The sequence below is a fragment of the Balearica regulorum genome, chromosome 10, assembly GCF_011004875.1.
Source record: "Balearica regulorum gibbericeps isolate bBalReg1 chromosome 10, bBalReg1.pri, whole genome shotgun sequence".
In the NCBI taxonomy this organism is placed as follows: Eukaryota; Metazoa; Chordata; class Aves; order Gruiformes; family Gruidae; genus Balearica; species Balearica regulorum.
Window position 1 is genome coordinate 158,904 of NC_046193.1, and position 143,095 is coordinate 301,998.

A 143,095-nucleotide genomic window follows, 5' to 3' on the forward strand; every position below is an offset into this window, starting at 1 on the left:
TGATTTTTTTTTTTCACAGTAAAGGAGGTCTACTAAATATTTTGGTTTCAACTGATTTGCAGGGTCACCCATAAATCATGGAATAATTATGTAATTGATGTGATGTATTTAGAGTAACATAAAAAAAGAGATGAAAATGCCTTTATCAAAATTCAAAATAAGTCAGTGTTTGTTTCTGAACCCAGATTAACAGTGACCAGGATGACAAAAATCAAGTGCTATAATTCTCTCTTCCTGTTTAAAAGCTAAACCTTATTGTCTGGCCATTGTGGCATGTCTTAAAAGTCAACATTTCCAGCCTCTTTCAGGCCAAAGCTGGAATAATTTTCTCATCTAATGGTGCCCAGAAAAACTGTATTTCCCTCTCGTGTTTGACTAAAACAGGTTCCAGTTTTAGTACCTCTCCAGTCAAAGTAACAAACTGACAGAATCTCATTTTGGCTGATTTTAGATTACTGAAAACTTGGGGTTAAAATCTGCAAGGCCCTTTAGATTATTTAAATAAGTAACTAATAATTTCTGAAAAGGCTTAACCTAAATCCTGCTCAATGCTAAGAGCATTTAGGTACCTCTGTCCTTCTCCTTTTGAATAATGGCGTTTATGTTCCCGAAAGACATTGCTTTTGGAAAATTATCACCCTCAATGCATCTGTGCCATGTCAGATGATTCAGTTCATAAAGCGTATCTTGTTTTTGAGGGTAGTATGAAAGTCAGTGTTGTTTGGAAATGTTTAATCGAATGGTGACAAGCTATAACTCCTCATTTACTTTATAACGTGACACAAAATAAATTATGAACATGGGGGTTGAAAGGACCTTCTGGGTCACTGAGTTCATCCCCAATTCTGCAGATGAATATACACGTCTGACAAGTCTACAGCTTTCAGTGATCTAAAAATATAAACGCAAACCCGCAGTAAACAGAATCTAATATATGCACAGAGGTTTCTGTAACACTACTGTGTTCTGTTGTAAGTTTAGCCTCGGTATTCTGGTTGCGGCTAGCAAACAGAGGGACACTCACTAAGAGAGCAAGAGTCTGCTGGCTGCCGCACAGGTTGGCTTTTAGCTCCAGAGGTCAGTAAGGCTCCTCAGCCTGATCATCCCCTCCTGTGAGCGGGGATGGTCACACACTAATACCGTGTAGCTCTCCTGGTCGAGACAGGAGTCGTCCCCTAATGATCCAGGGTGCTGCCCTCGTTTTACAGCGGACACAGAAGAAAGCAAGTGGATCCACCACCCCTGCAGCTCGTTGCTATTCGTCAAGTAAGGGCAATAGGGTTATTTTTTCCCCAGCCCAGCATTTAAAAGATGAAGAATGGCTCTGCTGCCCTCCTTGGGGACTCCAAGAAGAACATTTTTTATTGTGACGATCAGGCTCTGGCAGGAGGTGGCACGGTCTGATCATTATCTGTGATATGAACCTACTTCTGCTTTCAGAGAGTGCAGATAACAACTTTGATGTGTATTACCTTAAGAAGATCTGAATCAATTTACATGAAAAAACTGTTAAACTGGTATATAAAGAATACTAGTGAAATTAGAAAATCCAGGATTTGAAAGGCCTCAGTGTTAAGGAGAATTAACATTGATTCAGAACATGAGCCCTAGTAAATATTTAAGTTCAACTCCTTAATGAAGCGGGGATAAAATAGAGACTATTCCACTCTGCTATAAAAATCTTAGGCCAGAGCATAAAAGCTGCCATAGGACTTGTGTCCTGAATGGAGGACTGCTTTACTTTTATCTGCAGTTCCTTATTTTTGTCTCTCTGTTGTTATGCGTTTTTTTGGGTTTTTTTCTCTGGATTCCTGGCTGCTCTGGTAACTGGCGTCGGTGAATATGGAATAAACTTGCTTTTGCCTAAGGTATCATTAAAAAAAAACCCAAACCCTACCTCAGCAGGGTTTCAGCTTAAAAATATTTCTCCTTGAAAACTACCTTTGATGAATCATTTTTTCCCACTTTTTTGCAAATTTAAAGTGAAAGCAACAGAATCAGTTTCAGTGCTGCCATGAATTTTAATTTTTTTATTGCAATTGCTGGTTTAATCTCATGTGAATGAGAAATAAAGCAGTACCTCTTTCTCTGTAATTGAAAAGACTCAAATTCACAAAAATGAGATTGCATAAATACTCAAAAGACATGTTACCAGTAATCTTCAAATCTTCATCTTCAAATGAAAAGTAGTCTCTTCAGAAAGGAAAAAAAGCTCTGATCATAATTCTGAGAGTTATAAATAAGGGCTCTGTACACAAAGGAACTTTGTATATTCAGTAGAGTGTCATATGATGGCAAAAGCACATGAGGGTCACCCTCAGGATTACATCATCCGGAAGAGAACACAACATGCATCTCTTACATGAAAAGCATGTCCGACAAAACCCATGTATCTGCAGAGCCTGAGCGTCTTGGTCTCCAATGTCTCATTAAATCTCTAAGAGGTTATTTTTACCCTCTTTAGATTTATCTTTCCTGGACATGCAATGGTAATCCTTATTTAACTGCAAAGCCTACCATGAGGGACAATTAATTTGTGTCGAGAGCGCTCTTGTAAAAGAACTTTAATGCAATATGACAGGTAACTTTTTCTTTTTTGGGGGGGAAAGAATGGGTATTTGTATGAACTTTACTAACTGTTTACACTGCAATCGTTGACCCTTTTCTCTTACCCTTGCATATGTGTGCATTAGACATCAAGGGTTTGAAAACAATAAAAAATATCCCACGATAAAGACCACATTCAATGGACATTGCCCAATGCTTTGAAGCTTAAAGGAAAGAAGTATATGGTACTGGGTACAAAGTGCAATTTGCATTTGCAAATAAGATTTAATAAAACTAAGACCTTAAGATGCTCAGCCAGATGCAGTTCAATGCAGAAGATGATTGCCAATCAGTTTCTATTCTATTTAATAGAAGCTTTGACTTCTTTGAGATTAAACCTGAGAACGGCAGAAGTGACAGAAATGTTGACAAGGCAGACTTGTTCCTATTATGGCTTCCCTCGTGAGACACTGAAGGGAAACAGCTTGGGTGCCTGAGATGATAGTCAGGTTAGGAGGAAAGGGCTTGACAGAGCTGGATACGGATCTACAGCCTGCAACTCAATAAAAGGTTGAGTCCTAGGCTTTTCCTCAGGAGTCATAAACCGTGCCGCCAAGTACCATCCCAGGTTTTGTTCCTCACACTTTTAAAGGATTGGGTGGCTCTCAGTTCAGGGGGAAAAAAGTTACAATATTCAGAGGAAGCGTCCCAGCAGACACCTTCCTGTTCTAAAACCAAACCTGTACTGGTTTGCTTTTTTGCTGGTAGCGTCAGCCTAGCTTCTCAGTAGATTTTACTCCTTCAAATCCCCAGCAGAGATGCAAAAAAAGAGCCCTTCTTTTCTTTGTTGCCTATCTACTGAAACTGCTCTCTGACTCCAAGTTACTTACCTTGGTTGAAGAAATGGGTTATTCTTAGATGTGAAGAAATTTATACTGGCCCTTTGTTAGAATCCTAGCTAGCCAAAAGTAATGGCTGCAATTTAATGTTTGCTTAAATTGTAAACTCCCTCCAGAATTACTTGACTGATTCTGGTCAGAGATACAAATTAAATACTGCAAATGCCCAGACTGTAAGAGTTGAGAGCAGCTACAATGAAAAATACTCCAATTCTCTAGAAAAAAACCAAATCAAAGCAAAATACTGGCTAGGGTGGGGAAAGAATGGGACAGAAAATAAAATGATCCTTTTAAAGATCGCTGGTTATTTGGTGTTCTGGTCCTATATCAAATACACTTAAATGCTTAAAATAAAGTCACTTGTCTCAGCTTTATATTTTATAGCATGGACCTTGCTTTCTTGAGAGCAAAGAACCTGGGTAATTTTCAACAATGTTGAAAGTTTGTTTCTGCTGCTGAACACCCGCTGTATCTGAAAACCAGGGAGCAATGGTTGGTCAGCTCAGCTCTGCTCTGGTGAAAGGACTTCAGAGATGATCCGCCTCGTTGTCCAAAAGGACAGGACTAATTTGAGGGAGCTCTAACTATTTCGTACAGCGATAAATGTGGGGAGTCTAATTGCTGAAATCATTAGTTGTATGTTAAATTTGTATGTGTATATTAATGCTTTGAGGTAGGACTTTGAAAGTAACAGGTAGCATATCAAAGGTGACATCAAGAAATCCAGGTTTGTGCATTACTTATAAATCTGCTTTCTTACTCTGGTGTAACTACACCCTATTCATAGAGTTAGTCTAGGACAGCTACTCCTTCTATTCTGGTATAATTTGTCCAAAGAAATCCATTTTATGAATTTCATTAGAAAAATAGTCTGCCATTCCACCACACTACCGAAGTTACCCAAAAGCGTATTTCCATAATGGGGCCTACATCAAAGACGGACATTTCAGGGGAAAGATAATGAGCAACAACCGATTACTGGGTAATAAAAAATAGACTAAAGCCCAGCGTAGTTAACTTTTGAATTTACTGGTTTGCATTTTTTCCTGAAGGTAAATGCCTTTGTGAAGACAGTTTTACACGGTTTCGTTCCTTCAGAGATAGACTGCTTGATACACGCTTTGAAGCTTAATACAATTGTTTTCCTCAGTATTATTTAGTCCTTGCGATGAGGAGCTGAAGAGCTCTCCTTAAACACGTAGCTCACCTGGAAAGGCAGGGTTTCACCCTGGCTGCAGCACACCCTCTGCGGAAGGAGCACTTCATCATGCCACGTTGACGGCCTGCCATCTGCGAAGGAGAGCATCACCCTTCGGCTTGGCTGCGATCGCTCCTGGCGAGTCCAAGGCAGGGAGCAGTGAGTCGGGGGGCACCTCCTGGTCTGACTCTTCGAGAAGCCCTGGAGGACCTGATGGCGGCTGTCTGGGAGGCAGGGAGAGGTGGGTTGTCCGAGGGGAAGCAAACAACACGGCTCCTATCTGGATGGCTCTCTGACACATACGTGAGGGACTGGACGCCAGCCTGGGGAGCCATCCGTGGCCCTGGGACGCGCCGAGCCTCGCCACGCGCCCTACAGCCGCCTCCAGCAGCTGCACCCAGGGGCTTCTGGCTCCCAAGGCAGCAGCTGGTGTGGCAGCCCGCAGCCTTTTGAAGCCTCCTTTTCTGTTGCTTTTGACGTGATTTTGGGCTTTGCCCTGGGGACGCCGCCTATTTCTTGACCAACGAAAGAGGGAGAACCCTCTGTGCGAGGGGCCTGTGCCCCTTCCTCGGGCCTGCGCCGGAGCCCACACGCTTCGTGAGGGGAGCGGGACGCGGCCCCCGGCAGCACGCGGCGTCCCCGGCGCGGCGGGAGCCCCTCGCAGCGCTGTCCCTGGGGCCACGCCAGCGGGGGATGTTACCCCCCCCCCCCCCGGAGCCTCTCGGCGGGCCGGGCGGGAAGGAGGCAAGGGACCGGGGTTCTTCCCCTCCCCACCACTGCGGCCTGCAGCGGGCACACCCCCCCACCCCCCCCGGCCCTAACGAAGTGCCAGCCCGGGCGGGAGCTCTCCTCCCCCGCCGCCACCCCCGCGCCGGGAGCAGCACCTGGTTCCCCGGCAGCCGGCGCGGTCCCTGCCGGCGGGTACCCGCTGGCCGCCTGGGCCGGGCCGAGCCGGGGCGGGCAGCGCGGGGCCGAGTGGCGGCGGGAGCAGCTCCCGCCTCCGCCGCCTTTGGGGGCGCCTTGTCCCGCTCGCGGCGCCTCATGGCGCGATGCAGCTGCAGTGGGAGGGAGAGGAAACCCACCCCCCTCGCTCGGCGGCCGCCTTTGTAACCGCTCAGCCCGGCCCGACTCGCAGCAGCTCTCTGAGCGCCGGAGCGCGGTGGCGGGAGCAGATGGAGCCGGAGGGTAAGGCTGCGCTTCGCCGCGCCGGAGGCCGGGCCGGGCCCCGCTGCCCTCCCGGGGAGCCGCACCGCCGGCGGCACGTCTGTTGCCCGCTGCCCCCAGCCCCCCTCCGCGCCCCCGGGGAGAGGTTTCCGTGCGAGCTCCGCGCTCGACCGCCAAGTTTTCTCCTCAGCAGAGGCTGGGGCGGCCAGGGGCCGCGGGGAGCCCGGGCGGGGAAGCGGAGCGCAGCGGGGCGGGCGGGGGTCTCGGCGGGGTGGGGTCCGCGGGGTCTCTCCGGCGGGTGCAGAGGGAGGCCGGTCCCTGGGCCGGACCCGCTCCAGGTGTGCGAGGGCCGTGGGTTGGAGGGGGGGGGGGCAGCGCGGCCCGCCCGGGCGCTGCCCCGCACGGTCCCGGCGGCGCTGCCGGCGGCCGTGCCCGGCGCCAGGGCTCTGCGCGCTCCGCCCGCCCTCGCCCCTCAGCGGGGAGCCGGGCACGGCGGCGGGCACGGCCCGGAGCAGCGGGCGGCGGCGCCGCGGGGATCGGGCAGCCCCGCGGGGCAAGGGGGGCCCGGCCGGGAGCGGAGCAGCCTGAGCAGATCCGGGGCGACGCTTAACTTTTTTTTTTTTTTTAATTAATTTTTTTTCCCGTCCTCCCTCCATGGAGCGGACTGGCGTGTTTCTAAGGCGAACCCATTGTCAGTGGGGTCCAACCCAGCCCTCGTTAGGCCCGAGCCCTTCAGCCGGGCTGGCAAATGCCGCTGCCCTGGTCCTCCACCTCGGCGGAGGTGAAGCGTTGGCTGCGGGAGCTGCGCCGCGGGGCTCCCCTCGCAGACGTGGTGGTTGTCTGCAGGCACCGAGGGGAGCCTTGTCCCCGCACGGCCGGCAGTGCTCAGAGATTGCACGTTTGAGTAAATACAGTACTAAGCTGCGTAAATATATTTTTAGTTCTCCTAAAACCACATAAAACCAGTTCTGTTAAACACTTATTTTGGTAAGACTATTATTAACTGCATAGATCAAATTTATTTCCTGCCAATCCATATTTAGGCGCTTATGAAATGCCAAGTTTTTCTCCACTCTCTCCTTTTTAAATACCTTTTGGAGCTGTTAGTACTTATAATGTAAACCATTTCTAGTTGCAAATTGGAAACCTCTGAGCCATAATGGTCTGTTGCATTTAGCTGGCTGTCTCTTGTAAGCCCTACATTCTCATGCAAAAAAAAAAAGGCAAAAATTCCCCAACCAACCCCTAAAACCTTATGAGATTCATGTTTAGAAAATTGGCTGCATACGTCGTAGCTGTTTTTTAAACCTCAGTACCTAAGTCACATTTTCCATTCCAAATATTGAGTGGTTAAACTATGTTAAAGGGATATACTCTACCTTAGTTCCCTTGCGAGCTTTAGGGAATTTTAACACAAAGGAAAATGGCTCTACAATTTAAAAGAATCTGGGACTAACAGCTTCTTGCAACGCCTGATATATGCAGCAGCACCAAAGAGTGGAAAAGACTACTGGCAGTTGTTAATGACCAGGGTTGGTTTTGTTGTCCGAGTGGAGATCTATGAAGAATGTAAATGGAATATGTATGGTGACAAATACATTGATAAAAGTATTCTTGCATTCTTTAGAAGAAGTTTATTTTTAATGGAAGGCTAGTTTTCACAATGCTATTAGGATGTTTTAGTTACACAGTTCATACTCAAACTAGCAGAGCTGTGTTTATAAAATCATACCCTGAAAAAAGCAAGCTGGTTTTGTTCCTGATTTAGCTCATTTGTAAGCCAGTTCTTTATATTGTATGTCTCCTTACCCTAATAAAGATAGAGAAAAATGATAAAAATGAAATTGAGTTTAAATGAATTCCTTCTTTTGAAGAAATAAATCCTTATTTTTTTAAAAATGGACGTTCTCTGCCCTGCTTCTTGGGTAGGTAAAGGCTGGATCAACCCAAGAAAGATGATGGTGAGTTGCAGACCTGCTAAGGTTCCCCATCTGCCCTGGATCCAGGGATATTCAGGCAGTCTGACTTTTGGTACCTCCGGAACTACTCGGGTACCGATCCTGAGTATGTTAAGCTTGGAGATGGGTCCTCCCACAGGGATGGGAGCCTGCAGGAGCTGGAATACCTGTGTTAGCAGCCTCTCTCCTTTAGTTTTAGAAGAAGCTGGGGCCCTCACTTTGGGTGATTCACTCTACATATCCCACCGTATGCATGAATATGTAGTTTTGTTGACTGTGGTTGTCTTCAGTGAGAGAGTTATTTCTGTTTTCAGAGTTATGGCACCTAGAGTGTGGTGATTTAATGGAAGTCTGTAGAGGCTAAGCTTGCTTGTTCTTGTGACTTTGATAAAACATGCCTGGCTTGTGTAGTCCTGGCTTGAATTATTCTTGACAGGAGCTGGAATTGCCGTTGTTCAGTCCTCTTTGGTGCAACTCCTTCCATTTAAATGTATGTCTAAAACTCCTGCTGAAAATGAAGCCGGGACTCTTTCTTCCTGGAGGAGCTCTGCCTCTTTCCAAATGTGCAAATGCAAGCCCTGTCAGGTATCTTCCGCAGAGATGGGGAAGAAAGACAGGGGGTTCGTACTAGGTTGCCCTTTTGTTAAGGGAGTTGACTGTGGTGTGTTAATGCAGCGGGAAATACTGACCTGCAGAGTTCTTGTGGACGTCCCCCACGCTCCAAAGATTGACTGAGGTGATAATGTGCGAGGAGGTTGGGACTTTGAAGCTTATTTGGTCTTGAAGTGTCTCAGAGACACGAGAGAGGATGTTACATTCAAACCAATAAAAAGGATGGAATCCAAATAGAGTGGTGATGGTCCTCGTGGCTTGTGTGGGATGAGCTTCTGTAGCATGATCCAGAACACGGAAGACCATCTTAGGTCGGTAGCAGTGGAAGCAGGCTGTTGAAACCCTGGGACACTGGAAGGGAAGGACTTGGGAAGTCAGCATCCAAGGTGATGATTTTTTACTTGTGCATTGATCGCATTGCAGTGTTTTCAAGCCAGGCTTTGTGGCTGGGTTTTTCAAAGCATCCCAAGGGTTTTATACTCCAAGCCCCCAGTCAGGTTGCTATGTGTTCGGTTTTGGGGCAGCCTTGTTTTCAAACAGGCTGTGCGAGATGGGGTGATGTGGGGACTGCTGCCCTCTGAAATGCTACCTAAAATCCATGTGTTTCCCACTGGTTTTCCATGAGAAATGAACAACTAACTTCTGTGGGAGATCTTTGGGAACAGCTTTGTCTTCCTGAGCGTCCGTAAAGTGTCCAGTTCGACAGACGCTGGATGTTCCTCACTGAAGCTTGTCTGTTACTACCAACCCAGCTCAGTATAATGAATGTATGGGGTTTTTTCCAAATTGTTTATACCTTTTTTTGTTTTAGGGATCTTGTTAAGATTATCAGACGTCAGTAATATTGGTGCGAATGGTCCCGCTTTGGTTAGCGAGCGTGATCAAGTGGTCTATGTGAGAATTGAAAGGGCACAGTGTAAATGCAGCAATGGTGTGATTAAGGCTTTGTTTCCTCTCTGACTGTGCACCAGTTTCTACTAAAGCTATAAACTTGTAAAATGCTTTTGAGTAAGATTAATTTTCTTCTTCGAGCTGTTTTCTAAACATTTAAAATATTTTTCATTTACTAAATACTGAAAAGTCAAAGAATTTGCAACTGTTTAAAAGAGGTGGCTGGTATAACCTAACTAATAAATACTTCTTGTGTTAGAGATTTGAGCTATTGATTACGTAGATGTTAACTTGTCTGAGTGGAGTAAATAGTGTGGCAGATAAAAAGTAGTAATAACTACTGTGGTAATTCATTTTTATCAGCGCTATCAAATTTTAATGTGGAAATGAATGTTTCACTTGAGAGACCTTGGTTTATGATTCCTGCATAATGATGAATATTGATACCGTTTGCAAAGTACGTCTCTCATTTCAAATTCTCTGAACTCATTGAAAGTTCCTTTTAAGTAAAAAAATAGCTTCATATATTTTTCAGACATGGAAACAGAGAATTTGAGATAAGGTGGACTAAGGTACAAGCGAGAGAAAGGAGAGAGAAATTACGAGGGAGTGTCACTGAACTCCCCGGCTAGTTCTTTCCGTGATGTGGCAGCTCTCAAGCCACGCAGGGTACCCACCACCAGCTTGCAGGTCTCTGGTTTTCTCGTCCTCTGCCAACCCCTTCAAACTCCCCATTGGGCACCAAGCCCGGTTCCCCTGAGCACAGGACCCGGACCTCCACCATGAAAATCCGCCGTGACATCGGGAATAGATGTTTGCAGACCAGTGTTGCGTTCTCTGGAGCATACGGTAATTGGAAGGCAGTCAGTCACAGCACGAAACTCTGGCTGGTTTGGAGGTTATGAGTAGTGAAATTTGAGAAGGGCTTTGTTGGTGGAACAATAGTGGAGGTACACTGGAAAGTGCTTCCAGTGAAACTTTTTCCCCCTCCCTCTACTCTCACCCCTCCCATTCCCCAGCCATCTCCTAAAGGCGAGGTTTAGCATAACTATATTTGCATTTTACACTTTGCAACGTCTTAAAATTTTATGGGTCTTTCAACTTTATTGCACAGTTCGTGGCTTTTCACTTTATCTGTACTCGCTATCACCAGGGGTTTCTGATACTGCAGTACTGCGTGTTTGCTTTACCTTGATAGCAGGCGAATGCTATCCCAGCCAGTGCAGAGAAGAAATGCTAATGCGTGGTGTCCTCTCCTGCAGCGCTAAATGGAGCGACAGCCGATGGTCACCTCCGTTCCCTCCTTGGTACGGCCGCTGCTTTTTCTGGCAGTAGTCGCCACGTACCGTGAGAAATACTCAGGGTGTGCAGTTGTGACCTGGCTTCTCAGAGTTAAGTTACTGAGTTTTAATGGTGCTATTTAAAGCACATTGCCTCTGGTCCCTGACCACTACCTCTCAAAATGCTGTTCTCCGTGCTTTCTCTTCTGGTGTCACTGAGTTTTGTTGCTATTTTCGTCTTTCTGTGAAATGCAATGGTATTTCAGAGTTTATTGGTACTACCTGCTTCCTTGTTTTCTGGGTTGCACTGTCACTGTTATTTGGCCAGGCTTAAGACCCTGGCGTGGGACAGAAAGCCAGTGATTTTGCTGCTGTGGGAGGGCTGGGTGGGGAATTGGGCAGGAAGGTCCGGGAGAGGAGGTTGTTCACACAGTATAACCTCAGTCCTCTCCTGCAGGATTCCCTGCAGGGTCCCTGGGGGGCTCAGAAAGCTGGTTTCATCAGCTCATCACCTCCAGAAGCTCCGTTAACAGGGGACCGAGGTTCCTACCTCAGAGCTGGGCTGCCTGAATAACCACTGAGATATTGTCAGGATACTTTTCTCCTTCCATCTGTCTTCTCTCTCTCTCTTTGTATGATTGGTGTTTTGGTTATGAACTCTAAAAACCCATGGCTCTTTCACAGTCAACTGTCAGCATAAAAAAGTTGCAGAAGTGCTGAAATGGGATTTTTCTCCTGTGTTAAGACACTTGGTACTGCCTGAATGATGTAACACGTGGTGGTGGTGGGACTGGGAAGTCCAGGCTTACTGTCGCATGGTATCTCTGAGAGCCTGGTCAGACAGACCTTCGCAGTTCCCACCCTGTACTTGTGTTGGGCAGTAGTAGCCTGGAGAAGGAGCTGGTTTTGTCTTGGAGAAATGTGTCAAGCGTTACCAACTTCTGTGTCTTTCTTAAATGCTGATGACTTTCTAGAGAGTTCGATGTTATTAAAAGCAAGAATGACCATTTCTAAGGTTATTTAAATTGCACAGGCTTCTGCGGTATGTTTAAATGTCTGGAAGTATTGATTGCTGTTCCGAAGCAAGCTCCTGACGTTTGGTAAGAAGCTGTCATTGGACAGTGAACAGAGTAATGTACAATTCATGGTCCTCAAATCTGTTGTTACTAGTAGGAAAAGGCGTCTCTTGGGGTGACGGAATCTTCCAGGTATTAACAGAGAGGGACGGAGCAGACCGCTGGTGATTGCTGTGAGAGGTGAGGAACTGCTAAACATTGTAGGTCCTCATGACTTTCAGTATGGCCATGAATAATTATGTTGCCGACATTATATTTTAAAATGCTGAAGCATGTCCTTTTGAAAGAGAATTCTAGTTCTTGAATTTCTTCAGAGATTGATGCTGCTGCTTAGAAGTTCTTTGGCTTGATGAAGATTCAAGGAGAGAATATTTTTATGCTGGACTGCTGAATTAATCAATTTTGCATTATATTTGCCATTTTTCTCTCTTGAAGCATCTTGAATATTCTATTGCCGAAGTTTACAGAGCCACTGCTTTAAGTGTAGCTACCTGTACCGTTAATTTGTCATGCTTGTTGAGCTGGTTAATGAATGTGAGAGGCTAAAACACTGACACTTTGGACTCTGATAACATGCCAGCCTGTTATTGGAAGCCCAACCTCTTGGTTACAGTGGATGCAGGCAGCATACGCATCTCTATGCGTCTGCAGCAATCTGGATGGAGATTTATGGAGGCTACCAGCCTTCATATTAAAGAATCTGATTTCTAAAAGTCCAAGGAGCCCAGTAGTCCCAATATTTTTTGGAAGGCAGGGAGACATCTAAGTATCTCTTGGATGTCAGAGGTTTCTCCTGTTTATTTTAGACTTCTGAAAAGCAGGCAGGTGTCTGACGATAATGAAGGAATTTAACACTGGGTTCTAGTTTTCTTAAACTCTTGGCCTCTTTTTATTCTTTCTTTTTGAGCATGCAGGCTCTGAGCAGAAATTCTCTCTTGGTAACTTAACCCTGAGCAAATATTTACATTCATGAGATTCTTGCTACTTCAGCAATCATTTTGGGCCTTGAGGTTGGAACAGGGTGAAAGTTACTGTACCAGCACTGGGGCTGGGGAAGGAGCAGGGAAAGGAAGCCTGAAGAAGCCTCCAAATACAGTTTTACCATGTTTGGTAGGAATCACCTGTTCAGCGTATTTTGCTTGTCAGTCCACAAACATTGCTGTATTCCAGAATGAGATTGGCAGAGATACCGTATTTCCTGCCACTGGCCCGATGCATCTGATGGATGCTGGTGATTTGAATTTCACCCACGTCTTCAAAATACTGAATAAAAATGTTTGTGTAAAAACTGATGTGAATGGAGTAGTAGAAGGGAAGACTGAGATGGAAAAGGAGGAGAAAGTGGTGAGCACAATGCAAAAAACATTGAAAGGGGTATAGGAAGAGATTGTTAAAAAAGAGGGTTTTAAAGTCAAAATCAGTTAAGAAAGCTGAAATTTGTAAAAGAGGAAACCTGTACAAAACACTGTTTGAAATTAGCCTGCAGACACTGCAGAAATACAGGAAAGGTTCTCCAGGATGCAGAACAAGAGAGACCTGCCTAAATAAGGCAAAGGAGGGAGCAATCTCCCCCAAAACCAATGGACAAAAATACCACCAGGTCTCGGCCTCCTGTGTTTTTGTTCTCTAGATTTTACCGTTGTCATCCAACAGCGTGCCCCGTGCTGGCTGCACCATTTCTGGGAAAGAGAAGAAAGATGACGATGAACCCAGTTCTTACATCCTGTTGTGGGAGAAATGGGCAGGTTTCTCCTGGCAGCTCTCGGCAGAGGCTGCACACCGGTGTAGCTTCCTTGCTCTGCCCAGCCCCTCTGTGACGCACGGCTTGGGGCTGTGCTTGGAGCCCAGGCTCTGGGCTAGCCCTTGGGCTCAACACGGCAGCTGCGGGGCTGCTGGCGGCAAGCTGCCCGGGGCATGGGAGAGAGCGTGTGCTCGCACCGGAGAGCTGAATGCGTAAGCTGGTGCAAACTGCGTATTGTATTCCCTCTTAAATTTGACAGAAGAAAAGGATTGTGGCCCCGTGGCTAAATTTGTTCTGTTGGTTGGCGCGGTTCTGCCTGGATCTACTGGAGCCGTGGCTGCATCTACAGTAACTCACGCTGATTAAAGGTCTAGCCCCTGGGCTGTAACAGCGGATAGCTGCATGTTGGAACTGTTACCGTTTGCATTGAAGTAGGATGTATGGTTTTTCTATTTACATTTTTTCCCCTTTTTTCCCCCCTCTTTATTGAATATCTGCAAAGCCTCGAGTTGGGGGTGGATGAATTTTGCCTGGAGGAAAATCGCAGCCGTTCCAATTTCCTGTTGGAGCCAGGTGTGCCACCTCCGAGCATCGCTCCCACCGGCTGCGGGACCCCTTCACTGGGAGGGAAGCTTCCACGGAGGAACAAACAGTGCTGCCTGCTGAGCCCTCCTGGATCTGATTTACTAATTGCTATTGAAATTCTTACAGCCTGTTTCTCGGCTGTAGAGACGCAGAAACAAATATCAAGGTTGGGGGGAAAAAATCCCTCCCTAATTATTATGCACTTGAGAAATTAATTTCTTAAAAATCTTTTCAACTTCAGCAAACACATGTCTTGCCTTGCCATTCCTAGTTTACTAATGGAGGTGCAAGTGTTCACAGCTAGGGGAGAGTAAGATTTCCTCAAAATAGTACAATAAAAAAAAAAAAAGTCTGTCTCAGCCATGCTGTCTGGAGTTGTTGGAATTGGGTTGATAGTCTTGAGTTACGGCTGTTTGATTTTGATGGTTGTGCAGTTGAAAAAGTTGCTTCACTTGGAATGCAGAACAGATGCTTTTCTTATTCACTTGAAAGGATAGCCTAATTTTTTTTTTTTGTATTTCCCAGACCATGCAAGTCCCAAAAGTTATTTTAAAAATTGCTAATCCTCTTGTTAGGACAAAGAAACTGGAAGCTAATTTTGAGGGTAAAGGAACCGTTGTGTTAATCATCCCTCTAGTCCAGGGTTCAAGCTCTGCCCCTGGCCACAGCCATGCTTCAGTCGTGAAAAACTTTGTAGCAAATGGTTATGGAATAGCTGGCACCAAGAGGTGGTTTTATTTTTTTTAATTCCCTCTTCTTTCCCTCTGCGCCCAATTGTTCAAAAAATTGGTTTGTGTCTTACAGCAGGAGGGTTCATAAACTCGCAGAACTCATGGCCCCCACGGAAATAGAAATTTTCTTACGGCTGGTAACAGATTTAGGGTTGTTAGTATGTATTATTAAAAAAAAAAATAAAAAAAATTCTAGTTGTTGAGAAAATATATACAGAGTGGTGCCACTGTTTTACTTGTGTGTTTGAAGTGTTAGAACATTGTATTTTGACGATAAGCTTGGGGAGGTGGGGGATGTTCAGCCCTGCCACTGTGTGCACAGGCAAAATGTTGCATTTTGAATTTAAGCCGAGTCTCCCAAAGCAGCAGGAAACCTGCAGATAAGTTCCCTCCGACTGTAGCACACCATGCACCAAAACATTTTGATCCTCCCTTTTCTCTCCAGTCTCCTTGCTGAATTAGGTTTCAAACAAAACCACTGTTGAAAATTGAGCAGGGTCTTGCTCAGTGGTTATCTCGGGCAGCAGAGCCTCCATAGGGTGACGTTTTGTTTTCTGTTTGATGCGGGGTTGGAAACCCAGGAGCCGTAGGTGGTGCCGGTAATTTGGGAATGGCTTGGTGAAATGCTGTCAAAGATGTTAAACCTTGAGAGCAGAGTTAAACTTGGCTGTGTGATTTCCACTGCATCTGCTTTTGCACCTACATTGCTTGGGTCTCCCAATCACACACGTATCAGCTGCTAAGAGTATATTCCAAATCTGCCAAACAGATTCTCCTGTCTCCTGATTTCTTCCATCAGCTTCACTGGATGAAGTTCAAACTCCTTTTGAGTCCTGGTCACCTGCTTGTCCCGCTCCAGGACTACTGAGGAACCCTTGTGTGCTACCAATGCGGCTCAGCATCAGCCTCCCACTTGCTTTTTCCTTTTCTCACTGTTCTTGGTCTCTCGCCTCTCCTGATGCCTTGCAGTTCTGTGGTACCTTCACAATATTCCTGACAACGTGTCTTTCCAAGATGTGTTTCTGTTGTGGCATCTGGTTGGCCGACAGTGTGTAATGAAAATTAATAAACCCCGAGTTGTCACAGTTATAGGCTAACTTAGCATTGATCTTCAGATCCTTCTGGTGGCCAGATTGCAAAAAATGCACATTTGTACTTTCAACTCTCTGAAACTTTTAATTTTAAATCCAAAACCTTGATGATGTGCATGCAGTTTTGATAACTGCATAGCGGTGCTGCAGTTTTCCCATTTTTTTTTGATGTAGAGTTTGGGGTTTTTTTTTTTTTGTGGTCCCCCCAAGTTTATGTTCCTCTACCTCGCAATGGAAAAAAATGATCTTATGTATTAAATCAGACTTTTGAGCATGCAGACTCTGGGCGTAGCTTGCAGAATTCTGGGTGTGGTGATATGATAAATAACAAAATCGATCATCGTTGTCATTCCCTAGAACTGTGGATCCTACAGGGAATCCCTCAGGCACCCTACCCAGGAGGCGCTTCACACTGAAAACTGATTTTTTTATTTCACCATGTAGTGAGGAAAAAAGGATGAGGCTTCATCTAATATCCATTTGCTTAGTAAATCGATATCTCATATGGATCTATCTTTTGAAATGCATTCAAGACATCTGAACATCATGTGCCTTAGTTTCTAAAAATACTGCAAAATCATTTGCACTGAAGGTCTTAAAATACTTCTTGTGGAATATAATTGAAGTTTTTCTTTTTAAAATGTTGGTTAGGATTTTCAGCACAGTTATAAAAGGGGAGCAGTTCAACTGTAACTCAATTCCGTAACTTCCATTGTGGTTTTGGGTTTTTTTTTTTTTTTTTAAGACTTGAAAATCTGGTGGTAGTTTAAGTTTTTTGTGATTGCAGTGGTGTCCCCTTGTTGAAAAGGCACACAGCAGACCTTAAAATCAAAATCGTTATTTTTCAGTCTGGCATAATGATGCAAAAGAGAAGACTGTGATATATTTCATTTAAAAGCAGAGTACGCAGAGTGCTCTGGTTTTTAGTTTTTCAGCAACTTTGGTGTTAAAAGATATGACTCAAAGGAATTTTACATTTTTACCCCAGCCAGATATTGAGGGGAGGTCACGCTTAAAGGGATTAACAGAGGATGGAGCAAGATAAAGCCTTGTCTGAACAGCCTGAGCAGGACTTTGCGTGGGTATTGCTTCTTTTTGGGTGTCTTACAATGTTGGTGGACAAACAGCACGGGACTAGAGTCGATCAGCCATGTTGCGTGCTTATAGAGAAGGGGAAACTGTTTGGAAAATGCTTGTACAAAAGGGAGCCTGGACTGGAAATGCTGGTGGTGATGTTCAAGTTACTGTTCTATTTCTATGCAGAGTACTGCTTATAATGATGCTTCTTTGTTATAGGTGTTTTTAGGTGGCTTATGGCTGGTAATAGACTCGTGGAAAGGTGTCTGTTGAATGAATGTGTAATTAATGCTGTATATTATGTCCAGAATAAAAGAAATGTAATTCACAAGATTCTTCTTCCTAAGGACTGCAATTAGCAAATAGGTTTGATTTTTCTGTGTTAGGAATGTGCAGAAACTGAATGTAGATTGTTACACTTTCTTGTTTTGGCTTCAACTTTTATTGGTTTTGGTTTTTAATGATGAAAAAGTGTTGCTGTGTCTTTAGCTGATGCTTCAACTGACTCTGATTTTTGTCCCTGCTCCCTGCACCCAGCTGGCCTATTCAAACTGGTGTGGAGAGTCTTCATTAAATTTGCTGGTATTGATTAAACTGTAGTGTCTGATTTTTTTTTTTTTTTAATACTTTAAGTGTTTTTTAAGAGCTCCATGCTGGATCTCACAATTGCAGGATTTGAGATAGTTTGTTTAAACAAAAAAACAACAAAAACTGGAAGTCTGCATTTTTTTCTGCATTGTTATTTTTACGTTTATTTAATGGCAGTCATGATAAAGTCTGATTTATGTAGGGTTTGTAGCATAGACTCAGCTGTGGATTTCTACAAGCAGAATTTTAGAGAGCTTAGAAGTGTTTGTAGAAGTTAGATAACGATAGTATTTGGTGCTGCGCCCCGGCTGAAATATGTAGCGTATTAAATAAAGTTATCAATATATCTGGTCTCGTATTTGGAGCTGGTCTAAATGGGTCAGTGTTGCTGCTCTCTCTTCAGGCCCACCCATTAAATCTGTTCTCTGTGTAGTCCAAATATAAAGGTTAAAATAAAGTTATATGCATTTTCAGTTTTTGTTGACTATTGAAATTAAATTTTGTGTGGTTTTTGGTTTGGGTTTTGTTTTGTAGGTTTTTGGTTTATTTAATATTAATTGCAGCACAATCCTTTCTTGAGAGCAATCAGGAATATGACTTCCTTCCTTCCGGGCTGTTTTTCAGCACTGACAATTGTCTTCTAAATATTTGGTCCAAAGCGGCAGCTTCACGCTCCGTCAGGCAGACCTGCTTCCAAACCTATTCCTGGCGCAGTAACTTTTCCAGAAGGTTAATGCAAACAACTTACGGTTTCATCCTTTCCTCAACTTCTGACATACTGACCGTGTAAAAATAACTCTTTGTGTTTTAAGTTTGAGCTGTTTCCTTTTGCTAGTCTCCAAATTTCGGAGCGCGCCTTAAGCTCTCTCCTGCTAAGCCAACCTGTAGGTAGTCAGGACGTGGCTCTGTGGGGCTGAAGGTGTAAACTCGGCTGAGGTATGGCCAGGGTAGCTGAGCTGGGAAGACAGCACAATCTTTGTTACCAGGAGTGTTTTGGCGGGGTGAGCTTTGTGTGTGTGTGTTTTTTAAGAAGCCCTTCAAAAATGACATCATCTGTTGTACACATGATGAAATACCTCCATCCCAGCTGAGGCAAACAGCAGATCCTTGGCAGTATGAGTGCAGCTTTGCATTATACGTTGCCAGATCCTTGGATGGATTTGCCGCTAGAAAAGGAACATTATATCCTGAATTCAGGTTTGCTAACCCACTATTAGAAGTGGGCTTGCAATGTTTGTAAGCTAGGGCATGCCATAGTCTTACATCATGTAGCTGAGATTATTATAAACAGTGAAATGTTTTCTGCTCTCAGAGTCATGTTTAATTTCATTTTTTTAGGATGACACTTCAAAAATGAGCACTGGTACTTGATTTTTAGTGCTGTAGGCGGCCTCTGATACGAAGCAGACCCAGTACAGCAGAAGATAAAATATTTACCAGTGTCTTGTCAGAGGAAAAAAAGATTCTTCTGAGTTCATGGGGATTCAGTATATTTCCTTGCAATTATATCCAGCTCTGTAAGAAAATTGCTATTTATTGTGCTGAGGTTCAGGTCTTAAGAACACTCAGAGATCTGAACCAAACTCAGATTTCCCTGCAGGTCATGGCAGGGGTTTTCTCTCCTTCATGTTCAACTGTTGGATAATCCTTAGATTATTTTAAAAAGTGTTTGAGGATACAGATTGTAAAGTAATGTCAGTGTTTAAGATCTAGGGTGCTTGGTTTTCTTCAACATATCAATATCATTAGGAAAAAACCCAAGCTATTATAAGTTGTTTTTCTACTATCTTTTCCACTCTCTAATTAAAGGTTTGATACGGGTTTTATCGTTCGGGTGGCATGACGGACTTTGGTCAATAAGAGCAGGAAATGACAGGGACAAATGTTTACTGTCTGCTCCACCCCTCTATTCCAATGGGAAAATAAAAGTAGGAACAAAACTCTTCTATTTTTTCCCCCTTCATTTTCCTCTTTGTCAGTTGGGTGTGAGTTCATTACAATGGAAATTAGTTGAAGAGGCTCCACTTGCGGTTCTGCTTATGAAGAACACGGATACATCTAGAAAGAATAGATTTCTTTGAACTTGGGAGATGAGGAAAAATTGCAGCAGTCAAAGGTATCTGTCACTCTTGTGGTGAATATATACTTACGAGGGCAGTGGGAAAAGTAAGATGCTGGATGGTAAAAGTGGGGGGATTTGGGTTCTGTCAAAGAAAGGAGTTTCGCGATGATCTTACTCAGTGGGGAATGCTCTAAAGCCGTGACTCCTCTGCAGCAGTTCTGGGTGTCTCGCGTCCTATAATGGCTCCTCAGGTCTAAGAGAAGAGCAGCAGTTCTGCACTTCTGCAGCTGTTCACCAGTGCTCCACTGGTGTTGCAGGAAACTCCTAATTGTTAATATTGTTAGGAATGCTTTCCTCACCCCCTCCCCTCCCTCCTCTCGCATTGCAAGCCTGAGTTACTACTGTGCTGGCAGACGGCATGCTTGGCACCAACAGTAAAGGCAACACTAGAAAGATGTGTATTTAAGGAATCTGTAAGATGTATGTCAGGAGAAGATTTCTTTAGCTGAAAGCTGTTGCCGTGATGGAGTTCTGTCTGTATTGAATAAACTGGCATTTAATTGAGTCCTCGGAAGACCACAGATCTCTACTGGAAAAAGTGGGTGTTGTAGGAAACTCTGGATATAGCCATGCTAATTCTCGTAAATCTCTCAGCTTCTTTCCATGCCCCTAAACATAGGGTTTGCAATCCCTAATGGGGTATGAAGACACCACATTGAAGTGGCTTTCCTTGGCACCGTGTTAAGACATTCTGGGGCCTTGAGCCGTCACACGACTTGATTCTAGCACCGTCACTGCACTGCCGTTCACGGAGGAGGGCTCCGCTTATCATATGTGCAGAGTTAGGAGCTTTTTATCCTCCTAGGATTACTAGCACGTCTTCACCTTGGAGCACCAGGCTGCATGCATGAGGCAGTATACTGATTATTATTACTTTTTTTTAAAAAAAATAAATATTTTAACCTCCTTGGTTACCGTAAGTATTTTTAGATTTCACCCAAAACAACGGGGCATGGAATTAGGAGGTTACTGGGAGGTAAGGTGCTGCTCCTCGAGTGACTATTCTTTTCAGCTTTTTTTGCAGTTAGGCAGACCACATTTTGCACTTAGTTGCTTGACAGTTTGTAATCAGGAGAACCAGAAACTTGTCCTGTTTCAAGTACCAACTTACTCTGTATAATTTAAACAACCGAGCCTTTAGATGTTACTATACAGTACTTGAACTTTAATCTGACTGTGAATCAGCTACCTTTTGAATTGAGCCTTGAGGTAGTGCTTTTTGGTCTTTGTCAGCTCAGTTGGACTTCTGATAGCTATTGAGAAAGTCAAGAAGAGGATTGGCTTTGTTTCCTCTGATCTGTTGAAGCTTTTTGTCTTTCTTGCCTCATCTGAGGCAGTTGAAGACTTTATTTGGAGTCTGAAAAAAAGAGGATTAGGTTATTTGAACTGGCTGGAAAACCCTGCTAGACTTGGGAGGTTCAGCTTTAAGGCTGCCCAAAAGCTTGGGTTGGATCTAGGCTAGCTTGTTACCAGCAAGGCAGCTCTTTGCGTGAAGAACTGGGTCTGTTGATGTTTTGGATAACCTTTAAGGTTTCAACTTTATTTAGAGTGTGTAAACACATAGCCTCCCTTGCAGCCAAATGGATCAGCTCTCTCTCCGTGGCATCGGCATCTATCAAGGGCTGCTGGGACTTGAGATGCGGAGGTGAACGGTCCCTAACAAACGTTTTCCAGTGAGTGCTGCCTGTTAGAATCTGTGCTGAGAAGCTTGCTCTCACCTCCTCCTGAGCAGCCTGGACTTTGTTTAAAAAAAATGCTGCAGTGGTTGGCTTCTCTCTTGTGTCAGGTTTGGGGGAAGGCTGGGTTTGGCTAGTAGGGGAGGCATATAAACAATTCTTGGAATATTTTTGTTCCCGGTTCAGGAGCGGGAAGGAGTTCTAGTTCATATTGTCCTGTTAGGATGTATTCTTAGTTCTTGATATTTAACAGTACGTTTTGCTTAGGTAAAACATTTAGTTTAAAAATATGAAAGAAAGGAAAAATGGCTTATGTGAGCTACGTCTACATCAGCAATAAATGCAGCCTGTAGAAGTGGATCTATGGAAGGAAGCCGGTGCTGAGGACCCTACATCTGCCCTGCGTGCGTTTGAAGGGCTTTTCCATTAGATCAGCTCTAGGTGGGCCCTGCGCACCGAACCTCTGTTAGCTGCTGTTGTGCGCTAGATGCCCTCACTGAATGCCTCTTCTCATTTCATTTCCCCTGAAGGCAGTCCAGGTCATACGCTCCGAGACTGCGCTGAGCTACAAACCAAGACACAGTAGGGTGAGGCGAGTTGGCTTCAAAGCAGCTCTCTGGTCAGAACTAAAATGGGGATGGTGACGCACCCATCGTCAGCCCGCTGAGAGCCTGCACAGCGGGGTCGGACAGCTGCCTTGCGGGGCCGCGCTCCAAGGCTCAAAGGGAGTCTTGGACGGTGTTCTCTGTCCAAACCTTTGATCCCACACAGGAAAGGAGCGTCAGAGTGGATTGACTCTGTATCCAGAACGTGTACTTTGCTCATCAAGTTAACTTTGGATTAATACTTGAACTTGATGGAGTCCAACTTCTGTAGACCTTGACAAACAGAGCCCTGTTGTGGAGGCTGGGTTACCTTCTCCAGCGATCAGATTTTTGCAGTGGTTTCAAACAGTTAAAAGCCGCTTTAGTGCCATCAATAGCCATGATCTTCCACAGCAAGTGATGAAATTGTTTGAAAAGCCAGGAAGATACTGCTTGTTTTTCTACCTTGTAACTTGATTAACACTCAATGTGTTTCCCGAAGGTATCATCTGTCCCATGGTTTGCTTATCAACTTTGCTAAATAATGTATTTCAAAATCAGAGGCTTTAAAGTAATACATTGGGCGGGGTGGGGGAGTTACTTATAGAGTTGAAGCATTAAAACTGATAGAAGTTAAATCTTCTGGTAGTGATCCTGGTAAAGGCTCTTCTTTTTTTTCTCTTCTTTTTTGTTTTCGTCTGTAGCTTCAGTCGGAGTTTATTGTAGTTTCTCTTCTCTTCTTGGCTCGGTCCCTTCACTTCAGTGATAAGAAAGGAGATGTATATTTTTTTTTAAATCATGATGTCAGAGGTAGTTAATCTTGGTTTAGAGAGACAAGTCCAGAATGTGTTGAAAAGGCACAGAAAGAAATAGGAAGTTTGGTTTCTAGTTAAGCATTTGCTCTTTTATTTAAAGCATTGCAGCATACTTGTTGGCCTTGATTAAGGCATCTGATTTTTTTAGTCTTTTTTTTTTTTTTTTTCCTTCTCTCCCCATGAGGGAAAATAGTTTGACGTACCACCGAAGGTGACTGTTTTCCTTTGAAGCTCCACTTCCAGATTTAGGTAGTTACTTACAGATCCCAGATTAAATTTGGGGGGGAGGGGGAAGGTAATTTGACTGAGGTTTTTCTGATGTATTTGCTGGAAACACGTAGCTTTTTAGTAGCTTTCTGAATGTTTTTAGTAGCTTTTGGACAGTAAGTCATAAATAAATTTCCTGAATTTCAGTGAGCTAAGTCCATCAAATCCCTAGATGTGTTAGGAGAGTCTTAGGGCTGATCCTCTTCTAAACACCCGCACCTGATAGAGGTTTGTACTTCTGTTATTTGCGTCTCTGAGGTCATAGGTAAATATTATCTTGTTTATTGTTTATTTTTACTTCCCTAGTAAAATTTCCTCTAGGGAAATTTTACTTTCAGTGCAGTTCTGTGTCAATCCACCAGATGACACTTGATGCTTAAAGATGAAAAGACGAGTGATCTTGCATTAAAAATTCAATATTCCTTTGTTGATTTAGAAAAAGAGTAAAACTCAGAACACTTTATTTCCAAAATGTTTTCTTATGGTATTTGTAAAATTTTACGTGTGTATCAGAAATGCTTATATGCTCTACTTGGGTTTTTTCTATGTGTCCATAAGAAAAAAAAAAATTGAAGGGAGACTTTTTTAATAAAGGTTTTGAACAAAACAGTGCAGAAGATAAAAGCACAATCATCTTTGCCTTCTGATGAACTGTTATTAGAAACGATACTCTTATGGAATGAGAGGCTAATGGTGGGAGCAAAGACCCTCGGAATGGTGCATTCTCACTCCGTTAAGCTCAGCTGAAGGGGAGTGTTTTCTGTGATCTGTTTGTGCGGTGGAGTCCTTTGCAGGCTTTACCTCACTATTGACAGGAGTTACAAATACATAAGTGGTTCAGATGCAGCTTTGTCAATGCAAAATGTTCTTGAACACATACCTGTCCGTGCAAGCTAAGCTATTTTTTACCAACGTAGCGCTGAACTCACTGTACAGCAATGGTGTGATAAACCAGAGGATTAAAATCCAGTGTTAGTGTACATCTCCTGTCTGTATTTCTGTGTGCGGAGAAAACAGAGTAGACAAATGAGCCAGAAAATCTTGCTGTAGCAATATTTATTTTCTTAAGTCAGTAAAGTAATATGTTGTAAAGGATTCTGGGTGACGTTTTCTATCGACCTGGACTCACACCATCAGATGCCGGACTTGGGGTGAGCGCCAGCGGGCTCGCAAGCCATGAGAAGCAGGCTCGGTCCCTCTGTGGCAGCTCCTGCAGGCACGTACGGCCGCGGCTTCGCGCTTGTGCTGTATTTATCTCAGCAATACTTCTGTACGCATCTAACGGTTTCTCACTGCTGTTCATCCTAAGAAGCAATTCATAATTAGAGAGAGAGAGACAAGTTGCGTTTAGGTGTTCCAGTCCAAACTGTGTGGTATTTAGGAGGACTCTAGATGTGTAAAAAGGGTCGGTGGCTGGTTTGTGAGTGAAATGTGTAATTTTACCTGAAGTAATCCCCCTCCTGCCAAATAACTTATTTTGTTGCAGCTTTTGCTCTCTTAATGCCTTTTTCTTTACCCTCTGCTGAACATATTGCTAAGATACTGTGCCTCAGCAATATGAACAATTACACCACGGTTTTGGAAGTAACATGTCTCACTGGTGTTTTTAATCAAAAGCTTTAAGATTAATCTAACATTTTATTGATACTATCTTTGAAATAATACAACTTAAGTAGCTAGCACATGAACTATGTTTCTTTTCCCAATGGAAAGTACAAATTGGTGGCTATGCCTTACTTGTTTTCCAAGGTAACTTCTTTGTATTTCCTTTTTATTATTAAGCAGTTGGTTTGCATTGCTCAGCAAAGTGTCTGCTTTGAGGCCCTTGGTTGGTCCTGGGAAGCGCTGTTGCTGTATGTGGCTGTGACCTGGCACTAGTGGTTCAAGGGACTTGCTCTGAGACACTTGACATTCTTGTTTCTCTTCTCTTGATGCAATTCGTGATGATTATGTTTTATTTTTTAGTAAAAATGAATAATAAAACCCCCCCACACCTGATAAACCTAAACTACCTTGTGTATTTTAATGCAATATAACCTATTACTCTCTCTGGACAATTAGGAAAGGGCAAAAAATCTGCAGAACAGGAGAAGTGAAGGGAAATGATCATTCTTGCTGAAGACCTTGGAATCATCTGCTTAGCACATGTTTAAAATAAGTCTTGCAACTACTCTGCTTATAGTGTGCTCATAGATTTATGCACGTTCTTGATGTAACGACTGAGTTCCCCTGATAAAATCCATGATCAGTTAGTGACATTGCAGTATATATGTTGGCAAGTCCACCTGTGTTTGAAATCTGATGTTAATCTTGGGAAAAATTGGGAAGGGTCATTTTCATTAGCGGACCCTTGCTCAGGAATTTAGTTCAGTCTGCACAGTTGGAAAGATTGGGTCGCTTGTCTGTTCACGACTGCTGATTTTAAGGAGCTGCAGATTTATGCTACGTGGCCCACCCTGTAGGTTTCCACTGCTGCTTTTTTTTTTTTTTTTTTCTTTCTTTCTTTTTCCTTTCTTAAATTGAAGAGAATACAGAGAAGGCTTGGAGAATTGCTCATGGATGTTGACCTGGCCTAGTGATAGGTTTCTTTCTACATGATCTGGGGGGGGGAGGAGGGGAAAAGACTGGACACTTGGAGCTGCAGGCACCTCCTGAGAGCAGACTGTGGCGGCAGCACGGGTGTCTTCTGGAGAGCTGCTTCTCGGAGCTGGATTAAGAGCCGCTGAAGCTGAAGGAAGGCGTGCGTGGGTAACAGCGTTGTCTGTCAGCCTAGTAATTCCTGTAGCTAAGGTCCAGGTTTGTGGTGTTCAACGTAAATGAGCAGGTTGCAGGATTTAAGCTGACTTTTGCAAGTCTGCAATTCTACTTTTTTTTAGGTGGTGCACATTGTCTTTAGCTCAGGCAGAAGTTCAAATGTTGTCTAATTCAGTCAAAGGGTCAGTCTGGGATCAATTTGGAAATATGGTTAAGAAGGGGTCGCTTGTAAAGCTCTGTGGGTGAGATGCTGCAAGACCTGACTGTCAGGGTACCGCCATTTAGATGAGAGGTGGGCAGCCCCTAAACACAGCTTGGAAAGCTCTTAAATGTCAGGCGGAACATTAAAGTTTGTGTTTGGTGGGTTGGCAAAATGGAATTCAATAATTGGTACCCTTTGTAATTTAAATCTGAGTGTCCCTTTGTCTTTTATCCTGCGCATAGACTAAAAACACATCCTCACTTCTGTTCCCCTTTTGCTTCCTCCACCTCTCATACCTGGACAGTATGTTAAAATAGAGGAATTCCCCGTCTGATGGCACAAAAGCTAAGCTGGGATGAAAGTTTACGGGCCATGGTATGCATTTGTCATGTTCCCTGCTGCTCTTCCCTTTCCATGTGTTACTCAAATCCTTTGTTTTTCACTTTCAGTCCTTTTCTTTTTTTCTTGTAATGCTTATGGTCAGCTCTTTTGTTACTCTTTCCCTCAGTTTTATCTCAAGACTTCGTAAAAGAATTATACCGAAAATATAAAGCAGTAATTCTCAGACAAGCCAAACTTTTAAACTGTGTGTTCAAAGGAGGTTTGAAATGAGGCAGTGGGAGTTTATGCATCCCTAATTAGAAGCAAAGCTAAGTGAGCATGGCAAAGTTATTGATGATAAACCTCAGCTCTGATTAAACATCTGTTGAAGCTCAACTTAATAAATTACAGCAGATTATTGCTGCCTGGGATGCAGTTACTGGCTGCTTGCGGGGCACTGGAGGAGCCGCATCGCGATGTGTTTGTGGGACCAGTGACAGCAATCCTGAGGCTTGCTGCAAGAGCTAAGAAAGTCCCTTGTCCTTAAAATCAAAGCAACTTGTTTCATTTAAAAAAAAAAAAAAAATCCAGAATCTTCTCAAGGTGTACTAGTAAAGGGGACAAAAGATAGTGCATAAAACTTAATTTTCTTTTTTATTAAAGAGGATCTAAACAGATCCTGAAGGCAGGCAGAAGTTTCTGGGCAACAAAATATTTAGCTTAACATGAACTTGAGCTTACTTGTGTGGAAAATCGTGTTTTACAGGTTGGAGAAGAGTACAGTGGGACAACAGTCACAAGGCCGTTCAGTGAAGCTCTGGTTTAGTACTGTTGGAAATAACCCGGGGGCACGGGTAATTTGTTTGACTCCACAGCGCACACATTTTCTCACTGTGGGAAACCTGGGTATTTCTTGAATACGGTGGTTTGCCTTTCTTTGCTTCACTTGTGCCCTACTTTTTTTTTTTTTTCTCCCCCCCCATAGTCCAACAGGTCCAAGTTGTGTTTTGTTTTGTAACCAGTACAGTAGTTTTCCACCTTTCCATACAGGGATCCTCTTTTTTCATATTCATTTAGCAATATGGAAAGATATTTCCTCGAGAAAATGGGTTCCTGGAGCCAAGAATGCATTGCCAAATGTTTGTCTAAAGCATGTCATTAGTATGGACGAAACAAACGATCACCAGCCCAAATCCAAACCTCTTGGCAGCAAGCTAGAACAAAGAACTCTTTTGACTGTCTGGTGCCAGACATTTAAACCCATGCGAGAGACTGTGCTTAAAAGAACGACGTTCAAAATAGAAGCCCTGGGTGCCATAAAATAGGCAAGTTGGTGCAGGACAGGAGGGCCTGGTAACTTTATTCCTCAAGCCGGGATGTAGTTTCATGGCTATTTGAAAAATAAGAGAACAAATGTAAATCCTTCTTCTGCAAGTACCAAGCCTGTTCTGGGTCCAAAGCATCTCGGGCCAGGCTGTGGTCGTGGAGCAGCGTTCCTCCGAAGAGCCGCGCTCGGCGCCCTGTCAGGATGCTGCAAAATAGCAGCTGGCAAAAATCAAAGAATTCAGTCTGTTGATTTGTATTTCTTTGTCAGGTTCCCTTCAGCAAAAATCTGCTAAATCTCAGCTGGGAGGTGACTGAATTTCTGGAATTGATATATTATTATCCATGTCAATGGATATGTTACTTCATTAAAGTGCTTTGGGATTATTATTTTTTTAAAAGTCATTTTTATAAGAAGATTATTATTAATCCTGATTAATTATGATTGAACGCATTCCAGAATCCAAGATGAAGGCTCTAGAAACTACAGGCTTGAGTTGATTGTAATTTTACTGATCTTTGTACAGGCACTGATTTTTGATTGATGCAATACAGAAATTAATAGGAATGCCCAGCTTTTTTTTTTTTTTTTTTTTTTTTTTTTAAAAAAACCTGCATTGATACAAATTAAACTTTTCCCTTGGTGTAGCAAGACGCACTGATTTGCCATGCCAGGCAAGTGTGCTGCTGCTGGTTCCTGGCAAGGAAACTAGGTCATTTGTACCTCTTAAGCCTGATAGAGAAATGAGCAATGGAGTGAATTGTAACCTTTCTCTTTACAGCGAAGAGTAAAATGAAGGGGAAAATTAAAAAAAAGACCTTTGCTTTGTTTTACATGAAAGCATACACATGTACAGCTAATTGCAAAAGCTGCAGGATAAAGCTTTGAATGCAAAAGCTTTTTTCATACATCAGAAGTTGAGGAATAGTCCATACTAAAATTGCTAATATAATCACGGTCTCTTTGTTACTGTGCAAATTTCCGCAGAGTAATTTGTCTAACACCATTTTTGTTGTTTCTGAATCAATTTGAAAACAGTAAGAGAGAGCAGAAGACCTCTGGGTCCAGTTGGGTATTTAATTAGAGGAAAGCAGTGTAATGTTCTGCCTGCCCCAGAGGGAGATGCTTGTGCCGAGCCTGAAACCAGCGCAGAGCAGGAGACTCTTCCATTGCGGGGTTCTGTCGCCTTCACTCCTGGAAAAATAGCTGTCAATTCAATTAAACCTTCCCATTTCTTTGGCTAAGACTGCTCTATTTTTGCATGTGGATGAGAATTGGTCCCTGTTTAGAGCATCCCATCTGTTATGTATAATATTACTTTGATATAAATCTATATATGAGCCCACCTGCCTCTTTCCATATGCCAACTGATACCTTTAAAAGCAATTTTTAATAGACTTCTGAAAGTAAATCCAATGCTCTTCTACTTGCAGAGGACAAGACCTGTCAAACGTTAAGCCTTGTAATGGCAGCTGAGGAATGACCCCGCTTTGGCGTAGCATGAAGAGGAAGCACGTTCTTTGAAAGACTCGAAGTTTTGCTTGGAAGCACTAATTTAAATCTTTTAAGAGAACAATTTCTTTGCAAATACACTTACTGCTCAGTGCAAATGAATCTGTGTGGTAGAATACTGTGTTCTTTTTACTACTTCTTGCATGAAATGCTATTATGGTACTAACTTCTTTGCACGATGTCTGTTCTCTGCCTGCTCCTTTATGGGTTTTTTTTCCTGCAGAATTGCATATTCTGTTTGCATTAGACCATGACTAATGTACGGATTTGCTTTCTGTAGCACCAGTGATGTTCTGTCAGTGTTTTAGCCAGGGATTCCCACAAGAATTTCCCTGCCTCTCCCATGTGCCAGTGAGGAGTTGTGTGCATCGAGAATACGTGTACTTCATTTATTTACTTGGGGGAGTGGGAAAACAAAGGCTCCCATTTACTTCCCCCCCCCCCCCCCCCCCCCCGAAACGATACTACCAGCTCAATAGCTGGTGCCGGAGGGGGAGGCAGCCCCGTGACGGGAGCCGGGTAGGACGACCACTGGCCAGGAGTCCGTGCTCCAGTTCTGTTCCCGCTGTGAAACCTTGGCAACACTTTCCTTTTTTTTTTCCCCCCCCTCTTTTTTTTTTTTTTTTCCCCTCTCTTTTCTTTCATTTTCAAGCATTCTTTGTTTGGATGGTGAACAAAGACGTTTTAGTTAAGTATTTGTACAGTGCCTATCTTGCTGGGCTCTGCTTTCCTTTGGGATTGTTAGATGCTTTTGTAGTAATAATAAAATTAAAACTAGACGCTGGTCAAACAAGCTGCTATCAAAGTGCTCTCACCAAGAGCAAGGGCTGGCGTTCCACATCCCAGATCTTCCAAACAACGTCTGAACTCCACAGAAATGCAGATGACAGGTTACTTACATCATACGTGTATGCATATTCAGCTAACTGCAGAGATTCATGCCCTTCACTGCCCCTTCCCTTCCCCACACCCTCCTGCACCCCTTGAAGCACATCCAGACGCTGCGTCCAGCTTCAGTGCTGCATGGACGAGACCGTAACCACCCCCCAGCGCACGGGGAGAGGCTCGGGGAGCCCACCTTGGCGGGGCAGGGTGTGCTGGGGGGGGGGGGTGTCATTTTTTTTTTGGGGGGGGGGGGAGGACGATACACCTGTGAGATCCTACAGGATCAACTGTGTCCTGGATTTGGCAGAATGACAAGTAGCTTTAGAAAATGCAGCCTCTAATGAAAGTCTCTGCTTGCAATTTGCCCCATGAGCTGTTTTGGGAAGGATCTGTGGATTAAGTGCCCCTCTTCTTACTTGGTAAATAAGGAAATGTGAGCATTTTTCAGCCTGTCTTTACTGGTGGACTTTTTTCTAGTACCAGGATGATTTCAGAACTTCACAGACCTGAGCAGTAACAGAGTGCTGAGCTCCTGCACTGTCTGCTATGGCAGCAGAGATTGGAGTTTTTGGGGAAAAAAAAAATAAAAAAATTGTTCATTGATGTGTTATTTGTGACTAAGTTTTTATTCCCATTGTTCTTAAAGAGATGATGCATAAAATTAATCATGAAAAATTACTGTAACAACAGCAAACTACCCCTATGTAAATTGAATTATTGTCAAGGTGTGTATATATGTATACATATATATAAAAAAAAAGATATACGTGAGTGTGTGTGTATATATATAAAATTTAGAATTATATATTTAAAAATTTAAAAAGAATTGGCCTGGCTCATGCTCTTGCTAAAGCTGCTCAGTGTTATGCACCATTCAAAGTACACAACTGTGGTTCCCCTTGTACAAAGGCTATCTTTGTTTTTCATGTGAAGTCATGGTCTATTTAAAACTCTCTGTTTTAATAATGAATTTTGCTGGAAACTGGAGGAAATGAGTCCATGGGTTTTTGTCCTGATAAACACCAAATTGGAAATTGCAAAGTCAACTGTGAATAAATATGTATGTCAAATTTGGTTGGTTCTGCTTTCCAGTTTTGTTCCTCTTTTCTAAATGTTTTGGAAGAAATGACAAAGCGCCTATCAATGACTTCATACAAATAAGTTCTGCTTACTTTCAGAGCATGTGCTGACCATAGAAATAAAATGAGAATGGAAAAAGGCACTTCACACGTTTGATATTTAGTTCTGAAGGATTTCACTGAATTGTACTTGCAGGACTAGCCATGCTCCCCCTTTCCCCGCTCTCGCTCGTGGTTTTCTCCTGATGCTCCCCTCTAGAGCAGAGGCTCTGGCGAGGTGCAGCCTGGGCTTAAACTCTGTCCTAAGTGTTTGCGGCTCAAGGTAATTCGCAGCGCTTGCCTGTCTGCTGTTGATGCTGCTGCTAATCTATTACTAGTAAATGAAATTTAAACCACTTATTGAACACGCGGTATGAAATAGATGCATCAGAGATCTCTTATATAAAGACCCATTCATCTAGTTTTATTGCTGAATATTTTTTTTTCATTTTAGAAGAAAAATTAGCAAACTTAAGTAGCTAAAGTTATTTGTGTGTTTAACCTTCTTTCGACACCAGTTACGTGCTACAAGTGATTTAAACTTCTCTCTTTCTTTTTCCTGCAGGATCTTAAGGGGAAGTGTCTAAAAAAAGGTGCAGAAATCTGTATGACCAGGGCAAAATTATGTTTGCTTTTGGAGGGTTAAGCAAACTAAAGATGCTGAATTCTCAAAGGAATGTGTTTTAGCAGCAGAGGCAACTGACAGCAAAGCTAGTTCCATTTTCTCAAAATTTATTTGGTTTTCAAAAATTTATCTTGCAACTGAACAGTGATAAAACCCCATTGCTGGCTTAATGCCACCGAGGAAACTCCGAGTGGATTGGAACAATCGTGTTTATAGCTGCAATGCCCCTCTAGTAATTGCAGATTTGGGAGGAGCATGATTAACACCATTTCATAAAAAAAATTAATTGACATTTTAAACCAGCGTTAGTTTTTAGCGTAGCATCTGTAAGCCTTATTAGTGCATACGAGGAATTTTTCTGCTATTGTATGAGAAGGAAATGCTGGCCGTTAGCAGAGATGGGTTTTAAAATGTTGAAAACTTGAAGAGGATTGTGAAAAGTCACATTTAAAAAAATCCCTTCAGCTTCCCTTCTAGTGACTTGGACTAGGTTAGAATATGTGGAAGGCCTGCATGGATCACAAAAAGCATCCTGAGTTGTCTGTCCGCCCACAGAGTCAGCTCTGCACAGGAGAGAACTGTAAAAATACATATAGCAAACCACAGACCATCCCCATATGCAGCAGACACCTCTATAAATCTCCATTTTCACGAGCTGATACACCATTTCACTTTTAGCTGTTTTACTTGGGAGGCTGTGATGTATTCACGTAGGGTGCTTCTGTAGCTCTCAGACGAATCAATAATTGTAAATTCTTTGTTGGGTATTTCAAAGTTATTACTCTGTTCAAAAAAAATGGCTCTTTTGCATAGCATTACTGTATGGCTTGAAGGATTCGTTGCATCTTTTGGGATTTTTGGTGATTTTTGCTGCATGCAACTGCTGATACTATTAATATACAGCAATCCAGGTGTCTGCATCAGATATGTAGTGTTGCAGTTAAGCAAGCCGACAGTGTTTTCCTTTGTTTCGTTCGCAGGTGAATGTAGTTGTCAGAGTATTAAATAAAGGGTAAACAACGGGTATCTCCTTGTTCCCTGTTTTACTGTGCACGTGATTTGAAGTGTTAGGTTTATCATTAACAATGGCCTCTTTTTTTTTTTAAATTATATCTCTATTTTCTTCTTCCAGCAAGAGGTTATCAATAATCTAAAAGCTACCAGCAACTGAGAAATTAATTCTTCATTTCTTTGAGTATGAACAATTCTAATAAAAAGCTTCAAGAAGATTACAGGAGGATCACATAGTAATAAATAGCCGTTCACTTGTCATTTTTGTTCCATTTATTCTTCCTCAGTAAAAGACAAAAGTCTGTTTTTTTTCCCCCTCAGCTTTGCACATCTGATATCTTGCCTTGTTACTAGGAGACGTGGTATGATACGTACGGTACTTTCCTCGAGCACAGTGGTATTAGCCACTTAATCACAGGAATGTAGGCTGGTAAGAGGCTGTTGCTATTTAGCTGTTAGAAAGTCTAGAACAGTAATGCTTTTTTATTTGTTCAGGGGGTCTTTGAAGAAACCTCCTGGCTATCCTTTCCAGACGTACCTGGATACGTCTGATTTTTATATACATACATAAATATATATATTCTTTGACTTTTGATAATCAATATATGCTATTCCTGCAATTTCTTGGCCTTCTGCTGTGCCTTGGTTGTTACCTGTGTCTCTCCCTGGCAGGCTACCTCAGACAGGAAAGAATAATACGTCTGAGCTGCTCCCGTGTGAATTCCCCCGATCTTGCTGAGCTTCCTTGGTAGTCGACAGTGTGGCTTTTTAATCTGGTTTCCTGAGGAAGTGAGGTTTATGCAATTGTCTTGCCTGTCCCTCATTGCTCTTGAGACTTGCAGGCTCATTTCAGAGCAGGTTGATAAAAGGGGTAAAGAGCTCCAGAATAAATGTTGATTTTTTTTTTTCTTTTTTTCTTTTTTCCTTTCGTTTTTTCCCTAATTCATTAGCCAAATAGACAGGTCTGTGGAGAGGAGGAGACAAGTGGGCAAAGCCATCGGGTTGGCAGGTGCCAGCTGGGCAGCGGACACAGGAGCTGCTCCAGCCCAGCCCCATCCGGCGCTGCTCCGTGCCTGCTGGGGATGAGAGGGGGCACAGCGGAAACCTGGCATCGGCGTGGGGGGACGTGGCCAGAAACGTGTGAGGCTAGGCTAGGTGAGCCCTGCAGAGCTGCTCCTTGGCTTTTGGCTGCAGCGGTAGCGGGGCTACTCTGGTTTCTGGCTGTTTAGATTTTTAAGCCTTTTTAGCCCTTCCCCATTGCTTGTTTGTAGCAGCTGGTGTTTTACAGTGTTTTGCTGTGTTTGCGTTGGCAAGATTTAGTTCTGCTCTTCCTTGAGTTTACGTAGGACTTGGGATTTGAGTCAAACTTTGCTATTAGTGGTTATAAAGATGTGTCGGTGGGGGCAGCTGTAGAAGCACAAGAAAGCATGGAGAATCATGCTCTGTGTGATCTGGGTACCATGGAATCAGCAAAACTTATTTTTATTGTGATGTTATAAAGTAAGTTGTCTTTTATTTGGAATGAAATCCTGTTTGGCAGGGGAGGAAGACAGGTAGAAGTATGTGGATTAGGCAGTTTGCTCACTGCTTCGCAGGAAGAAGATGGACTACCTTCCCTCTGGGGTTTCTCCGCTCCTGGACCAGCAGTATGTCTTCCAGGGATGGTGTATGTATAAATGTAATATTACTTCATCTTCCTGCAGTGAGATGATGTTGGGGAAAACATTTTTTCATGCTCTTTTTTTTTTTCTTTTCCCTTCACTCAAAGAAAAGATGCTCTTGCACAAGCTGCAGATTGTCAACTCAAACTAAGGCAGAAACTGCTGCGGTGAGAGAGGACTCGGGAAGAGACCCAGCTCAGGATACTTCTCCCACCAGTTCTCCCCTGGCCCATGTGGGTGGGAGATACCCGCCAGCTCCTTAGGGCCACTGGGACCCCGCTGGGGCTGGGGGGATGAGGAGGGAGCTCCAGGGAGAAGGCAGCTGCTGCGGGGGCTGGCTGGAGCAGCTGCGGGACCAGCCACCGCCAGGGTTTTCTGCAGAGAGACTCCGCGGCCTGACGGGTCTTTCCAGCCTTGTGCCCAGCTGGCTCTAACTGTTCTCACGGCGCCTTCGCCTCTCAGCTTTACTCCACGTCTGTCCTGTTGTATGGCCCACAAGTCAGTTCCCTCCTCTCTTCTTGGTTTAACTTTTTAAACAAGCCTTCTGGAAATGAGGAGTTTGGAGTGGATCGCCTGGAGCTGCGGTGCTTGCAAACCCGAGGTGGTCTGTTGTGCAACACGGGCTCCTTGGTGTCCCCTGAGGAGTGAGGAGCTCTGGCTGCTGTGCCAAGGTGGAACTCTCTATTTAATAACTACTGTTAAAAAACCTTTAGCAACTCCTGTGTGTGCAGAGGCAGAGCACAGGGACTTTTTTCCACAGGCAAAATTCTAATCCGTTAGTAACAGTTAATAGTGAACTGGTATCTGTGGGAGTTGCTTTGTGGCAAGTACCGTACAGTGCCTTGGTCAGAAGCGTTGCCTTAACGTCGCTGTAGCTAGGAGCTCTTGAATTGATACAAATTAAATTTGTACCAGATTTAATCACTTTGATGAGATTGCATTGGCCATCCTTGCCGGGATTTTGGTGCCATGGATTATTGTGGTTGACTTAACGGGAACTCTGACAAGACCCAAGGAGGGCGTGCGGCCTTGGCGTGGAGTCAGGGTCTCGCCGGAGGAGCAGCCGCGAGCAGTGTGTCGCGGTGCCCGCCCTGCTTTTGCTGATGGGCTTTTCTCAATTCTGCAAATGACAGCAAAATCACTGAGGTGATCTGTTTTATACTGCGTGTGATAATTGTCCCTAACAGAAATGCTACCCTGCATTTTAACGATAAGCTGATGCTCCTTATCGAGCCTTCCTGAAACTAGTCATCCTTGCTACAGCCTCGGCTCCGCAACAGGTTCATCCTTGTCAACCAATTTTTAATTGCAATTGAGCGCTAGTTCCCATCTGTGCAAATTCCAATATGTAAATAAAGTTCCGGTTCTCCAGCTCCGCTTTGGAGGGCTCTTAACCTGTCCTTGTTTCAGACGGCGTCCCCCCAGCGTCTCAGAGAAGTGTCATGCTTTTCAACTATGTGAAATTTGGTGAAAATGAAAGTAAGCGCAGGTAAAATCATAGTGGTAATAGTAAAAGACATTTCCTCCTTGCGGCGTACAGTCCCGCACAGCCTGGCTTTAAAGCATCTCCACCGAGTAGGAGCATTCCCATCTGCGAAGCCCCCTCCCCTTCCCACATTTATTTCCATGGTAACCCAGGGAAGGCATTCTGCAGCCTCAAAACTACTTTTGCTCTTTCATCATGCAAGCTGGCATTGTCAAGGGCCGAGTGTATTCCTACAGCTTTGAATGAATATAAAAAAAAAAAAGAAAAGAAAAAAAAAAAGGCCGAATTTGGACGGGCAGTTGTTATTTGGGAGGCCCTACAGCAGGAAAGAACGGGCAACCTTCAAGTGACCTAGTGTCTGTACGTTGCGTAGTAAGGAAAAACAGTCTTGCTTCATTAATTGATTAACTTGGAGGGTGGGGGTTATCAGAATTATCCTTCCGTGAAGCCGATGCGGTGATTTCCTGAAGCGGCGTCGAGGTGGGGGGAGAGGGGCAGATGGCTGCTCAGGCTGTGCCGGCGAGCCGCTGGTAAGCTTGCATGCTGTGATCTGTTGCAAATCTTGCTTTCTCATGGAGTCTGTAATGTCTTTTCAGGTATTGTTTAGAAAATGGTGTCTTAACAGATGCCTGCTCTTTGACTATGTTATGCATTTGCCTTTTATTGGTGTAGGAGCGGGGATGTTTAGTGGCATTTGGCGACGCGTGCTCTGTGTGAGCAATTTAGAAGCTGGTAGTAAAGCGTTTGCTGTGTATCCTGCCGTAATGAGCTGGATTGATTTTCTGATCTCTACGGTGCATGCTTTCTAAAATCCGTATTTATGCAGCATTTGCATGTAGATGTTGAGAGGATTTTATTATATTTGAGCAGACTAAGGCTATTTGATTGCTATGTGCGATAAGAGTAGCCTGTGGAACTGGTAGTACTTGGTAAAAGAAAACCAATTGCTTGCAAACGGGGAAGAATGAAATGATGTTGTAAGTAATTATTTTTTAAACATTTTGATAGCAGAAACCTGTCTGATACAAGCGTAGTCAGAAACGTTTCCAACAGTATCCTCATCTTGTATGATAAGTGGATCGGACAGATTATTATTTTTAATTTTCTGCCTATGTCTGTTTCCACGTTGTCCGAGTACGTGAATCCCAGTGCAGTAATAGTATGGATGGAAATGTTTCGGGGGTGCTGCCCGATCGAAGGTTTGGATTGCCGTTTGATTGGCTTGTGACAAGCTGGCAGGATTTTTGTTTTTCTTTCCTTGCATTATTTGGTTGGGGAGGGGTAATAATGTAGCTTTCTTCTAAATGTGTCTGAAGTACATAATGGCTGTGAAGTCACCATGACAACATGGGGACCTGGATCAGATTTTCCCTCCACCCCTTTTCTGTTTTGTTGGTTTCTAAATATTTGTTATTTTTGCATTCTTTGTTTGAGGGAGTATCTTACAGCTCCTGTTGGTACGGGACTTCTAATGATATCTAGCTCTTAAAGTAAATTATGTTTGCAGGGTTTTGTTTGATTAAGCACGGTCGAATGTATGTGTGATTTGCTGTGCAACTACGCTGGGATCTCCACGGGGACGTGAGCACCTCCAGCAGGAGTTAAGGCTCTACCTTTCCTGCAATTCCGGTGTTGCAGCCCCGAAAACTTCTGCTGAGCTCTTGCATGGTCCTGGGGCTTCCCGTGTTTTCGTGGCATTGGCACGTGGAGCCTGGGCACTTTGGAAAGTTATGTACGAGCTAAGGTGTAAGAGCATCTTCTTTCAGGTGTGGCTGGAGTTTGGGGCAAGCTTGGGGACGGCAAGAAAAAAGTCTGATCATAGTCAAGAAACGAACAGTTCTCGCACCCTTCTGTGCTAAGGGGTGCTGAATGCTCCTCCCAGGTAGGAAGAGGTTTTTGGTTTTTGGAGGTTTTTGCAGGATGTGGTGGTAAGCCATTCCTTCCCACTCGCTGGGACTTACCAAAGATGTGCTGCCTGGGGTGGAGCGAGATTTATGTTCAGTTCCCCTCTCAGTCTGAGACACCCAGATTTCACCACTTGCAAATTCTTCCGGGCCGGCCAAGGGTTAGACCGTACAGGGCGCTTCAAGCTCTTCTGAAGCACCGGCACTATTTAGAAGGGAATGGAAGACTCCCGGGGCTGGAGGGGGTGCCTGCCGCCCAGGGGTTGAGGGGCTTTGGTGGGGAGTGCTGGTGGGAGAGCGTCTGGCTCCTGGTCTCCACTCCCACCGCTGCATGCACCTCCGTGGAGTTAGACGGGTTGCTTGCTTTGTGGTTAGTGTTTTGGGGCGGCCCAACTCAGGAATCTTCTAGGTGGGTATTTACTTTGGGGAGTAGACATCTTACCTGGAGATCTCTCCCTAGTGCCATCTTCTGCCTCCTCTGGGCAGGGTTTGTAGGATGGGAGGATGCTTTTTGTAACAGCAACCTGTGTAATTTATAGTGAATTTAGTGGAATAACAAGGAGTAGTAGATGTTCTGTGGAGGTGACGTTTCAATGTCAGCAGAGGAGAGTAATTATATACTTCTAAGTTTTCATAATACTTCTTGACGGAAAAAAACCACTGTAATTTGGGTAAATGGAAGTAAAAATCATTGCAGTGCTTGTGCCTGTGTAAGCCTGGAGAAGTGTAGTGTCTGTGACACCACCTGAGAACATAGGGATTTACTTGCCCTTGTTGCAGAGTTGTGAGCATGTTTCAGTATTGGGGCAATCGATAAGCAAATCCAACGTGACAGTGACTTTTGTCTTTGTCATATTACCTTACATGCTTGACATGAGAAAGTGAAGAACCGGATGTTTTCTTCTCCGTTCCTATCAACTTGATGTTTTACTTGCTGCTACATGAATAATATAATGACTTTTTTTAATTTGGAAGAGCATAGCGTTCTGTCTAATGCTGGGGCTGAAGTTCCAAGTAATGTTAACAGGAATTATCTAGAGCTGAGTAGGATTGTGTCCTTTGAAGAACTGCATGTCTACATGGCACAGCCTATTTCCCCTTCTCCTTAATGTTACCTGATGTTATCATTTTCAATATAGCAACTGCACGGAAAATCCAGTCCTTTGGAAATTCGTCTCGAGTATCTGAGAAAAGATTTCACTTGAGCCAGAGGCTCAAAACAATGATAAGTCAGTGATGAGAACAACAAGTAAGAGCAAGAGTCTGATTGAGTTAGGTTACACAGATTTTTGTGGTTACATACCTTGCTTTCAAGATCCTTAAAGTTAGGAAACATACCATAAATGCTAGAGGCAAAAACTTGAAAGTCATGAATTCAGGAGCAGTTAAAAACCAAATGAAACCTAAACCCATTCCTCTCCCCTGCCAAACAAAAAAAAAAACCCCACACCCCAAAAAGCAAACACCCAACCACAAATAACAAAACAAACCCCTCCTTATTCTCAAGGTTTGAGCCAAGCTTGGTGCTGGAAGGAAATCCAGACCAAAATAAATCCCCGTAGATGTCTGAAGGTCCCGTGCGGATAGGACGGACTGGCAATGACAATGGCGTTACAACATTCTTGGTACTTAAGGGTCCTGGAGATTCAAATTATGCTGTTTACTCCATCTGATGTTAGCAGTAGCGCTTTAAGAGCCCACTGACACCTCAAATCAAGGCATTTGTATTTTTTTTTCTTATTAATTTTGTGCATTTCTATGTAGGGAAAGGAGAGACTTGGTTTCAGTCCTGCAGACTAGGATCATACTCATTTGCAGTATTTTATTAGGAACAACCCGGCTTTGCTCTGTGTCAGATACTGGTGCTAGCTTGCAGTATAATCCTTCTTCTTGGTCTTTCCCAGTGCATGGGGAGTGCTGGCATATGGACTGCCATGAAGAACTGCATCCAAGGTCCAAAAATTCTTTCCAACTAATAGGGTTCCTCCCCCCACCCCCTCCAAAAAAGCGAAGAGTTCACTGCAGTGCTAAATTCACAATTCATTGTTAAAATTGAATCCTGTTTTTTATAAAGCTATTGTTCTTTGCATTCTCCCCCCCCCCCCAAAAAAAAAAAAAAGTTTCTGCATTTGCAAGTTCCAACAGGAAACCAAAATTGAGCATTTTCATTTAAGCATGGGATCAGTTGAAGTTTCATTTCCTCTATAAATGCAGATGTGGCATTAAAAAACCCTTGCCACAAAAATTATAGAGGTCTGGAAAAAATGCTTCACTGAAAAAGCTAAAGGTCTCAAGCTCGTTGGTTATCAAAGACAAGCTGGTTTTAACTTGGGTTAAATTTATTGAATGACTGGCCAAAATACCATGGTCTGAGAAGTTGGGAAGATGAAACTGTGGTTATTGTGCTTGAAAAGGTGATATTGTTTTTAAGAAGAAAGAAAAGTATCAATGTGTGGATACTGCTTTCGATACTGCTGATTCCCACTGAAAGTATTTGGTTGCAGAACATGAGGTTTCTATATTTTTTTTCCATGCCATGAGGCAAAAATAATGAGATGCAGTGCTTCTGCTGACTGGCCAGTTGAGTTGCTGTAAACTGTATCATTCCCAGGGTTCTGCAGAGCGCGGGACCTGTCGAAACAGCTGCCCTACCTGTTGTACCGCGGTAGGAGACATCTCGGAGCCCAGTCCGCTTTTTGCTGCCTGTGGTCTTGTTGGCTTCCACCCAAAGCACAGGCTGCTATCACACCACTTTCTTGTGCATGGGATGAGCTGAATCAATTCAGAGTTGGGTCAATTTATTGACCCGACAAAAACCTTCTAACCACGAATAATATAGTATCTGTGGCTGAGGGAGCAGGACGGGAGGATATAAAACTTGCACCATTAGTCCCACCATCTGTATCTTGCACCTGTGTTAAAGTCTGGCCTTCAGCACAGGATTTACCATTTCTTTCTGCTATTGAGTGTTTGGTCTGGTTTGTTAAAATGTCCTTTTTTGGAAATGTTGCCATGAGAAGCGGAATGAATGGCAATTGCTGTTAACTTGATATACTAGCATGGCTAATGGAGCTCCCGGGCTGATCCTGCGAGGTGTTGAGTTTCCCTTCCAGAGGAGCTGCCCAATGCTCTTGTGTTCCTTCTGAGCAGACTGGATGGAGAAATACGAAGGGCTTCAGGACTGGGCCCTTAAAGAGTTAAATGCACAGAAATACTAATCAGTGAATATTTAGGTCACGGAGGACTGAGGCTGGAGAAAGACTGAACATTACTGACGGCTAGTGGGTTTTATATTGGTCGTAGGCTGGAGAATATCTTCCATCTAGTATTAACACTAGATTTTGAGTTTCTGATTGTACTTTCTGTTGCATTTGTGTTCTTAGTTGCATTTCTGTTGCTTTGCAAGAGGTGAGGTGTGTAATAGGTCTCTAAATGGGCTCTTTAGAGCCATTACTTCTGTCTTTCATCATGTCCTACAGCCCTAGTCGGAGTTGACTTCCTTATAATAGTAGATGTTTTGAAAATTAAATACAGGTAACTTCTTGTCTTTTCTGAGGTAGTGCTTACAAAATTCAGTGTCTTACTGACTTTCTGCAGGGCTCTGACCCACCCATAAACTACTTCTCAACCATATGGGCAGTCCCGGCCTTGAAAACTGTGGCTGAGTGTTTGTGTGGTACGTGTTTTAATTGTAGTCCTGCGAGCAGTCGCCCTGAAATCCATGGGATTACTCATGCGTCTGGCTGTGTCCACATTCAGGCTTGAAAAACTTTAATTTAGCATCCCGAGTATGGTCTGCAAGAGTCAGGTCTGGGCTGTTGTGTCCTCTCTGCTCGGGGCCAGCTGCACCCCAGAAGCTCGGCCTGGCCACGCTTGCCTGGAGCTGTGCCTGTATTGACCTGCTCTTCTCAGGGAGACTTTCATCCCAGCACAGCCATGCTAACACGGCTGGAAAAGAAAAGAAGTTGGGCTGGCATAGAACTTTTAATGGTGTTGTGAGAAGGGCTGGGTGTCAGTGGTTTGGAGAAGAAGCCACTGAAAATGCTACCTTAATAGGACTTCTTTCTTTTGTGGTTAGCGTCTGTATTTACATGGGAAAAGAAGGGTGGCAAGGATTAAGGGACACTGAAACACTTGCTGCTGTAGCAAAAAAGTGACCATGTTTCCAAAAGGGTAAGATTTGGGCTTGGAAATAGGTTTATTTCATGCCTTTGGTCACGGTGCTAGAATTTGTAAATAGTCAGTGAAAGTAACTCTCGGTAATTAATTCTTTTGTTTTGTTTTCTTATCCCTGGACTTGGTGTTTCTGATTAGTTTGTTTTTCGCTTTAGGAGAGGATTATCTGTATTTTGGAAGGAATTGGAGTTTTTGCTTGGCATTGTTGAGAATTGCTCAAACTATGCTGTTCTCATCAATTTTCATCGGAAATGAAAAGCGACTTTAGTATAGGTGTAAACACTGAGTAGCCCCCACATCCCCTGCAATCATGATTAGAAAAATAACTTTAAAATGTCAAGGAAAGACAGGCAAACATTCTCATTGACATGGTATTTTCTTCTGTTTTCTTGTATTTCTGGAATTACATACTTTTTTAAACTTTAACATAAAAATAGCGTATACTTTGCTGTATGCAATGAAACTTTCATGTTTTCCTACTTTCATAATAATTTTGTTTGGCAATGATTTTTAGCATGGGTAGATCAAGGCAGGGGCATTGCTGACTAGATTAAACGGTGGTGTCTTTGCCACTGTTAACAAAATGTTAACAAAATTCAAGTGTATCTAGTGCTCTGGAAACAAAGAGCTTTGAGAGAATATCTGTAACCTTGACTTGAAAGATTGTTCTGTCTTTTACATGAAAATAAGTAATTTCTGCCATATGCGTTTTCTGAGCAGCAGTCTCTTGTGCCTGTTCCGAGCAGGTGTCGTGGCGTAACCCCGGTATGGCTCAGCACCATGCAGCCACTCGCTCGCTCCTCCCCGGTGGGATGGGGGAGAGAATCGGAAGAGTAAAAGTGAGAAAACTCATGGGTTGAGATAAAGAGGGTTTAATAGGTAAAGCAAAAGCAGCACACACAAGCAAAGCAAAGCAAGGAATTCATTCCCCACTTCCCATGGCAGGCAGGTGTTCAGCCATCCCCAGGAAAGCAGGGCTCCGTCGTGTGTAGCGGTGACTTGGGAAGGCAAACACCATCGCTCCCAACGTCCCCTGCTTCCTTCTTCTTCCCCCAGCTTTACATGCTGAGCATGACGTCATACGGTATGGAACATCCCTTTGGTCATTGGGGTCAGCTGTCCCGGCTGTGTCCCCTCCAACTCCTTGTGCACCCTCAGCCCCTCGCTGGTGGGGTGGGGAGAGGAGCAGAAGAGCCCTTGGCTCTGTGCAAGCGCTGCTCAGCAGGAATGAAGACATCCCTGAATTATCAATGCTGTTTCCAGCACAAATCCGCAACACAGCCCCCTGCTAGCTACTATGGAGAAAATGAACTCTATCCCAGCCAAAACCAGCGCAGCAGGGTATTCTGGTGGCAACGTTAAATTAACTTTTTTCTATTATTATTTAGAAAAGTAGAAATAGACTCTGACAATCTGGCATCCAGAAGTCTTCAGTTGACAGCTAAAGTATCTAACCGATACATCCTCATTTGTTCCTGCGCTTGTCCCATGTTGTGTGACCAAGGTACAGCAGTTCGGATCAGTGTTCCTTTTTACGCTGAGGCAGGGTGAGAGAAGACTAAAGAGAATGTTTCAAAGTAGGAAAAATCCTGGGGTTTTTTTCTTCGTCCTTATGTACTTGGAAATTACTAAACAGCTCTCTCAAATAGTATGTGAATCCATTTATTAAATTAACGTGAAATGTGTTTATTTCTAAGCCACTTAATTAAATCTAGGGGGACGTGCAAGTCTTCCAGGCTACGTGTTTGCTGCCAGTTTGAAGCACGCCCGGAGAGAAGGGCTGAGCTCTGCGGGGTCACAGCGCGTGGTGGTACGTGGGGTGGTTTGGGTCCGAGTGCCAGCAGGACAGTGGTGGGGAGAAAGTTGTCTTGACCCTCAAGAGAAAAAATAAGTGAAAAAAGTCAGAAGAAAAGCGTTTAAGAAGAGGAAGATACGTGTATTGAGAACTTTCTACAGACACGTTTTCTGCTTAAAACAATGGTGTCCAACAGTGGTTTACCTGTTGGCTCAGTTACCATATGGAGCAAATAGAGGAAAAACAGTATAATGTGCTCTCTTCATTGACTTCTGCTTCATTTAAAACATTTTTTTACTTCATTGTGTTGTTTCCATGGTGTTGCTCATGGTTTTAAGGCATTCTTCAGAATAACTGATTGAGAGCCTACATTTAAAGTGGGTAATGTTTCCATCCTTGCATAATTGGTATTGTGTTTATCGATGAAAAACCACAGTTCCATGGGCAAAAAGATCGTTGTGCTGTGCAAATTAAGAGTTTTCCTGCTGAAAGCAATGGCACCTGCCCTCCTTCCCGCGTTCCCATGATCTGTGGTGTGTGGCCGTAGGGCGTGTTTGGAGCTCAACTGAGGAAAGCCGAGAAAAGCAGAGTGAGGACCAGGAGCACAAGTTTAACATGTTGCCCACTTATCAACATGGTATCAATGGCTTCAGGGGTGAGGCAAAAAGAAGACATTACATCTACTGGTGGGAGAGTAATTCCTCTGATGGATATGGACAGATCCATTGCTACATGTAAAGTAGCTCCCAGTATTACTGTAAATCATAATTAGGGGAAAAATAGAAGCTTATTGAATATGTGAAACGCAGCAGGTGTGACCGTTGGTTCTCTTTAACTTAGAGGAAGTTTGCCATCAACAAAATTTGTGTCTTAGACAGGACCCGCAGTAGCTGAAATGTTTTTCCACCAGCAGGGCTAGCTAGTAGTTGTTACAGGGCTACTGGTGCAAATCGCATGCTTGCGTTAGCCCAGAACACTTTCTGTGCTGCCAGATCTGCCGAGCTTGTGGGTCAAAACTTTGACAAGGGAAGTTAAAACATAGGAGGAATTCAGATGTACGTTTTGGATAGACGAGTTAAAAATACCTTTGCCACAGGTTTACTTGTAATAATAACAATGAGAATTAGACTGATATGAGTGAATGGACTAATGATAGCCACCTAAGGATACCAGATTTCATATGGATTCGTTAAACTCTGGATGATCCAGCTCCCTTCATAAGGAGTTTTCCACCTGGGTACTTACTGTTTCTCAATACAGCTCTGCCTAATGTCGGCAATTGGGTTTTGCAAATCAGAACTGTTGTTTCATGCAATGATAAAATATTTCTTTCTTGTTCATCCTTCACTGATCATACCACTGTTCATACTTTTTTTGGTGGCAGAGATTACATTCCTTCCTAGCGTGGTAATTACATCGTCTTCAATGTGCGGTAAAATTTGAGCCATTGTCCCCCGGTGAGGACTATCTGCTGATGAATAGCTGGGTTCTCTGGTACTCAAATGCGCTCCAATTCATCTGTGAAGAATTGGATTTTGGATGTTAATTATGCAGACAAATCAGGAATTGGCTTAAAGCATTGTTAAGGACAAAGCGAAGAATACATAGCTTCTGCAAAATACGGCGTTGTGACTGGTACTGATGCTATCTGCTGTAATTTGTCTGTCTACCTTGGAAAGTGCTGTGCAGAAAGATGAGCTTAGCTTTTTGAGATAATTACCCATAGTGAATATGAATACTAGCCTATTTCTTCCTTGATATTAAAAGACAAAAGAAAAATTCGTCATGTGCTTCTGTAAAAATAAACAAACAAACCCAAGCTAATTAAAACTTGGCCTGAATCTTGCAGTCCTTCTCACAAGTACCACTGATTTCAGTCTTTGTGTTCATGGGGTTGTGCTATACAGAAGTGCTGGCGAGGTGCGAGATGGGTGCTCAGAACTGGGCTGAAAGAAACTGCGTGTTGGAACAAGTTTGGGAGTTGATTTATGTCAGAGTGGGGGGACAGTTGTGTATATATACATCTCCACACACAGTATTTAAGCTACAGTAAGAAGAGCAGTGAATCCGGTACGCAGACTTAGTCTGATTGTGAGAAAGGAGGTGAATGCGCATATAAAATCGGGGATTTACCTTATAAACGCCTCACTGTGCTGCTTCATAGCTAATGAATGCATTCTCCCTTGAGACATATTTTCTAACATAATAACTTTAGTTCATCTAAGAAATGCGTGTGAATGGTTGCGTAACACATGCAAGATCTGTAAACCAATTTTACCGTTACCCTTTACGGTCTAATAGCCAAAAATCAGGGCCTGAATTATTTAGGAATACCTTTCTACTAAACCAACTTGCTACCCATGTTGTCTTAATCTGATCTGCTCCCTTATCCAAGGACCTACAAAGTAGAGTGGATTTGGAAATAGCAAGGTCTTGATTCTCTGTTGATTGTGGATGAGTGCTGCTTAATGAGCCTTCCCTCTGTTAAGTTCTTAAAAGAAATTCTCATTTTTATTGGAAAAGAGAACATTTGAAAAATCTCCAGGAATTATTTTTCACTCCTCCCTCCCAATTTTAACCTCTGAGTCAAGTGAGAAGAGAGGATTAAACGTGGCTTCTGCAGTGCGAGACACAGAATCCTTGTGCGCTGTTCTCCTTGGATCTGGTCTCAGGTCGCCCGAAAACGTTCATCGAAGTGGTTAAGGGACCGGTACTGACCCATGATAGGTTTCTATTGAAATTAGGGGTTGTGAGCTTTTTCCTTTTCTGTTCTGTTTCATTTTTCCTAAATAAAGAAATGTGCTAAATCAAAATAAGATTTTTAACATTTTAAGAATCCAGGAATGCAACCGCTTGCAATCAAATTATGGGAGAACAGTAAGTTACCATCTGTCAGCTCAGATCCTCAGCGGTTAACATGCGAGCTCTTAGCCTGCCCCAATTTTGAGATAAAATGTGTCAGTTTGAGGTTTCTTGCTCTCAGTGATCACACAGGCAGCGATGGCAGGTCTGAGGCGGCGGCAGTAATTTGCTAAGCTGCAGTAATGGGGTGCCGAGTTAATCAGAGTTATGCCGGTGCTGCGTCCATCCTGCCTGGAGCGGGTGCCGGAGGGGGAAGGCAGACAGCTGTTTTCCTTGGTGTTAAATGCTTACAGGCATTTCTTCCCGTTGCTTGCCGACTTCTGGAGCGCTTGTTGCTGATACGCATCTTATGAGGCGATGTCAGGTGGAATGTGGATTTGTACCTAATGAAAACAGAATGAAAAAATTATCTTCACTGCTCAATAGCTGGTATCAGCTGGGACGACTGTCTGCATCTCTGTGAAATGGTGCAAGGTGCCACCCATAGGCAAATTAAAATACTGATTTCTACAGCCGTCTTGGACAATAAAGGCCATCGAGGAAGGTTAAATGGGAGCAGAGTATTTAATGTTGTTTCTGGTTCTTACTTACTCGTACCACTCTGTTAGTCACAGGTTCACCTTCCTTCTCCTCGATTTGATACCCTGTTGTAACTCGCAATTAACTGTTCAGCATCGTGGCTGTCGTTGCGGTGTCTGTGTGTTTCCGATGCGCCATCTGCTTATTCCAGAGACTTCCCAAATTTGTGGTCTCCTCCCTTCCTTGAACAAGGAAAAATTAGACATGAGGGAAAAAATTGACCTTCAGTTCAAGCTAGAATGAATTTCCAGACCTGTTCACTTCAAATTCTCCTGGCCGTTACTGCTGACCCCGGATGACAGGTTGGACCACGCGGCTGAGTGCTTTCTCTGTGGATCCGTTCTTCCCTCCCCAGCACAGCCCAGGCTCTTTGTGTTGCACGATGACTCAAACGAGGTAGGAGGAATAAGCACCTTGACTGTGTCCTCTGCGCTCGCTGCCGCAAAGGCGCTGAAGCGTGGGTTGCGTAGTGTCTCTGGGCTTGCTCAGAAAGCCTTCCGCAAGTTCTGCGCATACGGCTTTGCTCTGTCCTAGCAGATTACGGTTCCCAAGGGCAGGGCTTTCTAGTCTGTCATCTGTCTGTAAAACGTCATTGAACATCTATGGTGTGCTGTAAATAATAATGGTAATGATGGTCTGGCAATGTGGTGGATTTCTCCGGGGAGAGCAGAGCCTCCTGCCCCGCTGCTCCCGTCCCTGATGCCCAGATGGTGGTGACTCTTCATAGACTTGTTTGCATCTTCTTTCAACGCCAAAACTGCTTGATTTGGCAGCCTTTGCCACTTCGTACGCAATCAATCAGTCCTGCAATCTGCCTTTCAGGTGATTTTTTGGTGTGTGTTTAAAAATGATTTTTTTTTTTTCCAAATGCCAAAACCCAATAATTTTAATTTAACATTATCATCTGTATATCCACCAGATTGCTGCTGAGTGGATTGGAATTTTATGCCGTTAAATGTAATTGCAGTTTAACTTCTATGTTCAAATAACTAATGTATTGTTATGGCTTTAGCTTTTATATTTGTAATACTGAAAATGTTTTGAAATATATCTTACTGTATAGAAGAATGAGGAACCCCAGCACATAATACAGTTTAGCGTATGCGATGAATTTTAGTTGATATGAAAAAGTTTATATAGTTTCCATAGCTAGAATGAATTATTTGATTTGACTGTAATCTAACTGTTGTAATTCCATCATCAAATGAGATCAGTGACCTGAAATATTTGGGGAACATCTCTGGTTGGGTCACTTATTTTGAAAACTCCATGTACTTTGTGTATGCTACGCTCTCTGTCATTCAAATATTATTTAATATTTTTAAATGACACATGCAGAATTCCAAGATCACTAAAACATGTATTGCGTATCCACTAAATTCAGCTTGTCGATGCAAAAAAGAACCCATCATTAACACGCTTAATGTTTATTACACTTAAGGCAGTCCCATTTTTCTTTTATCAAGCGCATCTCCTTGTTCCAGGGGATGGCAGATCAATGCGGTGCTGCACCTCAGCTGCACGTCTTGTGCCCTGTGCCTTTCTCTTAACGCAAACCTGCCGCGAGGCACACTGCCTTTTTCTGCATCCGGGAATCCAGAACTGGCTGCTTTGGGGGGAGGAAGAAGTGTCTGTTCAGCCAAAGAATGGTTTTCCTAGACACTAGGTTAGGAAAATAAGGCTGTGGAAGTTGCGTTCCCGTATCTAGCCAGAGGGAGAAGGTGCGTCAGGGTGAGAAAGAAGAAATCCGCTGTGATCTGTGACTAGAGAGTCGGAGAGGTTAGCTAGAATCTTCTGCGTTGGTCTCTACTTTTATTCTGGTGGTTTTGTCAGCAACCACGCATCTTGCAGAGAACAAAATGTAGGATTCCTCCTGATCATTAGTGCAAACGAGCTTTTAAATTAAAAACCGCATCGAAGCAATTATTTTGCTTGACCGTGATGGTTTTTCCTTTGCCACAGTCCATAATAAAACCTGACCGGTGCTTCTCCGTTTTGAGAGCACAGCTTCAGCCAAGGGATCCCAGAGATCAGGTTGGTCGCTGAGTTTGTGTCTGGGGACGGCCGAGGGGCTTAGGCAGGAGGGAGGGCCGGGGGCACGGCGTGCGATGGCCCGTCCGAGTGAGCGGCCGCGGGGAGCGCTGGGCTGTGCACGCGCCAGCACGCCTGCCTCAGCCCTAGAGACGGATCGCCTGCGGCCGCAGCCTTCCCGTTGGGGTTTCTCCGAACTGTCAGTCTCTAACCAGGGACGTGGGAAGACATGGCTAATGCCAGCTTTGCGTATATTTATGAATGCCAGATTTGGGTATGGGGGGGATGACGCCTAAGCTCTGAGCATGTCCTAATTAGCCCCAGTTTATTTATGAGCAGGATGACATGGCTTAAGGCGCCTTGTGAGCGCTAACTGGGTTTGGTGACAATCGTCACGTGTTCACAGGGGCCGTGCGAGTGCTCGCGCTGTGCAAAAGCAGACCTCGCGTGCCACCGGTCAGCGCTGGGTAAGCGACTGCGCGGCGGGTCGCTGTCAGCCGCTTCCAAAGTGGAGCAAGGTGGGCTGGAGCAAGCGTAAGGCTGTAACCAGACTTTACTGCAATTCGTGTGTGCGCCTGCTTTCTCTTTTGTTTGTTTGTTTGGGAAGGGCTTTGCTTTGTCTTTTTGGGGTGTTTTTTTTTTTTTTTGGAAGGGCTGTGGAGGGCTCACAGTGTTTGCTGACACTGAGCAGTCTGCTGCCCAGGACGCAGAAGGCGCACTATCCGTATTATTTCATTGTTGATTGATTGATGCTAACTCATCAATCTCAAGTCCCCGCTTCGGGTGTACAGGTACTGCCCTGCAAGGTGTCCCGTTCATCTTGTGGTGTGACCTTTGCAGCAGTTACGGCTGGCTGAAGCCAATATGTGATAATAGATCTGAAAAAAGTCAAGCCAAACCAAAAATCGTTTATCCATAACCCATCCTAAGGAACTGATACAATTGTGATGATATAAATAAATCATACTTTCACTGTCAATGATTGTAAGAGCTCAGAATTATAAATTCATTATCAGAGTCATTCGTTATCTGAAATAATCTGTAAGGATCTCTTTTTTTTTTTTTAACTGTTTTTCTTCTACAATGAAAATTCTTTACATTTTTCTTAATAGCCTCTCAATTTCTGTAATCACTTTTATTTCTAAATCCTTCCATTATTTCCAGTCATCCTTTTTCCTTAATAATGCAGCTTTGCCAGCAAGCATACATTGTGTGCATTGAGTGTTCTCCATCAATAAAAGGACAATATGGAATAACGATGCAGAAATTTCATGAAAACCAGTAATTATTTAAACAGTACCTGCCATACAGTATGTGGTATTTTATGCAATATAATTCTAATCACAATTATTCAGATATGTCCCGTGCAAGTAAGAGGGTTTGTAATTATCCTTATTAGCTATACATTTATATGTGAACATGCTAGTTGCCAGTTACATTTCATGTAATGATAGACCAAACTCTTTTGTAGTTTATTTCAGGATTGAAAGCTGTCACCTAAGCAAGAGAAAATGTACACTATTTTCAAGGTATTAATTTGAATACGTATTTTGGGTTAATGATGTGATTCTGAAAATTTTACCTGTTTATGTTTATCTTGTGCTTTGGATTTCTTCAAAATGTCTTTAAAATCATTACTGGCAGAGTTGTAATGCAATTTTGAGATGAAGTCTAATATGTTTTTTCTTTAGAATGAAGATTTAGCAGTCAGTCATGGGGATTTTATTGGTTGTGATTTATAACTGTTGTCCCAAGTAATCACCTAGGTGCTCACAAAATGTCCTTGTTTTCACACCTTGTAGTTACTGATTTGATGAAAGTGCAACTGTAGATAACAGGAGAGATGAAATGGTTGCTACAGATTCAATACATTAACTGGAGTTTTGTTGGGAAAACTAATAACAGTTACTTTTTCTGTAGCTTTTTTCTGTAGTCTGTGTTACAGGCCTTTGAGCTGGTGTTCCTTTCTTTGGAGCTTGCCAGGCTGAAGTAAATACAAAGGATGCTTTATGCTGTCCTTTGCGTCCGCTCTGGGATCCAAAATACTGGAGCCGGTGCAGTGGTTTGCAGTCCCTTCCAATTTATTTATCTGCGCGTTGTTTCTGTGGAACGCCTTTAACCTTTCCAGGTTCTTTTTCTTGCTCTCGCTTTAGTCCTTGGAGACTGTGGGGCCACAGGGCGAGGAAGCATTGATCCAGGCTAAGGAGATGTTAGTGCAAGGGAAATAGTGCTTTGCTCTCAGTTCCTCCATCCGCAAAGTACAGAACACGCTTGCGTATCCCCCCGGAGCCGGAAGCGACATGGTGTTTGGCATCGGGACCACCCGGTGCAACGCACCTGTGGAATGACTTGCAGGCTTGTCTCCGCTGCCCGAGTCTCTGGTGGCCGCAGCGTGCAGAGCAGATGGCGGTAAGGACTGTGTTTCCTAGGTAGCTGAGAAACCAGCACGGTGTGGCGCGGACCTTTGGTCGTCGCCGTAGGCTGCCCACGGTCTCCAACAAGCGGTATCGAGGCTCTCGCTGGCTGGAGCGCTCCCAGGCTTCCACTGCGATGGCTTTGCAGAGGCCATGTGGGATCGCTTTCTTAGGCGTGAGGAAGCCGCACAGAACTAAGGACGCTTTTGCTTTTAGCCCCTCAGTGCTGTAGAGGCCTTTAACGGCTTCTCTAAACTGCGATTGCTGTTGTGGCCCACAGGGCGCTCCATCTGCACAGTGCAGCAGAGGGTACCACCGTGACCTGTCCGTTTCTCTCCAGTTCCTGCCCACCTTCAACCTCATCAGACAGAAATAAACTGTTTTCTTCTGACTCCTCTTCTCAATAAAGTGCTTCTTTATTGAGAAAGAACAATTTACATTGTTCTTCCATTACATTTGTATTAAATAGGAAACAAAAAATTCTTTCATTATTCTAGATGTCATACCATTATAGGTGTGTCCATCCTTGGAGACAGTCAAACCAGGTTCTGAGCAACCTGCTCTACATGACCCTACTTTGAGCAGAGGGGCTGGACAGGACGATCGCCAGAAGCCCCTTTCAACCTCAAAGACTCCACGGCTCGGTCATGGGTCGTTTTCTGTAAAGGCAGTAAACTTCGAGTAGGGAGTTACGAGGCAGCACGGAGAACTGAAATATGTTCTCCTTTAATGATTATTGTGAACTACTGGAAATACACTATTGTGAAATTGTTCTATATTTTGCAGTGTGCAGCTCTGCTACCAAAATAATGTACCAGCGTAAAACTACTCGTTATGCTTTTCAGTAATGAAGTTGAATTTTCTTAACTTCTGCAGTATGGAGTGACAGCACATCATTGCGGTACCACAGAAAAACTAGTCCTCCCCTGCAAAGCTCAATTCCATAGAAAAAATCTGAGCTCAGTTTTACCTACTTTTATTTAATACCTAAATAGACTTTTAAATGAGCAGAGGCTAATTATTGGTTTACTGAAACTAATAAAACAATTCAAGATTAGAAAAGAAAGCCAGTTCATTGGGACGCTGTTGCAGATGCATTATATTGTCATTAAATCTTAAGGATAATTTTTACTCTCCTTATTGGCTAAATGAGAGTTTACTCGTTGTAATGTGTGCCATTAAGAAGATTCACAAGCACATCAACTGAGCGGTGTGAGAGAGTCTTGCATGCTGCTTTTGTTGTTAGCAAAAAAATTTAATAAGCTTCTGTTAAAAGGAGAAATTAAGTACATGAAGCCTTTTTTAAAGGCACACAGTTTTAAATGAAGGGTGGAATCTTGCTTATAGGGACTAGCATCTGGCTGTTTCTTGCCTTTGTGTAGAAGAGTCTTAAATTTTTTTTTTTTCTTTTTTCCCTCCTCCTCCCTTCCCAATAATTCTGGGAATTGCAGAATTGCTGTCTTCCTCTTTGTTCTTGGGAGAGACAGTAAGTCACCCAGGTGCAGGTAATCTGAAGGGAACGAATTGAAATGGCTTTGGCTGGGATAATTTGTTTGCGTCTAAGCTGTATAAAATCTCTTTAAGTTTTTACGGTAATGGATTGCTCTGGTGTTACGATTCCTGCGTTAAAGCAGTATGGATGTGAAGTCCCAGGAGTGTTATTAGCTTGAAATATGTTCTTTGATTTGCATGATCAGTGTAATTATAAATCAGGACTCTTTCATCATAATGAAAAACCTGTTACCTATCAAGGGAAAGAGAAAGAAAGAAAGGAAGAAAGAAAGAAAGAGGAAGGAAGGGAAGGAAGGAAGCAAGCAAGCTCTGTGCTCATCTAAGAGGAAAGTCTCAGGAACACTGAATAACGGTTCTGCCTGCATCCCTCCATCGGGGGACCAGCGTGCGCATCCTCTCAGAGCAGCGGCCGTGATGCAGGCCTCCGGCGTTGGTCAGGGTTCTGAGGTTGTCAGATAGAAGCTTTAACTTTGGAAATCCATGGTGAAAACGCATTTGCAGTTGCAGCTGCATACTGCACTTTGCCCTCGGCGGCCTTTCGGCTGGTTCCTGAGGACACTGCGTGTCGGAATCAGACGGGTTTGTACGGGATGTTCCCTTCTGGGGGACCCGGCGTGGTCCCTGGGGGAGCGGCCTCGCGTCATGCCAGAAACATCCAGGTGCAGTCTGGAGACCAGAGCTGAACCGGGTGAATAAAAAGGTGGGATGAGAAGCCAGTTTAAACTGTGAAGAGGAAAAGGGAGGGAAAGGTAGGCCGAAACGCTGCTGCTCTGCTGCAGGGCACCGCAGTGGGGTATGTGGGGGACAGCCTGTGAGGCCCTGTCCTCTTGTCACCTCGCTAGAACGAGAAGTGTGATTGAAAGGTTATGGTGAGAAATGCTTGTCTGTCAATAAGACTTCCTCATAGAGTGTTCTAGTCTGTGTCGAGTGCTTACCGTAATCTTTTTCTCCAGGCATGTTGTACTATATAACACCACTAAATATTTTTGTAATAGTAAATGAGGATAAATTAGGGAGAAGGGAGCATTATCTTCCATCTTCAGTGAATCTTTTTGCAAAAGAGAAAAACAAGTTATATGAATTAATGAATTCTGTGTTTCATTATAATTGTAATGAAATATGTGAATGAAAATCCAGTTCTCCCTCCCTCTTATAAATTGGGCACCTGCAACAACGTAAGCTGGACTTTTGATACCTGGACCTTGCCTGCTGCCAGAATTAAGTCTAAAATCTAGCGCTGAAGTTAAACAAGTCGCTCTGCAACTTCAGAACGTAAAAATAAGACTGGACTTGTACGCACCAAAGAGATGGGTCTGGCTGCTCCTGTCTTCTCGCCTACCTCCGTCGTCAGAGATGGCGCTCGCTGGGCACCCGTCCCGGCCCCGTGCGCTGTGAGCGGTGGCGCGGGAAGGGCTTTGTCACCTGCAGCTCAGGCTGGCTGGATCTGCCCCAGGCGCCTTCGCCTTTACTTTGTCACTCTTTGTGCCGCAATCTCCATGCGTCGTTTAACCTGCTTTCCTTACTAGATGGAAGAGTCTCAGGGGGATTTTCCCTTCTACCTTTGATCTAGTTGTCACAGAAAGTTACTGGGCTGATTATTTTAGCCTAGAGTAATTCAATTATGCTGTTTGGGGGGGAAAAGACAGCCGAATGCTTCCTCCAGAAGAGTAAGTTTTTTGTAGCCTGTCCGTTTTACTTTAAATCATAAAAGTTCATAACTCTGCCTCCCAGTTACAGAGGTTTGATGTTCAGTATTGCCCAACGTTTACTCTCTGTATGCCTATATGAAAAGCAGGCTGAGGGTAAATTTTGAGAAAACTATAGCTGAATTCAAGAATTGACCGACCCGTGAATAGTCTCCCCCACTAGAGTGAGAAATTAAATGTGTCTTTTTTTAACTGAAAATCTATTTCCTGCATCCCTTGCATGAATGTCACTTGAGGCTTGAAGTTATGTTGCCAAAATTCGGGACCAGCTCTGGTAAGATGCCTCCAAATTCTGAGATGTGGTAGAAATGCTGTTGCGAATGTTTGCTGTTGCACCAAAAAGGTTACTGCTGGTGAGCGCCTGTGTCAGAGGCAGCTGTGGAGGTGAAAGCTAAGGGCAGACTGATATTCTCCAGAAGGCTACAAAATACAAGCAGAATAAGAAGGAATTCCTAGGTACAGGTTTGTCACAGCAACAAAAAGCTTGAGAGTCGCTGCTTAGGTAACGTGGAGAAGCACGCATTTTAATGTTGGCATCAGTCAGGTCATTGACTGTGTACTTCGTTATCATAGCTCAAAGAGCACCGTTACGGACGCAGGAACAGAAATTGGAGCTAGAAATTAAAATATTTGAATTAAGCCACAAAAGAGAACACACATGACTACTTAAAAAAATCCCCAAATGCCGAAAATATCCATCAGCCCCCACCTAAACTTCAGCAGAGTTTAAATTAAATTCACTTGTAAGTTTATTAGCCAAGAGATAATCACACGTGGAGTTTTCCACTCTCAGGACTTGCATCCAGGCAGTGCTTGGGGAACGGTGGTGCATGGGGAGAAGCCGCTTCCCCGCGCCCCCCCCATCCTCTGGCTGAGATGGGGTGAGGCTGGAGGTGCCCCCGGGGGTGGAGGAGCTGGGTGCCTTCCCGCAGAGGGGGTTCGCCATGGCCCCATGTTCGGGGCTGACTCCTGCGGCTGAAGGGAGGTCGGGGCTGTGTCCTCGGTGTCTGTGTGGGTGTTAACAGACGGCTCGGTTTGGTTTAAAAACACAACTTTTTTTTTCATGTCGCTGATGACCTCAGGAGATGAAGGTGAGCGATCGCTGACTGCAGTACCGCATCCTGTTTCGTGCAGGAAAAGAAAATATTTTTGTTTTGGGGCTTTAATGTGCCTATTGTTAGTCCTGATAGGGAACGTATTCTGCAGTGCTTAGCTTTGGTTTCTTGCTCGTTTTCCTTTTCACTCTGTTTGAGACTGCTCTCAGGATGGGTTTTCTGGTTGCTGCTCCTGCTCCTACAGCCCCCTTGGAGTTGCCAGGGTCGGAAGCTGGTCCTTGCTGCCTTTCAGCTGCCAGGTTTTTCCCTTTGCTTTGCTTTTGGCAAGAATCGGCTTGGCGGCCTGCTATAAAATAATAATAAAATAATAAATATCACTTTTTTTGCCAGGGAAAAATGACCTTCCATACAGTAAAAGCTAGATTCTGCCTTTTTGCCCCAGACAGTTGTTTAAATTTTCTCTGTTGGGGGATGAGTTGAGTTGATGCTGTATTACATCTCAGCAGATGTTGTCATTCCCACCAAAGTGGGAATATCTGCACGGTCTTTTAAAGCGTCCTTGCTTTGTGCTGCCTGTGGATGGTCTGGTGGCCAGTTGTATTCAGAGCAACATAAAAAGCCTAAAACTAGAAGTGAGTGCCTGCTTGGGATTGGGTTTTTTGCCTGTTGTTTTTCCTTGCCCCAGTGCGAGGTTGTGTGTAATGACTTTCTAGCAACAGGATTTCTAAGATGTGCTAGTGTTTCTGCGTTTTCTTTACCTTGTCACATAATAAGCATAAAGATCTCAGCAGGAATTTGGTTTACACACCTATGTTGAGTAGTGCTGTAATACGGAATTAGATGTGCAGCTCCTCATTTCTGTCGCTCAGAGATTTTCTCCTGACTGTTGTACATTTATATAAATATATATAAATTATATGCATAGATATAAATGTAGAGCAAACACTTAAGAATCACTTTTATAGCCAGTTTTTAATACGGTTTGCCAGCTAACCGTGTCTAAGGGAGAAGCCCCAGAGACCAACCTGCACCAGCGATCCTGGAGGCACGAGCCTGTGCGGTCCTGCCTTCTGCTTGAGCCAGCGATACCGGCAGTGTTTCTTGATGGACAAATGTGGGTCTGGGGTGTGAGGGTTTTTAACTCACATGCAGGATTGAAAATGAGGACTGTGTTGTAGTGCCCCGTCCGGGCAGCGTTGAGTGGGAGAAGAAGGGTGTTTGAGTGTTGTGAGGAAAGGGCTGGTGTAGGTCTCTTGAAAAGCTAATTCTTTATGTGAAATTAAATCAGATTAAAAGAATCATTAAAATTCTGTAATGATGTCTTTAAAGTAGTTCTGGAGTAATCCCTGGCTGCGTGTGAAATGTCCCAGAGGCAGAGGAGGGTTCGAGTGGCGTTGCACAGGCACCTGGATTAGATGCTGTTCTGGACGGGGCAATAAAAACAAGATTGTAAAGAGAGACACAGAGATTGCACTGAAATAAGCTTGTAAAAACAGAGAAGCTTTAGAAAGAGTTATAAATCAACAGTGAAATCTCAGCCTCCTCTAAAGACAGTAGGGAAATAGTCACCGGTCAGACAAATATCCTTAATTTCAGTGAAAGCTGTGCGCCTACCCCCGTTCGTGGCTCTGCAGCCCGAGCCGGCGGTACGGCTGTCCCTGGGGGGCTCGCTGCTGGCGAGCTGGGCCGCTGCGACCCGTCTCAAGAAGAACAGAAAAAGTCAGAGCTTAAAACTGATTTCTCAAGAATTTGTCTGTTGTGATTCAGATGATGAGATGATGATGAGAGGCGTGACGTGCGTACCGGTGCCGGTGAAGCATAACCTTGAAGTATTTGGGTTAGCGTGCGGGAATTGGCTTTGAAAGAATCTGATGGGGTTAAAGATGGGAAATCTTGGTGCAAGTTTATGGAAAATACTACGACAGCAATGTTCAATAGTGACCCTCAGGACACTGTAGAGATGCCTGTTAAAGGAAGTGTCCTCACCTAAGGCATTTAAAAGTAGTCAGGACAGGGTAAAATAATACATCGAATCCCAAATCCGAGCAGTACAGGTCTGGGGAAGCTACCGGTCCTCCTTGTGCTTTAGATGTACACATTTGTTTGGTTTAGTTACTGGGTTCTTTCTGTGAACAATCCTCTTTTTTTCCTGGGTGTATTTCTGTGTTGTTCTAAGTGTGTTAAACTAAATTTATCAAATTTCTCGCAGCCCTCCTCAGACTAAAGGGTTTGGCATGGTTCTCAGACTTTGTGTTTTTCGCATAAGGACACAGACTAGCAGCCCTTCCGCCGCTCCCCAGGGATGGAGCTTGCCCTAAAATGAAGCGTTCCATTCAAAAAAGATAAATTTTACATTTTGTTTCTTCCTTTATCGCTTCTCGAGGTAGGATTCTGCTGAGAGAGCAGGAGGAGGGGAAGAAGGAGCACTGACAATTTTCAGGACTTTTGATGGAAATCTTTTAACCAGCTCCATCCTACGCCTGCTGAATTCCATTTATTGTCACTTCTGCAGGCTCTTCCGTAGCAGACTTAGCGCCTTTTCCTTCAGAAAGCTCCTTGGACACCCCAGCCCAACCCTTTTGGGAAGCGTACGTGTAGTTGTGCTTGGGCCCTTCGTCTCCCAGAGGAGCTGTGCAGCAGTCTGAGAGTTTGAGTGCTGAGAACTGGGATATTTTTTGGTTTCCGTGGCATGTCACCTCTGTTACTCACCAGTCGTGTGTTAATATTGAACCGTACCTAAGCAGAAAGCTTTTTAAAGAGATATAGCTTTCTCTTCTACTGCAGAAAGATTCAGGCTCTTCCACCATCTGCATACTACGTATTGTGTTTCAGATGCATCGGAAACTTAAAACCAAACAGCCTTTTTCTGCAGAGTCGCAGGAATCTCCTGTGACTTCTGCTTAGGAAAGCTCCTCCGCTCGCGTTTGCCACGTTTCTGTTCTTTGAGTCAGCTCGCCGCAGTGATGGTAGGAAGTGGGATGGGGGAGGTCAGTTCCTGTGAGCATGGCATTTTCAGCTTTGAAACGAGAGCTGCCGCAGGAGCTGCTCTCCCGTGGTTTTGGTTGTCTTATAGCTTGCGCAAATAAGAAAAAATGCGGAGGTCTCTGCTTGAACACAAGTAAGTGATATACATCTCTTGTGATATAGAATTGCAATCCATGCCAGACTCTCGTTTACTTTCTAACATAATGTTTTCTTGATTGTATCTGTTCTGAAAGCTTACGGTGATAACTTGGCTGTCGCTCTTGTTACTGAAGTTGACATTTTGGAATGCCAGAAAAATGGATGTCATGTGAAGTAAGTGTGGTCAGCGTCCCCAGGCTGGGTTAGATGGAAGGGCAGGCGGACAGCCCCAGCGCACGCCGCTTTACACCCCTGCTAGGGGTCTTAGGGGCCGTGGGCAGGAGGAGGAGGCGAGTTTTGCCCTGGGTTTGGGGAAGATGCTGGAGCTAACGAAGCGGTGTAAGAGGGAAAAGAAGGCTATGCCCGGCGGCAGGGTGGGACAGGCTTTGCTCCCCCCTGCTCAGCAGCAGATGTAGGGAGCTGGTCTGGTGCGGGGCAGTGTGTGAAACTGGGGAGATGAGGACAGCCACAGGCTCTGGAGCTGTCGGTCACGGACCGCTCTGGGGATGGTGGTGTGTGCTTTGTAACGGACTGTAACGAGCAGGATCACCTTGTGCCGTTACTAGAGCTGACACCGTGAGATAAATCTCATTGCAGTGCATTGCAGGTAGGACTGTTGACACTGGGTTTTCCAACAGCGGAGGGAGATCTGTAGCTTCTTTAAAGAAGTCCTTACCCATCTGTGTGCGTAACACAGCCTGAGCATGAAGGAGGGAGTATTATACCACTTGCCAGATTCCTGCTGACACAAGGAAGACACAATCAGCACCTTTTAATTTGTGTCTGAGTTCCTCTTAACAGGGTTTTACTTTATTCAGATACATAAATGAGCTCTGCCCATGAAGCCCTTTGCTTTCTAGCGGTAGGTTTCTGCCTTAAGAGCAGGCTTTCCTCCTTGAAAGGCTTTTAGTAGGGAGGAAGGGATGGAGAGAGAGAGAGAGAGAACCTCTCTGTCCGTGACAGCGTTAGGGAATGCCCGGGTGGATGTTTCAGTTGAAAATACAGGGATGCTTGAACTGGGCATAATGAGAGCCTGTTGGTGGAGGTTAGAGGTACATGGCACGTGCTCACTTTGTAGCCAAACGTTGGGAAGAGCTAAATTCCTGTTGAGATGTCTGTCACGATGGCTCGGCAAGGAATAGCTTTCAGAATAGCTCTACATGTTAACAGCTGAGGGTTTTGCTGGTTTTACTTTTAACTCTGGTCAGTTCTGGGCATGTGCTTAGTAGTCGAGACTCCTGTGAGTTGCAAAAACGTCATTTACCGTTATATAGGTTCTGGTTCATTTATCTGTGTATTTTCCTGCAGACAGTTTTTTAAGCTGACTAGTGATGGTTGCTTATCCATTTGATGCACATGATGCATATTACAAAACAGCATTAGAAATGGAGACACCACTGCTGGATGCATTTCTGGATGCAACAGCCAGTGTCTGCATGCAATAATTTCACTTTTAGATGCTTGACGAATCATTAGAAAATTATAATGTCTTCCCATGCTACGAGTTGGACCTGATGGGTTGCCTTCTGGAGCTTTTGACTTCACTGATGGTGCAGAGAGCCTAAATCAGCAAAGAATAAGGGAACTGGAAGCTCCCAGAGGTTGTTTAACTCGTAGGTGACAGCAGTGGGTGATAGCAGCGATGGCAGGAGTAGGAAGCCCTTCCGCTGGTCGCTAAGACTATTTTCTCTTCCCTTGAGATGGCAGGGAAGGTCCCCCTGAGGAGGAGCAGCGGGAGCTCTGGGGCTGTGCCGCCGAGAGCCCCCCCTCTCCTGGGGGTCCCAGGTTTGGGCATGGCAGAGGGCTCGAGGATTGCCCCTGGGCAAGCCTCCCTTGAGCAGCCATTCAAGTTATGCTATTGAAGTCATGTCCATCGTTCTGGATGGATGGATGGAGAAATCCCCCAGTGGTATTAATTCTCGGGGAAAGCAAACTTCTAAAGTAGGTCTTGCTTATAATGCCTTTCCAGTGTGATAGTCTGAAGAGCCTTTGTCTGTTACTCCAGTGTTTGTCATCCCTTTTACCCCGTGTGTGCTTGCCATGCCTCGTGCGGGGGTGCGGAGGTGGGCTAGCCTGATGAGCTTTAGGCTTTCTTCAATTCAGCTGAACACTGCAAAAATCTGCGAAAGAGGGCTGGGTGAGAAGTCCTTCTATGGGATCAGCAAATGTAGGATGTGCCAAACCAGTGGCTTGTCATAACGTTTCTGGTTCTTGCTGCTGTTTATCACAGGCCTCCAAGAAATTTTTGTATTTTAAGCTAGGATTATTTTTGAATGCTGCTACCTGGGGACTAGGTGCCAAGTGCCAGGTCTGAACCTGGCTTTTGCGCTGGGCGAAAAACCCGTGACCTGAAGTTCAGCCACTTGGGTTCAACTGGTTTCTTTACTACTACACTCAGTAGAGCATCAAAATCCTTACATTTTGTCTTAAGCTAACAGAAAAATATATCATAGCCTTCAAGCAACAGCGTCTAAGAGAAATTTTTCAAAAATGCGGGCTGTCTTCTGGGTGCACTCAGCTTAGTGAGGGTAAAGGGAGATACCTGAGAAATTTCTCTGCGCCATGAAAGACTTTCCCAGTGGCATTGACTTCTGTCAGAAAGACTGGAGTTATTTTTCCATTTTAGCGACAATATAAATTGTACGTTATCTTAGGCATTTTCAGAAGTTTCGTTAAAGTTTTACCTTAGGAGGAGCCTTAAATACGTATTATTTATTAATATAATACAAAAAAATTATGTCCGGAAAGCATCATCTTTGTTTCTGCTTGGATTGGTTTTGAATAGAGAAATTGTAAGCAGCATTGTTCCTGTGAGTAGAACGGCAAAAAAGCCATGAAATTACTTGAGCTTAAATACATTAGAGATGCAAGGACTGGACTTAGCAAAGCTGAGTTTTACAGCAGTTTTATACGTTTGGAAGCGCACACTCAGGTTTTTAGCGCTCTGCCTGGTGCGGCCGCTCCGGAGATGCTGGCACTCTCCGCGTCCCAACGGGCTGCCTGGAGCTGTTGCAGGCAACCTGGGGTCAGATGTGAAGTCAGCATCAGCAGGGCTCACTGGGAATAACAGTTTATTAGTAGTAGCCTTTTATAAGGTTTGGACACAAATAACCGGGTTTTTGTCAATTTGCACATACCCGTGTGCTTCCCAAGCACTTCCATGGCGGTTATAGCTGATCCAGCCTAGGGAGGGTTTGCACAATCCAGCGCTGGACCGGAGAGCCAAGAGGAGGTAGTGTCTGCATTGGGTCCTGCGGGTTTGGGGGATGCAGGAGTGCGGGCGATGGGGGGGCCTGTCACCCGCTCCCACCTCTGGAAGCATCTGGCAGGACCACAGATATCTTGAGAGGGGCCACTTGGGCTACGCCTGGATCTTACTGATGTTGTCCCTCTTGTTTGCCATTCCCAGGAGCCCCTGGAGCGCGTTGGGCAGACAGTGGGTTTTCTTTCAGAGAATTCCATGTGAAATAATCCAGGAAATCTTGTTTTCACAGATCATTTTATAGCGCTTGAAAAAATATGTAAGGAAAGTGGATTTTTGTCTTGTGTGCAAAAAGCAGCCCTTAGGGGCCACATCAGAGATGAATAGAGAGAACCATCTTGACTTAAATTAAATAAAAAAGAATGAAAGCTACTTCTGTGGTTTCACCCATGCATATTTTTCTTGATTTAGGGCCAGCACCACATTTGGTGTTTAAGGCACTTGTGGCTTTCCAAGTTCCTCTTTTTTCCAGCTACTTATCAATTTTACTTTCTGCTTTATGCCCACTTGCTCTTTAGTTGTACTGTCAATAAACGCGTGGGTTAAGGGTGGGCAGCAGATGAACACCGATACATTTTCAGCAGTAAACTATATATGCAATATACAAGATGAGATAAAATATTGTATGTTTAGAGGATGATGGATTCATTTGTCTTCTCTTTTTTATTTTTATTTTAATGTCAGGTCTTTTTTAATAGGAAGTAGCATAAGGCTTCGCGAAGTATTTACTCTGCAGATGCCTCTGAGCACAAGTCCTGGAGCATTCGAAGCCAAGTTCAGAGCTTGTTTCAGGCAAGATGGACACATTTGTTGAGTAATTACCAGTGGAGGATCTTGTGCCTTGTGTGTTTGGTAGGATTATGCAGTAGAAGAGAAGAACTCGTATGTGGATTTATAAAATGAGGATCAAAGCACTTTTCAGTAATGTAAGCAGGTCATGAGAGCTTTTAGCCTAGACATGAAAGGGTGCCTGGCGGTGCCCTGCACTTGGAAGCACACGAGTAACCAGTGGCTCTTATTGTTACCAGTGAGAAAGGAAGGTTGTGGGACCTGCCTTCGCAGCGACGAACTGCGCTGGGAGAGAAAAAGGCATTGGGTTTGAGTTCCTCTTGAAACTTTACAAGACAGCCCCTTTTTGTGGCAGTGGTTGAAGAGGAACAGGGAGTGCTCAAGGCAAGCGGTACTTACCCCGGGGGTCAGCACAGGGAGGGCTGGGCTGAGGGTGCCCGGCTGGGGACCCCCAGGGATGGGGTACCTGCGGGCAGGAGCTGTGGCTCTCCTGCCTCGGCCGCAGCGGGGGACCATGGTCACCTCCGGCACGGCCCGGGGGCTCCAGCACTCGCCAGAGACGAGGCCGGTGCTGTGCTTGTATGATGGAACGACATAGTGTGGTTAGAGGTGTTTTCTCTTGTAGGTACAGAGATTTGTACACTGAGAATTGGATCATTAACGTGATTTTTAGGAAAATACAGCATTGCTGGATTGCCTTCCAGTTGCTGGCATCGGTGAATACCTATTGAAACACTGTCTTCTGTGTGCTGCCCTTTTTATTTCCTTGAATTAGAGCTTTTCCTTTGTGCACTATTTTAATTTCTTGCTGCGCTGAGCGGTTGTTAATCGGGAAGAAGTCTCAGTCCTTTCCCCAAAAAGCTGGCCCGTCGCACCCTGCTGTCGCTGTCACAGGGAGCTCCCGGTACCCAGAGCTGAGGTATCTGCGTAAGCTCTTTCTGTGATGATGTGTTTGCAATAATCTATTAATCTGCTCTAATAATCTACTCTTACTTTCACTGCATTTTCCTGATAAGTGAAATTATATTTGAATAAAAAGTAGTACTTATAAATTCCTGGCTTCAGCTGGAAGGATGTTTTAATAGCTGGTCTCAAATCTGCTGAAAAGCATATTTTATGGTAGAAATGCTAATGAAGCTTCAACAGGAACAACTGGCAGCCATACCGAGGAATTCGGGGGTCGTATATTTGGGTGTCAGAGATCAGTAAATAGATTTGTGCCATCGGAATCTATTTTTGTCAGCAAAATTGACTTTAATATTTTATGCTTATTTAAAGAAAAAAAAAAAATCTGTACTGCTGTGAAAGTTTCTGCATTTTGAGGCCAGCTCTCAGCTAATCTTCCCAAGCCGTCTGTACGGCTCAGATTTCAAAAATCTTTATTCAAAAGGTCACATCCTGATTTAATACCATTAGTATAAGCCCAGGATAATTTAGTTGATGTGGATGGAGGTGCTTGTCATTTCAGGTTTTTGATCTTAATACAAATCTGGCCAAGAGTAGGTTGCATTTGTGAAGCTAATGTCACGTTCTTCAACACATCACAGGAGGGCAAAGGCTGATTTTTCACATTTAGAGGAATCCTTCCTACATGATGCAGGTCTCCTCTCGCTCCAGCAAGATGCTGGTAATTTCAGCTAGTCCACTTTAAAACAGGAGTATGGAAAGAATGTTTGTCATGTTTTCTTTGCCATTTTTTTTTATGGATTAGCGTTCAAATTTCTGTATTTGATACGTTTTCCGCTTCTCAGTACTGCCAGAAGCATATATATTCATGTGTTCGTATGCAGCAATTTTAAACTGCAGTCCTTTTTAAACTCTTTTTTTTTTTTTTTACCTTTTTATGACACACTAGTAAAGCTGGCGTGAGGATTTCATGTAGCTGTAGGCTTGCCACAAGTACAAAAACATCCCCAAATCAAAAAATGCAGTATCCACTATGTGAAAGTGGATATAGCAGTTTATTTCCACAGTGCCCATAGAAATGAATAAAGAATGTTAAATTAAAAGACAAACAAAGATATTAATCACTTCTTTCTCTGTTTTCCCACTGGATCATATCTAATGGCATCTCCTAGACCGGAGCCTTTTGAAGGAATGTTAATATTTTATGTAAGGAGGAGTAATAAATAGCGGCAAAATGCAGCTTGAATGATTAAATCTCCTGAAGGAACGGCGCTTGTACCATTGCCCCCCCCCCCCCCCCCCCCCCCCCGGGACACATTTCTAATTTGCCGTAACTTAGGTGTATTTTACCAAATAACATGATGGTGCACGTTGGGGCGCTTGTATTTCTGTTTGGAGAAATCCTTTTGAAATGGTTTTTATCTTTTATATATACTCTTTTATTTTCGGTGTCCATAGTAAAGAAGTAATTAATTACAGATGGGAATACTGAAATTCTGTCTGTCTTACCAGCCAGCTAGTTTGACATGATTATTAAGGCTGGATGTATTGGTTGTAATAACGGGTGAGCGAATGGCTCGTCCCTCTTCTACCTCTCCCTTTCCTCAGGAACTTGGATGAGTGATACGCTTCTAGAAGTAGCACAAATTTTCTTCAGGATTAATAGAATGAAATGAATACTGACTTTTCCTCTCCTCTTCCCCTCAGGTTGCCCTTGTTCTCCTTTTCAAATCAAATGTCACATTGACTCAAATCCGGCGTTGGAAGCATGTGGGGAACTGCAGCACATCAGCCCGGCGCAATGTATCCATCAAACTGGAAGGAAGCCCAAAACCAAAACTCCGCTGGCCAAAATGCACCCTCTGCAGAAACCCCAAGGCAAGTGGCTTTGTCCTCCTCACGATTGTACGAGCTTCTATCGCACGTGAAGTGTAATACTTCTAAATGAATTGTTTTAATTTTAGGTCATGGCAAAATAGTTAATTTTATGTTTTAAGGTTCAAGTACAGCTGGTAGGGTTTTATCTTCATTTTTTCTACTGTTAGATAATGTCTTAGGGAAGCCGTCAAGAAATTGATTCAGGAATAACAAATTACTGAACTTGTCCATCTATATTTCCTGTACTGTTGATACGCCTCATGCAGCTGTGAAGTGTAAGTTTAATTTAGCAATATTGTTTTCATTCTTTATTATTTTTTTTAAGGTATTTAGGTAAGAATAGCTTATTGTTTAACCCTGGCCTGTTTTCCATTTATTGTAAGAACTATGCAAAGCAACAGGAAATGCCCAAATGGAACAAATGTATTTAAAAAAATGAGAAATAGAAGCTAAGCCACTCATATGCAAGGGTAGCACGTGGGCTGTGGTAATGAGTCCATAGTCAAACAGGTGGCAATCCCAAAGTCTGGTAGAAGAGAAGCCAGGAAGAAGCATGTTCCAGCCGGCCTCCAGGCAGGTTGTCTGGTCTCCCCAGGCTTTTCTTCCCCAAAACTTCTGAATGCTAAAAAAAAAGACTGCAGTAAATTTCTTGAAAGAGGATAAATTGGTTTTGTGTTTCTCCATCAGTGCAATTACATGTAGTCTCTCTTTGTAATGTCAATTTGTCAAGTGCTCCCATTGCCACCACCTCCTGCTTTGTAGAATTAGTTAAAATATTGTATATAATGGGTGCTTGCCTTAAGGTAGTTGCGGATGCAGAAAGCTTATAGATTGAGAGGCATTTGGAACAAGGAAGGGCGAACCCAAAGAAGATTATAATTTCATAAACCAAGATTTTTTTAAGAAGCATGTCCATGTGATAGACAGTCATTGGCATGTAAGAAAAAGAGATAAGATACTTTGGTCACCATTGGGGTGTGTTGTACAAACTGAGCCTCTTCACCCCCACCCACCCCCATTCAAATGCCTGTACGAAAGCAATTTTCTGATACACATTCAGCCTTAAACACCTACAAAGCCAGCATTGTATTTTTTTGGTTCTGGAAGTAGACCTTAAATGTTAAATTAGTACACTACTTCATGCTTGAAACCTCTCATGAGGTCTGTGTGTTTATGGAGCTTCCACCTTGATGTCTCGGTTGTCCAGGTTTAATTAGTGGGTGTTCCACAAATGTTGTTAACGGTAAAAAGGGCTAGCAGAAGTGTCTGTTCAGTAAGACATGGAATGAATTCAGCTGGTGTAGATCCTTTGCTGTTGTACTGATTGCACTGATTTCCAATTACTGAGGACATAGCCTGGTTTTTTTATAAGTATTTTAGAAAAGTTGGAGGGAACCTACTTAGCTTGATTCAAATCATGCTGAAAAGTTATCCAAGTACAATCTATTTCCATCACTGAGATAGGTATTGATGCTTCTTTCTGCTGCTCACACGCATCCAAGCTCTCTCTCCCATTACAGCTTAGAACCAAAGAAGTCCGTGTATCTTACTGGCTGGTTAATGCTCTGAAAAGGATGGAAATTTGTTAGTGAGCTGAAACAAACACCCACAGATAAAATGCTTTCTTGACTAGTTAGTCTTGCTAATACTTTTTTTGACACAACCGAGTTTATTGGGCTTCTTGATGTCACTGTAAAAATAGTCCAAGAAACAGGAGTCCCAGTCTTCTTGAAAGACACTTCTTTGTCATAAATTTTAAATAATGGTTTTATTATTTCACTTGGTTGTAATAAAATTACTTTTTAAAAAGTATCTGCCATTAGCTTACATATGGCAGTAGAGAACAATACTTACAATGCTTTGCAAGGAAGGGAAGGTGGTACAATTTTTTTTTTCTCTTCACTTTTATTGACTTTGTAAATTTGAAACAGCTTTTCTCCCTTGTATAGTTCATTGATCTCCTGTTACTGTTTGGGTTGTATACCCAGTAAAGAAAGGAAAACATTTTGTGCTTCTCCAGGAAAATGAAATCATCAAAATAATAATAATAATAATAATTTTTTAAAAGTTGTTTTTATTAAATTGACTGTATTCATGTTGACATTTTTCATGTAAACCATCCCTGCTTCCTCTTGGTGGCCGTGTCCAAAAAAAGTAGTTGTGACAGCGTGGTGCATTTCCTTGCAGCAGACATAAACCTTTCCTCAGTTTTTTCGTGGTGTTTTTATGCAAGGACCTTTCTTCCAAGGGCTTTCTCCCTAGAGCAGCACGGATGCCTCGTTAAGGCCTGTTTCTGGTTGATTTGTTGGGTGGGACGTGCTGGCATCACCACCTGCGACTCTAGGAGCAGCTCTCCATCCCCACCCAAGGCTGCGCTGTTGGGTCATTTATTCTTTTTCTGAGTGTATTCACTTCCCAGTGTAATCTTCATAATCCTATAACCCTTCATAATCTGCTTCATTGTGTATTTTTTTAGGTCTCTTCTTGTCAAGGGACTTTCACTGAAGTAAATAAATCTGCAAGTGCGACTCACACCACTTGAATTTCTCTCCATTAGGTCCTCCCAGCTGGGATGAGTGATGGGAACGCCCCCACCCAGGCGCTAACGAGTGTGTTGCCTGTTTGCGTCGCTGTAGAGGAGGCACTTGGGGGAGAAATTCATGGGCTGGGGGGGCTGAAGTAGCGCAAAGGCTGAGCTGCTCGTTGTGCAGTGAGGGAAGGGTCCTTGCTTCCTGCTGTTCTACAGACCCGGGGCCAAGCCTGGACTGTACTTTCTCCCACATATTTAACCTCACCTTTTTTTTCTCTTTTCTTCTTCTGTCCCGCTGCTTCTCGTTATTTCACTTGCTCCTTCTGCAACGAAGATTTTGTGTCTTGGAATCTGCCTCCTCCAAATAGCCATGGGCTGCTATAGGAACCCTTCAGCAGGAGGAGGACTGGGGAAATGCCATTCTTTTCTCCACCAGTTTACTTGTCAGTGCACAGGATGGCACTGGAAGCGGCATCCAAGGTCATACCGCTTTGTGGCTGGGACCTGGAGCGAGATGATAGCAGCATTGGTTCCTGTGTGGGTCAGGACTCGTGGAAGGTGGTTTCAGAGCATGGGCAGGAGTTCTGCCTGGGCTTCCACCTTGGGCCCTGGATGCCTACCTAAAAGCAGCACCTCCTTTTTTTCTGGGGCTGACTGTTCATTTAGTACTGACGATGGTGGCGCACATACAGATGAGCTCATCTAGTGGTGTTTGGGTTTAGTGTGCAGATCTTTGATTCACTCTTTTAAGAAGTCTAAAATGGTTTTGAGTTTAAAAGTCTGCTTTGTGATATGTAATGCTGCTTCCTTGTAAATTCTGAATGTAGGCTTTTTGTGTCAGCTCTAGAGTAGACGACTTGTGTGGTTTAAATTTTGCTTTGTAAGTAGTGCTTGATAAGGTCAGTGGCTTTGCCTCTGTGCTGATGCCTCCATTTCTCAAAGTTATTTCAGTAAATAAAGATTCAGAACTAACAAAAGCGTTTTCCTCCTTCCTCGTTGCCCAGTGCAGAGCGTGTTCTCTCAGGTGGTGGGGTGGAGCACACTGACAGGAGGACGTAGAAGGTTTGCATGGAGAGCAGTGACCCCACTGCTGGTAGTGTAACCGCTTTGGCAATGAACTTCAGCGTTGAGTGTTGTGGACCAGTCTGAAGGTGTGCAGGGCCTGACAGTGGATGGGGGGTAGGTTCTCACCTCTCTGTCACCTTCTGTAAAGAGCCTAGAGTTGCCTTTTCTGGCTAGGTGAGCCAGATGGTTGCGTGGATACTTTTTTTTTTTTTTTAGGTTGTTTTCTTTTGTTTTTACAAGGAGAAATGTGGCCAGGCGCTCACTGGTCACGTGGTGTGCGAGTGAAAACCTGGTAAACAAAACATGGAGCTCCACCATCCCATGTATATGCAAGATGATTTTCTTTTCCTGCTTACCTGTTATTCTGGTGTAAGATAGCTTTTGTGATGTTTTCAAAATTGAACCTTAACACCTTTATTTTAAGACAGGAATTCCAGATGGTTTTGGAGACTGGGCAAATCAATCCTTTTATAGGAAGTGTCCCATTAAAGCTCAAATCCTTAGAAGATTTGATTTTATTCTTTGGTGCTGAAATAAACTCAGTAATGTAGGTAGCTTAAAAGCTGACCTATACTCAGAGCACAGAAGCTCTTCAACAGCCTTCATGGCTGACCTCAGACAACGACCGTCCGTAGCAGCTCCCCATCCGCTGGAGCAGGGAGGACGTCCGGGTGGTGTGGAGCTCAGAACAGGGGCAGAGCCTTGGGCGAGTTAGGGACAATAGGAATTGGCTTTTTGGGTGCGTATGCCTCCATTTAGCCCCCTAAAGAAAGTAACCCTGAAATTACATTCAGAACAGTTGCTAATTGAAGCACCATTACAATGCTAATCACATTATGCTGATGTGCCATATGGACCATTTAAAAATTGGAAATGCTTGAAATAAATTGTTCTTGAAAATGTTGTTTAACAAAACACGTATTTAGAATTTCCTCATTTAATATGTTAACTCTTTGGATAGTCTGGACCGAGAGGACACTTGGCAGCACCGCTCCAGCTAGCATCTGCTGTGGGAGTAATTGCACAGTCGGTTTTCCTACCTCTGGTGTCAGGTCTGCCTGTGTGAGGTTGCTTTCACCGTACGAAATGGTAACAGCACGTGAACCCGTTGCCATGGGTTACTGCTTCTGTATTTCCAAACCCATTTACTCTGCAATCAATGTAAGGTCGGAATAAATTTTTAAAAATTACATTGCATTTTTAAAAAAAATATTGTATTGAACTTTGTACCTTTGCCTCCTAGTGAATCCTTAAGCAGAACGTATACGTTCTTACGACATGTGTTTTATTTATATCGTATATAGCTCAGTGTAGAACCAAAAGAGGAAGGAAATTTATGAAGACTACACCACAGAAGAGATGGGGGGAGGGAGAATGGAAGGAAGAAACGCTATTATGTTCTGCCTTGTGGCGGTTTTGACCAAGCAAACACAAGGCACTGAAATCCATGGTGGGATTGGTTTTTGGTGGTTTGTTTTGGATTTTTCTCCCCCTTTTTTTCCTGCTATAGGAGATGGAACAGAGTGCCTGAGTTTTGAAAAGTCATGGGAGGGGAAACTCGTTAGTGCGATTGAGATGGTGAGCACATTTGCAAAAACTACATGTGAGCTGCGCATCCTGTTTGGTAACAAGGAAGCGGTAAAAGTTCTGCAAGCAGCTCAGTTCGTTAACACGTCTGATACGGCTGTAGAAATACAAAATAGAAGCTCGTCATTTTTCTTTAGCGTACAGCAGCTTGCACTGGTGTAAGAAATACTTTGGGACTGCAGCTGGGCACTTTGGAAAGGATGGTGAAAGAATGGCTACCCCTCGGTCTGCATTGAGCACTTGGATTTTGTTCCCAGTTTAGGATAAAGAAGATGGAGATTTATCCTCCCGTTTTTTCCCCTCTCTTTTATTAGTACCTCCTAAGCCTGTCCATCTCAAACCTGGGCAGGAAAGAATTCCTCCTGCACCGTCTCGGCCTTTGCCAGCTGATCCCAAGTCATCGAGGAGCTTAGCACCTGGAGAGGAAGAAATCCCAATATCAGCAGGAGTCAACACACTCATTGAGAAATTTGAAAGTATTAGGTAAATATGGCTTTGTGAGATCTGCTCTTATCTCCCTTTTCTGCATTTTGAACTTAGAATGTAACAGTGGAAAACAATTGTGATTTTCATGTAGAAACTCCTCTCTGGATGTTTTCTACTGGAAGTGCAAACTTGACTGACTACACAATGATTCTTTTTTCTTTTTTTTTTTTTTTTTTTTTAAATAAAAGCATATATTTCAGCAACTTTTAGTTTGTAACATACAGTTGTTCTTAAGGAGCTTAAGACCTGCTGAATTTGGTAAGTGTTCTACCAGAAACAAGTAGCCCAGAGTCTGCTTTTAGTAAATTGACTTGATGTCAGGATTGGGTTTTGCATTATAGGAACTTGATTATTGTGATATAAAAGACAGAAAACTCAATTATATACTGTTAGCTTGCTTCTTGGAGGCAGGGGAGAGTGAAACAACAATGTACAGTGAAACAACATCATGGAGAACAGCATTTCCTCTGAAACTCTGTATAACAGACATTAAATAGGGTAATGTATTTGTGTTTTGCTGTAAAACCAGCTCATTTTACAAGCACATGAAAACTCTCTCTGAAGGCCAAAATCTGCCTGATGGCACTAAGAGGTTTTTTTCTAAAGAGGGAGATGGAGACAGAGACACCATACTGTGCCTTGGAGCATGTTATCACCTGGGTGAATCTGGCAGGGTGTCTTTTGCAAAGAAAAAGTAGTACCTGCTTGTGCTTCAAAAACATCCTCTCTCTGGCAGAAAATACCTTACCCCAAAGGCTTTGTTCTGTTGAAGAATGTGAGTTCCTGTTTAAATGAACCCACAACCAAATGCTTCTTTGAAAAGATGATTCCTCCCTCCCCAAACCTTCAAACCAAACTGTTCTTCAAGGCAACGTGGGGAGTATTAAAGGTCTGGGATTCTAGTGGGGCCACGTCAGTAAAACTTATGGCTAGTGGTGGTGTGTTTTTATCGGAAATTGTTGGTGAATATTATTACGGCCCTGTGCGTGCACTGCCTCCTCGGATTGTAAGGGGGGTGCAAGAAATGCAACTTGAATGAAATGATTTGAAACCTCTGAGTGTTAATATGAATGACTGTGGTGCTTTCTCTTCACCTGCAGGCAACCTGTACATATTCTTCAAAGAAACCAGCTAAATTTAGCTCTTAAGATGGAACCTGGCCTGGACTCATCCAAACAGCTGAGCTCATGTGACTGCGACACGGTGGCTTCCAGCGGCTCTTCCACAAATGAAAAGAGTGAACTGGATGAAAACGAGCCAGACGTACCATGCAGCGCAGATCTAGCTAACACAGACATAATGAAAATTAAAGAGCTAAGCATAGGCGATAACAAAAGCCATGAAGACTGTACTGCTGTGACTGTGAGCAAAGAGCCCTCTGGAGAGCTTGGCAATAAAGACTCAACTGCAGAACTGAGCAGTAATGGGAAAATTCCCAACAGAGACAGTGGCATCGACAGTCCTTCTTGTAGCGTGGCAGGGGAAACCTTCCCCAGCGAAGAGGGTGCAGAGCAAAAGAAGCCCAGCGTGGCTGGGAACCCAGGGGAGATGGAACCTGACAAAAAGGGCACCAAACCTTCCTCTGCGGAGCAGAAGAGAGACTCCACACAGGATGAAGACAGTGACATCGATGAAGGAAGTAGCGAGGAACAAGAGACAGCAGAAGTGCCAAAGTTAGAATATTTGGATGTAAACAAGGTAAGGTGGTTTGTTCGTTACTATTAAGTGCTCTGAAACCAGTTCCTGGCTCTGGCCAGAGATCCCCTGCATCACTTTCATACATTGTTTGGGTTTTTTGTTTGGTTGGTTTTACGTCAAAGGATCACGACAGTCATTATAATTTCCTGCTTGATGCAGGTCGTAACTTATTCCTGACCTAGATAGTATCTTTTAGAAGGTTCCCAGTCTCGATTTAAAAGATTTCATAGAAAAGAATCCATCATAGCCAGAGGTAAGTTGTTAAAATGTAAGTGCTTTTGTAGGCAAAGACTTGCACCTTGTGTTTCTTGTTTGGATTTGTCTAGGTTCAGCTTCTAGTTGTTAGATCATGTTGTCTTCAGTGGGGCTCCATGATGTACAGGGGCTAATGGGATAGTGCATCTTGCAGGGTCAGGGCCTTGCATGCTAGAAGAACATGCTTGATGAAAATCTCTTCTACAAGTAATTTTTTTTCTTTTTACACAAAGCCTGTGCTTCTATTGGTGTGACTACTTTTGAATGCAAAGAAGTTGTTTTGAGGGTAGTTTACATCAAAGTTTATCAGGGAGTGTAGTGACAGGACAAGGGGGAATGGGTTTAAGCTGAAGGAGGGGAGATGGAGATGGGATCTGAGGCAGAAATTCTTCCCTGTGAGGGTGCTGAGGCCCTGGCACAGGGTGCCCAGAGAAGCCGTGGCTGCCCCTGGCTCCCTGGCAGTGTTCAAGGCCAGGTTGGATGGGGCTTTGGGCAACCTGGGCTGATGGAGGGTGTCCCTGCCCATGGCAGGGGTGGCACTGGATGGGCTGTGAGGTCCCTTCCACCCAAACTAGTCTGGGATTCTGAATTACTCTTCAGGAAACTGTAGGTAGCTAGAAGAGATTTTCCTTGAATCCAGAGTAATGCAGTCCAGGCTGTTGTGTATTTGCTGCAGCTGTATCAGATTAATGACAGATTCCTTTGATTATCTGTTTATCAAGACAGTTATTTTTAGACGTAGCGATGATAGAATGGGTTAGATTTTTCCAGAAAAAGAGAACAGAAGATGCTTTGAGCAAAATGTCTGCAAAATATTCCTCTTTTTCTTTGGTGGGTTTTTTTATTTGCGCTTGGGGATGTTTTGGGCTTTTTTCTTTTTTCTCCCTCAGCCATCATGACAGTAAAGTTAATATACTGGATTTTTTTGTTTTTTTAAAGAATATGATGAGCATGAGCAACTAATGAACTGTAGCTAGTGAACCGTAGCGTTCGCACCTCAGTTTGTGCAAATCAAGTAGTTCTGTTGAAATCGCCAAATATATCCTGATCTGTGTATGTCAAGAGCTTGTCCCTTGGGCGGTGTGGCAGTTAAAACTCATTCAGTAGCTTCTGGGCCAAATTGGCCAGTGAGTATTGAAGAGCGATGAAAATTGCCGTGCGGGTACGTGGTGCGCAAGAAGTTCTGGCTCTCAGAGCTGACAAGTACAGTTTGAGGGTGCAACGAATGCTCTGCGGTGTTCCCTTTTCTCCCGAGAACAGAAGACAGCCTGATGAGGCAAACGTACCTACAGGAAGGTATATGAAAAAGCCCCAGGCTTTCTCTCGCGAGTGCATTGCTTTGTGCTGCCCTTCTTCCTGCTGCTTTACCTCAAGCTCGGCCTGGCATGACTGCACTCACCTTCCGTGAGTTCACACCGTCCAGACGCTGCCTTTGCACCCGGGGACGCTCCTGCACCTCATTGCCGTGCTGCTCCTTCGGCAAGTTTGGTGAATGTCAACCTGCCGGGCGCTGGAGGAAGGTCAGTCGGAGGGAGGGAGAAGGGACCCAGTAGAGTAGGAGGCAGTGGGGGCTGACTGGACCAGGTCTGTTTGGCCAAACCCACCTGCTGTCTGTGGGTGGGGAGGGGGCGATCTCCTTCTGCAGTCCCACCTGGCAGCCGCTGTGGATTCAGGAGGAACCCGTCGGCCTGTCCCACCTCCTTGCAGGCCGGGGAGGACACCCTTGCCGTGGCACTGCGTACGTTGGACATGACTGCCTGGGCACGGAGGGCTGCGGTGCACGTGGCCTGGGACTTGCGCGGGGTAGATCCGTGGCGGTGTGAGCCGGGGGTCCTGCAGGGCTGCGCTGCCCAAGGACCTCTGTCTTTTATCTTGCGTGCAAGAACTTAAAGGGGGGGTCGGCAGAAATCACCTCAGCGATGGCGACTCCAGTTATCGTCTGTCTGTTAGCACAGCATCTGATACCTCTTCAGCAGTCTGCAGGTGAAAGCTTGTTTACGTCTCCGACGGGCAGCATCACTATCACGGCGCGGGGCTCCTCGCCTGCTGCTGTTGGTTTTCCTTCATCCGTGTGTTTATACGTACGCACGCACCCTGTGAAATACTTTAATTATTTTAGATTCATAATATATATGTATGCGCATGTATGCAACTGAAATATTATTTAAAAGATTGTTTATTAGTTGCAACATGCCAGCAAGAAAACAATGCATTAAATTAAAAAATCTTTAATCTGGTAATGAAATTTATGTAGTGTCAAACCAACTGTGGCAAAACCAACCAGAAGGCTTTACCGTATGGTTAAGAGGTGCTTTACTGACAAATACCAATGTTTTGTAAGACATCAGAATTTTGATGGCTGGTTTTTTATGTCTTGTTCCTTAGGTTAAGTATCCATGTAGTATGAAATAATGCTGATATAACATAGAGTTATGAGGTCATACGTATCTGCAGCATGCCTGGTGAATTTAAAAAAGAAATCTCTAGAGGAAGGGGGTTTTGTTTGTGCTACTCTTCTTCAGGAAGCGCATTTGTATGATGCATTTGGAGTTGATTTTGCCTTCAGAAAGGTGTTTTTGATGCTGACTACACTACCTTAGCTTGTTTTTGCACCCACGTGGAGGGGGAAGGCTTAGAGATTCGCTGCCTCCTCTGTGGTGTAAGGCTTGTGCCCTCTTCTGGGGATGTGGCGTGTGAAGCCAGTTTGCATGTTAGGTGTCCGCATCAGCCTCCCACTCTCCCCTTCCATTCTGCTGCAGATTTGGGGCAGCGTGGACTATGGGTTAGGGTAAAGGGCCATGACTTCCAGCAAGGACAGTCAGCGCCATTTGAAGTTGACTTGTTCAGTGGTTATTCTCAGGCTGGAAGTTCACATCACCCTTGACGAAACGGGTGATTTGCTAGAAAACAAGGTACCTGCCCCGCTGGGAGGAAGAGAGGAGAGTTCGGTCAGCAGCAGCTGGCGTGAGAGCTGGGGAGACCCCAGCTCCTCCAGAAAGCTTTGTCTCGGGAGCCAGTGTCTTTTTCGTGCTTCCCCCTTCCTACCCCTAGTACCAGGCTTTGCAGCTGCGTGACGGAGGTAACCAGCACTCTCATTAAGTACGCAAGTTTCCAGAAAGCTTTGTTAGAGTTGGAGGAGGGTGCATAAGAAGTACAGCTGCAGAATGGTTTAATGACAGCTCAGTAACTCCTAGGATATCAAGTTAAGTGAAGCTCATGAATAAATATAACTAGGAAAAAAAAAATCAGATTTTCTTTTTTCTTCTCTAATTTTCTACTTCAAACATCTCTCCATCCACCACCCGAGCTTTCACACATCCCATGGCTGGTGAAGTAACATGGCCTGATATATGACTCGTATTGTTTTATTTAGTCTAGGTTTTGCTCTGCGATGTGAGGTGCCTTCCTTTGGGAGTCTGCAGCACAGTCTAACAGGTCTCACTGTTAGCACACAATTATTGGAATATGTTTTAAAATCTTAGGAGTGACTTACTGGGATTTCCAGTTATAGCAAAACGAAAATGAATAACAGGAGCTTATTAGTTTTGATAATGTCTCAGAAAATGTCAGGAGCTCCAAGAACTGAAGCACGTTAGCCTTGATCGTTACAAAAAAAAAAAAAAAAAAAGAAATGACATAAAAGTGAGACCGAGAGGCTGTCGTGCTGTGTGGTCGCATACCTGAGGCTTCTGCTGACTGCCTGGGAGCAATGGAGTAACGCTTCTGAGATGGCTAACACTTCTTCATAACTTTCTATTTAGATAGTTTTCACTAAGAGTAATACGTGCTCATTAGCAATCACCAAAAAATGCCTTTCTCCATCTGTTCTGCTTCCTGCTGGGTAAAATAGTAATAACGAAGTCCCACATGGGCCTTATGCAGTCACTGAGACACGCTTCCATTCTGCCTGTACGTAGCTGGAATTTCACTTCTGATTTCATTGTACAGTTTGTGTTGGAAAATTTGGCCTGCAGTCCTGCAAGTCAGACCTTTGGGTAAGATTATCTGCAGCTATAGTCTGAAAAAAATTTGCATAGGTCAATGTTTTAGTCATAATGCTGGTTAAGAAAAATGAGATATGTTCTCATCATCTTTTTTTCTTTTTTTTTTTTTTTTTTTTTTTAAATACCCTATGGAAAATGAGATCACAATAACAGTGAAGAAGATGACGAAGCATAGAATAACTTTTCAGCATTTTTGAGTAGGAATTTGTCTACAATCTTTCTGGGACCTTCTGCATTCTTTGTAGGGGTGACTGGTGGGAATTTAAAGCATAACTGTATATGATTTTAACCTAAGCCATATCCCAGCAGCTTTCTGACAAGATTTGCTGAGAGCCTCAGGTGATAGCGATGCTAACTGAATATGGTTGCGCACAACCAGTAGTATGAAAAACGGTTGCTGCAGGGTATTGCCCGAGTTTTCTCGTATCAAGCCTTTAGTTTTTTCTTTAAATTTTCATTTCAAATTTACTTTTCATGGTAGCAAGCTCAGTCTTTGCATGCGTGAATCGGTGGCCCAGGCGTGCTGGGCGGGTGAGCGTGCGCGCAGGAAGCAGTGATGCGCTTGCGGCTGTTCACTTGCACAAACCGGCTCAGCCTGTGCCGTTCCCCGGGTTGTATCTGCCATTGGAGTATTTGCGGTGTGGACGTATTGCCGCCACAGATGTGAGTCTAACCTTTATGAGAAGCTGATTCTGTTTCAGGCTGGCGTTTCCTTTTTTCTTTAAAATGTTTTATGGACAGTTACAGCTGGAAATGAATTTTTTGAACCTTCCGCAAAGAAGTGAAAGAGCATCGTGTGACTGCTGCTTTGAGCGCTGGAGTGAGCTTCCTGTGTCGTGAAGTCAACACCTACTGCTTCCCTTTTCTCATCTTTATTGACACCTCGCCAGCTGAACCCTTCTAACAAGACTCTGCAGTAGGTGTACAGCTGTAACATATGGCTGTGGAGGAGAGTCATAACATGCTGTGGCCATGCCGGGCAGTTGGGCAGCAAGCGCATGGGGCAAAGCAGGAGTGAAATCTATTTACACGAATCAAACAGCCTTAAATTTGCGTAGGGTGGAAGATTACAAAGACTTTACATTTCTCTGTCTTTTATACACCTTGTAAATGGCACACTGTTTTTCCAGGGCTTCATTAGTAAGGTTAAATATGCTTCACTGGTATGACTTAAAAACTTAAACTGTTAACTAAAGAATATCATCTACACTTGAGTTTGCAAATTTGTTTGACTTTTCCTTTAGAAACAGACCATGAAGTACCTCGTTCACAGTGAACTGAATTACGGCTCAGGCTTTGTTAAAGCTGTCCTGCCATGGCACAAAAAAGGTCAGAAGAATGGGACTGCCTCACCTTTAACTAATCCACTATTTAATTTAAAACGTTATGTCCATTGAAAGGCAAATGTGTTGCAAATTAGTCTGAAAAACATGCCTATCTGCCCCTAGCAGAGACAGCGACTGCAGATAGAGTCGCTCTTTAAAACTGAGCTCAAGCTGAGAGTCTGTTCAGCCGTTGTTTGGTATTTAAGCAGATGTCAGCAAGTTTTTTTGGAAATATAAACTGAGTTGCAGATGGTGAAGGTCAGGAGGTTAAAAAGTGCCTGTGCTATGTAAGGATTTACTTCTGAGAACGAATGTATTTGGTTAGAAATCATTATTTTTCAAATTCTGAATTCAAGCAAATCAAAGGATGCTCTTGGCGGCTGGTGTGCCAACCTGATTGCGTCAGTGCCTTTCATTCAGGCGCTCTTCTGCGCCCAGCAAAACTGGCGAGTAAATTCTTTGTCAGCGAGAGATCCTCGTAGTTATTGGAATTTGAATGGCCAGCAGTGCATTTCATTCTAAGCTGTAATACGTTGTATTCACTTGTAACAAGATCAAAGCTTTGTTGTGCTGCGATTATTTTTTTTCTTTTCCCCTAAATATTAAAATATATCACATGAATGAATGGAGTAGGGTGTTGTGTAGCGTGGTAGAATAGCTTATAAGAGTATTGGAGTTTTCTTGAAATAATTTGCGTAGCGGGGTAGACAGAGTCTATGTCAAAGCTTTGTTCGTGGCATGGTTGCCCATCCACAGGTTTGTGCCTAGAAGGAAAGGGATTGCTTTAAAGGAAGACCGATGCTGTTTCGAATCCAGAAAAGCTGTTCACCTTCCTTCAGTTGATACTTCTATCAGGGAACTGTGAGTACTTCATGCTGAGTGGTGCCTCCTTTCACGTAGGACAGCTGCAGGTCTGGTTTGTTTGAATTCATGGCTAGCTTTGGAAAGTCTTTGAGGTCTGTGCGTTGCAGTTGGCCTAAATGTGGGGGGGCTTATTTAAATTTTTCTCGTCAACTTTGTTTAGAAACAAAACAAGATGTTGTTAAAGAAGCTTAAAGAGAGCATTTAATTGATGTTTTCTAACAATCTGGTGGTGGCCAACAGGGTTATGTCTAGAAATGCCTGCCACAAATGCTAGTGAGCGCATGTAGACAGACACGTGGGATAGAAAGCGCTGTTGCCGGTGGGGCGCCCAGGTGCTTCCTGAACTGGAAGCAGCCCGGCGTGTTTAGAATTCAGCCGGACTTTTACTCTATGGATTTGTCCGGTCCTTTTGTGAACCTGCGTGAAGGTTTACCGTCTGCAGGGACATGTCGCCCAAGGAAGCGGCTCTTGGTCTTGAAGCAGCCCCTCAGTAATTGTATTTGATGCTCTTTAGTTTTCCCATGGAAGAAATAGTGACTAGGTGCGCCCAGTTGATGCTCTCTGTTCTGTTAATCATTTATACATCTCTCTCTACTTCATTGCAGTTGTCTTTTTTTTCTCCAGATGCAGCCCAGTAAAATTTCCCTACATTTGATCATCCCTGTGCGCCTTTTGGGTGTTTGTGTTCCCAAACACAAACCAGCCAGCCCTCGGTTCTGGACCCTAGTTTGGGTTTGGTTATATGTAAGCTTGGTGTTTAAAGTCTAGATCCTTAAAAAGGTGTCTAGAGTTTGTCAGAAAGCTAAAGACTGTATCCTAATAATTCAAGTATTTTTGAGCACTTAGAGAGCAAAGAGTCTATGTAGCTTTTGGCTAAACTGTGAATAAAGTCAATGTTTCATAAGTGCATTCAAGTTTTTTAATTAGTCTTTTCTCATTTTACTTTTTTAAATGACCTTAATGAAAGACTTTGCTGAGTTACATTGCCGAACATTCTTTCCAGGGAATTGGCTGGTGTTTAAAGCTGCACAAAAATCTTAGAAATATGTCGTAGAGAGTAAAGCTGCACTAGCCAGGGAGAGAAATCTGTGGCCAAACAGGTCTGGTTTCTAGTTTTCTTTTTAGTCACAGGATCTGAATCTGAAAAGGAGAACAGTTGATTGAGAGTCTGGTGCCTTAGTTACCAAATAGACTAGACCTGATTCCAGATTGGGAGGATGTTTCTGGTTCTTTACAGAAAACTATGATGAACTAAAGTGATGTCGTGACCAGCCAATGACTACATGACTAATTGTTCTTTCAGCAAATAGCTTTAAAAATGTCTCTGGAGCAAACTGATCCTTGGATGAGGGATGCAGAGCAGATTTTGAAATGTGTTAACCTCCTTCACTTCAAGCTTCTCTGCTGGCAGGGAATTTGGCTCACTGAGAAAATGGAGAAGAGAGGTTTGTAGGTGCAGATGAATTGTGTTATCTGTAACTTTTTTTTCAGTGTACAGAGCCCCAAAAGCTATTCAACATCGCAAATGAACTGCTCCATACGGAAGAAGCGTATGTTAAAAGACTCCATCTGTTGGACCAGGTAATCCAATTTTGAATAAACTCTGCGTTCTTTTCTGTGAGCAGCAAAGACGTCTCCCGTTCATCCCCTAACCTATAGCCCAGTAGTGTGAAAGCGCTGTTTATTGGTGGGAGAGGGAGTTTGCTTGCCAGGCTGCATACCGTGGGCCCCAGGGGTGAGCTTTTGGCAAGTGGGTTCCCCGAGCTGGAACCCGAGGATTAGGATGTCGGAAAGAGGAATGGGAAAGCAGCAGCCCAAGATACAGACACCATCAGCGTTCAGTTTCTCCCTGAGCGTTGGTGGAGAGGAAATCATGGGGATGCTGAAGGCACTGAGAAATGATGAAATCCATGATTGCTCTGTAGTGTGCAAGAGCTTTGACTTTTACTAAAATCAGGCCATGTGGGTCAGCCCCATGCTCACAGCAAATATTTTTTTTTTTTAACCCACTGTGTTTCGTAATTGTCCATCATGTTTACACGTGGGGATAAAGTAAAACTGGTGTCAGGAACTTTCTTCCACATACACACTGAGGTGAGTCTACATGGTTCGGACATTTCTATAATTATCTCAAAGAAAAAACCTTATGAATGTGCAGGAAAGAAGTAAAAATGAGGATGAGTCACATTGCTAACTAAGTGCTTTTTAAAAATGGGGAAGGGGGAAAGAAAATAAAATTGTCACCTTGCTAGAAATCTTGTTAGAAGCTGTAACTTGCAGAGCCCTCTGCCCTCCAACGCTAGGAGCTCTATGGAAGACTTCCCAGTGTTTGCTTTGGATGAATAAAGACTTAGAAATCTAGGGAGTGTCTTTCCCTTTTGTTCAGTACAGTGTAATTTTTCCCACAGAGAAACAAAATAATCACATGGTTTATTTTGCTTCACGTAAATAGGAGTAAGTGCTCTTCAGGGACCGGTTGTTCTTTGCAACTTGCACTCCCAAATACAAGATCTCTGATCTTCTCAGCAGTTTCAATCTTTTTCGACTTACCCCCTCAGATTTTTCTAATTTACATGTATGGCCCATAGTCGTAAATCTAACCCTAACTGACAGTGGGGTTACATTTTGTGAACCTCCTGAAAGACCCCAAAGACTGACTACTGGAAGTCAAAAATGGTAGCTCTGTTCTAAGGCAGTCAGCTTTGTAATATTGCATCTAGACCCAGTGTGTCTGGGATTGTTTTTTGTAAATATGTGGCGGTACTGTCTTGTTGTCTCATGCAGGTTTTTTGCACTAAGTTGTCAGAAGCAGGTATTTCGTCTGAAGTGATAACGGGCATCTTTTCAAATATTTCTTCCATCTATTGTTTCCATGGACAATTTCTTCTTCCTGAGCTCAAAACAAGAATTACACAAGAATGGTGGGTAACAGTCATTACGATCATTTTAAAAATATGTTTTCAAGAAGCTATAGCAACCACAAGGCCTAGTCTAATTCCAGAGTTTGTAATTGTTTTGTGCAATTTCATGCAATTTCACTTGCTATTTCATACACTAGTATGGAGTCTCTTCAGTGTTTCTGAATGCAGGAATAGACCTGAGCACTCAAAATTTCTAGAGTGCGTTGTGAGAATTTTTTCAAAATGTTGCCAGAGCTGTTTTCCTTACTGTATTTCCACTCTCCTATTATTGCAGTACTATGAAATTGCAGTACTAGGAAGGAAGGAAATTGCTTATTTTGGCCCCACAGATGAAGTATTTTGGCTCCACTGTGACGTATTAAAAAACGCAGTTACTGCTCAAAGAAGGAAGATGCATCATCATGTCACAGTGTAGACCTGGCATGCCGTGTTGGAGACTTCATGAGAAACATCCATTTTGTATTTTCGTTAATGAATTTTGTAACGGTTATGTAAAACTTAATGTAATGTTAAAATTAGAGTTACAGCAGCAAAGCAATGGAAAAATCTGGACAGATGAGATAGATGACTTCATATCTATAAATCTGCTTATGTCTGTTACACGACCACTTCTGTTTTTGAGCAACACAGCTTGCACAAGTTTTTACTTCAGAATGCGTTGGCCTTCTGTTCTAGGAGATAATAAATATTACCGGTTACAGTGTATATGTACTTTAAGAAAATAGATGTGAGTGGTTGTTTTTTTCCACTGAGTAATAATGGTCGAACACCAATTAAAATTTGGCAGCTGTAATATGTTGTAGATGAAGCAGAAATGCAGTGCTAGGTAGAAAGGTTAATTGTAAGGCAGATCTAGGAAACTCGATTTGAGATGATGACACGCTGGCTGCAAAGGGTGTCCTGCGGTGGAAGGTGCAGATAGTGCTGACACAGCACCTTTCCAAGCACCCTGGACAATGAAGGCAAGACCAGAGTTCACATCTGCCTTGGCTGAGTCCAGTCTTCACATAGTTCATCGATGGCCAGGAGGAATAAATGAGTCGCAGGACCTTTGCACCTGACTCGCGTTGACAGGAACAGCTTAATAAAAGGGGAGAAAAACTGGGGAGTCTGGGAGTCAGAAGAGGGCAGAAGCTTGTTAAATGGCTAAAGGGGGTCTGGTGCACTCAGACTGCAAGTCGCAAGTTCAGCGGGAGAGAAAAGCTGGGGGAAAAATGGCTGGCGCTCTGCCTGGCCGTCAATTTGGAGGAGACAAAGATGCATGGCTACCGCCGGTCCCAGCCTGGCGGGTGTCTCGTGTGTCTTGGCCCCCCGGGAACACCCAGCTGAGCTGAGCGATCTCTTTGCATTAAAACCTCTTCAGATGTTTGGCTATGGTGGAAAGATGATTTTTAAAAAGCAAAAGTTTCCCACACGATTTTCTGCTCGCCAGCAGAGATATCTAGATGTTTCTTTACAAGGTGTAGTCAGTTTGAATCTGATCCTCACTTGAGAGAGTGACTGGGGGGGCAGAAATATCTTCCTTTGTCTAGATTAACGTTTAGGGTTTCATCTAGGGTACCATATAGTTTACTTTCAACTCAACTTAGCCTGAAATACCTTGATTTCATGTGTGTGTAAGTGCTTGTGCATGTGGGAGACAACTGTGAAAGTCTTACAGTTGTGTTTTCTCTCTGAAGATAGTATTGAATTCCAGAGATTTCAGTACTTACCTGCCTCTTTCCCGTAGGAATGTCAACCCACGGCTAGGAGATATCCTACAGAAACTTGCTCCTTTTCTGAAGATGTATGGAGAATATGTAAAGAACTTCGACAGGGCAATGGACATGGTGAACACGTGTATGCAGAGGTCCTCTCCGTTCAAAGATGTTGTTCAGAACATACAGGTATGTTGTTAATTGGCGTAATATGGCTTGGAAAGCCTCATTTATTTGTGTGAGTTTATTGTTTTTCCAGTGCACGACACACAGTGTTTAGCTGCAAGATAATAGTGCTCTAATACTAAAAATATACAATTTTAGCGGCAGTCCTTTCTTCTCTTTTGCTGTGTGACACAGATTTTTCACATAGGTAGCTTTTTCTCCACTCACGTATTTAAGAGGAGTATCAGAAGTCACAGAATGAAGCTTCACCATTGGCCCAGCAATTTTGACTGCAAACGTGTCCATATATAAACTCCTTTTAATTTCTCCTCCTCGTTACGAATTTTAATTGCTTTTTAATCAATTTTTATTCTGAGGTGGGCACATTTGAGTTTGGGCGCATCACTGGCAGCATCTGCTGTTGGTCCGATTTTTCTGAGGCTCATGAAGTCGCACACAGCTCCGGGGGATCACAGCTCTGCAGGAGGGTGCTTAGCACGGATTTTCATGTGTTTTCTCTTAATTATACAAAAAGTTGCATGGGGAGGGGGGGGAAGAGCTCTGCTTCTGCTGGGGTGTCTGTAAAACCTCTCTGCCCTCCCCCGGGCCCTGGGCCAGCTGAAGGGATGCAGCAGGCTCCAGCACGCTTGCGAGCATCCCTCCGCAGTGGTGCTGGAAGCGCTGGGGGAGCAGATGCCGTCCTTTGGGAGGGGAGGGCTGGCAGGGAGAGGGTTAAGCTGGGGAGGGAGCACAGCTGCCTGCCCTAAATGGGAGGATTGTGGCTGGGCCAGCTGTCGGGATCAAGTAATCCCCAGCAAGCTGGGAGAGGAGAGGCCCCGCATGGAGGGTCAGGGCTGCCGGCCTGTGACTCAGACAGAAGCTGGGGGAGCAGGAGCTGGGGACGGTCCTCTGCTCCCAGGCTCTCACTCCTTGGGGCCTTTTCTTAACCTTCTCTGTCTGAGCCCAGCTTGCTCTCACCCAGGTTCTGGACAGCAAGCGCTGTAAAAAAAAGTGCACAGGCGTTTCGCTGTCTCCGGTTTGTGCCAAGCCACCGACATGGCTTTCCGAGGTGTAAATCAGTTTGTGACTGTTTTCCCTACAGCACAGCCATCTGCCCGCCCTAAGATTCATCTGTCTCTTCTCACCACCAAGCTACCAACACAAACGATTTGTGTAAGCTGTCAGTCTGCAGCTGTCCGAGACCATGAGTATTTATTTCTGCTGGTGCTTGAGCAACACTTTGACAGGCAGTGTGACACAGGCAAGGTATATAGGAGATGCAATCCTGAAGCCTGCTGATGACAGGACTTCACTGTAGGTTATTTTAGTGGCAACATCACAGCACCTTTTGCTTCTGTCGATGACCATAGCTGCAGGAGGCAAAGATTTGACCCAGAACGCTCCGTCCACTCATCTGACCTCTCTCTGTGCTAGCAAAAGGCACGGTTACTTTTCACAATACCAGTTGAAGTCTGTTGTGATCTTGCAGTTACACACTGTCCACCGAGGCTGTTAATAGAATAGTTATACAGCTTAAGGCATTAACAATTACTAATAATGCTAAACTAGGGAAAACAGAAAACAAGAATCACATGGTACTTATAAGTGAATGGCTGTGACTTATCAAGTTTACTTTAGCTGACCTTGAAGATAAACGTACTTTCTTGGTTCACATCCACGTATGGTGACCAAAACTTGATAGCTGGTGAGTTTATTAGGACTTTCCTTTTGTCAGCTTTCTGCTTATGCCATCACATACGTACGTTTTATATATTTCTGTGTTATGGATTGTCACATCAATTAAACGCAGAATAAATATTTATCCTTCTTCTAATAAAGTCATTTGAATTGCAGAGTAAACTCTGTAAACTTAAAAATTGCATAGCATTAAACTTTCCCTATTTGGAACAGTTTATTTTGTCACTGCGGACTTTTTAAAGAGGATACACTTGGCATGTGAATACAACTGACGTGAGCCTTGAAGTGACTTCCTCCTCTGCTTCCCTAGTGCTGTTCAGTGTTAAGGTTCATCCTACTGCAGGAATAAAAAGACAACAGGGAAGGTTATAGTCAGGGGATTTGGGAATATAAACCAAGTGCTAATAGGCAGTGGTGCAGTTCTGTGTCCCTTTTAGTTCTTGCAGAATCTCTGATTCTTTCCATCCCGGTTGTATTTTCTGTAAAACTCTGAGAGACAATAAATTCACTTCATCTCCTATAAACAATGATATTGTTCACTCTGTTACACTGAGACAAGATATTTTTAAAAGTTTATGTCTTTGAATTTTGGAAGGATGGCTGATATTTTTCTATCAGACATGCATCTCATTATCTCCAGGCTTTGCTTTGAGAATCGGGCAAGTCAGCAGTGTATCGTGGGCTGTAATGCTTATAGAAAAATTGCAAATACCTGAAACAAGCGCCTTTCTCTGAGAAAAGCATACTAAAATTAGTGGAGTTGTCGAGGGGTTGCTTACACCAGAACAGGCCAAGACATGATGTAAAAATAATGCTATGAAGAAGAGTGTGTATGTGTATATATATATGTATGTGGTTAACATGCTGGTGTGGGATTCAGGAGTCAGATTACACCGCGAACAGAAACTTCCTGTGTGCTTTAAAACAAATTACTTACTCTTACTGTGTTTCTCATCCCTCCTCCCCTCTTTTAACCAGAAATATCCCTTCGCTTCATAGGGATCCTATGAAAATAAGCACACCGCAACACTCAGTACAGTGTTTGGTGCACAGCAGTTTGGTGCCTTATCGGGTAATATGTAGCGTAACCCCCTCAGTCAAGTGAAAAAAGAGAATTTGAGGCAGCTCCTTCTTCTGAGGTGGGAAGCAGTGTATCTGCTGCTCATACAGTAAGCTCTAGCAAGCAATATATCCCCGTGGGGTTTCTGATTTTGTATGGACTTCTGGGGGGAAAACGCTGCACAGGGCCGTGGATGGGAAGAGCTTTTCTGAGCCTGTGAAGAAGCACACAAAATCTGAAAGATGATGATTGCATATCTGCAGAAAATACCAGGCATGGGACGGGAAACCTGTCAGCTCTGATATCTCTGGAGGGCAGGAAGGCTCTGCAGAGGGATCTGGACAGCCTGGATCGATGGGCCGAGGCAACTGCGTGAGGTTCAACACGGCTCAGTGCTGGGTCCTGCACCTGGGTCACACCAACCCCAGGCAACACCACAGGCTTGGGGCAGAGTGGCTGGAAAGCTGCCTGGAGGAAAAGGACCTGGGGGTGTTGGTCAACAGCTGGCTGAACGTGAGCCAGCAGTGTGCCCAGGTGGCCAAGAAGGCCAGCAGGATCCTGGCTTGTGTCAGGAATGGTGTGGCCAGCAGGACCAGGGCAGTGACCATCCCCCTGTACTCGGCACTGGTGAGGCCGCACCTCGAGTGCTGCGTTCAGCTTTGGGCCCCTCACTCCAAGAAGGACATTGAGGTGCTGGAGCGTGTCCAGAGACGGGCAACCAAGTGGTGCAGGGTCTGGAGCACAAGTCTGATGAGGAGCAGCTGAGGGAACTGGGGTTGTTTAGTCTGGAGAAGAGGAGGCTGAGGGGAGACCTGATCGCTCTCTACAACTACCTGAAAGGAGGGTGTAGCCAGGTGGGGGGTTGGTCTCTTCTCCCAAGTAACAAGGGGTAGGATGAGAGGAAAGAGCCTCAAGTTGTGCCAGGGGAGGTTTAGATTGGAGATTAGGGAAAATTTCTTTACCGGAGGGGTTGTCAGTCACTGGAACAGGCTGCCCGGGGAAGTGGTGGAGTCACCATCCCTGGAGGTATTTAAAAGGCTTATGGATGTGGCTTGGGGACATGGTTTAGTGGTGGGCTTGGCAGTGTTAGGTTTACAGTTGGACTCAATGATCTTAGGGGTCCTTTCCAACATAAATGATTCAATGATTCTGTGATAGCTTGAGAAGTTCTACACTCCTCTAACTTACGTGAATGGTCGTTTTTCATTGCTGTGTAACACCAAAGGCAGGGACAAAACCAAACCCTTCTATGCTTGTTTTCTCTCTTTTACAGAAACAGGAGGTGTGTGGAAACCTGACGTTACAGCATCACATGCTTGAACCAGTGCAAAGGATTCCTCGTTATGAGCTTCTCCTAAAGGACTATTTGAAGAAACTTCCAGAAGAGTCTCCAGACAGGAAAGATGCTGAAAGTACATGTAAACTCCTCTCTGTCTAATGAGCACAATAAAATCTTGGAGAGCTTTTTCTTCACATGTTCAGATACTTTCAGCTAGCGTTATAGTAGAAATGGAGATTTGAATTAATCAAAATATTGGCAAGCGCAGCACAAAGGGATTTTGAATGGTCTTAGAGTAGAGAAGAAAAGGGTTGATATGGCAGCTCTAGGAATGAAGGGAGCTTTGGCAAATGACAAAATATTGAGGTGTGTAATAGCAGAACATCTGGCATTTTTATTTAATCTGTTGTATGGCCAAGGACAAATACAGGAGGGCATCCTTGCAATAGCCAGACGAAGAAAATAAGTGTGGTCTTAAGTGTGTATCCTTCCCTGTGAAGGCAGGTTAACTCCGTTAACACAGAGAAACGGGAGAAATGGACTTCTGTTGGGTTCTAGGAGTTTGTGATCTTGACCAAAACAGGGTTCATGTTACCGTAAGCACACAAGCCATGTTTTAGGAAAACACTCTTAAAAACATGCTTGTGAAGACTTAAGCGAGACTTAAGTTAACTTTTAGTAGGTTGATTCCTAGAAGGTGAAGTTTTTTTGTCTGCGCTTTGGCTTGCCTGGACTTTTGGGAGAGAAAGATTAAACATTTAGGTGCACATGGACCAGCTGAACATGCAGAAGTGATTGCGTATGTAACTGCTTCTAAGCGTTCCTTTTGCTTTATGGAAGGAAAAATACAGTCCTTGCTTTTGCAACAGCAATTTTGCAGGAAAAACACTAAGCAAGGAGGTGAGAAAAACCCCCAAGGTGTCATTAACAGATACAGTCTGGAGAATGCATAACTGTTCCTACCTTTATTGCAGAATCACTGGAGCTCATATCTACGGCAGCAAACCATTCAAATGCAGCCATCCGAAAGATGGTGAGTAGAAATTGCGTAATGGAATTGTAATCTGAGTGAAACGCTTGGTTGAACCAATGGTCCCCTGTTGCAATAGGCTCAGTAAAGTAGGCTGGGGAGAATTTTCAAATACAGTGAGTCAGGCTTTAAACATCAGTTGGATACCTAGTTCATAGGTGATCCTTTTGTGGTTACTGTGGGTTGTTGGGCCTAAATTTCACTTTCCTTGTTCTTAAGAACCCAATGGGTTGAAAAAAAGAGGTCTTCATAAAACTCATTATTTGCTTTTCATTGAAAAATGTTGAAAGTATTCCAATTAGGTCCATTCATAAGGTGTCCTTGCAGGTTTTCACACTAGTTTTTTTGGTCCTACAGGTCTTCACCAGAGTGGAGGTTGTTTTGGTTTGATTTGGGCTCATTTTAAATGCCCAGAGTGTGCGTTTATTGGGTGTCAGCAGCTTTGGTAAGCTACGCTTCTGTAGCTGGGCAGTCTGAGACCGTGGAGATTTCGAACGTTAGCACGTGGTTTACATACAGAACAGGTCGTGCGTTACCATTAAAGTAAACGGACTTTATACTTACAGATGTTATCCTTTTTGTGCACCCACATGCCTCTGGAGCTTGAATATCTAATAGATCTGAAATGCTGTGTATCACACCGTATTGGGTCTGGCTGAGATGGAGTTAATTCTCCCCAGAGCAGCTCTCGTAGTGCTGTGCGTGGTAGCCAGCAGGAGTAGCCACAACACCGGTGGGCAGTGCCGGCACGCATCTGGGCTGTCTCTCCAACATGCCCTCACCAGCAGGCTGGGGGTGGGCAAGATCTTGGGAGGGGACACAGCCAGGACAGCTGACCCCGACTGACCCAAGGGATATTCCGTACCGTACGGCATCTGCTCAGCAATAAAAGCTGAGAGAAAGGAGGAGGAAGTGGGGCCATTTGTTATTTATGACATTTGTCTTTTGGAGCAACCGCCATGCGTACTGAAGCCCTGCTTCCCGTGAAGTGGCCAGACATCCCCTGCTGATGGGATGTAGAGAATACATCTTTTGTTTTCCTTTGCTTCTGAGCGTAGCCTTTTGCTTTTGCTTTATTAAACTGCCTTTATCTTGACCCATAAGTTTTGGGGCTTTTTTCCCCCCATCTTATTTTCCCCCTGTCCTGCTGCGGAGAGGAGTGACAGAGTGGCTGGGAGGGCACCCAGCCCCCAGCCAGGGCCACCCCCCCACAGGCTTAACACTGACCGACCATTTGTGGGTACAGGGTTTAGGTCCCATCTCGTCCCCGACCCTTACTTCCCTCTCCCGGCCGGCGGGGACCCAGTGAGAACACGTTTCCCGTGGCTGCTATGGGGAAGTAACCAGCTACTGTCTGTGTATTTTCAGCATGAAAACCAGTTTTGAAACCATCTATTTCTGTTTGAGTCTAGTGTGTTCTCTTGGTAAGGATATATTTTGGTGGAAATTTTTCTAGTTTGGGGCCTTGAACAACTCCTCCACAAGTAGCAATTATTTTGCTGGGGACTGTGTCCAGTATCTCCACAGACAGCAGGAACATGAAGCCACCGGCCAGTCGCTTTCTCAGTTGGATGCTTTTTCTGTTAGTCTGCAAACACCTGTTAGAAAAGGCTGCTATAATAATTTTGTACCCCTGTTCATTGCTGATAAGAACCTGATGCCTCTAATGAGGGCTTCTTATTGCATTGAATTCTTCTGTAATTAATAGATCTTGCCTGATCAGACTTGAAGGAAAAATATCTGAGTAAGAGTTTTGGGTTTGACCTCGTGGGTTTCCCGACTCGCACGTCGCAGCAGAAGGGGCAGTGGGTGTGCTGGGGCAGCGGGTGAGGCTGACGGGGAGCAATGCAGCGCGAGAGCCGTGCCGTCCTGCACGCATGCCTCTGCAGAGCCCCCGCGGGATGCACCGAAAGAAAAGCAAGGGCTGTAGCAAAATCTCCAAAAGTTAGTAGAGATTTGAATTAATTGTCGGTTGCTTCCTCCTGTTGTGGGGTAGTAGAAGAAATAAATCATGCTTCCAAAGCTGACTTTTCCTAGAAGTATGGATGTCCCTCAGGTTTTGGAGCTGCTCTTGGTGTTCTAGGTTGTTCTTTGAAGAAAACAGCTTTAAGGAAAACAGTTCACTGTTTGGGGTTTTTTTTTTTGTTTTAAATTAGTGGGATCTCTTGCTCATCTTCCCATTGGATGGAAAAACTCTACTGCCTTTAGGGGGTTAGGTGATTTGCTTATTTGGTTTTAGTCCGTACCACCACCACCCTGCCCCATTTTGTTTTGCAAGGTTTGTTTTAACACTTTGGTTTTGTTTAGGGTTTTTTGGTGGGTTTTTAGTTGTTCATTTGTTTAATTGTATGTCAGAAGAATTGATTAGGACAGGGACTGGTGCGATGTATATTTGCGGTGAAATTTTTCAAGTCAAATGGGGGTAAACAAAGTGTGTAAAGACCTGAAATTCCAGCTTAATCTATAGATAGGTTGAGGTATGATTTAGAGATGTGCTTGGGCATATTTTGGGGTGTAATTGCATAAATCTCTGTCCTCACTTTCTGACCACTTGCTGACAGTGCCATTTGGAGCACATCAGTCCAGCTTGCAGTTGAAAGCCAAACCTTTCCAAATGCTCTAACTCAGTAGCAAGATTTACACACCTTTCTTATTTTCACTTGTTAAAGCTGCTGCAGTGCTTAATACAGTAGCTGCAAGCGGGTGAACTAGTTACCTTTATCCATGGGAATACCATCTAGAGGGACTGTAATATTTGGATGGCTTAATATAAAGTAGAAACGGTGCTTTGCTGAAAAGGAAAACTTCGCAGAAGCTGAGAAATGATCATGCTGTAGCAGAAACCTTAGTCTGAGATGTGAGGTGGAAGTTAATAAATTCAAACTTGGAGCTGATTTGGTAAGGTACTAGTCTCCAACTTGGCCACTGATTTTACTGGACCTGATGCCATTGCTTCCAAAGATAAGTATTTATTGTTGAATAGGAATATCTAAAAATGTCAAATAGATTGATTTCAAAATGTCATTAAAATGGTGCAATCCAAGTAAGACCCATGAGTGACTGATGCAGAGCAGGGAAGAGTACTGAAGAGTATGAAACAGGTATTCATTAATTTTTGAAAATGCAAAGCTATAGCAGAAGTGAAAGACTTCTTTCTTTCCTACTTACTTACACTTACCGCAAAAATGGTACTATGGGTAATAGTCAAAGCGGAATATTTTTTTTTTAATTATTATTTAAATTGCTGGGGGTTTTGTACTTGCAGGAGAAGATGCACAAGCTTCTGGAAGTCTATGAGCGACTCGGTGGTGAAGAGGATATTGTTAACCCCGCCAATGAGCTCATTAAAGAAGGACACATTCAGAAACTTTCAGCGAAGAACGGCACAGCGCAGGATAGGTATTTATTCCTGGTGAGTTTTTTTGCTGCTCTCTTATTTTCAGAGTTGTGCTGGGAAATGGTACTTTTCCATGCAGGAACCATGCAGGTTCTGTCCAGCGTGTAATGCCTCAACTTAAAATATTCCCTTGTTGCAGTTTAACAGCATGGTGCTATACTGCGTGCCAAAACTGAGACTGATAGGCCAGAAGTTCAGTGTTCGAGAGAAGATGGACATTGCAGGACTGCAGGTTTGCATTTCTTCTTTTCACCCGTTTTAATGTTTCCCCACTCGATAGCGTGAGATCCCCTCTGAATCCAAAAATACAACAATGTGTTTATGTAGAAATATAATAAAATTCTAAAATCCAGCTTTGGGTCTCAGGTTTTTGGTTTGTGGTTTGTGGTTTGGGTTTGGGTTTTGTTTTTTTTTTAATTATTACGAGGTAATCATCCAAAAGTGGGTAAGCAAATGGTGACTCTGTGCATGCTTTGACTGAAAGCCTTCCCTTGTCACCGAGCTGACACAGGAGCCACCTTTTCCCCGTACTTCTGCAGGGGGCTGGTTGTGGTGATAACAGATTCAGGAGTTTTGTAGCAAGACAAGTGATCACGGAAACAATCCTTTGTTTTTTCTACCTCTGTACTGTATTACGGAGTGATCCTTTCAACTAAGTATTTCAAAGAATGAATATATTTGTAAGTCATTAAAAATGATTGAAAGGCAATGGAGAGTGGCAAGAAGCCAACATGTTCTTTTTACAGGTCCAAGAAATTGCCAAGCAAAACGTGGCTCATACATTTTCAATAACAGGAAAAAAGAGATCGCTGGAACTACAGGCCAGGTATGGTGCTTGTTCTGCCTTTCCAGGTTTGTGAATATTTATGTAGAAATTTATGATCTAGGGCATATGGCTGTGCTAGTATGACATAGCTTTAAGCCAGGAGATGAGCATCAGAGATGCGTAACTTGTAAGAGAATATGTTGGTCCTAAGTCAGAGTGTGTTAATGTGCTATGTCGATTTGCTTTATTGAAAGCTTGTGGTGTTTATAGTAGTGCTTGTAGGTTCCACTGTATTAATAATTCAAACATTTTTTGCATTTGTTTGATAATAGTTGAGGTCAATAATTTTTAATAATGTTTATAAAATAGTGGATAGCAAAGCTAAAATCTTGATGGATATAAAGCTGTGAAGCTGAAGTGGAATTATGACGGTTTCTGTATTTTTCTTTTGTTTTAACAGGACAGAAGAGGAGAAGAGGGAATGGATTCAGGTTAATACCAAACCATTGTGATAGGGGTGGAAACTAGTCAGCATCTTCCGTTTTTAGAATGGTCTTGTGGGTGTTGGGAATGAACGTATGTGTCTGTGCGAGGAGGCTGGGTGGTCCGGGCTGGCAAAGCTTCTCATGGAGGACTGTGGAGCCCCGGCCAGGGTCCCACTGGTGACCTGACCCGCTGTGGGGTGGCAGTGCGTGAGTGTTTCGGGGGGACCCATTTCCTGCAGCCCCCGAGCCCAGCGAGAGAAGAGACTGAGCAGTGAGAGGTTATTAGCCTTGTGGCTTCTTGCAGACGCTGTCTGATAGCAGTCTTAAACAGCAGAGAGCTAACACCGCCGCTCATAGTTGTTAATTAAGGTTTTTAAGTGTCCATTTCATTTATGCAAGTGTAAGGGATTTTCACTAAAATAATAATCCTAACCATTTTCCTATGAGAGAATTTTTCCAAGACTCCTTTTGTGACGCTTCTCATCTTTGCTGGAATTTTTTTGTCTCAGGTCATTCAAGCAACAATTGAAAAGCACAAACAGAACAGTGAGACATTTAGAGCTTTCAATAGCTCTTTTTCTCAAGAGGAGGAGCATCTTCCTGATTCCTCAGTAAGTATGAGCGCTTAATTCTCCTTCTTGGCTCTAACAGTTTTACCAACAGTTAAACTAGACTTACACAGCTAACTTTAAAACTTGTTCTTGACTTTTTTATATTACATTACAGTACAGTCAGCTCCCTTTCTCTGGCTCTCAAATGCACATCAATCATAATTACTGAACCATGCAGGTATGGAATAAATTACCCAGGGTAATTCAGTGCAGGAGACCTATCAGTCATGTTTTCCAGACTAGTGGCTCATTTAGCAGAACAGGTGTAATTCTTCAATGTTATGAGTGGTTGGCTGTCTGGAATGATGTTTGTGTGCCTGGGAGATTTTGTTCATTACCTTTCCCCATCTCCTCGGAGATGTGTTTTGGGATTATTCATTTTTTCTTATTTTATTATTATTTTAAAAGCTTTAAAGAGTTGAAATTGATGCATTTTAAAAGGATCTCAAAATACTGTCTTATAGGTAATAAATATATTTCAGAAAGAATACTCTTCCACTAAATATACAAAATAGTCTTGAAAGTTATTGTTCTGTTTCTCTACAACTGTCACGTATTACTCTACACTGTGCTTGCTAGGAATTTTGTTTTGGAAGTAGTCCCGTGAGGATGATGACAACATCTCTTCATTTCACTTGCAAGTGACGGTGATGACCCTAGCCACAGTCATTTGCTACAAGCTAAAGAGGAGAAGGCCTGGGAGAGGGAATTTTTTAGGAATTTTGTGCAGAGCTGCCTGTGTGTTGATGATGTCAGTGATGAAGCGCGGTAGATCTCGGAGCACAGGGAGACCAGATCCATCTGCAGAGATTAAACTTGGGGATCTTTTTTATCTTCCCCCTCCCCTGCTCTCCTAAACTTTTATTTTTCTGGTTTGGGGGGGGGGGTTTGTTGGTATGTAACCATTTTTGAAACCTCTCGTTTCCCAGATCTGATTCAGTAACTGAATGATGCTGGATTTTTATCTGACTGATTTCCCAGGGGGCTCAGGAGGGATGTTAGATACTTCTTTCATCCCGGCATTAATCAGACTGACAACGGAGATCTTCACAAACCTCCGCAGAGTCTAGGATCCTGCTGCTGATAGCAGCCAACAATGAGCCTTTTTTAGAATATGGCATAGCTTACTGATCATGAACTATTTGTCAGCTAAAAATACTCAGAAAAAAATGGAAAATAATCAGTTCATGCCTATATGAAGTTAACTCATGGCTGCCTTCAGAATCAGGATGCTCTGATGGAAAAAAATCTTTTGCTAATAAGCAAACTAGTAAGCACGCTTCTTTCTATCCAATTAAGACACAGTGTCTGTTCAACTTCATTATTATTATCTTGCTTTGTAAATTCCATTTTCTTTTGCTTCCGTGTTAATGGTGTAGCCACATGTTTATACTCTACTGGTTTATAAAGGTCTAGCAGAGCAGAAGTCTGGTTTATCTCCTGGCTCTGGTATTAATGCAGTATGCACCTTAATTTCTTTTATGCCAGAATGCTAACCTGTGTTTTTAGGAGATTAGCTTATCCAGATAATCAGCTTTGAAAACTGATGTCACGGCTAAATGTGGCAGAAATTGCTGTCAGTTAAAAAGAGCTAAAGGTAGTTCTGTAAGGAAAACTGGACAAATACTGAGAGCATTCTTAGTAGCAATACACTGCTGTAGGCAGCATTCACCATACATATCTCATCATCTTTATGGAATATTGGGGAGTGTGCTTTAGAGAAAAAAATGACAATAAACTTCCTTTTTTTGCTGTCATGGGTCAAGAAATAGATATGCGCTCATGGATTCCGGGCTGGATCTGTAACAGCTACTAGAAATTGGACTCTGGTTCTAATAAGCCTGTAGAAAAATAGCCAAATTGCTTTTCTCCCATCCTTGGCCATACATTTGATATGTTACAGTGCTTATGATTGATTTCAGTTGCATGACCAGTGCGTGCCTCTGCACGTAATTCTTACCATGCTTTTGTTTTCCCTGCTGGGTTCCATAAGCTCATACAAGCATTAAGGGTTGATCTTCAGCCTGGAATTCGCCTACAGAAGACTTGTGGTCTCTTGGAGTTGCAGAGATCTAGCATTTGACTTGATTCTTAAGATTATGCCTGTGCAATAATCTACAGCAATTAATAAACTCCCACCTGTCAGGAGGTGAATATTCAGAGTCATTGCCAATCAGTCCCCTGCAGGGTCTTTTAAAGAGGTCTTTTCAGAAAGCTTCAGGGTCCCTTTGTGGTTTAGTTCCTTCAGAAAGAGGACACTCGTTTCCCTGTTTTCCGCTTTCATTGGCAGCATTTCAAGGCTATGTGAAGGGTCTTTTTTTAAAGCCATCTAAAAATGTTCCCGAGGAAAAGGACCTCTCTTACCCCTGCTTGATCTCAGAAGAGTTGGAGGCTCGTGGTGTGGGGGACAGACCCAGTTTGTGCATTAGTAGAAGGCTGGCGAGGAAAAGTGCCGCAGAGCTCAAATCTTAGGGAGAGGCATCCCTAAGATTTGAGAGTTGGAAGTGCTTCTGTTAGTTAAATCATGATTTTTAGATCCTGTTATATCATCATGATTTCCCACCCTGGTTTTCTGTTCCTGCCCCTAGCTCTGGGGTAGATCTCACAAACTTGGGAATAACTGTCTTCCACCATACCAGGTCTTACACGCTTCGAGTGGTAACGGTAACATAAGGGGGAGAAGCCCTGTTGAAATCTTCTCCAGGTTAAAAGTAGAAGGAATTTGATTTTTAGCACGTTATTCCAAATAAATATTAAAAGGGCATGGGGATCTGAACAGGCAACTAGAGAAATTTACTCTTTTCCCTAAACTTGCTGGGGCTTTTCTCGCTCTCTCCTTCAGACCCCATTTTGTCTCCTCATTTTTTGTTTCCTTTCCCAAGCCCCGTGTCAGAGCACGCAGATGTCCTTCCACTGGGTGGGGGATCTGAATACCTGGGCTGGTTAGGATTCCAGTGGAGAGGAGCCCCTTTCCACAGGGCAGGGGAACAAACGGTGTGAAGACCCGAGGGTTGCTGGGTTTTTGCAGGGGCAGAAATAGTTGGCTAGAGTTGAGGACATGATGCCTCCCTTTAATTAAGCTGCGTTCCCAAGGAATGCTCCGGGGGTGGCACAGCCCTAGCCCCAGGGGAAGCATTTGCTCATTTGCTTGTTCTAAGAGTTGCTTGATCGTATTAGTATATAAATAGATACGAGTAGGTATCAAAATGAATAGCTCTTCAATTTGGCCGCTTACTCAAAGCTACAGTTCAGGTTGTTTCTAATAACAGAGATTAAACCTTTTTGCTTTCAAATGGAAGGAAGCTAGAGTGCAAAAATGCACTGGAGATTTGGGTAACCTCGAAATATGAGATGTTTAATTGGCACAGGAAGAATGATCTGTGGGAATAACAGGAGAGTTTATCATGAAGAGTCTGATATTTTGAGAACCCCTGTAAACTAGGAAACTCCCTGCAAATTAATGACAGATGAGACAGTTTTCCTTTTAGGATGTAGCTTGTGATTTTTGGTGTACATAACCTTGTTACTTGCCCTCTGTTTGTATTGAATACATATATTGAATACATATAGATGCCAGTTAGCATTTATTAAGAGATTAAGAGATGTATTGCAATTAAGAAAAATTAAGAAAAACGTAACTGAGTACTATTTGAATGCAGTAAATATTCTTCCTCCTCAGAACCCACCGACTGCACAAAGCACTTGCTCGTTGGTTTGCAGGGCCGAGATGGAGCGGTGTAATCCAAATCCTGCCCGATGGCTTTCTGCGGTGCTTGGGGGGTGCTTGGGGGGATAGGTACGCGCTTTGCGAAATGCAGGCTGGGCATCCGCTCCGTGGTGAGCCCGGGGCTCAGGGGCGGCTGAGGACTCGTGCAATGAAAGTGCGTTCACAAGCAAATGATGCCACGTTTTCTTTTTCAGTGTTTAACGTATTTTAGGAAGAATGTCCATGTTGAAATTGTTGTGTGTCATTCTGTTTCTCTCAGATAGCCAGCACCAGCTCGGTGGAATCGATGCCAGGAGCAGATGGTGGTGGTGCATTTGGAGGGGTAAGTAATTTGAAGCTAATACTTTCAGCAGAGCAAGGCGAGGTGGGGGTTATGTTTCTTTTGTAGCAGGAAAAAAAATAATCAGAGATACTTCAGTGTACCAGTTGATATTCTGCTGCCTGTTGCTGCAGCTGTGCTGTCCTTAGCTTCTGGGCAAAGTCCCACCCACAGCTACTTGCAGAGTCTGCACCGACAGTGAATTTAATTCCTCCGTTCCAGATACATGCTGCACATGTGTGTGAAGCTGGTTATGGGGAACCCGGCTAGGGGGAAGTTGATTGGTACGTTTGTAGCATTGGGGAGTTGTTTTGCGGGGTTTTTTGTTCGTTTTTAAATTCTGATAGGGAGCCCCGTGGAATGCTTTGGGGGAGGAGGGCAAAGAGAGCCAAGGAAACCTGGCTGGTTAATGCTGCCATACTGTATAACTCAGGATTTCATCTCCAGAACCAAATTTTGATTAGCGTGCTTTTCATGTTTCTGCCAATATGGAGGAGGAGATGATGGTGCTTTCATACATCTCTGGCCTGAAGTGGTTGGCTGCTGCAAAAGCAAAATGTACTTTTAAAGATATTTTTCATTTTGCCCTTTCCAACGTCTGTGACTGCTGCTGAGTCAAACCAGGGGTTTTGAGTCCTTAATAAGATCTATTTTTTAGCATTCTTATCTCTCCCTTTTAAAATATCTTCTGAGAATAACAGATTTTCAGGAAATGCTTTAGGGTCAGCTGAGTTTACTGAAAAAAGCCCCAACAAGAAGAAACTACAACAACCAAAAAACTTCCTATCTGCTGAGACACACTATAGGATATTATGTATTATTAGCCAGCCTGTTTAATAACAAAGGAGCCGCTTAGCAGGCACTTCCAGAGCTCTGGCCAAGCTTGTAACCTACTGGTAGAGTTTACAGAGTGTCAATGAAAAGCTGTTAAACAAGCCAGCAACCTGACCGATACAAGCAAGAGCTTATTAAAAATAAGTGTTTGTAATTAGTGTACTCCTTGCTGTTTATTGTTTGTTCGCACTTCATTTTTTCCCTAAGCAATTTTTTATTTGTAGTCAGTTTTGCGATTAGTGCCCCGGTTCCTTGAGCTACAGATGCTATAGCGAGCTAGCTACTTCATGAAAAAGATGCTTTTTATAGTATTTAAAAATAATTTATGTTGGCCTTAAGTTTCTGAGGGAAATGTTAATTTTAGCTGTTATTAATTAAATGGAAAGAAATAGATCTTTTTAGTTGATTATAAATAGTTGTGTCAGTGATTTGCATAGTATATCTTGACACATTAAGTAATTTTCCTCAAGTTGTGTATTTAAAGAAAAATTTAATTCCCGAGAAAGAAATAAAAACAGAGTTGATCAAAACCACAAAGCTGAAAATATCCAAATTTGTGTATTATTAATTCTGGGTTCTCATTCTGCTGTATTGTAGCAAATGGATAACATCAACACGAGCAATGAATTCAGATGTTAGTTGCGGCTTTAGAATATATTAATTTGTAATGATGACATCCCTTTAGAAACATCTCGGTGAGTACAGGAGCAAGTACGTCCTGTGCTGAACAGCTTCCACACGCAAACCACTTGGTGGTAGTGGTGGTCAGCAAACTGCTATCTCCTTCCTGTGGTGCTGCGGAGTCTCCTGAGGACTCTGCTCCTCTCTTCTTCAGCGTTGCCTGTTAGCATAACCAGACCGTGAAAACCCGCTGCAGGAAGCGCAATCCGCTTGCTGTACAGCACTGCGGAAACTGTTGGCTGCGCTGCTAGCGCAGTTTATGCTCAGCACTCTGCGGGCATGAGGAAACTACGAGCCATTGGAAGATTGTCTTACGTGTAACCTTGCACATACGACGTTGGCATACAGAGAAACAAACGGAACAATTTTGCGGCATTACAAAGTACAAAATATACTATATAATTTAAATTAATCTCTCACACATATTCAGCAATTGCAGAAGCACCTGCTGATGTTCTGCCCCATTGCAGGTGTCTCCAAATATGTAGTTCATAAATGGCAAATACGCAGCTGTATAAGCATAATGAGAAGTAAACGATTTGAAACCCCTTTGTTGCGCATGCTCGTGCCCATATAGAAAAGTCTCATCAGACTCTATATGTTGCACATACAGCGTCGAGGCTTTGTTTCTACCTACTGGCCCAGACAGAATGAAATACATAGCAAGTAATAAACAGAACAACAGTCTCCTGAGCCCATTGGTTTTCTTGCTGTTCCTACCAGCTCTTGGTGTTTCTTCGCTGCTTTTCAGAAATAAATGGCGGCTCCAGTGATTCCCTGATGGTGCGATGTCTGCTTTCCTACAGGCCTTCACCTCACAGTCACTTAGCTCTAGGCATGAGTTGTACCTCTCGCTGGGGTATATGCTCTTTTCCCACCAAAACGTTGAAGTTGGGAGGACACTGTCAAGATGTAGAGAGTTAAATGCAGGTGTGGAATAAAAGCAAATTAGTGGTCAAAACAGCCCAGTCTGAAAGAAGTTATTGTAGATCCTGGCTCTGAACAGATTTTATGCAAGTAGATTTTTCCTGTCAGACTCAGCAGTTTCAAATCAGAGCTGGGTACACCAAGACAGATGAGAAATACAACAATTACTCATGTGCGTTACTATCAAGATACTCCAGTTGAAGCTAGGGAAGCTTTGTATTAGTTTTCCTCTTAACGTACATCGACAGCAGATAACTTCTGTAATAAAGGACACAATTGCAAAGTGACTGTTAAATTTATCTTTCATGAGCAAGGTTTGTGTATTACAGTGCACATCCTTGTTTTTCTACAAGATGTTCAGATGGTGTGTAGTTAAGAGTACGTGGCAAAGTCAACTTCCGGAGCCATCGCTGGGTGGGATGAGGGGACTGCCCGTGCAGCAAAGTCTCATGGTTTTCACGGGGATGGAAAGCAAAGGGCTTCTTAATTCTTTCCCAGTGTCAGCAGTTAAATAACATAATATTGAGTAAGTCTTTCTTCTATAACTGCTCATCGGAATTTGCCAAGTCATAAAGAAAATACATTTTCATTTTTATTATCTTTTCTACAGCTGCAATAGCAATGTTTCAAACTCTTGTGTTCTCACCGTATTCTCAGTTGAGAAGTACTACGAAACTTTGCTGGTATTTGTCAAACACTTAAAGACCTCTTATACAGGGCCTTTTTTGATTAGCAAAGTTAGTATTAAAAGCTTGTTGTATGCTACAGTGCAAGTTAAAATATAATGGTCTAAAATAAATATAATGGTCTAAAATAAAAGCTCATGCATAACTGTCCTGACAAATCTTCCCCAATGTAATACCCCTTCTGCTTTCTTGCCTTTGTCGAATATACGGGTCATGTATTTCTGAAAGTGAACACTGTCCAGGCTGTTTGACGTTGAGGAGGAAGTCAAATACCAGATCCATTAGAGAAAGTACGCAACCTGAGTCTTGTCTGTGTTATAGAAACATGCATGTGGGTGATGATGGATATTCCTATTGAAGTACAAATCGAATTAACCAATTTCCACAGGAAGCAGTCCATTCAATTCGTGTTAGAGGAACTTCAGCATTTTTCCTACGCGGGCATGTGTAGGTATCGATTGAAAGCCAAAAACTGGTTCTGCTTAGCATTCATCAAGGTTATCTTCCAGTCACAGCTCACAAGGCTAAAGGGTGCCTTCATTTGTGCTCTTGCCGTTCCAGTAACGCTAGGGAAATTGTTGTTAACAAAAGAATCAAAAGGCTTGTTACACTATATGCAAATTTTGACTATTGAGAAGAGAAAAAATAAGGTTGACCAGTAAGGGAAAGCTCTGAGGTAACAACTTAAGGGGACTCCATCCATAACCAGTAGAAAAAAAGTCAGTCTTCTAAAAAATTAAATAGCATTAGCGTCAAAATCAGAGTGAGAAACAGCTGACTTTAGCCAATATATGTGATACAAATGAAAAAGCTTCCCTGTAGATTGCTGCTGATCAGTAAAAGCGTTTCGAATCGCCTTAATTATGTGCCTTACTTGGAGGGGTCTAATAGAGTCTGAAAGGAACGTTCTTGCCAGTGATTCATCCGAGGCATTGTTCGGTGGTTGTAATTCAGTGTCATACTGGTTACATCTGGTTCTTCACAAGAAAAGTGAAATACTGCACTCCGCTTATGTGTGTGGGAGGATGTGGATTTGCAGGCATTCTGTTTTGCTGAGCAATTAACATGTACGTATATGGGGGTATAGTGATTTTCCTGAATGAACAAATCCGTATGACTGTGCTTCACCAAGCTGAATTGCAAAACATCCTATGTACTTGTATACAAGTTTGAAACATTGCTGTGGCAGCTATAGAAAAGTTAATAAAAATGAAAAGATCCAAGCCAATTAGAAGTAATTAGTTGTGGTTTTGTTGTGTAATGTCCTTACAAGACAGGGTGGCTTCACTCGCTCTGCTGAAAGCCAGCGTGCTGTCCTCTAACCGGGGCACGGCAGGGCAGAGACTCAAGGAGGCTGAAAGATGGGAGAGTGGAGTCAGCTTATAAATTTTGTTGTTATTCTTTTTTTAATTGGCCTAGAAACCTATATTAGTGGCTTCTGCAGGTTAGTCATAACCACTAAGGTGAGAGCGTAGGGCAAATGGCATGATGTCCCTAGTGCTGGTGCCGCCTGCCTGGTGATCCGTGGGCAGCTCCGCTAGTTGTAACTGCTGCTGCCTTTCCTCCCGCCCCCACGTGCCCACCTCCTGCTGCTAAATACAGGCTTTGAAGAAGGGGAAATTTGTTGAGCCAATTGTTCTCTCTCAAGTGGACTTAAGTTGTGACTTAAGTTGTGCTGCAGTGGCTTAAAGGGAAGGGGGGCTTGTCGAGGAGTCCAGAATCTGTGTAACCTGCAATGGGCCTGATCTTCACCTGGTTGATTTTCAGAAAAAAATGTAAAATACCTCCGCTCTTTTTATTTAGAGGAAATGATTCTTCTCCCAGTAGTTTGTTAAATGATTGTGTCAAGCGAACAAAAATGAAGAGAGTTATCAAACCTCTTCTCCTGAAAGAGCCTTGCTGGAGGACCATGATGCAGCCACCTCCTTGGGGCTGGGATCTCCCCGCAGATGCTGCTGGCCAGTGGTGCCCCGGCTCACCCCCGGGGAGCTGCTCGGCCCCTGCATGTCGCCATCCTGACCGGGAAGGAGGAATAGTATGATCTCCAGAGGTCCCTGCCAACCCCTGCCATTCTGTAACTCTTGGCAAGCCCCCTTCCTCGTCCTCCTTACCAGCAGAGGCTGAGCTGAGTTCATGCAGCGGCTGGAAGGGCACAAGTGGGCAGAGGGGGACTTGAAGAATCGGCTCGAGCAATCTGAGACCCATAATGCTGCACCAGAAACACCCGATGGCTGAGCCAGCCAGCTGTAGGCCTTTAGCAGAGTTGACCTGAATTGTTTTCTAAAATGGTGTGAGACCCTAAGAGGATCTTTGGCAGTAGGAGAAGTCTATGAATTGTTTTGCAATTATTTTTTTTTTAAGTTTTTATTTCAATAAAAATCATCATTGTACTTTTCAGAGTGATTCCTGTAGGAAATCTTCCAAATCCAAGCGAGACAAGGAGAAACAGGCCTGCAAGAGCTGCAGCGAGAGCTTTAACTCCATCACAAAAAGGCGGCACCACTGTAAGCAGTGTGGGGCAGTAAGTATCGGAATGCACAGAGCTTTTCTGTTTCTTCCGCAAAGGCTGTTGAAGAGAATTTTTTTTTTTTTTCCCACTGCAAGAACTAAAAGATGTTCTGGTTCATGGCAGGTCATTCACAGAGCGGATCTTTCCGCTTGTTTTCCCCCCCCCAGGGGAAAAAGAGCAAAGGCCTGGTGCAAGGGGCCTAGTCTGTGCTGTTCCGAAGGCAAATACAGCACCTCAGTGGGTAAAAAGGAAGGTGGTGCCTTCTCTGGGGGTGCGCATGTATCTGGAGAGGGGGTGTCCCCTGTATTGTGTTTGCAGAAACACAACGGCCTTTGACAGCCTTGCTTCAGACAGCAGCTCTTGCCAGGATGAGCAGCTGTTGAACGTGCAGTGTTAAAGATGGATGGGTTCTCCTTGCCCTGGAGCAGGGCAGTCAAGGATGGCTTGTGCCAAAGTGGTTTCCTCCTGCTTGAAAAGTCAGAACCGTATCGCTCCTGGAGCTGCAGAGCCAGGTTACCGAAGGCACTGAGGCACCCTTCCCCAGCGCCCTTCGCTGACAGCTAGCTTCTCGGGGGGCGTTCTGAAAATCGCAACCCTGGCCAAGATGAGATTGATTTCTGTAATCTGACTTGAAACCTGTAACTTGAGTTTCATGGTTCACTGTTCCTAATGTAACTAGTATAGAATAATGTTATTTAAATACCATTATTCATTTGAAGTGGAGATAAATTTTCAGCTGGAGACCTAAATGCATAGTTAAGATGTTTGAAGAAACCTCAGTCTTACTAACTGAAATAAAATTACTGTGGAGGAGACACATTTGCACCAGAATTGGGATTTTCAACCTTCTGGATTTGTTATTACTAAAATAATGAAATGCATTTCTGGAGGTTTAAAACGCTCCATTGCAAAGCTCAGTATTATTAAAGAAATTAAATAATAGCTTTTCCCCATGGACAGAGAGATAAGAATTACATTATTAATAATTTACTGTTAAACAGTTTTTGGGTTTGGGATGTTTTGTGATGTGGCAATAGCATTCAAATTAAAGAAGCTAATTTGTCTGAAGGAAAGACTCTCATGTTTCTAAAAACGCTAGCTTGATTTTGTTTATATAACTTGGCAGAACAGTGCTTCACTTCACACTTGCTGAATTGAGGCAGTTTTCTTCCTGTAGTCATTTACACCTTGCAGTGAAGCGCATAATAACGTATACTTGTACCTGAAGGGCGCCTGGGGTGTATGACTGTGCAGGAAATGCAGCACGGCTGTGGAACCCGGCTGCCTGCCCCTGCCTTGCACCCCAGGGGACGGTTCCTCTCCCCGGAGCAGCAGCAGCAAGCGGTAGAGCCAGGTTGTGAGCGTGGAAAGGGGTTCTGGAGCTGCACGCCCATCACTCTTCACAAGCGCTGGTTTCGTGGGACTGCTGTGTCATTGTGTGCTCTTGGCAGCTGAGGAAAGGAGTCCAAAGTTGTTAATTTAATGGATAACATATAGGACTGTGGTCTTAAAATGGCCAGCGAGTTTTGGATCCCTCAGTTGTATCAGACTGAACTGCCTAACGGATGAGGAAGCGTCAGTCGCCATTACTCTGAAAATCAGTCCTTCCTAGACCGTTTTATGACTGGCATTAAAGAGCACTAGTTGCTTTGTCAACCTAAGCCCTTATTGACTCACAAAGATTTATAAGGAAAGAAAAGCAAACTTGCATGATGTTAATCATAAAGTATTTCCCAAAAGGCATATGTTTCCTTTATTTAGATATATTGGTACACAGCATGGGATCACAAAAATGTTAATTATTAATGGAAGTAAATAAATATTATATTGGTCGCTCTATCTTATGCTTACATTAGTTTTCCGGATTTTACTTTAATAACAACCGTTCTGCAAGTCACTTGATTTGGAGAAGAGTTACGCTTTGGTGATGGCTAATAAAGCATCATCTTTCTGATACAGGTGATCTGTGCAAAATGCTCCGAGTTTAAACCACTTGCAGATAACAGCCGTCATAATCGAGTGTGTAAAGAGTGTTTTCTGCAGTTACCAGCAAGCCCGTGCAGCCCTGGAGTGGAAGCAGTGGGAGAACAAAAGAAAAGGCTAGCTGCAGAGGTACAGTAGTTAGCTAAAAAACTTTTGGTGTGCTAGCTGCCCTTGTGAGTCTCTCTTTTTTTTTTTTTTTTTTTTTTCTTTTAAGGTATTTATTTAAAACAAATAAAATTGTTTGGTTATCTTTTTTCCGCCCACCATATTTGACCATCTGGCCTATAGCTTGAATTGAATGTGCATGCAGCCTGAATGCTGTTTGTAAATGGCGAGCGTTCATCGTAGGATGCTGATCAAACAGGGATGCAGCTGGTTTTGCAGCTAAGCTTCAGCTTTCAGAGTAACAAAAAAAGAGGAGAAACTTCTGGCTTCTTTTTATTATGGTGCATTTCCAATCTTGAGTTGTGCAAAATAACTATGGGCAAAATTTGGGAAAATAAGATTTGTTTTTTCACTTTTAACTCCAAATAGAAGATACTTTTGCACTCCTTATTTCACATCCTGTCAAAGTATCATTGAAACGAATTTTTTCTTAGTTGATCATGCAGAAGCATGGCATCCTTCCGAAAGACTGTCAGGATTCACTGAAACTTTCTGAACCCTGCTATAATGCAGACTCTTTTCTCCAAGACGTGACTTCCACAGATTATACTGTGTAAACCACTGCTTCGCAATTGCCACAGATGTCACCAAGCTTTATACCGTGATAGCAGCACATTCTACCCTTATTTTTTACAAGAACAAGAAAGGTATTGGCAAACTGATTTGTTTTATCCTCACCCACAACAACTGAACCTTCTCTTACCAATGCTTTTTTTAGACTATGGGCAGAGCTGTGAGTACCATTACATGCCACGCTTTTCATGGGCCACCTTGAAGAAAAAGGTTTTATTTATTTTACCTGTGAAATACAGCCAGAAGTCACTGCATGTGTAAAAGAGGACATACATCTCAATTGAAAGTGGACCCGCAGGGACATCAGATTCCTGAAGGACCCACTGACACACTGAGAACTTCATTGCAATTCGTCCTTCCCTCTGATATGCTGACCTACACCATCCTGCTTTGAGCACTGCGTGGAAAATTGGGAAATCGTTGCAGCCTATACCGAAAAACAGCTTACCTTGAAAAACATCTTTCTGGAAGCCACTCCTCAGAGCCATCAGACTGCCTTCCAGCCTTGTTATCTTCCTCCTCAGAACCAGACTACGTGGAAAAGAAACGTAAACCTGCCAGTGCATACCCAGAGCTCCTGTAATAAATGCTTCCTCAAACAGTCTTTTTAGATCCTGCCCCGCTCTGCTTCCCAGCAGGTCATATTTCTTTCCAGGCTCCTAAATGTACCTACGCGGGTAAAATTACACCAGCACGGTGTCCCAGAGTGAACTCTGCTGCTCGGGTGCTTTGTCAGCTTTGTGCCCAAACGCGTCCAGAATCTCAGAAATACAAAGTGGGGTGAAGCTACAAATGCACATTGTCCTTCCCTGAACTACCGTGTCTGCGGAACGCAGTGAAGATTCTGGATCCAGAGCCTGATACCATCAAAAACTTCAGATATACGCTACAGCTGTGCCTACGGATGATGAGCATTTAATATGCATCCGTATAGTCTGTGGTATCTCGTGATAAACTTTCTAGCACTGTCTCAGCAGAGCTGTTTGCCACTAAAGTGAAAACCTACAGCTACTCAGCCGAGAGCTCTGTTAATCTGAAAAGCCAAAAAGCAAACCAGTGAAATGTGACCTATGGCTTTACTTTGGAAAAGCAGATTACAGCAGAAAGCTGTAAAAACCCAAGGAAAAGAGTAATTTTTCCCTCATACGCTCAGGCTTCTAGCCTTCTGCTAAATCTTCAAAGGATCAGGTAAAATGCAAGAAAGTAGATGTATAAAAAAGAAAGATCAGAGCCGGTCTTTTTCTTTCCCTCCTATTTACATTAAACTTTCTTAACAAGCTTAATAGCAGCTGAGGAGATTGCCACTTTAGAAGTGTTATTAGCAGATGCCAGAAATCCCCAGGAGACTTCTGTGCAAAGTCTAATGTGAACAGGAATTTTGGTTTTCTTTGCTTTCTATCTGAAGACAAAAATTTCTTTCGATTTTTTTTTTTTTTTTTTTGCCCTGGTGCTCCCTGATTTGGCTCACATCTCTCTGCATCCGCGCACAAGAGAGTCTCTCAATACACCTTTTGCATTAATTTGAAATCATCTCCCAGCCTATTTTGCTAAGCAAGAAACTAGCTGCATCATCTTAATTACCATTCTCAATTTACTTGGTGGAGGTGGAATTTAACTTCACGTCTGCTGGGAACAGTAGTTCAGCATCTGCCTCTATTACATGGAATTCATGGAATTGTGCTGTTTCTTGTTGGTATATATAATAATGATTAAACTTTTGTTCAGTTACGGGCTATCCAGCATTTGCCCTACAGTATTATTTGACTCTGGACAACTTAAATATATTTTATACTTAATTCTAAGTATTTTGCCCATCTAAGCATCAAAGGAAACAGCTTTTTTTTCTTTTTTTTTTCTTTTTTCTTTCTCTTCTCTTCATCCAGAAGCAAAGCATCTTAGCAGCTGAAAACAGCCTCTTCAGCAGCTACCTCCAGTTCCTTGAAAAAGGGAAGACTTGGTACAAAATGTGGGTGACCATCCCCAAGACTGAACCTCTTGTTCTGTATCTGCAAGGAAGCAGCCAGGTAAAATGACATTCATGAGGGTTAACACATAGGAAGAAAAAAAAAAAAAAAGCATAAGTTTAAATATGTCAAGTTGAGAAGTAGGTCAAAGGATTTGGCTTGGTTTCAACAACAAAAATGAACTTGGTATTCTGAATATAGCACAAAGCCTCAGAGATTTCAGATTTCCTTGTTATCTGTAGTTACTGCTGATACAGTTGTGAGCAAATGTTTAAGCTCATCGATTTTCTTTTCCATTTTTTAACAAAAAAGGACAAAACACAGATAATTAGGTTATGTTTTGGGGGTTTTACAGGTTTCAGACAGGTATATTCAAAGGCTTTATTGCCCTGTCATTAGGGAAAGCACTTTCCCGTAAAATGTATAGAGCTGTGAAGCAGTCTGAATATTGCAATTGCTGGTTCAAGCTTTTTAGTTTTTTTATTTTTTAAACCTAGTTCTGGGTTGAGAGGGTGGAGGAATTTGTGGAAATTTAAATGCTCTTCAGCCTGAAAAATGGACTGTGTTTGGTAAATCTCCTTATTGTAGCATCCTGTGATTTTATCTTTACTTGAAATAATTACTGTGGTAAGGTGGGGGTTTTTTTATTTTTTTTAAACAGCGCATTGTTGAAGCTAACTAGCATTTGTGTGTGATGTAAGTCAGGTGATAGATATGTCTATATCCAAGATGGAATATCCAAAATGGAAATATCAGTCATGCTTCCTTAGATATCCTGAAGATAAAGAATGGCAATGCTGAAATGAGATCCCCCGTATCCGATTTTGTATTCAGCATTTGACACGTTTATGTGCAGCCTCGTTGTATCTCCTGGGTGGGACGGAAGAAGGAATGGGTCCGAATTCAGCCTACCATTCCCCTGCTGTAATTGTAGCGATATGAAGGGTTTGCTTTTTATGAGCGTCGCTTTGCATGGCTGTAGCGAGAACAGTCTGGGAAGTAAATATTAGCCATGATTTTCTAAAGCTATTCAAAGTAAAGCTTACCCCGTAGCAAATGTTCGACAACAAGTACACGTTGTCCTTAGAGGCGTGTTCGTTCTGCCGCTTGTCAGCAAGAACACCGCTGGTTTTAAACGAGCGTGTGTCATGTTTTAAGCGTAGTGCCTGAGAGGCTGAAAGCTTGAATTTGGAGCTCGGACACAGCCCACGTGGCTTCATCTGGGATTCAGAGCCCACACTGGGCGAGCTCCCAATCCATCCCGCGGGCAGCGCGCTGCCTGGCTCCCCTCCTCGTCATCAGGAGACGCGTGACTGAAATTACGAGTTGAAAAAGCAACTGGCCTCAGACCAAGCACTAAAACGAACGCAACAAACCCAGTCTTTAGATCTCTCTGGAGTCAGGGTCTGGGAAAAGGAAAAAAGCTTTGAAAAGCAAAGCAGAGAGAATGGCTTTGCTGCAAAACTTTTCAGCCGATGTGGAAACTGTACCTCAGCAAAGGAGCGGTGCAAGCCCTGTATTCCGCACAAACCAAGCCAGAGCGTCTCGCGCAGGCAAGCTTGGGGAAGGAGAGTAGGGATAGAGGGAGAGAGGTCTAAATTCTTTGGCCTTCCTCACCCAGGAGCAACGTGTCTCATCTGAGAGGTGACTGGAATGAAGAGTTGAGAGGAAGCAACGCCACTTAGGTGGTATGACCTAGAAAGACAATTTCTCCTAGTGCCCAACCGATTGTCTCAGGACAGCACAAGTAATAACCCATGGGACGTAAATCAGCCGTAGTGCACAGCAGAGTGATGCTCCATTCTGCAGGGCCCCTCCTGACAGTTGTGCAAAGCGAGGGGTGGAAGCTGGAGAAGCTTCTGTGCTTCAGATGCTATGTTCTTTGCTCCATGCCCTGCCAAACTTGATCTTGAGCCCCTGTTAACATTATTAGGAAGATCGTGGGTTTTAGGGGAAAAGGGTGCCTTTGACACTGATTGTTGCTTTCGTGACAGTTAAATTTTATGGTTAGTGTCCTCGACTATTTCAGGTGTGAGATAAATCTCCCAGTGAACTGGCAAGAAAGTACACGGGACAAGGCTGATCTATCATACATCCAGTAGCCAAGCCAGGATTTACTCTCACGAATCGCCAGTTGCGAGCTGAGGCTATAAACCAAAAAAAGGCGCCCTCCTTCAAGGGCCTACCGCTCCCACTTGCACACTTCCTCCACTTTGCATCCAGCTGAAGGGAAAAATCACGAAGCAAATCCCATTCTTGATATTAACCCAATGTTCTTGTTAGTTCTGGTTTACATAGTATACACTAGCCTTCTGAGAAAAGTCTCTTCCAGAGCCGCTTTCCTCGTGGCCGAGTGTCTGGAACCAGTCGGGAACCACTCACGTGCTTGAGCGTTGTTTTCCCAGGCGTTGTTTTGTTTTGTACAACCACCTCAGCACGTCTCACAAACCTCTTCAGGCCTGTGAAGCAGCATTTCAGTGCCTGAAAAAAGAGGTGCCTTTTGGGAATAATATTGTCAACAGTGGTATTAAAGGTCTTGAAACCCAGACCAAGCGAAGTGTGATCGTAGGAGTTTGAAAGTTGGGGGATTATTTTTAAAAAGAACAGAAAGAATAGCTGCCTTCTGGGAAGCAGGAGCAAACCAAGCTGAGTCTGGAGCTTCTGATACAGTAAAAGCCCCGACAGCTTTTGTCCTCTGCACCCCTGTCCCTCACACCGAAGAAGGGATGCCAGTGCAAATGGAAATGTGACTCACAGGCTCTAAAATAGCAAGAAAACTGCTCTTTTGCTTTAGATCCTTGTTCCAGGAGAACGAATTAATCCCCTGAATGTTCACGGTTTAAGGCTTGCATAAGGCTTTATGCATGAAGATAAAATTCACAGCTTATTTAGGTATGGAAATCATACCAATTCTATCTGTCCTCAGACTGAGACAGAATTTGTGCAGCTGTTTGTCATGTTTATCTGAGTGGAATTATAAGAGTTTGCTTATAAGCAGAGACCACCTCAAGCTTAAGGATCAGCGGTGTTACAGAAGTGAGTCTGTCTTTCCCAGGGCTCCACCTGGAGCTTCCACCCCCATTGGCCTTGTACAATGTGCAGCAACTTCCAGAGCTCTGACATTACCTTACACCTGACTGAGAAATGCAGAACGAAGGAGTCCCAGCTAGCTAGAGAAGTAATGAGTTTTGGAGAAATATGGAGGGTAAATTAGTAGAATGAGAGCTAGTGTATATAAGAATTACCAGGTTTGATCCAAGAGAAAAATTTGCTTTATAAATTCCGAAGAAGAATCCTTTATTCATCATGTAAACGTGACTTACTCCTAGAAAATAAGGGAGCAGCTGAGTTTGAAGTCGAGCTCAGGGTTTTAGAGAAGTATTTTTGTGGCCGTGGTGTCAGGATCTAGAAATTGTGTGCTGCTTTTAACACAACGGCTTGCACTCAAACAGGAACTGAATTCTTTAGTGTTTGACCCAAAGCTGACGTAAACCTCCTTGCATAGTGCTTGGTCTTCAAGCAGATGGGCTCTGTCATTTCTGCATAACAATAACAAGTAGTAGATGAATAAATCAGGAAACCTGCAGGGATTTAATAAAGTGCGTAGACACATTTTTGACTGTGCATTTTTTGCCCCTTTAGTTAACGTATGCGTTGGCATTGGTGTGAGCAGTTCTGAAACTTGAATTACTTGCGTCTAAGTGATAGAAAAGCAGATTTTTTGCCATTGTTCTCAGAGCTGTGGTCTCCTTCCAGATTTACTGTGTCATCTGCATTCTGTGTGGGGTGACAAAAGAATGACTTTGCCACCCCTTCGTGCGATGCCTTGTTAGCTTTGGTATGAGGCATTGAACTTGAGTATGCTGCTACACAAGTAGTAGCTGCTACACAAGTAGCTGCTACAAGAGGTGATGGCTTCTTCTGAATGCCTGATGCCTATGGGGTTTAGACTTCGGTTTGGGGACTCACCTTTGAAAATGCTTTGATGGCATCAGCTGAAACGAGTTGCTTGGTCACGGCATGCCCTGCCTTGCCAAAGTGTGCCTTTCCTGAGAGCTGGGTCGGTGCTCAAGATGTGACTGCTAGAGAGCTGTGTCGCTCCTGGGAGCTGTGAGTTAAGGTGGCCTTCAAAGGGTGTTCAAGAATCTGAGCTTTGACTTCCTTCACAACTCTGAAAAGCATCATAAATAACCCAAGGCCTCCTGAGAAGATTCATTGATTTATCTAAAATCTGAAATCCTCTTTTCTTTCAAAGTCTCTTCCCTGGTAGTTGTCTTTGTGTCTCTCAGTGTCCAGCTCTGCTTGTTTGTCTCCTTTAAACCAATCTTAGCGATGGCCCATGAGCTTCAGGAAGGACTGCACCGCACTGCTCTCAGCTGGATCTGATTGCCTCTACCTACTGCAGAGGGGTTTTGTGAAAGACAGCGTGTGTAAGTTGTGTGAAATTACATGGCAACCCCCAGCCGTGCCACTGCCGGATCCATATTCATCCTGTGAAAGGGAATCTGTTCAATAAGAAGAATAAAGCACCAAGAAGTCATTGCCTTCTATTGTTTTCAGTTAAGCAGTCGATGTCGCCTCTCCTCTGTTTTCCAAGCTACAGTGCTGAATGAGGAGCCGAGCGCACGTGTGCTCTGGAACCGCGTTCCTGTGCTTACCGGTGCGTCGGCTCTGTGCGCAGGGGCGGCAGGCTGCAGCCCTAGCACGGGGGGTTATCAGCCGGCAGCACGCACCGAGGCACGCCGGCGCGGTGAGGGTTGCGGTGTAGCTGTCTGAGCGTGTGCCTGGTGACAGTGTCTCGGGAGTAGGGTAATGTATCTCCAGTCACTTCATCTCACTACTTCAAAGCGAGTTTTAAACTGTTTGAAAGAGGCGTTTCTTTAACCTGGTCGAGAGGAAATCTTTCTTCCCCGCACAGATTCCCCCGCTCGTGCCCTTTCAAATACCATTTGTTGCTGAATTTTTACATTTGTTCTTTCCTCTTTAGGATGGACGGAGCCCACGCCCTGTTCCACTGCCTGGATACGAAGTCAGTTTACCAGGTTCTGGTGAGAAGTTTGAAGTGAAGCATGTTTTTAAGCTTTGCCAGTCCCAGCAAACTCTGTATTTCAGTGCGGAAGATGAAGAACTGCAGATGAAATGGATGGAAATTCTCACCAAAGCAGCCAAAGGGGAAACAGAAGATGCAGCTGAAGGGCTTGGCAACCCATAGAGCAAGTTCCATTTAGTTTCTTTCCTACATGCTATCAACCATCACTTGAATTTGGTATTCATGGCACTTTGGAATCTGTATGGCTTTATATTTTCATGTGTCTGCATAGAAAACTGAGTGGTTTCTCTCCTTTTATTGTACATTTCTCACGTACAGTAGTTACCTGGCATATATTATGTTAAAGGCAAAGGTAGTTGTAGTTGTTGGTGGTGTCGATGCTGGTTTTAAAACAAAAGACAAGGAGAAAAGCATTAATTTGAACAAAGGTAATGGAAAACCATCGGTCTCTCGTTTTCCTAAATGTATATTTTCCAGTCCTTTTGATTGCTGTTCAGTGCAGGATGTGTATAGTCTGTGATTAGTTCTATAAATGCTGCCTTTTAAGTTAAATGTTGTAAAGGCTTGTGCTGGCCACTGACATTCCGTTCTGTCCTTTCCCTCCTGGTACAAGGTCTTTGTGAAGTGTGAGCGATGGTCTGAGTATTTTTCCCTTTGCTAAAACTATGTCTCTGCTATTTTGAGATGACCTGTTCACAAGACGAATACTGTAGAAGGGACTTCTAAAAATGACTGCAAACCGTGCAGAAAGAACATTAAGAAGCCTCATTGATCTTAAACATTTATAATATTGTTTTGTTTTCTTTTGAAACCAATACCTTCCTTCCTTCTATTTGAACCCATTTTGATGTAAGTGAACAAACGTTTTATACTGCAAACTGGGTTATGATCAATAAACAAGAACATTTTTAGTACACGCAGTACAAAAAGGTGACTTTTTTGTTGTATTGGTTAATTTAAAAGTGACCTAGGATTTATTTATATAATTTGTAAATAATGTTTCATAACTATTCTAAGAATTTTTAAAAGATCTCAGCTAATTAACAGGGTTTAGTGCATAGAATAAGAGATATTTGTATGAACTGAATTTGTAATTTAATTTTCCTGTTCACCTGTATTTGTCTTATTTTCAAACTTAAGTGCTTATCTATTTAAATAAAAATTCATGCAGTTAACTCCTGAGCCAGATTTCCAAGGCACAGCAAGCTTTAGGTCAACATTTAATATAGGTTAAGAAAAGCAAACAAAAAAAACCACAAAGAAAAAATCAAAACAAAAAAAAAATGGCATGTCTGTTCCTAGTGGTAGTAAGCATGTAGTACTGATAAAAATGAAATAAAATCTGTCACAGTACTGTATTTTAAAATGGTTTGGTTTAACTTTTGTTTCCTCTTCAGCCTGCTACATTTTCTGATATTGATAGAAAGAAAGAGCTACTCCATACAGCCAGAGTTTGTTAGGACTGTTGAAAATTAGTGATCTGCATCAGTGAGTATTTTTCTTACCTATGGAAAAGGATTTGATTTCTCCTTCTTTGGGGTTTGGGTTTTTTTTTTACATTGGTGAATAAATCATATACCTGAAGTCCATGATGCTAAAAATTAGAAGCAGTGTATTTAATTAGCTACTGGTAAAATTTCGTGGGAGTTGCATCTTCCCTCTCCTCCCTATCCCCCCCTCCAATCAGTTAACATGAAAAAGGGTTGCAGGGTAATTTTTATCATATAGTTCATGAAAAGGAATTCTTTTCAGTGTGTGTTATTTCCTCCCCCAAGCTTCCCTGAAAATGTAATGATGTAGAATGCTTGCCTTGAAAATTTACTCACGTTGTGATATTTCTGGGTTTGGGGGTTTTTTTGAAGTTTTTCCTTTATTGTTCCACTCACTTGGTTCTTTTTCTTTGTTACCAAGAGAGAGATTGGAAGGGAGAACAGTAAACCAAAACAAAATGAATGCATCTTAATACATCTTTCATTTTCTATTTTTATTACCTATGAAAAATCTTTAGCACACTTTTTTTGCAGTTTTTCTCCATTTTGTTCTTTTTTTATAAGTATGTCAAAATACACATCTAATCATTTTATACTCATCAGTTCACCTTCTTTAAGAAAAAATTATAAAAAATATCTGTAATCTACCTGGAATGATAACACATGATGGCACGTGTGGGCATTTGTGTCACGGTTCTCATGCAGCAACTTTGTTCCCGGCACATCTTTCTGCTTTCAGGGGACGTGGCAAGGAACCTGCCTGGGGAATCTCTGCTTTATGACTAAGCCCCAAATCATCAAGAGCTTTTATAGTTTAAATCCAGCACTTTAAAGCTTGTCTGGAAACCTAAGACCTGTCCATTGCAGATCCCAGAGCTCTGCTCTGTTCGATACAGCATGAGAATGCTCAGCCTAGAGCCTAAAACGAAACAGCTACTGGTGTTACAGACTGGGATCTCACGGTCAGCGACGTGGCTGTGGTACCTCTCCGACCGCCAGTGTTCCCTTCTTTCAGAGCCTGGTTTAGCTCCTGGTGAAGCTGAAGGAACAGGCTCTGTTGACCACCGTTGGAGTTGCTTTGTATTGCAGTGAGCTAACGTCCTTTCTGAGGTGTTATTCCGGCTTTGGATTATTATTGCCTGTTCTTGGGACACGTGTGTCATTTTACAGAAATGAATTCAGTGATATGAAGGTTGAGAACGTGATCCTGGGAGATGAATCTTTCAAAGCATCTGAATGCACATCTTTTAAGCATACAGGGAATAATCACTTCAGACTTCCTTGAATCCTGGTTAATTTGTGTCTCCTGCCAAATCAAGGAAATAATCTGATTTTTTCTTTTCTTTTTTTTTTTTTTTAAACTTATGTGAACACAAAAGAAGGCCTAAGATGATGGCAATCTAGTTCACATGATAAACCAGCATGCCAGAAATTGCAGCCAGCTAAGCCAAACAGGGGTCCCTGAGCTTCCAGAATCTTTATTCTCCCCATTTAGTTTTATTTTCTGTCAATAAAACTGGAATATGTTATTTAAATGACCCGTGGAATGAGCAGTAGCAACTGAGAAAGTCACAGTATTGGTCGGTGGATGAGGGAGATGGTGATCTGTCTTTAGTGTTGGAAAGAAAAGCATCCTGCAAAGACGGATGCATACGCTTAACTTAGTGGAACATCTCCATTGCTGTCTATAGAACAGCGCAAAGCACGTGTGAAAACCTGTGCAGTGGTGGGATGAGGATAAGAAGCAATTCAAATAAACTTTACAGGCAGTTGGCTATAAAGAGCTAGCTTCCTAGTTTTAACCTTTTTATACCATCATTTCTGTCCGTAATATTTTACGGATCTATTAGATGCGTACTTATTCCCACAAATAATTGCATATGTTAAAAAAAGGAAATTTTATTGTGTTTTAGCTACTGTATTCATATAGAACAGTCGAATATAGCGTGGAAACCTCCCAACATTTTCTCTGATAATCACATGGGGTTTTTGTAGAAAAAAGCTAAAAGTGTTTTTTTATTTATTCTGAAAGAGCTATGTTCTATTGCTTTTGATCCAGCTCTGAAATGAATAAGACTATCTTTCTTCATTTATTTGGTTTGTTCAAAAAAAGACAAACAAGTCATCAGTTTAACAGGCATTTATCAAGGCACAAAGTGAGCTCCAAGACACGAAGAGATAAATATTACCTTTCTGTAGATCTTATTCATACGAAAGGCAGCAGTGTTTGTTTCTTGTTCTTTGGGATGAGGTAACAAATGACATGGGGTTTTCTTACCTATTTTGCATCCTAGCAATATTTCCCAGAAACAGCTGCCCAGCAATACCGAAACTGTAGATTAAAGTTGGTGGTTAACCTATCCGAGAGCCGCTTTACTTCCCTCGTTGTCTTTCACCAGCAGCATGGAACATTTAGCTGCTAAATATAAGTGACTGCATATCCTGTAAACAAGCACCTTCCCTTTTTACGTACCTACCATTTCTCTTTTTCTGTTCTTCAATCCGTACGGGGCACGGCGAAGCTTTTCACTGGGCTGGTGCTTTTCTCTGGGTTTGCACTTGGCTGGGCGCTCTGCAGGCCCAGGGAACCTTGACGGAGCTGAGTGATTGCATTTTGCCGTAAAATGAAATGGTGATAAAAGAGGCTTTTCAGAAAGCGGTTGCTGGCTGTCCTCACGGATACCGTGTGATCTATGATCCCAGGAGATCAGAGTAGAGGAGGAATTCTGTTTGGAGTCCCTGAAATGGAGTTGTGGGGAGCTGTAACCAGTTGATGTGGGTGACTTGCTCAAATGCAGCAAAATAAACTCAGCCTGCTGAGAGCTGCTGCTAGCATCAGCGGTAAAGACTTTTACTTAGACATGTCTTCTCAAAGTCATTCAAAATTCAAACAAGAAATCCTCACCTGCAATAAATCGTAGTAACTTCACCGATGCATTTAAATGAGCCTCGGACCTGGCCTGCAGTGCTGATTTGGTTTTGACTGACAACAGATTTCAAAAAAGCCTTCCCTCTCCTCAGAACGTTTGCCCCCCCTGCGCTGCCTACGCTGTCCCGCCCCAAAGCGAGTGCATTTCAAAGCGCGTTTCCGAGCAGCTGTGTGCATGCCGCGTGCGCTGAGCACTGGTGAGTCGCGTTCAGCCTGGTAAGGAACCAAGCGGAGATCCCAACCGTTTGAAGAGACTCCGTGTTCGTGTGTCTAGAGCACACACGCTGCGTTGGAAAGCTCTGATTTCCAAGTTCCAAAATTGTCAGGTGGACCTATTTTCCTTGCAAATGTTGAGTGGTAACTTCCCTGTTTCGGGAAGATGCTCTGCCAACACGGGACTTTCTTAGTTCCCTACTTAGGCCGAAGGGGTTTCTTATGGTCTGAGGCTCATGTATTTAAGTCTGAAAAGAAATAATCAGTTATCCCAGCGTCTCAGAATGGGCGAGAATCTGTCAAGACTTTCACGCTGTTGTAAGAATTAGCCATTTGCTCTATAAGGTCTTGTGCCATAGTGGTCTATAACTGGCAAGCAGAGGTTAAACTGGAAGATACAATGTTGTCCCACTTCTAGTGCTGAAGAAGATGCTTTCAGATTCCAAGCTGAAGATAGCAAGGTTTGGTGTGAAACTGGTGACAGCAAGTACCAGCTGACTTCTGAATTGGGTAAGAATAATTAAAGACTGTGTATTGGCCTTGCTCATGCATTATTAATTTCACTCTCCGCACAGGGCAGCACATTTTTGCTTTGAGAAAGGGCCCGGTATTGACTCAGATTATACTGAAGCTGTAAAGGGATCTCGGGCCGTTTTAATTTTCAACACTTTGAAGTTGCCTGTGGTGTTAAGTTATAGTGGTCTGGGTGCTTTGGGCAAATCTGGACGTGCTGGGATGTTTCCACAGGCAGGCATGGATAGAAAGGTGTCCGAGGAACTCCAGTGCCCTTGTGCTGTTCCTAGGGTGGACGGTCCATTTAATTTTTTCACAAAAAAAATTGTACCTTGGGTTTTTGGAAGTGCTTTTTAATTTTAATAAATGCTGTTGAAACCACACGTCGTTGAGAAAGGGAATAACTCAGCAACAGAATTAAAATAGGAAAACCTTTGTATTGAAAACAGTGTGAAAGGGAAATAAAGTCATTGTGTGTGTCGGACAACTCAGAGCTAGGTAGGACTTCAGGGGTGGTGTATCAAGCTGGGGAGAGGGAGCAATGATGTACTGGGTTTGGTAGTAAAATTGTGTATTACAGAAGAGAGAGAATCTGAAACCTATTCGTTATGCTGTGCCAGAGACACCCATTGCTAGAAGAACGACTGGTCCTGCGCACGCCCAATTCACCCGGGAAGAGCTAGGCCTATTTCCAGAACCTGAGTGCCCAGAGAGAGGGTACGGACCACGTGCTCGTCAATTCACGTGAGGAAATCCCTTTTGATAACCGAGCTTCAAATCCCTCTGTTAACCGGTGTCAAGACGCATCAGATTCTTGGAGCTGGGTGCCAAAAGGTCGCCCTGAAGTCATGTTAAGCGACAGTGTGAGATCAGGTTGATGCAATCAACTGTAACAGGCATGTCTGTTTGGGTTTGTCAGTAGGGTGTGACACAGTGCTGTGTCCGCCTGGGCTGGTGTGTAGCAGTAGGAAGGGGACTTGCCACGTTGCTCTTGTTCCTAAAAGCAACGCTTTAAGGTGCGTGGACGGTGCTGTCCTGTGAGCGAGGGAGGTGGTGGGACTTCAGACTGCGTCTTCTACAGAAGCAATCAGTCTGCGTTGTCTCTGTTGATGGAAAGGTTTCTGGTGAGGGGGAGATAGGGTGTACGTGTAATCACCTTGCAGCCTTTGCAGAAAATGAGACAGTAGAGAATAACGTCCTCGGTTACACGGATCTGAACCCTCCCTGGAGCAGCTTCATCCTATGCACTGAACGCGTATCGCAGTACTTATGGAGAAGGGGATCAAACCAAATGTCTACACACAACGGATACTCTGAACATGGCCCAATTTTCAAGTAATTTCAGGAGAGGGTCAAATGGGTTTTGCTTAAAAAGGTAATTTGATTAAAAAAAGAAAAAAGAAAACCTATTGGCTTTCTCCTCCCGTCCGTTATCCAGAGTTGCAACAGCAAAGGTTTCTGCTCTAAGCTAATAAATGGAATTGTTATAGGATGGTACCAAATAAATCACAGGTGGGGATTTGAGAGAGGGGAGTAGTGCGAGTGGTTTTGCTGAATTAATGGTTGTGTACTTGTGTGTGACTCTGGAACCGAGGAGTGATGGGGCCCTGGTTACACACAGCCTACGCAGGAATTCCCAAATTCATGCCTGTGCAGGACCGTAGCTCCAATACACCCAGCAAAAGCAGGAGTAGGGTTGCTCTGATAGCTCTGCACTAGCAGCCCTCCTTCTCCTGTCCTTTTTCCAGCTGTCACGCGGCATCCAGGGCTACGGCAGTAGTTGGTGAGTTTGTAAATAACCAACCAGAAGGGAAGAGCCCGCGTGGGGCCATTGTGTCCATAGTGAGGGCTGAAGGCAGTCGAGGGAGGGAGAGCGCTAGAGCTGGTGATAACGCATGACCCGAGTCCCGGGATATACATTTTAGCATAACATTAGGGAATGTATTGCAAGGTGAGAAACCACAACGTGACTGTGGTGTTTCCTCTAGTGCGGATCATCGGCAGTTACGAGAAGCTTGCATGACTATTGAAGAAGCCAGTCCCAGGGGATGTGAAGGAAAGGTCAATAAATAACACAGAGAGAAATGGCTGGGGAAGAACTGAGTTAAGTTAAATGGAGAGGAAAAAAAAAAGATCCTGAGGACAGATGCCTACTGAAAAAAAAAGAAAAGCGTTTCCTCTGTGAAGAAGCTTTTCCCCTTTGTTCCAGCCGTTGCAAAGAGCCATCGTGCTCTGGGTTACTAGCTCTTTGCGTGTGAGTTGGCAGGCACCAATTAGTGCAGCTGAAGGTTAATTAGCCATACAAAACCATTTAGAGGAACATAGCAATTCCTGAAGAATTTCCATTTTTTGCCACCTCCATTCTTGTCCTATCCTTTGTGTGTCCCTAACAGCATTTGTGTTTTTCAAACTCCTCCTTTTCCTATGTCTGTGGCTCACCTTTCCTCCCTTCGAAATTCGTCTTTAAAGGAAACATGTTGTATAGCCTTATTTGCACGTTTGGTTGAAGGGAAAAATACCAGCTGGAAGTGGGAGCAGGACATATTTACTCTGAGCTGTGGCTGAATTTAAACATTAAAGACCAATTAAAATACTCATTTTCTTACAAAGCAGCGTTGTGACGGGCATTTGGTGTGCCGTGGATACACAAAGTCGCCTTAAAACGCGCCCGGGCTCTGTGACTGCAGTGTAGTGCGGGGAGGTGCGACCTGTCTTCTGGTGGAGCAGGGTAATAGGAACCACCGCCCGAAATGCCAGCGCCAGCCGCTCAGGGACTCTGTTTCGCAGCTGGTCCTAGGATCCGTCGTGACTCCTGCGCCCGGGGGCCGGCTCTCAGGGACCGGCGCTCCTTGGGTCCCTCGAAAGCAGCCTCGGGTCTCACTCCACCTTTCCCCATCTGCCTTTTCTGCTTTATCCTTTGCTTGTCCTCTGCTGTTGTTGCACAAACGGGGGCCACACGTGGTGATGGTGACTTTTAAAAATGTTTCTAAATATAAAAAGAAGACAAAAGAGGAAGATGGCGCCTCGCCGAGCTGAGAGCTGGAGCCCTCGCTGAGAAGGGAAAGATTTTCTGTGCAGGGACTGATAAAACTGTGGTGCTCCCCCAGGCAAAACTTGGTTCTTTTAAAAATAAGTCGGTCACAGCAATCTGAACAAATGTAAAAAAATGTAAATTTGCTGATGAGACAAATCTGGAAACAAAGATGATGACAAAGGTCTCTAAAACATGCCACATTCTTGCTAGGGTGCCAAGTAGGGAAAAAAAATGGCATTCTAGCAACAAAACAGTGGAGAAGATGCAATAAACATCTTCAGGATAAGCAGGAGTGCACAGAAACAGAAGAATGCTTCCATCCCCTCTGAGCCACCCACTTTTCTTCGCTTTTATTTTCCCTCTGTTTTGTCTTAGTTCTTTCCCCCATCGCTGCAAACGGTTTACTCCCCAAACCCTTCCTGTCCTTTGCCCTCTCCCTGTCTGCGAGTTGCTCGCGTACTGCTCCTGCGCTTGCTGAGAAGCCAGTGTCCTCACAGGTTTCCCAAAGCTGCCTTCCACCGGGTGGTGACCGCTCCTCCAGTGGACTGATTCAGAGGATAAAGTGCTCGTGGCGCTGGTTTAGTCTTTAATGATGGGCCCCTGTTCATTAAACATGCTCCGTCGTTTGCTAGTGAGGTCTCAAATGAACATCTCGGTGACAAATACCCGATGCTGCTCCCTGCCTCACACCAACGCAAGTGCTCAACCATGTTGTGAAGCAGGACCAATTCCTGCTGAAAAATAACTTTGTTCTCTTTTAACTCGGGTTACTTCATGCCTGATGCTGCCACCAATATTCTTCTGTTTACTCCTACTCCCCCAGCAACGCTAAGTAGGAAAGAGGAATGTATGGCTGAGCTCTGCAGGGTGTTAATATTTTATGGGCCAGAGCCAGCTGAGCTTTTGTGGATCACACTGTAATGTCTTAAAGTTTTACTTTCCAGCAGAGGACTATTAACCACCTTGCAGCCGCAGCGGTGCAGAAGCCAGTAGTTCAGATAAAACCTGTGCCCCCTCCCCGGCTCCAGCTGAGCCGCTGCACTCTCCAGGCTGAAATGCGGTTTGGGGGTTGTATTTTGGGGCTTTTTTCCCCATGACCCTGAAGAGGCTGTGGAGATGGTAACCTTCCACTGTGATGGGCAGGGGCGGTAACTTCATCTGCCACAACCATGCGCATCTTCCCGAGGTCAAAGCCTCCAGAGACTTAAATTCAATGTCAGTTCCCTTCCCGCATCTTTTGTGCCTACACCCACAAAATAATTGCTCGCAAACTGATAGGAGCTTGCTAATGAGCTCGCCCTGGAAGGCTGAGCTGCTCGGCAGCGCCTGGCTGAAGGACCAGCCTCAGCAGTGAGGACCTGTGGCCAGAAGCAAGATGTGCTTTGCGAAGCTGCAGCTTCTAACTGGTGCTAACTGGTACTCCCTGTCTCAGTACTGTAATGTTCATGCCCATAATTACAATAACTGAATAATTTCCACTGGATGCCTATAAATCATTTATTATTCAGCAGTGTCACCCTTGAAAATGAGTAGTTGCTAGATGTTTGGGTTTGTGTTTTGACAGTGGATTTATTTTTTTCAAATGTACGGATTTATCCTACTTTGATCTAGTGAGAACCGACAACATGTTGTTTGGATATTAATCACAACCATCCCACCGTGCAAACTGTGACAGGCTGTTTAAGCTCGATCTCTTTTATTTTTATGTTTCAATCACCAACGTCTATAAAAATATATCATAGGCATGCCATTTCTGCATAGTAAAGCTGAAAGTATCTGGCTGCAGTTCAGGGCTTCTGGTGCGGGTGAAGGGACCGTGAATGAGGAGAAAGCGAGAAGCCCCCGGCTGCAACTGGGAATGGTGTGGGAGACGGGGAGATGCGTAGGGTGAGTGTCTGCATCTCCCTCGTGTCTGCCTGGAGCGTTCCCTGTGGCTCCTGGAAATCCACATGCCTGATCAGTGACATTTACCTAACACCGCTTGGATACACCTGCTCACCTCAGCTTATGTCCAGCATAATGTGGACATAATGTGGGCACCAGTGTGCCCAGGTGGCCAAGAAGGCCAGCAGCATCCTGGCTTGTATCAGGAATGGTGTGGCCAGCAGGACCAGGGCAGTGACCATCCCCCTGTACTCGGCACTGGTGAGGCCGCACCTCGAGTGCTGCATTCAGCTTTGGGCCCCTCACTCCAAGAAGGACATTGAGGTGCTGGAGCGTGTCCAGAGACGGGCAACCAAGTGGTGCAGGGTCTGGAGCACAAGTCTGATGAGGAGCGGCTGAGGGAACTGGGGTTGTTTAGTCTGGAGAAGAGGAGGCTGAGGGGAGACCTGATTGCTCTCTGCAACTACCTGAAAGGAGGGTGTAGCCAGGTGGGGGTTGGTCTCTTCTCCCAAGTAACAAGCGATAGGACAAGAAGAAATGGTCTCAAGTTGCATCAGGGGAGATTAGGGAAAATTTCTTCACCGAAAGAGTGGTCAGGCATTGGAACAGGAGTCACCATCCCTGGAGGTGTTCAAAAACCATGTAGACATGGCACTTCAGGACATGGTTTAGTAGGCATAGTGGTGTTGGGTTGACAGTTGGACTTGATGATCTTAGAGGTCTTTTCCAACCTTAAAGTTTCTATGATTCTGTGATTCTAAGGTTGTATCCAATTTGGTCCACCAAACCTGCGTTCGACGCAGCCCACGATGCCGTTACTGGCTACCAAGAGCGCCACCGGCAGAGACCGGCCCAAACTGGGGAGGCTGCGCTGCCACCCTTGCCTGGTCCCTTGGCCACCGCCTCTGTCCCGTTGGCCAGAGATGGTCACAGAGCAGCTGTGCTCCCTCACTGGAGCTTGTTCTAATGCTCACCTTCGGCATCCTCTTCTAGGGTAAGAATAATCATCACAAAAGTGAATAATAAATGAAAAAGTGCAAGATTTCCAGCCTATTACTCATTTATGAGTCACAAAGTTGTTTCAGGTGCTGGTATTTTCTTCATTTTGCACCAGACTACATTCTTGAATGTTGCTGTCTTACGAGCTCACCGATAATGATATCTCAGTACAGGAATTGCCGATAATCTAAATGGTGATTTCTAGTAACTGTCAACAATCTTTAAGTTTAATTACCGCCATTAGCGCTTTCTTTAATGCCAGACTTAGTAGAGAGTTCTGCACAGGCATCAGATAAATTGAAAAGAAACAAACTAAAAAGAAAAGGAGCTGGCAGTGGGAAGGATAATAGCTATAATTAAAAAGTGTGAAGCTTTGTTTTGCATTCTCTTTCTAAAAGACTTTTCTGTATACACTGTACATAATGAAACACTAATTTAGAATGCAATTTAGGTTGAATTTATTTTCAGTGGACTAGAAGAAATGAATACCATGTTTTCATAAGCAGAGCTAGGCTTCAGTCTGCAGTTTCGCCTCACCAGTTTTGTGGCGTTGTGGCACCTACGCAAAGAACGTGCTGATCTTGTCCACCGTGAGTCCCTGAACTGGGTGCTCCAGTGGCTCTGGTCCAGCTTCCCTTTGTGCGTCAAGGTTGTTCCAGGGAGGGGTTGGGGTTTTTTTTTTGTTTGAGTGGATTAGTTCAGACCTACAGTAAAGTTCGCATTAAGGCTACTGCAATCCCAATCGATATCCTTCCGGAGAATGCTGCAAGTGGTCTGTTTAATAACATTGCTGATAGACCAAATTGCCCGTTATTAAGAAATGCATCGATATAACGCTGCTTTTGGTTAATGCAGGATGCTGGGAGTTGTGCAGGCTGCTCACAGCAATAACAGACCGGACTAGGAGAGGAAACAGTCGTTCTGAACCCCGTGGTTCAGGTTAAAATAATGGCTTTGTTTTCTGAAACAGGGGGAAATGGAGGTATTTCCCTGACTTATGTTTTCACAGTGTGAAACCATATCCTGGCTGCCTAGAAATCCAGTGGTCGAATTCCCGTTGACTTCTCTTTGGACCTATTTTTCCTTTGTCAAATATTTTTTTCTTCTCCCTAGATTTATAGAGCTGGGTTTTGGGGTTGGGGTGGATTTTTTTTTTTGCATATTAGTCATCGCACCTTTGCGATTCACCCCACCCCAGCAAAGTGGATGTTTAACCGTGAGGATAAAAGTTCTCTGTTGGTAGAATTACTAACCTGCACGGGGTGAAACACACGCTTCAGCGTATCTGTGGAGCAGTCAGAGTGCCAGTGCTGCCTATGAGCAAGCCTTAAGAGCAGCCCAAACTTCTACCTGCCCTTTTCAAGCCCTCTTAGAACTTTGGACTAAATCCCAAATTTACTTGTTTCCTTGCAAGCCCAGTGGATTGGTGTGGGGGAGCAAACGTGGCGTCCTGAGCCCCCCCGGCTGCTCCTGCCCCTGCCCCCCGTGAGAGTCTGCCGGGGCAGCCCCCCCTCTTCTGCGGTTCCAGATTTCTGTTCTGATGGGGTAAGATGGGAACGCTTTTCTTCTTCTTTTTTTTTTCCCTCTTTTTTTTTTTTTCTTTTAAAAAGATAAAAACCTTCACTTTCCTCATTGGCAAGTTCTGGTGGTTTTTGTCCCCACTGGGGAAAATAAAAGCATAAAACAAAAGCATAAAATAGAAGTTAGTAGCTGTTTTCCCAGACAGTCTTTTGGAGCCTGAAGAGAAGCACAGAGCCAGCCATGTCCTCAGCTGGTTGCCCGCCGTTCTGGAAAAATTCACAGTTGTGGTAAGAGCAGCCCAAATAATCCTGCAAATTCTGTACGTGCCTGCAATAACTTGTGAGATACGTGAAATTCAGTCTGAGGTTGAAGCTGAGCTCCTTGGACGATTTGTCTTTCAAGTTCCTTTCACATGCAAAGCAAGAGCCCCGGTCAGAGCATCGCACATCCCACTTACACCACCCTTAGGGATGCAATTTATTACCAGCCAGGTCAAACAAAAATGTAGAAGCAAAACCTCAGCGACGTTCTCTCTCGGGGCCTCCCTGGCAGCCCCTCCAGGAGAGTCCCCACCGCCCCTTTCTGCTCCTCCCCGCTGGAAACACAAAGGTGCGTTCACAGCAGCGAGGCAGTCGGCGTTGCGGGACCGGAGCGGGCCGATGGCAGACCCGCGAAGCAGGATTGGAGCCGGCATCTGTCCAGCTCTGGGACGTGCGTTTGGTTTGGGATCAGCAGCCTTTCTCAGCACGGGGCCTGCCAAGCGTGCTTTTGAGTTGCTCGGTAAGGAAGCAAATCCTTTCTTTCCCCTGGGAATATGAGTTTATTTTACCGAACAAGCCCATGGGGGAGCATATGATCAAAAGGGGAGAAAATGCTGGTGGGTAAATGAATTATACACTTCATCGTTTTACACAGGTGCTTCTGTGCAACTCTGCACTTAAAACTCTGTGAAATGACCAGTAAGAATTCATCTCCAGTGTCTGAGTGTGTGGTTTTTATGGATTTTAGGTTTTATTTCTAATTCTCTGCAGCACTACAATGGGCCTTGTGTCACCTCCTTGCCAGCACTCGCAGCAGACGTTAGCTGGCCAGGTTTGTTCGAGTGATAACGCCAGGGTTTTTCAGGAAGCGAAGAGGGTCAGCCAGATCTAGAAAAGCACAGGGGAATACATCTTGTCAAACTCTCTACCTCTCCACGTTGTACGCAACGGCCTTATGTCAGCAATCCCTACCACGCCTCGCGCGCAGCGGCATCCCCGCACAGGGGTGCAGAAAGTGCTGTGAATCTCCCTCCAGAGCCTGCGTGTTTGGTGTATTAGGCTCAAACCCTACGAACCTGATCCTTCAAGCACCTCTGGAGGGTTTTTTGAGGTTACGGAGCCCCACACCACGATCTCTGCCCAGATTCACCCCGCCTCTCTTTCCAGAACAGCCAAGCAATGGGAATGACGCTTCCTCGTCCAGGCAATGTGGCAAACCGGTCCCGATGAGCAAGCTGATTGACTCATCGCCCGTCAGACCTTCAGCAGCTGAGCTGGCGGCATAGGGGAAGGCACAACGAACGCTGGGTTCTTTCTCAGGTCTTTTTTCTTTCTTTGACAGTGCAGCTGCGCCCTCAAAAATGAATGGGGGAAAGGGGGGGGTTGCCCCCTCTTTCTCAGTAGGTCTGGTCTGCTCCCCGTGGGTGTTCAGAGCCCAGACTTCTGCCTTTAGCAACTCAGATGCGATTTTACCGCGTGCACTCCTCGCTCCCTCTCCTCAGCAGAGCCGGCTGCAGCACTAGCAGGAGGGACCTGTGGCGCAGAGAGCTCCGGGGGGGCCGGGGGGGGGGGGTGTCCCCATGCACACCGCTGGGTAACACTCTCTCTATTTCTTTATATTATTTTTTGTACACCACTGCAGAAGGAAAAAGATCTTTCTCCGTCCTCTAATCAAGCAAAGACCAGTTCCCTCTAACGGCGTCTTGCTACGTTTATGCAGGCAGGAGCACCCAGCTTCACCTACCATTTGCACTACAGGCACGTGTGGAGCGCTGTGAAGGGATTACAGTAGGACAGATATGATAGGAACGGTATTGCTCAGGTTTTCTTCACGTAAACACAAGTTCTAGACTACAAAACTCTCTTACATGGGATTTTTATTTGTATTTTTTTATGACTGTCTTACTTTCATAGCTGGCTCTAAGTAGACATCTACATTTAAAATTACAGGATTAAAGCAATTCTTTTCTTTGGGCTAAACTTGAACTGAACCGATGCATTCATTTTTAAAATAAATACTAAATATTCAGAACCTTGTGGCAAACTGCTAGACAAGAGATTTGGTTCCTTTATGTTGTTATCTTCACCACTGTTAATAATGCCTCTTCTTATCTCTTCTCAATGCCACACTATTGAAATTGAACTGTATCACCAAATATATCTCATTTCAGCACGAGTCAAGCTAGGAAGCACAGGCAGTACCTTTTTCATTAAGCTTTCCTACAATCTAGTACATTGTCAGGTCTTTTTTTTTAAGGGTGGATGTATCTTTTCAGATACACCACAGAAAGCAGATGAGTTTCACCAGTTTTCACAGGACTTGCCCAAGGTAGAGCATCATTTGTGCTGCTTTGCTGATACAGAAATCCCATTCATTTTATAATTACAAGCTAGAAGAAAAATCTTTTTTTTTTTTTTTTTTGATATGTAGATTTTTCAGTTATTCCAAGTATTCAAAGCATTTTGGAGAGGGAAGTGATTAGGAGTTAACTTTGTTTCAGGAAACAAAAAGTCCTGGTAACAGCCCAAAGGCTGTTGGGTTCGTGTTGGAGGGTTGGCGTGGTGTAGTGGGGTGGGTTGGAGGAAGAGGCTGGAGAGAGCCCGTTTCTCCACCTGTTTCCAGCCTGCTCGGCGACTTGCGACAACTCTTCTAGTCTTTACTCACTCTTCCTCCTTTCACCTCTTCATTTTTGAACACAGACCCTCTGTTTTGCCTCTGTCTCTGGGTTGTCTACCCTTATGTGCCTCAACAGCACCAACCATGAACGGTCTAGGGTCTTGGTTGGAGCCTTTTGATGCTGTTGTATATAAACTCAAATGTAGCCACAAATCCGGGTCAGGTCACTAGCGCAGGGGATGTGTAATACACCAGATTTCTTGTTAAGAGTGCTGACCGTCCGTTTAAAGGTTGGAGAGGAGCTTTGCTCTATGTTCATGGGCATGCAGGATGACTGAGGATTGTCTGCTTGTCTTGTTGAAGAACTATGTGAACCTCATCACCCTGAAAATATCCAAATGGAAAAGCCTACTTTACAAAAACCTGTTATGGCTTCCTTTGTTTTTCTCTTAATGGCCTAATGAACCGCTCCAGCAGTGTGCTAGTGGGCAAACCCAATTTCCTCTGTATGAAGATGCTGAGCGTTGCTGTTCTTGCAACCTCACGCACCAAGAAATGCAGCAGGAGACCTGGATCTCATCAGCTGTGACTTCATTAATCCTTTGGGGAGGTGCATTTTAAACAAATCAAGGGAAATATGCTTAATGAAAATGAACACATTAACAAAGCAACGGACCATAATGCAATAGCAAACACCCTCAGAGAAAGGACGCGCTACAAAATGTTGTAGATTCTATCTCAGTCTGCATCAGTTTCCTGTAGCAAAGCAGCACAAGGGGCCCAGAGCGTGGTGCTGCCTTCCTCTGAGAACACCACTGCGCTTCTCTGGAGACATGTCATAAACCTACAGCAGCATCTAGTTTTGTCCAGATGAAAACGTGTGGGGTCAGGGCCTTAGTTTTATTCTCTTTCTTCAGCTTCTGTCATTTGGAAGGAAACAGGAGCTTCCAAAGCTGAAGAAATAGGAGTCGCTGGCAGTATTTGTCATAAAAGCTGTAAGCTTAAGACTTTCCTTTGTCCTAAAAAAAAATAATCTGTTCTTCTGAGTACAGCTTGCTTCTCTGCAGAGTGCTAGCATGGGGATTAAGCATCGCACAAGTCCTACTTATGCCTTCATGTTAATGCATAAATAAGATTTAAGCTGCTAATAGTCCCTTTCTAGCTTTCTGTATAGAGTTGAATTTTATATGCTGGCCATGATAAGACCAGAGAAAAAAATATAGTTGCGGCAGCAGCAGTCAAATTTAAACAGGAGACTGAACTTAAATGAAGTGGGTATTAAAAGTGCGATAGCTGTAGTGTGAGATGTCCCAACATCGAGCACGTTGCAGAAATGATGCCAAAACCTGCTCCGTGCGTGAGGTACATGGTCTGTAGAGCTGCACCAACAAACCATTTCCACTTTGCTGGTTGCAACCAAGAAGTAAAATACATTAGGTCTTTGCGCTACCGGCTGGCAGATGTAGGCCATCAGAGTCACCAAACACCTTTTCTGAGCATGGTCGGTGCAGAATGAAACCAAGCTGTGGTGTTCTGAGCTCTCGAGTGCTGCAGGATCCCAAAATGCTGCAGTGCCTGGGAGCTGAACCTCTGGGGTTTGTGGCAGCTCGCGCAGTTCTTCCCGGCAACGGCGAGGTGAGGCTCTCCTTTGATGAGCTGCTTAGCCAGGAGTCGCTGTCTCTTTCTGAGGTGCCCATCATCCCCCTCCGGTGCTTAATTAAACTGACGTCTGTCTTTTTTTCTTTTTTTAAAATTGAGAATCACGGATTAAGGGGTTGGAACAAAACTGGGTTTGTTTCAGGAGGCATTCATTAACAAATCAATTGGGTGTACTTAATATCATTCCAGCGCAATTTTCAGTTTGAGTGCTTTTCTATTAATTTTCCTATTCTGCTAAAATGTAGTGTTACGCCGGCAGAAAGAAGAGTTGGCAAAGGCAAAAACAGAAACAAGGGAGCTGCCAAGTGCAAGGGTAAGAGGAAGTGAAAATGCAGGTAGATGTGGCGAGCATTCAGTTATTTATTCTCTTCCCCAGATATGGGATGGACTTTGGCAGGTGGCTCATTTGGGAGATGCTGAGGATCACGGTGATGAGGGTGAGGAGCAGCATGCACTCATGGCTCGGAGAGTCACAGCATTCCAGGAACCAGCCAGCTCCATTCTGAATCTCTCTTCTCCACCTGCATGTGGACCTTTGGTACGGTGATAACCGAGCTCTTTGTACCCGCCTGTGATCTTTGCAGCTTGGACAAGACCTGCTGTCAGCACTGAGGCCTCAGAAAATTAAACCAGTTGCTGAAGATGGCTTTTTTTTTTTTTCCCAAATCACTGTCACCGCTTAAAATGATGAAGAAGGAATGAGAAATGGTCAGAGTAGAAGTTATGGTTTTGCTGATTGATGTGTGACCTTTTAATATCTCTGGCCCCAAATTAGGCGAGGGCATCCACGCAATCTGATATATCGTGCACAGGGTCCAACAGTGCTTGGGCAGGTGCGGCTCTGATGGGGAACGGGATGTGGTCAAATAGATGGTCCTTGCCTGCTGTGCCCACCACGGACCATGGGCACAGGGTAATCGGGCCCAGGGTTTGGTAGAGGCAAACGGGACTCGTCCATTCAGCTGGATTATTTAGTATTCGCCTTCATCTTTTATAAAATGGCCAGAGTTCAGTGTGCTTGTTTGGATTATTCATTCTCCAGCCTCTGTATTGCCTACTAGGGGGCACACAAGGTTCATTTGACCTTTTTTTTTTTTTTTCCAAAAAGAGAACAAATCTGAGGTTTTAGGAGAACTAGTGCCGTCCTTTCAGCATTTCGTTGTGAGCAAGTGAGGCCTTGCACTGAATCCGAGCAGCACAAGGCCCATGAGGTGAGCACGACCACCCAACCGCACCGGCCCTGCAGGTAAAACTGGTCTGGAAAGGGGCCTGAGGTGGGGCACGTGGGTCCCAAATCTTCTCTCCTGGGCTTGCGGATTGCCTTGTTACTGACGCTTACGGCAGCTTCAGAGAGGGAGATGACAAAGCTCTGAACTTGTTTAGTGAGAGAAAATCTAGCAGAGTGGCGAAAATGAGGAATGTGCCTTCACGTTCACTACAGACAGCTTTACAGATGGAACAAAGTGATCACTGAGCTGGGTTTGTGCCCGTCCCCTTCCCTGGCAGCAGTGGGTCTGAGCACCGGCACGGCACGGCACAGCATGGCCAGGTGAGGGGCCGCTCGGCCACGCCGAGAGCAGAGGCGAGGGGCATCTGGGGATGTGCTCAAAGACAGCCCAGGCTGGAGGTCACACCTGGCCTTAATACGCCCTTAGGGGATTTTTGTCATCGAACTTAGCTGATGGGGATTTTTCACTGTATATTTTATATCTTTTTATATATTCATATATTTATACACACACACACCCCCTTTAACCTTCCCCAGCCCCTGAGGTTGTACAGAGCTCGCTTGGATCTCCCCAGGTGTCTTTTCGGGGCTGAAGAGTCCAGCCTGCTTACTCGTCCCTGGCTCAGAAGCGCTGACCATATGTGCTTCCCCTCTTTGGGTCTCCTTGCCTCAAAGCTGCCCCGTTCTGTAATGGAATTTCGGAAGCACGCGGGGCAGGGGCAGGGACATGTTTTTGCAGGTGGCTTCTCACCAGTTCATTTTCTCCCCCTTTCCAGGCGATTTCTTGTATCGCAATTGTAAATATAAGTTCCCCAGCATTTGTTAGCGTTTCCAGTCTGACCCCAGTTACTCCATTTAACACAGGCGCCGGCACCTGACGCAGGGACGGAGGGGAAATGTTCCCACCCTCGGGAGCCCTGCGTGCAGCAGGCTGGCTGAGAGCTCGCAGGGTACCACAGTCTGTTCATATGAGAAAGAGAGTGAAAAAACCCCTGCTCCTTTTGATGTTCTGCAGCGTATGAAGTGTGGGAAGTGCTTTGGAAGTCTTCGATACTTCCCCGCCGGCTGGCTGCTGCGGTGGCCTGGGTGACTTTCTGTTTTTACATTTCTGTCCCAGACTGCTCGTGTCTGGGGCAAAGAATATTTTCCCTCTTCGGCGTCTCATACCGTTTTGACTGCCTTGATCAATAGTGATGTGTCAGCGCTTTGCTGGTTGGTGTTATTTCCTTTGTTCAGTCCCTTTTTAACAAGCTAGAAGAAGAAATATTAACCAATATCAGCTTCAGGCTTTTTTGAAGTTGATGCTAGACTTGTGTATCCTTCAAGCACTGCCCTTTGGTAAATGAACAAATTGATGATGTTGCAGAGCATCTGTGCAATTATATTTGAATGCACCACACAGAGACTGTGACAAATCCACTGCATGAAATGAAAAGGGCAAAAGGTTAAAATAAAAATGGCTTCATAAAATGAATCATTGCAATAAGCCATTTAAAACTGCACAAGGGGAAATGCAGCACTGTGAAAAATACTGAGCATTCACTATAGAAAAAATCTTTATTTGTATAAGTGGACAGCGGGCAGCTCCTTGGCTGGTACAAATAGATGGATTTAGTTACAACTACGTCTGTTAAATTAGCTGAGGATCTGAGCATAAACCTTTGTTTGATCTTTGAGCAGGAGACAATTCCTGCGTCCTGCCAAGCCTTAGATAATCAGGGATTTACATCCCGGCTTTTGCTGTCCCTGGGTGTACAGGAGCCTCGTGCAGTTGTTCAGTTTCGTGATACTGTTTCCCTCTTACAGCAAAGCTCATGAGGCTTTATCATTTCAGGCTCCCCCCCCACAAAAAGCAAATGAGAAACTCTGCTGAGAGAGGTTGAGGGTGAGCTGGTACGAGCAGCTCAGAGCAGGGACCCTGCCTGGGGACCGTCGTCACTGGAGTCAATACGCCTGCGTGGTTTGAAGCAGCGTTTCTCCCCTCCTGTACAAGCTCTGGGTCGGACAGTCGCGTCCCCGTCACCCCCAGTCAAAGCCCAGGGCACTGCATCCTGCTGTGTGCTGTGGCTGGGCGTCCCCAAGCCCCGAGCACTGCTCTTGCTGTGGCTCAGCGCAGGAGCCGGAGAGCTGGCCCCGTGCTGGGCAGGGCAGGCAGCGGCTTGCTGCTGAGCTCAGCCTTGGCATGGACTGGGGACAGCGGGGGTGGCATGCGCTGTCTGGGTTCGTCTTCCTGGCCCCCAGGATAAGTTCTTAGTTTTTGAAGAAAAAAAACCCCCCAAATAACGTCCGTATTGCCAAATGCAGCTACCAACATTGAAGACTTCCAAGCTGTGGCTCAAAAATGTGTCCTTGTTTTTTATTCAGAGGTAGCTGTGAAGTGCTGCCTGTGCTGGCAGCTGCAGGGCCCGCAGGACCCGAGCGAGCCGGGCTCGGGCGGCCGACGCTGGGGCTCCCGCAGCCCCCGCCGTGGCCACGGCAGGGTGGGAGGCTGAGCCTGCCGCGGCCGGCGTGGGACGTCAGAGAAGGGAGTCTTCCAAAAGAAAAACACCTCTGTGTAATCTAATAGAAATGGCTAGCTGATGTGAGAGATAATTTTACATAATTTAATCTGTATGGGTTTTATCTTGCTCAAACTCATGTCAGCCTGCCAAATTGTGCTAAGGCAGGGGAATAGTGCATTACATACCCTAGACAGTGAAATCATGGCTGCCAGCGCTTCACTTCTCGTGTTGAACGTGAGATGTGCTACGTGCAGCTGTGGGTAAAAGTGACAGTACCTGGATATGAATAAAAATATATTTTAAAAACTTATTACTTCATTAAACTTTTTTTTCCCCAAAGGTTAGTGATTGATCTGTGGTATTTGTGGCATTCATACCAGGAAGGTGTAGTTGAAAAAGAAATGATGCTCTGGTTGAAATGACACGGGTAAAGGCTCGAGAGAGCTGCCGTGCTGTGCCTGGTGTGAATGTGAATGAGACTCTGCACAGCGTGTGAAGGTGGCAAAAAAATGTTGCCAAGAAAAGAAATATTTTCGCTCAAGGTGGCACCTGGGACAGGAAAAGTCGTTATTTCTCTTCAGTTAAGTCTGAGGACTCCCAGAATGAGAAACTGAGGCAGCTTCAGGGTCCGTCACCAATTTCAGACGGAAGTGTGCTGGGGACCCGGTTACCCACGGGAGGGGGGAATTGCAGCACGACTGACACCTTGGATGTGGAGCTTTTGGGGCTAAACCCAGCTGAAGTCCAGCTGAGCTCAAACCAGGCCGCAGCGTGCTTGTAGGGCCGAGTGAGCTTCGTAGCTGCAGTAACAAAACCAGCTGGCCTTGTGCGGGAATCGTCCTGCGTCTCCTCAAAGGCAGCTTTACTTCTGGATTGGGAATAATAATTGAAAAGAAAATGTACTTGTGGGTTTGGAGGCAAGGGTCACTTCATTGTGTCTTACCCTCCCAACGGGCTGGGGGGGGTGGGAGCTGGACGTGGAGGTGCCCCTCCGGGCCGGAGCAGGCGTCCCCCCTTCCCGTCCTGCTCGGCACAGGGGTGGCTCCCAGCAGCCGCAGCTGCCCCTGGCAGAGGGATACCCGCTTCTCACGGTGTCATTTGGAGACCAGGTCTCATCAGATTTCCATTGGTCTTTGCCTGCAGATAGCTCTTTAGTTAATTTTCTCCCCTTTAGTGAATTTTCCCCAATTTCCATTAGCACAGAGACAACCAGACACTACAGTATTATTACAATAGCTGCTTCTTTTTTATTCTTTTTTTTTTGCCTGAGAGATGATTTTGTGTCAAATCCGTGGCGTATTAGCACTTCCCTGATTTCCAGAGGAAGCACTAGGCTTAGGATACTAATGCATTACTCTAGGTCTGTAACGGACTCATTGCTTAGAGACAGTGCACTAATGCTTTACTCTGTTTCTTAGAGATTACTTCCCGTTGCTGTTTTGACGGGATAAAGCAAATCCAACGCACACCTCGTGAAAGTTTCTAAAGCAGGCACTGGCATCACACGGGGTCAATCCTCTCCTGACTCACGCAGACTGAAATCCCCAGGACTCATTTGACCTAGGCGCTTGGCAGCTGCACGTCTGCTGGCTTCGTTCCACAAATGTTACCCCGGCGCCGTGGTTTGGGACAGATTTGTCCAGAGATGAAGCAGGTTCCACAAAGAGAATGGCATTTCTTTGAAATCAGGATGACTTACCCGATATTGGAGCAAGTTGCTCACGTGTCATCTTTGAATCCCCTAAAAACTTCCCCAAAACAAAGCAAACTTTGTGAAAAAACCCACGATTTTTACATAAAAGAAAGGAGGTTAAAAAAAAATCTTGTTTCTGTATCCTACCATTGGAACCACACCGTGGTTAAGAATTTCTGAGAAAATGAAGACTAGTTATCACCTGGAGGAGAAACTTCAGCCAGACACTAGAGTCGGACAAGTTTTAAGTAGCTAAAACGGAATCCAGTAACAGCAAGCGCCAGGGCCAGTAGCCTTTGCCCGTGAGAGCCAGAACACTGAGTCAGGTAGCAAATGCCGCGGCTCTGGTGGCTCTTCCAAAGTAGGATGCTCTAAAGCTTCTTCCAGAAGTATGAACTAGATACGGTGACCCTTGGGGTCTCTCACTGACCTGGGCCAAGAATGAGCTCAGTGGGAGCAAAGTGGAAGCGTCAGCGTGTGGAGGCAATAGGGCACTGTCATAAATACGGCTTTTGGGTTTCTTTCTTATGGACAATCCATCAAAGTATTATTTGTAGAAATTCAGGCTGGATGCAAAATTTAAGTGTATTGGTCCAAGAGACCAGATAGCCAATCTGTTTTAAAAATATAAAAATAATAATTAAAAAAATTGACATTTCTTGTCAACCAGGTTCAGAATGGTTTATAAAGTGATGGACCATGGCTCTTGAGATGACAAGATGACAGCTTTCCTATATATTACCATTATAAAAGCGCTCTGCAACTGAATTTCAGTGGAAGACTGAGATTGCTTGAGGTTATCTGCTTTTGCTTTAGAAATATAGTATCATTTTAAAGGGTGCTTGCATTTATGGAAGGGAATATTGTCACCTCACTGTTAAGGGTTCACGGTGTCCTCACTCGTTATTCAAGGCAACACCAAAAGCTGTTTTCAGTTTTAGTAGCAAAGATGTACGAAAACTGACATTAATGCTTTTAAAGTGGTACTCAAAACCCATAGAAACTGGAATCTAGGAAAGCAGATGACGAATAATACGGTTTAGCAAGGAACAAGTGCCCTGTGTCACGGCACCGCAGGACCACAGCGGCGGGCAACTCTGAATATCTCAGTTGGGGTAGGAGCACCCCAGCCCAGCGACCACAGGGCAGGATCAATATTCCCAGTAAAACGCTGAGCAAGAGAGAGAAGCGATTATTTTAGCAGTAAAACTGTAACACCTGGGTGACCGTCTGCGTAAGGATTCTCCCGGGCTACACTGAAAACCATAGGGCTCCAGGTCGTTCAGCGCCGGCACCATCGTCCTATTTATAGGGACATTTAAATAGGGAAATGCGGAAGCACGGTCCTGCCGTTGTGTAAGGCTGGGAGCGTTACTGTCCTCTGCTTCGGCAGGCACTGCCATCACTAGCCTTCCCTCAGCTAACGCCTTTCAGCAAAACATCCACTCTCGCCGTACGGGGTGCGAGGGGATGTAAATTCACAGGCGCGTTTGGCAGAGGCTCACCTGATGGTCCCCATCACCGAGGACACGTCCGCGGGCCGTCTAACCTCCCTCCTCCTGTGATGTAGTTCGTTAGACTAACGAGGTAAACAAATGTTTTGTCCCTGACCGTGGGTGTTTATCACCATCCATGAAGCTTCCCCTTACTCTTCCCTCCAGCAAATCTATGAGATCTTAATTTTTTTCTGGTATTTCTGCCGCACTTCCCCGAGCTCTTTGCAAACCAGCCGCCTGCATCTCCGCTGGCACCGGCTCTGGGCACGGTATTTCAGCGCAGAAATGATGGGCCTTTCCAGCTGCTTCTCAGTACTTGTGTCTCTCCAGCCACGGGCAGAGCTCATCCTCCCGGCCCCGCGCAGCGCTGGCAGGACACGGTCGGGCATTCCTCCCGCCGGCCGCCCCCGCTGCCCCCGGCCACGGCTTCCCGAAGTCCCCGTCCTGCGATGCTCGTCGCTCACAGAGCCGACACTCCACGTTTTGCTGTTTTAAAATGCATGTTTTTGGCCATTGATTTACCAAACGAACTGGAATTCTCTGTGCCTGTCACCTGCTTTCTTCTGCCTTTGTGCCATTAGCGAACTTTATCCACGACGATTTTATATTTTGTCCTCAGCAAAAATATTAGATGGTTCCGAGCCTGGCATGGTGGGAACGGACCAGGAATAGCGACGTGCCGCTGCCGATCCCCAGCTGCGTTTTGAAGGCTGTCAGTTGTTAATCCACGTTAATCCCCCTGAAAGGAGGATTGCGACTGAGGAGCACAGCTCGCCGTAAGAGAGAGGGCACGGGGGGGATTCAGCGTGCTTTAACGTCCGCACGCTGCCTTCGTGCCTTTCCTGGGTTTGTCTTTGTTTTTCCGAGTGTCCCTAGAGAGGTGGACCTCACGAGATATCCTCTTTCTGGGGTGGCCGTGATAGACTGGGTCTGAGAGGGGCTAAGCCTGGGGAAAATGAAGCTGAAAGGTGTTTGGATAAACTTTTGCTTTCGTCTTTGTTTCTGTTTAACTAGCGAAGCGCTGGATTGACTCTGAAGGATTAATTTTCCAGAAAAATTAAGCTTAAAAAAAATGAACCAAACTTCCCAGAAGTATGGTTACCCCTGTTTCACAGATGGAGGGGTGTAAAGCTCAACTATTCAGTTCCAGATTTGTGGAGGTGTTTATATATGTAGCTCCTACATAATAAGTAGTAGATACTTAAATCAGAATAAAAGTCATGCAAGTGCCTTTTTGTAGAACTAAGCCAAAATTCTTGCCCTTGACTAGAGAAGGCAGACGTTAGAAGGATAAAAAGCCCACCCTGTCTGTTGCCATCTCCCGAGCTGTCGTCCCCATTTGCACCAGGGAGGCTGCAGGGTCAGACCCTTGCAGGTACGAGACACTGTCACACTGACCGACCACTCCAGCCCAAAGATCGTCAGGCCAAAAACTAACAAAACACAGAAAAGAAAAATCTATAAGCAACGGAATCTTTCTGTTTGCTTAAAAATGAACCCTAGAAATGCATCCCGTAGCAAATTAGAAAAGAGCAAGGAGTGGATGTATCTTTTTTTTTTTTTTTCCCCACTTTATGTTGTTTTATCCGTAATCTCCAACTCCCGGAGCCATTATGTGTTCACGTCGACTTCAGCGGAGTTTAGGAGGGGCTCAGGTCTCTGTCGTGGGGTACCGACTGCAGACGGCACACTTCTTTGATTTCTAACTTCTTCACTTGACCAGAAATCTGAGTTTTGAAACATAAAAACTTTAATATTAGACCATATACCAACCCTTGAGTGCTTCTGTGGGACCTACCCGATGCATCTCAGACACTGTCCTGAAAGGTCTCTGACTCAGTGAAATATGTTGATGCTCTCTGCTGCCCACTCATTTGCCCACATTAACCGAAATAATTGTTTCAGCCTACACCAAAAGTTCTGCCTTCTCACAAGCGAAAAAAAGTGCATGTGCATATGTGTTCATATATATTTATTAAAATATATATACACATAATGATGTATAAATAAAAATATATAAACATATATATGTATGTATCTGGTGCTCTGTGTTTGTGCACACAGATATATTTGATATACATTATATATATAATGTTATATATGATGTGTGTATATCATATATATAAAACATATGCACACAAACACACAGACCACCGGATAGAGCTGATGTGCCGAAGTGTTTTTGAACGGTTGGCTGCTCCTGAGCACGCTGCTCCAATGTCCGACATAAATCACCCCTGTGCTGAGCAGATGCAGCCATCTAGGGGGGAAAAAAAAAAAAAAAAAAAGAGTTAAATTGTTCAGTGTCTGTTGGGAGGTTCCGGTTCCTATCTGAACTCCCTTGTGATCTCCAAGTGCAAGGAGGACAGGGCTTTGTGAAATGGAAAATGGTTTTCAAATGCATTACGAGGTGGTTCTGCTCTTTTATGAGCCCATTTTGGAATTCCTGTGTTAAAAACACAAATGCAAAAGCCAGCAACCCCCAAGACGACACGTTGTATAATGCACATATATTAGGGAAACATCTGCAGGCGTGAGTTAGGGTGCCATTGTACTGCACGGTGCGGGAAAGAAGAGCCTGGAAGGGTTTGTGTTCTACACGGACAAGATAGCGAATGAGAAGGGAAATGGGGACAGAAGGGGACACGTTGTCTTTGCCTCTGCCGTTTCCCCAGCATCACCATGTTATTTAGGGACTGGAAGACTGAGAAGCAGCTGGAGCATCGGTGGCTCCGTTTGGCCCCTCACTAGTGGCCCCGCTTCCTGCCGCTCAGAGGGTAACGCGCTGCTTCGGGGCACGCTGGGCTTCCGGCCGAGTCAGGGCTGTCTCGAGAGGAAGGGCTTCCTTCTACCCCAGGTCAAAACCTGGAGCTTGAGGCAAGTGAAAATGCAAATCACAACAGCACAGTCATACACACTATGGCTGTATAAACACTGAATTTTTTTTCTTTTAAGAAAAAAAAAAAAAAAGGTTTTTTCATTTCTGAAAGAAAACTCGGCCAGTGAAGCTTTGTTTGAGATGCATGCAGCCCGGTCCTTAGCTGGATGACCTCTTTGCTCCGGTGTTGCCTTATCGCTTGTGTTTGGCGCAGACCGTGCCCGTATCCGAAAGCGGTGTGTGCTCTATTAGAGAAGATAAGATAAGCCGCACCCGAGCGCTTCTTCTCTAATATTCAATCTATTAATGGAAGAGCGGACTTTGTAACTCCTGCTATTACAAGCCAACCGTCCAGGGCCCGGGGAAGGTGCCCGGCTTCCAAGCCTCCATCACGGGGACCTTGAGCATGTCCGGCGCGGGGCAGGGGATCCAGAGGGGCACCTGCCACCCGAAGGTCCCCGGCGCCAGGTCCCTGTGACGTTCCCCTGGGTTCTCGCTCTTCCGTGGGTGCGAGAGGCAACCCAGAGCCATCCCGAGGGAGAACAGAGCGGGTGGATTGGAGGAGATGGTGACAGGACACTTTTATTTATAGTTTCACTACAGCGGGGAGAAGGAGCTGTTTGGTGTGCGAAGGGGACTGAAATCACACTCCCCCTGCTCGGTCCCTTCGTGTGGAGCAGCTGTAGCTTGGGTTTGGCTCCGCAGAGGTTACCTGTCACCTCAGCCGCTCCTCGTTTCCGCAGGAGACAGCTACCTACAATGCTTCCAAGGAAAACACACAGCCAAGCCCCGGGCCTTGCTTGGAAAGTGCAATTTGCTCCTTCTGCTTGCTACTTGTACCATTTTATTTTTTTTCTTCACATCCTCACCCTGCCTGCCAATTGTGTTTTATTGCAGCGATTTGGAAATGGGCTGCTTAATCTTTCACATTGTTACGGGAATGATGGTAACTTCCCTTCCCACTTCATGGAGAGCAAGGGGAAAACGATTACTGTGCTATAATGTGATACTTGCTAAATAGGGACCGGATCAAACCCCTGCCAGCCAGAATTTCTCCTCTCGAGCTGAGGGGGTTGGGGAGACTGAGGCTTTTTTAGCTGTTTTGTAACCCTCCGATAAGATTGCTACTATCTAAACCTCTCGCCGGTGAAATGCTCAAAGCCAGAGGTTGCGATTGCTATTCAGTACAACCAGCGCTTCGCTGGGCGTAAAGCAAACCTGCATCTGCTGCCGGACTATGCAGAGCTCCTGAAGAAAAGTGTTGTGAAATTTAAATAATTGGATCCACTGTAATTCAGATATATCAGTTGCTGGAGTGATGACATATCCAGTTATAAGGAAAGGTAGTGATTTTGTAAGGCGCAATACAAAAACGCCCTCATTTACTCCTTCTCTCCACCTCCAGCTTAATCTACTGCCAACTGAGATTCCTGACCTGGAACTATAGATCGCTTCCCAGATAACTGTCTCTGGTAGCCGGGGAATAGAGATGAATCTTAAGCAACTAATAAGGGCAAATAACGTGTTTAGGAAGAGCCTTTGTCATTAGTGCCTTCAGCCCACATAGCTGGAAGCAGCTGAGTGCATCTCAATGCTCTCGGAGATATTGCTCTCTTTGGGAGGCAGACAAACGCCTGCCTTCATCCTCAGTAATTTCTTCTGTTGTTTCCTCAGGGATCTGCTGGAGCACACAAGCACCTCCATAGTGGGTTTTCAGATTCAGTAGCAGAATTAAAACAAGGCTGCCTGTTAAGGCAGAGGCGAGGTGCATGACTATGCGGGACGAGGAAAGGAGTAAGACCGTTTACACCAGTTGTGAGCACTCTGGCCGTGGGATGTATTGGTGAAATGATACTGGGGTTTAGGAGCTGTAATATCTGATATTTAAGGTTTGAATGGGTTAATTTTCTCCTGGCTTCTGTATGTCCTTGCAGTTTTCTTAGTTTTCTGCAGCACTTCATCCAGGTTTGGATGAAGGGAGTGCAAGGGAGATGCTGACCAACTGGAGCAAGTCCACCGGAGGACAAACAAGGTGGTAAGGAAACC

General features: G+C 44.1%; 1 protein-coding gene across 7 annotated transcripts; it reads left to right on the top strand.

Moving 5' to 3' along the window:
- The first annotated feature begins 5,500 nt into the window (after window positions 1-5,500).
- Window positions 5,501-115,306, top strand: FGD3 (FYVE, RhoGEF and PH domain containing 3). 7 transcript variants are annotated; one of them, XM_075762616.1, is made up of 20 exons: window positions 5,507-5,829; window positions 50,620-50,677; window positions 65,623-65,793; window positions 71,290-71,458; window positions 72,562-73,159; window positions 81,099-81,188; window positions 82,392-82,528; window positions 84,258-84,414; window positions 88,422-88,560; window positions 89,402-89,460; window positions 92,723-92,869; window positions 92,994-93,086; window positions 93,601-93,680; window positions 94,081-94,111; window positions 94,615-94,716; window positions 98,703-98,765; window positions 104,289-104,411; window positions 106,359-106,511; window positions 109,004-109,144; window positions 114,072-115,306. In XM_075762616.1, exons 3-20 carry the CDS (start codon window positions 65,769-65,771, stop codon window positions 114,294-114,296), a joined length of 2,532 nt encoding a protein of 843 aa, XP_075618731.1. In that variant the 5' UTR covers window positions 5,507-5,829; window positions 50,620-50,677; window positions 65,623-65,768; the 3' UTR covers window positions 114,297-115,306. The 7 variants fall into 7 exon arrangements, 6 of the variants coding, with proteins under 6 accessions (XP_075618731.1, XP_075618732.1, XP_075618729.1 ...); XR_012837115.1 differs by lacking the exons at window positions 50,620-50,677; window positions 114,072-115,306 and adding an exon at window positions 107,266-108,308 and having other exon boundaries at window positions 5,501-5,829; window positions 109,004-109,122; XM_075762617.1 differs by lacking the exon at window positions 50,620-50,677 and having other exon boundaries at window positions 5,520-5,829.
- Window positions 115,307-143,095: the final 27,789 nt, after the last annotated feature.

What these genes read in the sequence shown, in the direction of transcription:
- FGD3 (XM_075762617.1), top strand. Translation starts at nt 5,694, where the DNA reads ATGCAGCTGCAGTGGGAGGGAGAGGAAACCCACCCCCCTCGCTCGGCG. An exon ending in GACTCCATCTGTTGGACCAG is followed by an intron (nt 81,189 to 82,391) that starts GTAATCCAATTT and finishes TGTCTCATGCAG; the next exon opens with GTTTTTTGCACTAAGTTGTC. An exon ending in ATGCAGCCATCCGAAAGATG is followed by an intron (nt 89,461 to 92,722) that starts GTGAGTAGAAAT and finishes TTGTACTTGCAG; the next exon opens with GAGAAGATGCACAAGCTTCT.